This window comes from Lutra lutra, chromosome 8, assembly GCF_902655055.1.
Source record: "Lutra lutra chromosome 8, mLutLut1.2, whole genome shotgun sequence".
Lineage (NCBI taxonomy): Eukaryota > Metazoa > Chordata > Mammalia > Carnivora > Mustelidae > Lutra > Lutra lutra.
Genome location: NC_062285.1, coordinates 91,862,545 through 92,006,723, shown reverse-complemented (window position 1 = coordinate 92,006,723; position 144,179 = coordinate 91,862,545). Strand labels below are relative to the sequence as shown.

The following is a 144,179-nucleotide window of genomic DNA, read 5'->3' as shown; positions in this document are numbered from 1 at the left end:
TTAATTAACTTTCTTGGTCCTTCACTTTCCTTCAGCTGTAGCTAGGAGCCCGTTTCAAGGACCTTGCTCTCTTAGTTTCTCTTCTGGGTACAAAGGACTTTGTAGGGGCAGTTTTTCGAGCTCACAGTTTGACAGCTGCTCTAGACAGCTGTGCTCCCTGAGGCAGAACCTGCTGCATCCCCAGCAATGCAAACTGGAGACAAATGGGTTAAAAATAATCGTGACCAAGTCCTCTCCTGTCCTGTGCCATCACTGATGCCCTCTGCAGATATTCTTTTCCCTAATGATAATTACATATTTCCCTTTTTCTCCTGTTGAATTTCATCTTTTCTCCTTGTTGCCTTTGAATTCCAACTATTAATCATCGCCTAGCATTTCATGTACAAATATTTTCACTGAACCCTTTACCTCTGACTTACACCTCAGATTAATTTTCGATCTCATTGCAAGCTGAGCAGACAGTTGACATTTTCACCCTCAAGAAAATTTTCTGAAGAACATTAGTCTTCCATTAAAAATCTTAATTCTGGGGACACCTGGCTGACTCAGTTGGTGGAGCGTGCAACCCTTGATCTCGGGTTTGTGAGTTCAAGCCCCACGCTGGGTGTGCAGATAGATTACTTAAAAATACAATCTTTAAAAAAATTTAAAGAAATAAAAATCTTAATTCTGTAGTGCAAATTCTTTATAAAAGTTAAATTGAGGTAAGGTTTGTGGATTAAGTATTCTCATATTTTCAGTAATCATAAAACTAGGAATAAAATAAGTTGTGATAATAACTTGTCATAAACTGCATGTGAAAACATTGTGTAAATCTTATTAAATACATTTTAAGAGGGGCACCTGGGTGGCTTAGTGGGTTAAGCCACTGCCTTTGGCTCAGGTCAGGATCTCAGGGTCCTGGGATCGAGTCCCGCATCGGGCTCTCTGCTCAGCAGGGAGCCTGCTTCCCCCTCTCTCTCTCTCTCTCTGCCTGCCTCTCCGTCTACTTGTGATCTCTCTCTATCAAATAAATAAATAAAATCTTTTTTTAAAAAATTAAACACATTTTAAGAAATATGTTAAGCGGGGTCTGAAGAAATTGAAAGACTAGGTAGATAGTAAAAATGCCATTAACAGCCCAGTAATTGGAACTATAACATTAAATAACTTGACTGATTTTTTTCTTCCCGGAACAGATATATACCATCATAGTGACCTTCAAGCAATTTTTAATATTGGCACTAAAAAATAATTTCCTTACTATGTAGCTGAATTATTCAGTATGTAGCTAAATTATTCAATAAAGGCTCCCCAGGAAGGTTTACAAAGTCCTTTTGCAGTTCAATATTTACAAAATTATTATTACAGTTTCTGCTACTGTTCTTAGTATACAGTATTCTTGTTATTACCTTTCCATGATTTGGATGTCTAAACACTTGCTATGTTAATATTACCATAAACTAGTTCCAACTGCAGTACGTGGCCATACGTGGCACATGACAGTTGAGTGTGGAAGAGAGAACAGAGCATTAGGCAGAGAGCATGTAAGATCTGAACAGATGAGACAGCGCCTGAAAAAATAAATGCACATATTGACCAAGCAGTGAGTCAGATAGTGAGAGGAGAGAAAGGGATAGTTACCGATCTGAAAACTCAGATTTACTCTGAGAGAAAAGCCAGGGCAACCACCCATGAAGAGACTGCTTTACCTGTCCATAGTGGATTCCATAGTGTCTTTCTTAGTCTTAGGCATGGAAAGGCTTGCCTCAAGTCCTGCTGCTTCACTGACTCTGTCTGGTGAGGCATTGGCCCCACACATTCAAATTTGAGCTCTTAGGCTCCTCCTCCCAGGCATCATCACTACCAGGTACCCAACAGCCTTCCTCCTGTTTGGGTCCAAAAATGGTAGGTGGGGCTGTCAGAGGCAGAGTCACGTGGGTACATGATCAAGGGCTTCTCTGCCTAGTGTATAGGCTCCTATAGGGCTACAGCTCTAAAAATCAAGTCTAGACTCCACAGGTCACAAAGATCAGGAGCTAGTAGCTGTAGACACTTCAGAAATTGTATATCTAGTGACAAATAGTATCTTTAATTCTTTTTTTTTTTTTAAAGATTTTTTGTCAAAAAGAGAGTACAAACAGGTGGAGTGGCAGGCAGAGGGAGAAACAGACTCCCTGCCCAGCAGAAAGCCCTGTTCGGGACTCGATCCCAGGACTCTAGGATCATGACCTGAGCAGAAGGCTGATGCTTAGCTGACTGAGCCACCCAGGCGCCCCGCATATTTAATTTTAAAAGCGTAATAATAATAATGTTCATTTAAATGGCATCTTACACTCTGTTAGCTGGAAGTATCTATTCCCTTCCTTAACGTGCACACTGTCTCTCAGTCCCAAAGACCAGCACTAAGAGCTCCTGCTTAGCGGCCAAGCAGGTAAAGTCAAATGAATTATGTAGGACTTTGGAATAGAACTTTTGCCTCCTAAACTAACGATTTTTTTCTCTTTCTGATTGCACTACAAGAATGACTAGAAGACTAGATGATTGGTTGCACAAGAGTAATTTTTGCAAGAGCAGTCTTTTCCACAAAAGCCATATATTTTGAATTCAGAAGCAGCGGCCTCCCCAACCATTAAAAATGTTTATTTCATCAGACAGAACCAGCATCTAAATGACTGCATTAAACTTGGAACGCAGGTTGAACTTTTCGAATAAAAGGCTTTAAATTTCTGCCCTTATACAATTTGGTCTATTAAAGATTTTGCTTCTCTCTCCTACTTCAGTCTGTTATGCATTCTATTTCTTCACTCAATAGAAACTTAAAACCTAACTACATGATAGAAGCTGGGTGCTGGGGATGCAGTAGTGAGGAAAGCATCAAAGGTCTCTGCTCCCTTCTTGCCTCAAGGCTCTAAGTACCATCTACACATTGATTCCCAAATCTCTGGCTCCAGCTTGGAGCATTCCTTGAGCTCAGGACAACTGCAAACCGCTTCTGCCTCAGCATCTTCATTTGAATATCTGATGGACATCTTGAACGTGCCACAAACTGAGCACCTGTTCTCTCTCCATACACCTGTTCCTTTTGCCATCTTTCCTATCTCAGTGGTGACGTCATCCCTCCCATGGCTCAGACCAACCTGGCAGTCTTTCTTAATGGCTCTCTTCCTTTTAAGGTCAAATCCATTAGTAAATCCTGTCAACTCTACTTGAGAATAAATCCAGGACTGACCACTTTTCAGCACCTCCAGGTCTGAGCAACCTGGATCGCTACATTTAGTCTCCCAATTGGTCTTCCTGCTTCACTCTCCTTCACACAGGAGTCAGAGTAATACTTTCGGAAACTTTTTTTTTTTTTTTAAGATTTTATTTATTTGAGAGAGGAGGTTCGGAGGGACAGAGGGAGAAGGAGAAGCAGACTTCCTGCTGAGCAGGGAGCCGGATGTGGGGTTTGATCCCAGAACCCCAGGAACATGACCTGAGCCGAAGGCAGATGCTCAATGGACTGAGCCACCCAGGCATGCCATTGAAACACTTTAGATCATGTCAGTCCTCTGTCAATACTCTCCAGGTCTCCCCATTCTCTCAGTAATAGCCAACATCCTTATATGATTCACAAGACCCTCTACCATCTGCCCCTGCTTTACCTCTAAATTTTACCTTGAGGGGCACCTGGCTGGCTCAGTTGGTAGAGCTTGCCATTCTTCATCTAGGGGTTATAAGTTTGAGCCCCACGTTGGGTATAGAGATTACTTTACAAAATAAAATCTTAAAAAAATGTTCACCTAAGTCTAAAAAAATGATCACATACGTCTAAACCATAGAAGTTTAGCCTTTCCAATTTGGCCTACTCCTCCCTTCTTTACTCTATCAAATCTTGGACATTAAGGGAAATTTCTGAAGTGGGGTAATGCATAGAATAGCTAGTACTTCTGAGTGCTTATTACGGTTAGACATTGTACTAAACACGTTAAAGACAAAGTAAATGTATTTAGGAAAACTGTGGTGGGGACAAATCTCTTGCATGCTCCTGAGTTGTACTCCTGGTCACTGATTTGATGGATTGCAAATTCTACTTTGCTTCCCCGGTGGGTACCCAGACAAGGATGGCCTGATGCCAGTTCACACCCAAGGACTCTCTAAGGTGGGCGTGGATTTAATGTGGGGAAGCCTCACTTCGCTTTACAAGGCTCTCTCTCACTCGCCTCCGACAAACCACACCACATACGAAGTACAGCAGATTTCACTGAAGCGTTGGCAAAATCCAAAGGAGTAATACATGTGAAAGAAGTATTGAATTAATAGGCTAATTTTGGCTCTTTATAGTTTCGGAAAGAATTTCCAGAGAATTATGCTGTTCACAGGACTCTGCTCAAGACCCCATTCCTGCCCTCCAGGCTACTCCTCTCGGTCAAAAAGCCTCTTTTTCTCTCTTCCACAGGGAAACTTGACCTTGGGTTTTTCTGGATTATTCTCACCCCCAGATCCTTTTCCTGTGTAGACATTTATTTCTCCAAGTCTTTATTTCTGAAAAAGGTTCTGAGGGCACCAGAAAGAGGATAGCCAGTTATCTTTGGCACTCTGAATTCCATGGAACGGATGGGAAAGAGGGGAAGGGCACTTCACATATTCCTCAGTGGAGACCAGAGTGGGCAGGGCCACAGGCATTCTGATCCCTTTAAATTGTCTTCTCAGAAAAGAGCTGGGTCTTTACCATATTTTCATCCAATTGTCCAGAGAATTGCACACCCACCCACACATATATACACATCCTCCTAAAAGATAAATATTAATTTTAGAGATGGTAGTATCTCCAAATCCAAAAATTAGAAATTCCCCCATGGCCCAAATGATATTGCTGCTGTACTTTTCATGATTATGCCAAGCTATATTAGTTCCCTTTATGTATTCTCTCATCAAATTATTCCCCTTTATTCCAGCCAGAAATAAGAAAACTGGCCCATTGCTGACCCACATGCCTCTTTGTTTGGTTTTGGTTTCACTTGTTTTCATTTTGCGCAATTCTGATCATTTCTAAGTCTATAATTCAGTGGCATTAATTATATTCACAAGGTTGTGCCACCATCACCACTGTTTCCAAAACATTCTCATCACCCCATAAAGAAACTTCATAACCAGTAAGCAATAACTCACCATTCCCTCCTTGTACCTCCTGGTAATCTTTTTTTTTTTTTTTTTAAGATTTTTAATTTTATTTATTTGACAGAGATCACAAGTAGGCAGAGAGGCAGGCAGAGAGAGGAGGAAGCAGGCTCCCCACTGAGCAGAAAGCCCGATGTGGGGCTCGATCCCAGGACTCTGGGATCATGACCTGAGCTGAAGGCAGAGGCTTTAACCCACTGAGCCACTCAGGTGCCCCCTTCCTGGTAATCTTTGATCTGCTTTATTAATTTGCTTTCTCTAGATATTCCGTGTAAGTGAAAAACATACAATGCTTATCCATTTGCATTTGGTTTCTTTCACTTTGTATGTTTTCAAGATTCATGGTTTAGCATATATCAGAACTTCATGCCTTTTTATGGTTTATACATTTATAATGTCCCATTGTACGTACATAGCACATTTTACTTATCCATGCATCTGGACACTTGGGTTGTTTCCACCTTTTGGTTATCCTGTGTAGTGTCCCAGTGAAGATTTGCATACAGCATGAGACCTTATTTTCAAAGTTGAAGTGGATGGGGCGCCTGGATGGCTCAGTCCGTCAAGCATTTGCTTAAGGCTCAGGTCATGATCCCCGGATCCTGGGATCCAGCCCTGTACTGGGCTCCTTGATCAGTGGGGAGCCTACTTTTCCCTCTCCTTCTGCTGCTCCCCCTGCTTGTGCTTGTGTGTGCTCTCTCTCAAATAAATAAATAAGATCTTTTTTTTTTTTAAGATTTTATTTATTTATTTGACAGACAGAGATCACAAGTAGGCAGAGAGGCAGGCAGAGAGAGAGGAGGAAGCAGGCCCCCTGCTGAGCAGAGAGCACGATTCGGGGCTCGATTCCAGGACCCTGAGATCATGACTTGAGCCGAAGGCAGAGGCTTAACCCACTGAGCCACTCAGGCGCCCCTAAATAAATAAAATCTTTAAAAAGAAGATTTATCAAACTAGAAGTGGAGTCACCTTCTGAATGACATAGACATTGGCACACACACACATACATAAAATTCTGGGGGCGCTGGGTGGCTCAGTTGGTTGGGTTTCGGCTCGGGTCGTGGTCCCAGGGTCCTGGGATCGAGCCCCGCATTGAGCCCTGCAGCAGGCTCCCTGCTCGGCAGGGAGTCTGCTTCTCCCTCTGTCCCTCCCACTCTCTCTCCATCTCTCTCTCTCTGTCAAATAAAAAATAATATCTTTTAAAAAGTTCTGGCTGAGGGGTGCCTTGCTGGCTCAGTCGATACAGTGTGCGCAACCCTTGAATTCAGGATTGTGAGTTGGAGCACCATGCTGGGTGTAGACATGGGGAAAAAAATAAGATCTTAAGAAAATAATTCTGGCTGAAACTGTGATCACTTAAAAAGATCCAGCGGCGGGGCACCTGGGTGGCTCAGTGGGTTAAAGCCTCTGCCTTCGGCTTAGGTCATGATCCCAGGGTCCTGGGATCCAGCCCCGCATTGGGCTCTCTGCTCAGCAGGGAGCCTGCTTCCCCCTCTCTCTCTGCCTGCTTCTCTGCCTACTTGTGATCTCTGTCTGTCAAATAAATAAATAAAATCTTTAAAAAAAAAAAAAAATCCAGCGGCTCCTCACATAAGGGCCCTCCTTTCTGCTCAGCCTCTGGCTGGAAAGAGATTTTCATTCCACTTTTCACAAGCTCAGTCAATACCTGAGAAGTAGAAAAGCTACACGTGACGTCTGAACCCGTCAGCCATTCTTCCATACTGTCAATGCAATACTGTCAGGCTGGTAAAACCAGCCCAATACAATCATGATCAGGTTGACTGTATCAGCTCAGGAACCTTTATCAGAGCTACAGAGGATTTTCCTCCCTGTATTCCTATATCACTTAGAACTGGGCTTGGCTAGATATGTCAGGCAAACTCAGTGAATTACTTATGGAAGTTATAATTTCTCTCCCACATAAAACATGTAGGTGTCTGACAGGGAATTTATTTATTTTCTTTTTTAAAGATTTTATTTATTTATTTAACAGAGAGAGATCACAAGTAGGCAGAGAGACAGGCAGAGAGAGAGGGGGGAAGCAGGCTCCCCGCTGAGCAGAGAGCCTGATGTGGGGCTCGATCCCAGGACCCTGGGATCATGACCTGAGCTAAAGGCAGAGGCTTTAACCCACTGAGCCACCTAGGCTCCCTCTGGCAGGGAATTTAATCTAAATCTAATTGAAACATGCATTTTGGAGCTCTTCATTTTGTCAGCAGTATCTGTGGGTCATGTTTTTGAGCTGGAATGTTTTTCTCAACTCTTAGTTCAACGATGGGGTGTGAGTCTCAGCCAGGCACCACTGGGAAATGAAATGTTGCATATCGGGAACCATACAAAAATAGGGGGTGTGGGAGAGGATATAGGAAGGTGTCTATGAGGTTGCCTGGCTAATTCAGTTGGTGGAGCATATGACTCTTGATATCCAATCTGGGATATAAGTTTGAGCCATACATATTGTGTGGAGATTAAATTAAAAGTGACTATGGAAAAAAAAAAAGTGACTATGGAGTCAGTTCCTCCAAATTGGTTTCTGGAGCAGAATTATCTGTGAATACTTACTTGATTTACAAAGTAGATTTGTTACAGTGTTGGAAAAATCTATGAACACAACGTAAGTACATTCTTGGATATCTCCTGTTTGAAAATCTCTTCAGTGTAGAGACTATGAAAAGATTTCCTCCAACAGATGTAAAAGTTTTAAATGTTTATTACTTGAAAATGAAGGTTCTGGAGAGACAAAAATATGTTTTCATGTTCTGTTTGAAGGCGGTATTTGAAAAGCTCTTGTAAGTGACGAGCACGATACTTGAAAACTGAAGTTCGTTCAATTCATATTTATTGAAGGCCTACTATGAGAGATCATAAGGCTGAGCTTTGAAGGGGAACAATGACACCCATTGTAGTTCTTCAAGGGGCTCGTAGTTTTGTTTAAACTTTCCAAAGTAGACAAAATATTTAAATGACAACATAAAAGAATTAAATATCAGTGAAAGATCCAAAAATTACAAAATCAGGGACACCTGGATGACTTGGTTGGGTGTCCAGCTCTTGGTCAGCTCTGGTGGTGGTCTCAGGGTCATGGGATCTGGCCCCATGTTTGCTTGGCACCCAGCATGGAACCTTCTTGTCCCTCTCCCTCTGCTCCTCCCCACACTCTTTCTCAAATAAATAAATAATGAAAAATAAAAATTATAGAATCATAATATCTCAGAGTTGAGGAACCTTGGTGTATATCTGGCCCTATGCTTCTCAAAATGACATGCATATTTAGAGATACATTTAAATATGAGTGCATGGCAGTATATTAGATCCTAACTACAGGATAAATAGGTCATGCTATCCTGGAACATACAAGTTTTCCAGAGAGCAGGGAAACAGCATTTTTTAAAATTTTATTTATGGCCCCACTCAGGAAAGAATGCACCAAATACCTTTTGTATTTTTTTTTTAAGATTTTATTAACTTATTTGATGGAGAGAGGGAGAGAACGAGACCAGGAACACAAGCAGGTGGAGTGGGAGAGGGAAAGCAGACTTCCCGCCAAGCAGGGAGACTGGTGTGGGGCTCAATGCGGGGCTCGATGCGGGGCTCGATGCGGGGCTCGATGCGGGGCTCGATCCCAGCACCCTGGGATCATGACCTGAGCCAAAGGCAGATGCTTAATGACTGAGCCACCCAGGTGCCCCTGTATTTTGTAAGCAAATAGCAAAGATGTAGATTACCAGCTTTACTTTTTTAAACCTAAGCTTAACATTACATATTTAGACAATTGTTAGAACTTACTAAGTTGCCAGCAGTCATAAACAACTAGAAAAAGATCCTCAATTTACATTAAATGAGAAATGTATTACCATTAATGCATTAATATCCCTCACTACTAAATACTGAAAGAAAAATATTTTTGTGGGAGATTCTTCCTGGCAATGTTAACTTCACAGCGTATGAAAAAATCCTGGCCAACTTGGATTACGTTTAACAAAAAAAAAGCAAAAATTATTTAAAGTAGAATATAATATGCACATTCATTTTCCTTACATGTATGGCTTTTCCCCAGTATCCTCTCCCACCCTCATGTAAAAAGTAAGGGTTCTCAAAACATGAAAGATTTCAAAGATGATCCTCACTTGTATGTAGAGGAAGCCCACATCTGCCAGGCTCACAAATGTAGTGGCTAATAGAGCATCATGTAAATGTTAAGAATGAAACTTACATTCCAGGGAAATTTCAGCCTAACGTGTGTTGTTTGGGATTATATCCTCAAATCATCAGTATTTATTACTTTTTTTTTTATTTTTTTACTTTGAGATTTTATTTATTTATTTGAAAGGGGGAGAGAGAGCACGCTAGCGCACAGAGGGAGAGGGAAAAGCAGACTCCCTGCTGAGCAGGGAGCCCGAATTGGGACTCCATCCCAGGACCCCAAGACCATGACCTGACCCAAAGGCAGGCGCTTAACCGACTGAGCCACTCAGGTGCCCCCATTTTACTCTTACGGGGGAAATTTGAGGAACAGTGGCTCTCTAGTTCTCCATAGAAAACATGAATCCTGGGGTGCCTGGGTGGCTCAGTGGGTTAAAGCCTCTGCCTTCAGCTCAGGTCATGGTCCCAGGGTCCTGGGATCGAGCCCCACGCGGGCTCTCTGCTCAGCGGGGAACCTGCTTCCTCCTCTCTCTCTGCCTGCCTCTCTGCCTACTTGTGATCTCTCTCTCTCTCTCTCTCTCTCTCTCTCTGTCAAATAAATAAATAAAATCTTTATTAAAAAAAAAATAAAGTGGGCGCCTGGGTGGCTCAGTGGGTTGAGCCGCTGCCTTTGGCTCGGGTCGTGATCTCGGGGTCCTGGGATGGAGTCCCGCGTCGGGCTCTCTGCTCAGCGGGGAGCCTGCTTCCCTTCCTCTCTCTCTGCCTGCCTCTCTGCCTGCTTGTGATCTCTGTCTGTCAAATAAATAAAATCTTGAAAAAAAAAAAAGTATGAATCCTAAAGCATCCCAAACAGTTGTCTATTAACCTCTTGTATAATTGCAATAACTTGACATGTGTCACCCACTGAATGCCATGAGCTTGGGTGGCTGCTGTGTGTGAATGTGAAAGCATGGTACTTGGAGTATGTGGAATACGCCTGGTCAAAACTTCAATATCCTCTGTCCAGGTCACAGAAGCTCCATGAGCAAAGGCTGGGACTTCGTGGATGTGCTTCATTTGTTTTAGCAGCAGTGAGTAGCTTAGTTTGGTTTGACTGATGGCACATAACAAAACAAGGATGACAGATAAAATTGAGATGTTATTCACATTTCATGTAAGCTTTTTAAAAATTTTTTATTTATTTGCGAGAGAGGGAGGCAGAGAGAGAACACTTGTTGAGTGCCTGCACACATGAGCAGAGGGAGGGCAGAGGGAGAGGGAGAGGCAGAGGCAGACTGTTCATTGAGCAGGAGCCTTACGTGGGGCTCGATCCTTGGATCCTGGGATCATGACCTGAGCCGAAGACAGAAACTTAACCGACTGAGCCACCCAGGTACCCCTCATGAAAGCTTCTTAAGAAAAGCTTTTTTTTTTTTTTTTAATATTTTATTTATTTATTTGACAGAGAGAGAGAGAGAGAGAGTGATCACAAGCAGACAGACAGGCAGGCAGAGTGAGGGGGAAGCAGGATTCCCGCTGAGCAGAGAGGCCATTGCAGGGCTTGATCCCAGGATTCTGAGATCATGACCCGAGCAGAAGGCAGAGACTTAATCCACTGAGCCACCCAGGCGCCCCTAAGAAAAGCTTTTGAACAAAGTTCTATACCTTGCACAATGGTTATAAATAAAAAGCTACTGAACAGGCATGATTTGCCCAGCATAAGAAAAAATGTTCCCCCCAGAAGCTTCATTCCCTGTTTCCCTTCTTTTAAAGGAAGGAAAATTCCATCTCTTATAATTACAATAACATTTTTCACTCCTGGGCATTTGGAGTTGGTGCAATTAAAAAGACCATTTTGTGAGGGGACATTTTGCTATTTTTAAAACTTATCTTCCTTACTAATTACCTTCTCCCCTCACCAACTTCTCTTGAAAAACCACAGGACAACCTGGTTAGTTTATTTTTAACAAAAACAACATGACTTGGAAATTATGCCTCTGGTGGCTGAGTGAAGTTTTGGACATCTGGACTTCACCACTGCTGATTTTCACCATGGGAAGCCCGAGGTGAGGTTTCACTCTGGCCAGCGTGTGAGGCCAAAAGGCCCCCTGGGAATCCTCGAGGGCACACATTCCTGGGTCTGTGAGCCAAGACGCTCAGATAATGTCTCCCCAGACCACTATTTTTGGACCCCAGGTAGATTGCTCAATATGATACTTTCTTGTTTTTGAAAAAGCCCAAAATGGGATCCGTGTGGGTGAAATGTGGTTTTGGGAGTGCTCTAACTTCTGCATTTCCTGATTTTTGTTTTTCTCAGTTGGCTGCCAGACACATTACTGAATTTCTCTGGGGTATGAACAAGCTGAGGGACAGACCTTTAAACATATACAGGAATTACTCACTCAACTTCTGTGCAGCTGCCCAGGTCTCATTGAGGTTGCGAGAACAAACAAGTATTCATCAAAAGCCCAGGGCTGGCCAAAGGGCTGAAGAAAAAGTTATTCTCGATGGGAAAAGTCACAAAAGAAGCTTCACTGATCATGCACATAATGAAAAACAGTCCAGAGCAGTGGGACAAGTTAGGTTTTGAAATGAAGCACGTTGAGTTCAATTGTCGCTGCCACTTCCTAGCAGAGTGTTTGAGTGTGTCTGTTTCAGTTTCCCCACATGAAAAGTATGAAAAAAAATTAGTATTAACAGCTAATCTTTATTATGCACATACCTTATGCCAGCTTCTGTGCCAAGCATGTTGCATGCTTGGGACTATCATCCCAATTTTCAGACATGAACACTGAAGCTCAGATATGAAACAACTATCTTGCAGGATTGTTCAACATAATGGAAGCAAGGGACTCTATGTATTGCCTAGTGCATGGCAGATATTCTATAAAGAACTGGTTTTATAAAATATTTTATAGAACTGATATAGTTAGAAGGACAGATATTTTAAAAATACCAATGGTGAGCATCACGTTATGGGAGCGCATGGTTTTCTGATTAGTAATAAAATGGGAGTGAGGAGTTTTGCGGTTCTCACACTGCAGTCTGAGTGAGTGTCTAAAATTGCAGATTCCAGGATTTAATCCCCAAAGAGTTTATTCAGCAAGTCTGGAATGCAGCCCAGGTTCTCTGCCTTTCTGACAAGTAGCCATTCATTCCAAAGCAGGTGGTCCATTTGGAACCTAATTTTGAAAACTATTGGCCTAGTGGAGCTCAAAACTCTCCCAGCTCTAAAAGTCTGTGTTTGTATGATTTCACTCTACAATTTGTGTTTGTATGACTTCATATAGTTTTGAAAAATTGGCAAAGTGTCTGCTTCATGGCTCTTTAGCCAGTTGAAATGCCAGGGAAAATTAGAGACGCTCCAGATAGCATGGAGATCTTTTCTCTTTTTGTGGGAAGGTGCATTCCAAAGACCAAATCCCATGTTCTTTGTTTGCTCAGTGATGTAATACAAAGAATGATGATTCCAGTCTTGACAAAACAGCTCTGAACTGGATAAGGGACAGTTCCTGAAGAAAGTATAGCATATTAAAAACAGTATGTTACCTATGGAATCGCCGTTCTCTCTCTTTCTCTCTAACTGGTCCTGAACAGTTGAAATCAAATCACCCTCTGCTCAAAGGAAGTCCTGGCACATACTGGCAAATCCTTCCTCTGTTTTTATAGAGTCTGTGCTCATTATTGCTTTTCTTCTCAATAATTGTTCTGTCACTAATCATTAAATCAAATCCTCTTGGTTTTATTATATTCAGTATTCTTTTTTTTTTTAAGATTTTATTTATTTATTTGCAGAAAGAAAGACAGCAAGAGAGGGAACACAAGCGGGGGGAGTGGGAGAGGGAGAAGCAGGCTTCCCGCTGTGCAGGGAGCCCGATGCGGGACTGGATCCCAGGACCCTGGGATCATGACCTGACCAGAAGGCAGACGCTTAACAAGTGAGCCATCCAGGTGCCCCTATATTCAGTATTCTTTTTTTTTTTTTAAAGATTTTATTTATTTATTTGACAGAGAGATTACAAGCAGGCAGAGAGGCAGGCAGAGAGAGGAGGAAGCAGGCTCCCTGCTGAGCAGAGAGCCCGATGCGGGGCTCAATCCCAGGACTCTGAGATCATGACCTGAGCCGAAGGCAGCGGCTTAACCCACTGAGCCACCCAGGCGCCCCTATATTCAGTATTCTTGATGAGATTTGAGAAACAGCTACTTGATACCAGCAGTTCCAAATTGTGGTTGGCCTGGTTACCTCCTCCCCGCAAACTCTCACATCTTTCCTCCTCCTCACCCATACATTAGCTGAAAGTACCAACAAAGATTTCTTTCCTTTACCAGAGGGAGACTGGAAGAGCCAACTATATCAGGAATACTAGTAGAAAAAGACTAACATATCTAGTATACTCAGTGTTTTGGTTAATTTATTAATAATTTATTTTGGTTAATTTACTCTGCAGGGTCCTGTCTCCCACATATCCCGGGTACTTTAGACACCCCTCTGCAGGTTCCATAGAGGAGGTGTGGCCACAGCGTATGAAGAACTGAAGTCAAAGTTCTCCCTAATGAGACAGTTACTGTGGATAGGCTCTATAGCTAGTTGTTTATGCTCCAAAGAAATAGCCTGCTTTTTTTTTTTTAATAGCCTGCTTTTTAAAAAAATATTTTATTTATTCCTTTATTTATTTATTTATTTGAGAGAGAGAGAGAGTGAGAGAGAAAGAGAGTGCCTGCAAGAAAGCTGGCAGAGGAGCCGAGGGGAGGGGGAGGGACAAGCTGACTCTGCTGAGCTCGGAGCCTGACGTGGGGCTTGAACTCTTGAACTCGGGACCCTAAGATCATGACCTGAGCCAAAGCTAAGAGTTGGACACTTCATCAACTGAGCCACCCAGGTGCCCCTTCATACATATCATTGTAACAAGCATGGTTATGGCAGGCACAAAAGATCAGAGTATACAATTCCATTTATATTAAATATCCAGAATAAGAGACTCCCGAGAGGCAGAAAGCAGATTGGTGGTTTACCAGGGGCTGGAGGGAGGAGGAATAGGGAGTAACTGCATAATGGATGTGGAATTTTCTTTTGGGGTGATAAAGTTTTGGAAGTGAGAAGAACCTGGTTGGCTGATTCAAAAGAACTTGAGAGTCTTGACCTTGGGTTCATGAGTTGGAGTCCCATGTAGGGTGTAGAGATGATTTAGATGAGTAAACTTAAAAAAGTTTGGGAAGTAGTAAGTACAATGTACGTACCGAATATCATTGAACTGTACTCTTTAAGATAGTTTTATGTTAAGTGAATCTCAAAAATTCTTGATTAATTCAGACTTCAAGGACTGAACAGCCAGAAAAAGGAGGAGAGTGACTAGTAATGGGAATGGGAAGGAAGAACTCAAGATATAAATGGTGGGGGGCGCCTGGTTGGCTCAGTGGGTTAAGCCGCTGCCTTCGGCTCGGGTCATGATCTCGGGGTCCTGGGATCGAGTCCCGCATCGGGCTCTCTGCTCAGCGGAGAGCCTGCTTCCCTCTCTCTCTCTCTGCCTGCCTCTCTGTCTACTTGTGATCTCTCTCTGTCAAATAAATAAATAAAATCTTTAAAAAAAAAAAAGATATAAATGGTGGGGGACCTGGGTGGCTCAGTGGGTTAAGCCTCTGCCTTTGGCTCAGGTCATGATTTTAGGGTCCTGGGATCGAGCCCAGCATAGGGGCTCTCTGTTCAGCAGGGAGCATGCTTCCCCCTCTACCTCTGCCTGCCTCTCTGCCTACCTGTGATTTCTTTCTCTGTCAAATAAACAAATCTTTTTTTTTTTAAGATTTTTTTTTTTTTTGACAGAGATCACAAGTAGGCAGAGAGGCAGGCGGAGAGAGGAGGAAGCAGGCTTCCTGCTGAGCCGTGAGCCTGATGCAGGGCTCGATCCCAGGACTCTGGGATCATGACCTGAGCTGAGGTAGAGGCTTTAACCCACTGAGCCACCTAGGCGCCTCAACAAATAAAATCTTAAAAAACAACAACATATAAATGGCAACTTCGCTTGACCAGCACTTAGGAAGTAGGTGCTCATGGGAACTGAAGGCTGTGGGTACAGCTGTACAAAATTAATGACCTCTTTATTTCTGACCAGGAGGAAGGATAATGAATTTGTAGTATAAACTAAAGCACTGTTTTATCTCTAATCAAAAATCAAACCTGGAAAGAAAACAAGAAAATGTATGCCATTACAGGAAACCCAAGGTGTTATTCACAGCAGAGAGAAAGAAGTTGAGTAACAAAGAAGTGATTCTAATCCCCTTGAGGGAAGGCACCACGTCCTCCTCAACTTTGTATCCCCAGCACTGTCCCACGCATAGATAGTCAAACGTTGCTGGTGGTCTGTCAGCTCCTGTTTTCGCCATCTAATTCATTTAATCTTACAAAGATCCTAAGCATTTGGTATCATTGAGTTCTCTGAGGCACGGAAAGGTTAGGATCATAATGGCAGAGTTAGGATTTGTACCCAGGTAGTTTAGCTCCAGAGTTTGTGCTCTGAAACACTTGCTGTATTTCCCGAAGCAATCAAAGAAACAATAATTAAAAGACTAACTAGTCAGCAAACATATGGATTTTCTTTATCCTTCCGAGGAGAGGAAAATATATGAATCTCTTTGGCATTTCCCATGTTCTTTCTCCAGCCAGATTCATAGCTCTCAACCACTGGGTGCCTGCAAAAAATTCTCAAGTAACCTAGTTCTTGGGTAGTCTATGGTGGTGTGTGAAGGCACGCAACACCTGCTTTCAGCCTTAACTTTGAATATGGGAGTGCACACATATCCCTCACCAGGCAAAAAAGTGTTGGGCGCCCTGGGATAAACAAGGAAGCAAATAAGTAGGATTGTACCAGCTAGCTCTAGTCTCAAAGCCAACCTTCAGTCTCTCCTGTAAAATTGCTGACCTTTAGCAAAAATGATTCTACACCTATCTTTGGCAGTGGTGATGTCTGAAGTTAGCCTTTGAGGGTATGCTAATCATGTGGAAAAAAATTCCTGTTTTTCCACCAAGAACGGACTAATAAAATTTGGTTGTCTTAAGAATTTTTTTTTTTTTTTAAGTATACTGGATTTTTAGTTCCAATTTTTGGGAAAGTCTAGACTCTCTCACAAACCTTTTGCAACTCATTTCTGACTTTTTTTTTTTTTAATTCTATTTATTTATTTGACAGACACGGAGAGAGAGGAAATACAAGCAGGGGGAGTAGGAGAGGGAGAAACAGGCTTCCTGCTGAGCAGGGAGACTGATGCAGGGCTCCATCCCATAATCCTGCCCGGCAATCATGACCTGAGCCAAAGGCAGACACTTAAGACTGAGCCACCCATACGCCCCACTCATTTCTGACTTTAAACACCTTTGTCTTTGAATCTTCTTTCTGCAATGGAACGAACATTAACCTAACTCGTGAGTTCAGTCGTGTTTCCACCACGCTAAATTTTATGAAGTTAGTAGCACCTCTCCACTTCTCAAAACCTTGCTCCCTGTCAGAAAAATAGGAGCCGTAATCCCTTCAACCACCCACCTCCTGGGGTTGCTCTCAGAATGAAATATGAGGCTCATAACAAACAAACAAACAGCCTGATAAAAAATTTGAAAGTTAAATTTAGTCTGGGCTAGTTGGAGTAGGAGGTGGTATCATGCAAATCGCCCTCCACCACCACCACAAGGACCAAAAAGTTGAGCTCAAGGACCCCAAGAGCTAGGGCATCTGCCGAAGAATGGACAGGCTGAACAGGTTTCTGGCCAGATGAACCAATGACACCTTCCACCAAATTGTGCCAAAAAAGTTTGCGTTTCCCCAACCAGCCGCCTCTGTCCCTTCCCTGGACTGTTGGAAGATAAAGCTTCCTGGCGGAGAGGGCAAAACAGCTGTGATTGTAGGGACAGTAACAGGTGACCTTGCTCGTCCCCAAGGTGCCGAATACTATCTGCGCCCATTGCGCAGGCATGGCCACGCCCAGAGAGGCATCCCCAAGGGCAGAGGCCAAATATTGGCCTGAGAGCAGCTGGCCATGGACTCTCCCAAGCGCTATGGCGCCGGCCTGACCTGCGCTCCAGTCCTCGAAAGGGCCGAGAGGTGTACAGGCATTTGGACAAGGTCTCATGAAAACGGCACACCCACACCGGACCCTAAGTGGCGTGACTGCGGGGGGGGGGGGGGGGGGGGGGCGGGCGCTACAAAAACTACAGATTCTGCTCGCTCGCGCTCTCAATCTCTCTTTTTTTTTTTTTTTAAGATTTATTTATTTATTTGATAGAGAGAGAGAGGGGGAACACAAGCGGGGAGTCGTAAGATAAGCAGACTTCCCGCAGACCAGGGAGCGGCCCCTGGGATCAAGACCTGAGCCAAAGGCAGCCACTTAACGACTGAGATACCCAGGCACCCCCAGATCCTGCTCTCTTATTAAGATTTTGAATGGTGGGGGAAAAATTAAATTTAAATGAGAAACCTTAAATTAGAGAGAAACTAGTATTGGTGATATTGTACATCCTTTGCAGGTTTGCACACCTGTCTGCTCGGTGGCTAATCAGCAAGGGTCAGCTCATTTTGTTGCAAGGGAAGGAAGAGTAAACCTACTCCAGAACAGTTAGGGAGAAACCAATCCACTGAAGTAGAAAAAAAATCTTTCTGTTATATTAAATATATAATGTTGCATGTGCTAACCCTTTTGAATCTTCCTCGTTCTCAGAACAGCTCCTGAAATAGATGTGCTCCCATAAATTTACAGGTGAGCAGCTGTTCGCTTAGGAACACAATAGTGAGTGCTAGGTTAGGATTGACCCTGAAAGAAACATGAATTCTTTTATATTAAAATGAACAGGATATGGGGCACCTGGGTGGCTCAATGGGTCTGCCTTTGGCTCAGGTCATGGTCTCAGGGTCTTGGGATTGAGCCCCGCATTGGGCTCTCTGCTCCGTGGGGAGCCTGCTTCCCTCTTTCCCTCTGCCTGCCTTTCTGCCTACTTGTGATCTCTCTTTCTCTGTCAAATAAATAAATAAAGCCTTTTAAAAAAATGAACAGGATGATGTAAATATGTATTTTATTATACCTAGAGCTGTGTTGATTTGAGTGTAGGTACCCCATGCACAGATGATCTATTTGGCTGCAATGTGAAAGGAAAAATTATTACTGCCCTATGTCATTAGAACATACTGTGATTCTTAGGAATTGTACCTACACGTACAGTTTATAATTTATGAATTATTTTGCTTTACCACTTATTATACTGTGCCTGATCTTTTCATCCTAGTTTCTGTGAGATAATGGCAACATAAGAGCGTAGTTTAACATTACCAAGTTATAGATTACCTTCCAGCAAAGTGGTTTCTCTGAATAACCAGTTGAGGAGCTGTCATTCATGATTTTATATGAACTTTTTTAAGTACTTTTGTTTTCAAACCTGTTGACTTTGAGGTTAACATTGCACATTTTCATAAGCTTTTTATATTAATACTTTGTTGAGGTGCCTGGCTGGCTCAGTCAATGGAGCATGCCACTGTCATTCTCAGGCTTGTGAGTTTGAGCCCCAGGTTGGGTATAGAGATTACTTAAATAAATCAACTCTTGGAAAAAAAAAAAAAAACCAACATTGTTTCCCTTTCTCCGAAAATCTCATACCTTTTGGAAATGGATGGATAAGTATATGAATGTAACTTTACACAAATGGAAGAAAACTTTTTCTGGGCAGTCCTTATTATCCTTCATTGTAACTCTTTATGTTTGACCCTTGGGGACAGAACAACATGTTAAGAAACGATGTATAATGACACAGTTGATAACCTCAATGCCCATCAATCCCTTAAGTATCACTCAGGTTATTTTCCATTTAACTGATAGCTTCTATTTGCTCAAAGTCTGTCTGTTCTTCTTTTTCCGGGTTAAGGGAAGAGGAGAATCTCACAAATTTAAGAGATCATCCTGAATTCAATCCTTACAGTTTTTCGTGTAAATTTAATCATGTACTCCATAAAGCTACACATATGGTAGGTAAACCCACAGAGGAAAGGAAAAGGGAGAGGAAGGAGAAAATAAGTAGAGATAGAAAAAAGACCTGCAGGTCTTTTTCCCCGGATTAGGAAAAAACCCAGAACCTTCCTGAAAGTGATTGGACAAATTGAAAGAAAGAAAGAAAAAAAAAAAAAAAAAAAACCACCTTTATTGGCTGTGTAAAAAATAATTGAGGGTTTGAGGTGAAGTGAAGCTCAATTTGTCAACAGGAAACTATGGGCTCTGCACCTCTATTTATATAAACAGCATTTGCTTTTTCCATCTTAGGTTCTGCCCAGAAGTGGTTGTCTGACTGCTGCTTCTGGTTCTGCTTCATTGGTTTTTAGAAAAAAAAAAAAAAAAAGTGGCCACATGTTCCTTTCTCTACCACAGAGAACCTCAACAAGTCACTTTCCCTGATGTTTGGTTAGTGAAAATGGTAAATGATACAGGATTTCAATGTTGATTGTTGTATTTTTCAACCACATCTTTGCTTCCCTGAGTTGACAAATTTATGGGGACCATCCTGCCTCCCTTCTGCTGTGATCCTGAAGTTTTTCCATTCTACCCTGCAAAGTTACAGGTCTCTCGGTACCTCTTCCCCTCACTTTCCAAATTCCCTTTCCCCATCAGAGCTAAGAATTCCCATCTTCTAGCATCCTGGTCCCCTGCCCTGATGATGCCAACCTGCCGTTGCTCTCCCATCTGCTGCTCTTCTGTCTTCTTTTCTGTTTATTCTCAAATTTCTTTCTTGCCTGGGTTACAGCTGCCTCAGTACTGGAGGAAAGGTAACCTTAGAGGTTGCAAGTTGTTTGCACCTCTGACTGGGGTGTCACGTAGTTGGTTTGACACAAACACCCTGGGGCAGAGGAGGGAGGAGATTGTGGCGAGCAACATCCACTTCTTGATGTCATCAAAAGCAAGGCCCAGAAGTTGGGAGACCAGCTGGGGTTTGCACCATCTGCCTGAGAGTCAAAAGAATACTTAGAGAAAGTATGCATAGAACTATATTTAGAGTAGAGTGCACACTTGAATTTCCCGTTCAAGGAGAAAGGAGAATTTTCATAAGCATGCAGTGTGGAAAAAGTTAGGCTCAGAGCAGAATCAGCTCAATTTTAGAAGAGAAAACGGGAGTAAACCTCCCGGCTAGGCAGACGAAGCTGTCATCTTTCAAGGTACCAGGAAGGGATTCAATTCCAAAAATTGCCTAAAGATACATTCTTTTTTTTTTTCTTTTAAGATTTTATTTATTTATTTGAAAGAGAGTGAGCGAGAGAGAGCATGAGCAGGGGGAGGGGCATGGAGAATGGGAGAAGCTTCTGAATCCTACAACAATGAGATCTGTTTCTGGGCCAGGAGCCCAGAACTGATCCCAGGGGCTCTGATCCCAGGACTCTAGGATCATGGCCAGAGCCAAAGGTGAGCCGAAGGTATATGCTTACCAACTGAGCCACTGAGGCACTCCTGCCTAAAGATACTTTGACCAAATCCTTTAATTCCAAGATTAAAGATGCACTGTTTTGATTCAAGTAATTATTTTTCATCAAAATATAAATTTCTCAGGGTGCCTGGGTGGCTCAGAGGGTTAAAGCCTCTGCCTTCGGCTCAGGTCATGATCCCAGGGTCCTGGGATCAAGCCCCGCATCGGGCTCTCTGCTCAGCAGGGAGCCTGCTTTCTCTCTCTCTCTCTGCCTGCCTCTCTGCCTACTTGTGATCTCTGTCAAATAAATAAATAAAATCTTTAAAAAAAAAAAAAAATATATATATATATATAAATTCCTCACTGAAGAGGGTTGTCATTGGTGTTCACCAGAAAATGGATAATATTAACACCTAAAAGAGTAAAAGGTTTTCAAATCCTTTCATGGGAGGAACAAGGAATGAAAACTAGAACATCAGAAATGGGGTGAAGGTAAAAAACAGTGGGCAAGGGGTGCCTGGGTGGCTCAGTGGGTTAGGCCTCTGCCTTCGGCTCAGGTCGTGGTCTCAGGGTCCTGGGATCGAGCCCTGCATCCTGCTCTCTGCTCAGCAGGGAGCCTGCTTCCCTTCCTCTCTCTCTCTGCCTGCCTCTCTGCCTACTTGTGATCTCTCTCCGTCAAATAAATAAGTGAAATCTTAAAAAAAAAAAAAAACAAAACAGTGGGCAAGAATACAGAGGGAAAGGGGGCACCTGGGTGGCTTCGTTGGTTAAGTATCTGCCTTCTGTTCAGGTCATGATCCAGGGTCCTGAGATTGAGCCCCATGTGGGGCTCCCCGCTTAGCAGGGTGTCTGCTTTTCCCTCTGACCCTCGCATGTTCACACATACTCTCTCACGCTCTCTCTTAAACAAATAAAATCTTTTTTAAAAAGAGGTAAAGGAGGCACCTGGGTGCCTCAGTGGGTTAAGCCTCTGCCTTCAGCTCGGATCATGATCTCAGGGTCCTGGGATTAAGCTCTGCATTGGGCTCTCTGCTCAGTGGGGAGCCTGCTTCCCCCTCTCTCCTGCCAGCCTCTCTGCCTACTTGTGATCTCTCTCTTTCTCTCTGTCGAATAAATAAATAAATAAAAATCTTTAAAAAAATTAAAAGATGGAAAGAACAGGGGTGGGGCTCCTGGGTGGCTCAGTCCGTTGAGTGACTCACTCTTGGTTTCCACATAGGTCGTGAGATGTACGCTGTCCCTTCACCCCAGCCTAGCCCCCCATTGGGCTGCAGGCCCACCAGGGAGTTAGCTTGAGATTCTCTCCGTCTGCCCTTCCCTCCACTGCCTCGCCACCCTCTTTCTAAAATAAATAAAGCTAGGCGCCTGGGTGGCTCAGTGGGTTAAGCCACTGTCTTCGGCTCAGGTCATGATCTCAGGGTCCTGGGATCGAGCCCTGCGTCGGGCTCTCTGCTCAGCGAGGAACCTGCTCCCCCCCTCCCCCACCACCTATCTGCCTACTTGTGATCTCTCTCTCTCTGTTAAATAAATAAATAAAATCTTTAAAAAAATTTTTAAAAATCACAAATTCGTGGAGCGCCTGGGTGGCTCAGTTGGTTAAGCATCTGCCTTTGGCTCAGGTCATGATTCTGGAGTCCCAGGATCAAGTCCAGCATTGGGCTCCCTGCTCAGCGGGGAGTCTCCTTCTCCCTCTGACCTCTCCCCTCTCATCCTCTTTCTCTCTCTCTCTCTCTCTCATTCTCTCTCTTTCAAATAAATAAACATATAAATAAATAAAATCTTTGAGACTGAAGCACTACCTACTGTGCTAACAAGGCACCTAAATAAATAAAATCTTTAAAAAAAAAGAGGCACAAATTCCTGTCATTCTAAACATATGAGAAAAAGAAACAAACAGATAAAAAACCACTCATCCAGAAAAGGAATAAAGAAAAATTTATTTTAAAATGTTTAATTTGCAATATACACAATACTGGGATTGAGGTGCTTTGTGGTGGGAATGCCACCTCATTCAATATATGGTAGGAGGGTCATGTTCATGGTGAGATTCTTAAATCATTCTTGGAAATTCTGTGCCTGTTGAGATTTCTCTACAGTGGGTATAATATCCACTTAATAAATCTATTTATATATGAGGATATTTACTTTTAGAAGCTATAGAGCAGAGATTACACGCTTTGGGTCTTTTCCTAGCATTTCTCTTTAATCAGTTGTGCAAATCCTATTAAACTAAATTGTTTCTTAATAGCAAAATCTGATGCTCATTTACATAGTTTTCTTTCAAGAGGAAAAGAATTCAACCCTACCAAGCAGAGAGGAATTCTGAGTGTGTAACTTGCCTCAAAGTCTCTTACTTCCATTGATTTTTGTGGGCTTCTTTGGAGGGTTATTAAGTTATTCAAATAGAAGCAGCTACAGTGTGTAATCAGTAACCTATAATAGGATTTTTTTTCTGTTATGTTGTGGACTGCTGTCTTAACATGAAATTTCTCCTCTTATAAGCAGACATGGTGGTTATGAATTAGACTGCATCTAGGCTCCAAGAAATACGAATAATACGCTTAAATCTTGAGAATCACAGAACGAAAAGATACCTTAGAATCAACATAAATCTAACCTTGTCATATTAAAGATGGGAAATTAAACCTAGTTTACTGGTTTACCAGGTTACTGCTAGAGCCAACATAAAAATGTAGGTTGTGTGAATATTGTGTTTTACTCTTTCTTATAAACCATTTGGCAAACTTGGCCTGCCTATTAAAATTTAAGTCTGAATGCTCTTCTTAAGCACCAAATCAGGCTATTCTGGAGTCCATTTGCATGGTAATTTCTACAGATTTTGTTTAGTGATGATGATGAAAGAAGTAGCGACAAATCAGGAAAACCCTGACCAAACTCAGAAATGATTTCACATTAAATTGTCTAATTTGAGATGGTGGGCTAACCCCCATATGACCAAAAACAAGCAAATGGGACTTTGTATCCCTATCTGCCAGTTGGACAACTACATGAAAAAGTGAACAGGGAACCATGAGTCCCAGTTCCATACATAGCTTACTCCTCCTATCTCTTTATCCTTGGCCTCTGAACACAGCAGACCTCATCTTGGGTCTTTATGTGTTGCCAGTAGGATTGTGTAGCTCTATGTTCTGGAGAATTCTCTAGGACTACAAAAATTACCATGACTCTTCTGAAAAATCGGAGCAGGCAAATCCAACAAAATAGTTAAAATAAGAGTAAAAAAGACTATATAAATGAATGACATGTTAATCTAGGAAGCTCTTGAAAATGTAAAAAAAAAAGGAGTTCTATGGCCAGCCAAAATTGACAGCAACAGCTTCTTCCTCCCTAAGATCTAGTTCAGACAGATTCAACGGTCAATATTAACCTAAAGTTTATTTTCCTTTGAAATTGTGTATAGGATGTTTGTATATAAGCCACATGGTTATCATTAATCTACGTCTATGATATTGAGAAACAGCAAAACCATGCAATAATACACACTTTGTTATCAGTCAGGGAATGGAGGCAAAAGCTAGGCACTGCAAAGGGATTGGTTTAAGAAATACTAATGTCTATGGGTTAGCGGACAATGGTTGGACAAGAAGGAGTTCCCTCTTGTTAGGGCATTCACTTCCTCCCACCCACACATTATTCTTTCCTCTTCCTTTGTGATCACAGACCGCTGGGTCTCTGCAAATTCACATTTTCACAGGGTGGAAGTCGGAAGTAGTGGGAGCGACGGAGTCGTCTTGGGGGTAAACCAGCCATCTGACGGCAAAGTTCATCTAGAAGAGAAGCAGAGCATAATGGGTTGGGAATGCAAAAAAGGTAACAAGGGCTTCCATGTTAAGAGATAGAGGACTGTAGGGTGCTGTAGTGAAAGACTGAAGAGAACTAGATCTGGGCTACAACCCCAGATGTGCAGCTTACTGTTACTTATTACTTACTAGAAAGTTCCTTAACTTTGCTGAGCCACACTATCCCTTCCAGGATAATAAGCATGAAATATCAGCCTCCACAGTGTAGTTGTGAGTATTAAAATGAAATAATATGTGCAAAGTACCTAGCCCAGGTGGCAGGTAAATTTTAGGTTCCTCTGGATGCCTAGCTCCCAGTTCTTATAATCATGGATTTATTAATAGCAAAAACCATGAGATTCAATCATTGACTATCTATCTGTTTACTACGTGCAAATAGCTAATTTTAGTAAGTCCCCTGAGACATTTGAAAGTGCCTAGAGTCCAAAGTACTCATCCTCAGTCTCAAGGTGCTTCCCTTGCAGGTGCTTGCACAAGGCCAATGGGGGCAAGTAGCAAGTTTCCTTCTGCGAAGTTAACTACAGCTCTTACTCAGAAGCTCAGTGCAGGATGGGCTGCTGAGTCAGAAGGGCCTGTGTCTGTGGTGCCTTCACCAACCACACTTATCGTTCGGGGCTGGCCATAGGGAAGGTGAGAAGTATCTTTATTCCCACAATGCAAGGTTTATAACCACACACTTTGGACCCTTGTAATCTTGTTTTTCTTTTTTAAAGTTGTTTTACCCTCATTTACTTCTAAATTTTCACAATAAGTAATTTCACTGGTTCTTGGAATTGGCAGACTGTTTAAAATGTTGCCAACTTCTAAATGTCCAATCTGTTTTTTTTATTATTATTATTTACTTATAGGCTCTATACAAACATCAGTGTCTCCAAATTAGTAGATTTTTTTTTTTTTTTTTTTTTTACGAAGTTGTTCCTTTATGAACATGGCTGCCAACTCTTAGTCTATTATTTGTAATGGCTGACTTGGCTTTTTTTTTTTTTTTTTTTTAAGTTTTCTTTTTCTTTTTTTTTTTTTTTTGTAATCTCTATAGCTAATGAGTGGCTCAAACTCATGACCCTAAGATCAAGAGTTGCATGCTCTCCAGACTGAGCCAGCCAGCTGCCCTGACTTGTGCTTTTCACCTAGAACCCCAGTGAGCTTCAAAGCAGCTAGAGCTTCAGAAAGCTCTATGTATAGGAGAAGGTGGGGGTTACAGCCTAGCTGGAAAGAGACCCAAGCACCATTTTCTTATATATTAAGCATACTTCTTTACTTAGATTGCTTATTTAGCATAACTTGGCAAACCAGGGGTTGTTGGGGGTTAATGAGGTGGCCTAAAGCCCTCCTCAGAAGCCAGACCTTGGAACCATTAGGACCATGTTTCTACTCCTCTCTCTTATAACTGCCCCTCCCACTGACACCCAGCCATCATCTTACCTTTCATAACTTCGTGTTCTTTACAGACAAGACGAGAGCAGATCTCATTGTTGATGATGTACATACGTCGTAAACTGCCAGAGTCCCAGTAAAATGGTTAGGAAAATAGATAGAAAAGAGCATAGGGAGGGAGAACTAGCCTAGGCCAAGGTTGCCTGCTCAACTTCTGTATTCCCCACTCTCCCTAACTGTTCTCCTCCACTCTGGATTTCCTTAATTTTTCTGGACTGCTTTTTCTTCCCTCCCAGAGGAGTGCAGGGGATGGAATGGTATTAATTATTCTTCTTAGTGATACTTTGCACACTCCCACCTAGAGTTAAGTTGAATACTCCTCCCCGCTATTGGATCTTTCACTTCAGCCTTTTTCCGTGAGGTACTAGATTTCACTGTACCAGTACTTCTCTCATGACTATCTTTTCCCCAGCTCTCATCTCACTAGCCTTCTAGCATCTAGTCTTACTGTTCAGTCTGTTCTCCATATACCTCAGTTCAGAGTCCGGGTTCTATCTGGCACCAGCGGGAATAGCTAAGGATCATGTTAAAAACTCCTGTGCCACCAAAAACTGAAATCCCAGAGTGGGTGTTCATTAAGCAGTTACGGACATGAAACCACTACCATGGATGATGCTTTCTACCTGTCCTGGGACCCCTTACCTTGTGAAACATAACTGATGAATGCATTGCTTGACTGGCCGATGCACAGAGTAGAGTCTCGTGCAAGCAAATTTTTCATCCCGGCAGTCTGAAGAAGTCCAGCAGAGAAAACAGGGATCCACAAAGGATTCAAGCGACGGAAGAAGGTAGACAGAATGGGGGAAAAAATACAAAGTGATCTCTACACAGGATTATTACAAGTTGGGGGAATGCCCTCCCTGTTGACCAAAAGAGAATGGTAGAAAATTGGCTGAAATAAAATTTAGGTGCTTTCCTACCTAGAAGCAAAAGTAGATAAAATAATCTCAGGGTTCTTCTAGGAAAGTCTTTCTAGGGTTATCCAGGTGGCCATATGAAATATAAATTGAGAAGCTTTTAACCCCATTCTAAAGAATCAGAATTCTTAGGTGGGCCACAGTTTCTGTTTTAGTAGTTTCCAATCCTAGATGCACATCAGAATCATCAGTACAATAGAGAGAGCAACTTTGGCCATGACAACCAGAGTAATACTGAGTCCTTGCTGTCACTTCCTAACTCATTAACCACCATGGAAAGTCCAAAGGCAGCTTAGGAATAGGAATCTTTCAGGACCATCCAACAGTGGTCCCATCTTTTCCCCATGAGCTTGAGGATAAGACCTCATTTAAAAAAAAAAAAAAAAAGTAGGAATGAAGGGCACTAAAAATACTCCTTGAGAAAGAACTGGAAGCAAGCTAGAAGGTATATCAAGTATCCTCCAAAGAGCAAGGAGGTATGAATCCCTGAGAAGAAAGCTGAAGAAAAAGACGTGCAAAAGACATTCATACCTGTTGTGGTATTTTTATCAGCAGGAGAAGCTGGAAGGCAGAAATTTTACTCAGTTATTACCAGTTCTAGAAGACACTACTTCTGCAATTGTCATGTTACCTCACTTATAAATAAAAAGCCAAAGGAGTTGATAATGCTTTTAGCAACTTCTAACAGAAAACCCACAGTGGGCTATTCTGTTCCACAAAACTGGAGAGATTTAGAAGTTAGGATGGGAAATCTGATTTTGCCTTTCTCCTCTTCTAGAATTGAAAATGTATCTTTGTTTTGTTGATCAAAATCACATTTAGTGGAGATATCAGGCAAGGATCCCTATGCCCAGAAGACCTTCATCCTACAGCTAAGGAGAGAAAAGATTGTTACCCAGTAGAAGCTCTTACTCATAAAAGAAAATTTCTTCTCTGTAAATCAAATGCATCATCGTGGGTTCTCAGATAAAAGTTATTCAGCAAAGAATAGCAAAGGTCACAGCCATAGCCAAACCTAATCTAAGGTCAAGTTAAATACAGGCCTAACTTGTAGAATGAATAATAGGAGTAAGATGAGTCTTGGGAAGACACTAACCATGGGATTTATGTGTCAAAATGCCATTGGAAGAGTTGCTGGTAGATAGAATACTATGGGAAGAATGCTACATGATCTCTTCTATGCCCTGGTTTCAATGGCAGACTTACATGCTGAGAATTCTCAGACTTCTACTTCCAGCCCAGATCTCTTCCAAGCTCCCGACCTATAAAGCCACCTGCCATTTTATGGAAGAGTTTGTCGATTTTTCAAAGATCCTTCAAATCTAACATGTCTTAAACTGTCCTACTTCCCCTTCACCAATTCAACATGCTCTTCAGTGAATGGTCCCACCATCTACCCAACAGGACACTGGACATCATCTCAACAGTCCCCTATCATAGCTCACACTTAATTCTTCCTGCCTCCACCTCAGTGAGTTCAGGCCATCATCTTTTATTGGGACTAGTGTAACAGCATCCTGGCTGGATTTCCAATTGACAAATCTGATGGGAATCTTTCTTTGTCTAAAACTATTCTGATGGGTTTTTAGTTCCATCCTAAGCCTTTCTTGCATCGTGTTTCCTTCACCCCAGAGCTCTTCTCCCTAATTACTCAACTCACTTCCAGTTGTCATTCAAGAAGCCACTTAATCAGTGTGTCCTCCACAGAACCCTTTCCTAAGCCCCGGCACTGACTATACTCAAGGACTCTCTTAGTCATCTATTCCTTCTGTTGCTTATCCTGATTATGGCATTTTATGAAATTAAAGTAAGTTACCCATTTGTTTATCTTGTGTAGTAGACAAAAAAAATACCAAGTAAAAGGAAATCAGTTTTGTTCATCTTTACATTCCTGGTACTCAGTAGTAGGTTTGCAATAACTATTTCTTTAAAATCTAGTTTCTGTCTCCTTTTCCCACATCCTACCCCTTGTTTCTTGTAGGTTTTGCCCTAATCGTTAAAAAAAAAAAATGTTTCCTCATTGTGCCAAGCTCTATTTTGTGTTCAAATCTTGGAACATACTGTTCCTTCTTTGACTGTCTGGCTGGCTCCAGTTCTTCTTTCAAGAATCGGTTCAACCATTACTTCGAGGAAGTTTCCCTTTAGCTTCCCAAACATTGACTGTTTATATATTTGTCTTGCCTTTACCCACCCAGGCTCGGAAACTATGAGGAAAAGATCACATATTGGTGTTTTGTACATCAAACAGCGAGCACAATCCCTGCATGTTAGGGGATCAAAAATGTCATTCATCTAAATTGAACTGTTGGAAGAATGTGCTCATTGAACTGTAGTCGCGTCTATTTCGGATCCTTCACCAGCTGTACTGCCTTACAGAATGGGCTCTGGGGAAAGCCCAGAATGGCCCCAGTGGCCCTGGGATCCCGATCTGAACTCACCCAGGTCATCTGTGGAAGGCTCGATATCAGCCAGAACTGAAAAGGCACAAAACAGCAGGTGTGAGGAGGGCTTTGAACTGGCAACGGGGAAGGCAGAGGAGAAAAAGGAAGAATGGAGGGGTGCCTGGGCGGCTCAGTTGGTTAAGTGTCTGACTCTTGGTTTCAGCTCAGGTCATGATCTCAGGGTCTTGAGATCAAACCACAGCTTGAGCTCTGCTCTGGGCCTGGAGCCTGCTTCAGATTTTCTCTCTGCCCCTCCCCCATAAAAAAAAAAAGATTGAGAAAAAGGGAGAATGGAGGTATTGGGGCAAAGTCAAGGCTGTGGCTGGGTTTGTGTGTTATATCCAAGGGATTAGAGTTAATTGAAGTAATTGTGAAATTTTTTGAAAAATATTTGGCCTACTGATGTTATAGTTTATTATACATGCCTTATTTTAGGTATTCATCCACTTTGTTTCATCTTTTTAGAGGACTGGGGGACTCCTTCCCATTATCCCACTGTCACTGATCAAAACACCCCCAATCCCTCTCTTCTTTTCTAGACAAAAATACAGGACTAATTCAAAAGCTGGAATATATTGTGGATATTAACAAGACTCAAGCCATTTTAAAAGCAGTAGTAAGGCTTACCTGTTTCATCTGTAGAGGGCTCATTCACCAGATCTGCAAAGACACAGCACAGGGAATAAAAACACACAGGCAGGGCACCTGGGTGGCTCAGTGGGTTAAGCCTCTGCCTTCAGCTTAGGTCATGATCTCAAGTGTTCTGGAACTGAGTCCTGCATGGGGCTCTCCGCTCATCAGTGAGCCTGCTTCCCCTCTCTCTCTGCCTGTCTCTCTGCCTACTTGTGATCTCTCTCTCTGTCAAATAAATAAATCTTAAAAAAATATATATTAAAAAACACAGGCAGAAAAAGTGGGAAAGGGAAGCAGAAAAAAGGGTTGATCTAAAAGGAGGCAAGAAAGATTGAAGTGAAAGAATATGGGCTCCTGGACCATATCCTCACAACATCAGTGGTATCTAAGACAGACGCTTGGGTCTGCATGAGCTCAGAGTGCCCACTGACCTCTTTTCTATGCCTCATTTATCATTGTACAGATACCATCCTCAATCCTTCTGTTCCCAGGATAAAAACAAAGAAAAAGGGTAGCTTACTAGGATCTTCGGTGAATGTCTCTAGAGTCACTGGAGTCACATCATCTGAATAAAGAAAAAAAGCAGGAAACGTTTATTTTTAATTAAAGTAATTTTAAAAGATTTTATTTATTTGAGGGGCACTTGGGTGGCTCAGTGGGTTAAGCCTCTGCCTTCAGCTCAGGTCATGATCTCAGGGTCCTGGGATGAGCCCTGCATCAGGCTCTGTGCTCAGCAGGGAGCCTGCTTCCCCCCTTTTTCTGCCTGCCTCTCTGCCAACTTGTGATCTCTCTCTGTCAAATAAATAAATAAAATCTTTAAAAAAAAAGATTTTATTTATTTAAGATAGAGAGAGAAAAAAAACCATGAGCAGTGGGGGGAGGGGCAGAAGGAGAGGGAGAAGCAGACTTCTCACTGAGCAGGGAGCCTCTTCCTAGGGCTTGATCCCAGAACCCCAGGACCATGACCTGAGCTGAAGGCACACACTTAACCAACTGAGCCACCCAGGGGCCCCCAGAAAACACTTTTTGAGCATTCCCTGTCCTCCTCCCATTCTTGCACTCGCAGTAAGTGAAACCTGTCTAGCACAGTTGCTAATGCACAGTGAGTATCCCACAATTGTTTTTCATTGTTTGCTTCTCCACCCGAGTCCTTTCCCCACAAACCAAACAAATGTCAGTTTCCCACTTCCATGAATATACGCATACAGTCCTAGCCCAGAATATCCTTTTCCCTTTGTCTCCTTTACCTACATGCCCATCAGATAATCCTCCACGGGCATCCCCTAAGTTTAGGAATAGAAGAATAACATATTTCATTGTCCTATCAGATAATAATGTAATAGCTAATTTGGGTTTAAATTAGCTATTAAATTAAATTTTTAAATAGGTGCCAGGCACTATTTAAAAAATCTGTTTTGGGGCGCCTGGGTGGCTCAGTGGGTTGGGCTGCTGCCTTCGGCTCAGGTCATGATCTCAGGGTCCTGGGATCGAGTCCCACATCAGGCTCTCTGCTCAGCAGGGAGCCTGCTTCCCTCTCTCTCTCTCTCTCTCTCTGCCTGCCTCTCTGTCTACTTGTGATCTCTCTCTGTCAAATAAACAAATAAAATCTTTAAAAAAAATTTAAAAAAAAAATCTGTTTTTACAGATGATAAAATTTGAGCACCCAATAAGTAAATAATTTACCCAAGGTTATACAGCTTGTTTCAAGTACAACGGATTGATGATCTCTTTGCAATACTTATTTTAAGTGCAAATTGTCTTTACCAAAGACACTGATCCGATAATTACAGGTTTGAAATAATTGGATATCAGTTTGCTGATATGCTTACATACAAGTATGCTCACTAAAGGTGATGTGGATGATTTTCTTTTATTTATTTATTTTTTTATTTGACAGACAGAGATCACAAGTAGGCAGAGAGGCAGGCAGAGAGAGAGGAGGAAGCAGGCTTCCGGCTGTGCAGAGAGCCAGAAGCGTGGCTCGATCCCGGGACCTGTGGTCATGACCTGAGCCGAAGGCAGAGGCTTTAACCCACTGAGCCAGCCAGGCGCTCCGTGGATGATTTTCTGATGCTCAAAGAGAAGTGAAGTGAGAGAAGAGAGGGTGTGTTTGTAGAGAATACCTTGCAGTTGATCACTGGAAAGTAAAGGCAGTAGGAAAAATAAAAAATAAATGGTCCAGGTCTTAAGGTGGAATCTATTAGGATGTGCTAAGAAAACTGTATCTGAGGGGTGCCTGGGTGGCTCAGTGGGTTAAAGCCTCTGCCTTCGGCTCAGGTCATGATCCCAGGATCCTGGGATCGAGTCCCGCATCGGGCTCTCTGCTCAGCAGGGAGCCTGCTTCCTCCTCCTCCTCTCTCTCTCTCTGCCTGCTTGTGATCTCTGTCTGTCAAATAAATAAATAAAATCTAAAAAAAAAAAAAGAAGAAAACTGTATCTGAAACTATAAATAACAGCACTACCTAAAACAAATTCTCTCAACTTTTTTTTTTTTTAAGATTTTATTAATTTATTTGGCAGGGAAAGAGAGCACAAGTAGGCAGAGAGGCAGGCAGTTGGGGGGGGGGGGCGGGGAAGCAGTCTCCCTGCTGAGCAAAGAGCCCCACGACACAGGGCTCCATCCCAGGACCCTGAGATCATGACCTGAGCCGAAGGCAGAGGCCCAACCCCCTGAGCCACCCAGGCGCCCCAAATCGTCTCAACTTTAAAAAGCAAAATAACAATGCAATGTTAACACCTAATTATTTAAATATCCCATCTATAATTACTCTTTCTTGTAGATGACGTATCGTCATAATCTAGTTTGCCCACTAGGGGTCAGCAAATTCAGTTTGCTTTGACTTTTTCCTTAAAACTTCAGCGTCTGAATGCTACGTTTCGTCTGGAGAAAATAGCGTTTTTATAAAGCATGCCAGAGCTATTGATCACTGTGGCAGAGGCAAAACGCAAATAATGCATTCTGAAGCAATTTCCCCGGCTGCTTACATCATCCTCTTTTTAAAAAAAATTCAAGGTAGAAAGTCATCAGATCTGACAAAAGAGCCCTTTTATAGTTAACACTCAGCATTAGCTTTCGTATTTCAGATGAAATTTTGGTAAAAGAAATCGAAGGCTGTTCCAATCCCCCAGGACGTTTGAAAAACCACTAGCCCGAGTCCTTCCAAAAACCGTTAAGAGGGGAGTGGAGCCTTTCCAGGGTGTAGCCTAATGCCGCCAGTTCCCTTTCTATCTGCATTCCAGTCCAGCCACTCACAGATATGCAAGTGAACCGGTGGGTGAGCAGAGGGGTTAAGAATGAGTCCTTGCCGTCACCTCAGAATTTCTGGATGGAGTACTGGTTTTTGGTGTATTCCTCAGATTATCCACATTTCCCGTGAGCTACCACCGCATAAATGCTTATCTAGGATTCATGTTATCTGAAAAGAAATCCCAAGTAGGCAATTTTTTTAAAGATTTTATTTATGTATTTGACAGAGAGAAACAGTGAGAGCAGAAACACAAGCAGGGGGAGTGGGAGAGGGAGAAGCCGGCTTCCTGCCCAGTAGAGAGCCTGATGTGGGTTTCCATCCCAGGACCCTGGGATCATGACCTGAGCTGAAGGCAGACCCTTAACGACTGAGCCACCCAGGCACCCCTTAAGTAGGCAATGTTTTAAAAGATTTTATTTATTAGGGACAGAGAGCATGGCTCAAGCGGCAGGGGTGGGGTGTGGGAGGGGGTAGCAGCAGGCAGAGGGAGAAGGAGGCTCCCCTGTGGAGCAGAGACTCCCATGCAGGCTCTATCCCAGGACCCCCGGATCATGACCTGAGCCAAAGGCAGATACTTAACTGACTGAGCCACCCAGGAGCCCCTTAAATAAGCATTTTATTTTATTTTATTTTATTTTTAAATGCTTTATTTATTTGATGCGGAGAGAGAGAGCACAAGCAGGGGGAGCAGCAGCAGAAGGAGAGGGAGAAGCAGACTCCCCACTGAACAGAGAGCCCACATGGGGCTCAACCCCAGGACCCTGGGCTCATGACCCTAGCCAAAGGCAGATGCTTAACCGATTGAGCCACTCAGGCGCCCTTTAAGTAAGCATTTTTTTTTTAAGATTTTATTTTATTTATATGACAGAGATCACAAGTAGGCAGAGAGGTAGGCAGAGAGAGAGAGGAAGAAGCAGGCTCCCTGCTGAGGGATCATGACCCAGGATCATGACCCAAGTGGAAGGCAGAGGCTTTAACCTACTGAGCCACCCAGGTGCCCCTTAAGTAAGCATTTTAATCATATCATATTTCTTCTAGAAAAGCCATCCCAAACTTGTAGACAAGGACTAGACTTTAACCAGCCCAGAGAATGAATGCAAAAATTTTTTGCTAATGCTGAACTCTGTAGGCTCAGAAAAGTTGGGATTCAGAATTCTTTACCTGCAGCAGATTAAAAAAAAAAAAAAAGTTGTGTTTCTTTATTTTTATCTTCTGTACCAGGATGTACAGGAAGAAATTATATTGTGCCCCAATGCACACATAGAAAATTGAAACGAGTTTAAAAAGATAATGCCTTACTCTCGAAATGTTCTTGTAATGTACCCCACTTTTATTTTATTTTATTTATTTATTTGTTTTTAAAGATTTTATTTATTTATTTGACAGACAGAGCTCACAAGTAGGCAGAGAGGCAGGCAGAGAGAGAGGGGGAAGCAGGCTCCCTGCTGAGCAGAGAGCCCGATGTGGGACTTGATCCCAGGACCCCCAGATCATGACCTGAGCCAAAGGCAGAGGCTTAACCACTGAGCCACCCAGGTGCCCCTGTACCCCACTTTTATTTTAGTCTGTACTAATTCATTAAAAATTACCCATTGTGATCTGCTAATTTGATTTTATGGTCCATTAATGGGTTACATACTGCTGTGCTCTCAGGGGTTGGGAAAAGTAAGAGATAAATTGTAATAATGTTGACTGTCTGGAGGCAGAGTGGAGTGTTTGATTGGAGTTTCCGTTATCAAGCTGGAGGAAGTGGCCACTTGGAAACCAAAACTTTTGGTTTCTGTCCATTAGTGCCAGAATTTCGCTGTAGTACTGAGATGACTTTTTATTCTGTCTGCATGTTAGCTTCTCCGTTGCTACATGGATAGGAAAAAGCTGTTAAGATTAGTAGGGTTTTCTCAGTGAGATAAGAGGTGCATATAGGAGAGTAGAAACAAGAGATGGGTATAGAGGAGGATTTAGGCAAGGTATTTCAGTTGTTAAAAAGTAAGGAGATTTGTGGCTCCTGGGTGGCTTAGTTGTTAAGCATCTGCCTTCACCTTGGGTCATAATCCCAAATCCTGGGATCGAGTCCTATATCAGGCTTTCTGCTGGGTGGGAAGCCTGCTTCTCCCTCTCCCACTCCCCTTGCTTGTGTTTCCTCTCTTGCTGTGTCTCTTTCTGCCAAATAAATAAAATCTTTAAAAAAAAATAAAGGTAAGAAACTTTTATGAACAGGATAACAGGGTTGTGGAAACTGGTGAGTTAAATCCGATTTTCCATACTTTGGCAATGTGTCTCTCTGTTATATTATAGATTCTTTAACTCTGACCATTCATCTGCATTATTCTTATATCCCCAGCAGATAGGGCACATGGCTGACTCAGCTGGAAGAGCATATTACTCTTGAATCATGGGGTTTTGAGTTCAAACCCACACTGGGGGTAGAGATTCCTTAAATATATACTAAAAACACAGAAGAGTCCAGATCCAAAGGCTCACCTACCTCCTCGTTGACCATTGACTCCTAGTGGTGTCCAGTCTGTACCAAAGGACAGAGAAGAGGGATAAATGACTCCAGCTCTATACCTCATAAAGCTTTTATAGGATGAATCAGAAAATGATGGGAAATGGTTGTACTTTATTTTTCTGCATTGTATTTCTGTATAGTTCAGTACAAAATTACTCAGACCATTAGTGCTGACATGGAAACCCTCAAGAAAAATATGTTCCTGAGAATAAAGCCCTGCTCTGCCAAGCCCTGACGTAGGATGCCCTCTTGCCTTCATTCCGTAGCAGGAGTCAGGTCCTGTTCGGCAGTCGGGGCTAACAGCCTTTCTAAAGTGTCCTGTCCTAACCCCATAGCCATAGTACGAACTACACTATGAACAAGGCACAAAGTGATTTTCTGACAGTGTGGACCTGGCAGCATGAGGAAATAGAGCAGGATTTCTTCGAGGTGCCAAGACTCACTTTCCATGGCCAATCTTTCAGCCCTGTTCTGTGACATCTGTGATGGCTTTTCTTCAGTGCATAGCCTGGCACGTTTGTGTGCATGTGAATACGTGTGTGTGTGCCGGAGCTAGTGTGGGTAGGTGTGAGTGTATATATTACCACTGTGCCCCTTTACGCACTGAATTTGGTCCAGTTTCTTATTAGCTGTCTCCGTATGTTTGCAGACACATTGGCGTGTCAGCTTCTCTTTCCTCTGTTGACCGGTACATTGATGTGTGTGTGACCCTCTTTTTGGGTTAATAAGCATTTGTGTGGATCTTATAACTCTCCAGATACTTCCCAAGTCTGAGATCATCTCTGGTCTCATCCCAGCCCCTGCTTTTCAGACACAAATCTGTCCTTTTCTTCAATATTAGTTCTAGAACTCGGGAGCAAGGATGACTGCTGCCAGTCCCCGTCACCATCCCACCCCATAACCTCCAGCTCCACATTCCCCTCAGGAGCTGGCATTGGAGGGAGAAAAGATTGAAGGGAGGGACTCACCAGAGGGGATGATGAGGGCAGTGAGGAACAGCAGCACCTTGGGTCCCAAGAGCAGCATATCTGACAGGGGTGTTGGGAGAGGAGAAGCTGTGATGTTCCGGACACATCAGCATCTGAGGCCCAGGCAGGGCTGCCTGGAGGGCCCCTGTCTCTTTGTCTGCCCAGGGCTTTCCCTGGTCCCCTGTGCGACTCCAGCCTTTTCTCTTTTCTTTCACCCAACATTTCTCCCTCAAATTCTCTCTTTGATCACTTACCATTACTCTCATTCTCACGCCTTTTTTCTGCCAAGTCAGAGGAAACTATATATTCTCGATGGTGCATGGTTGCCCCCAGTCTGTGGCTACTTTCTCCCCCAGTGTCTGATTTTTTGATATCTGTGGCTTTTAAATATCATCCACTTATCTTGGTGTCTTGTCTTGAATTCCAAGGCTAAATGGGGTATTCACTCAATCTAAGTCAGTGACGTTCCCCACCGCCCCCATCCAGCCTTTCAGTTTCAACACACACACACACACACACACACACACACACACACACACACACACCCCGCACACCCTCTGTCTGTCTAGGGTTTTGTACAATCAAACAACTCACTGTGTATTTTTTTCCTCTGCTCTGTCCACCGAGTCCTTCAGCTGCCGAATGGGCCTCTCTCCTTCTCACGCTGTTTCTACTTTGGCTGGAGAATAAGATGAACAGGGCCACTCCCTGGGAAGGACTTCAAATTTGGCCTACTCTGAAACAATGAGATGAGGGAGAGCAAGGGAGAGAGAGAGAGAGAGAGAAAGCCAGGCTAGAGGAGTGTGATGAGGCGGGAATGAGAAGGGGGCTGGGGCTTTGCAGTCACTCACACCCTCATTCCAAAGGTTATGACCACACCAGTGAGTGATGCTGCTGTTCCCTCGGAGGCCGGGCTTCTGCTGGCAAAAGCCTTTCTTCCATGAGCTTCTTTTCCCTCTTGCAACCTGGCCCCAGTCCCTAGTCCCCAGCCCCTTCCTGCCTTGGGTTCCTTTTCATCTTTGGACAGTCTGCCCTTCTCTGTCCATCCTCCATGTTTGAATCATTTCTCCATCCTCCTGTCTCGCTGTCTTCTTCAGCATTCATCTCTTCACCACCAACAAATTCCTTTATATCACTGAATTTCTCTCTCTTTTTTCTCTTTCTTGACCCACACACATTCAAGAATGTGGTTCCCCCACCCCCGGGAATCCTATTCATTCCACATTCAAACACACACAGACACCACATGAGTTTTGTCCAAGAGGAGGGTTGGCTGTTAGGAAAAGTTGAAAAATATAGTACCATCTGAATTCCTTTTGAAGTGGGGAGGAGCTCTGTAAGAAGACATGTTAGTCTTCTTCTGTCTTTTGGCTTTATTTAGATTTATGCTCAGAATCCTGGTTTCTAGAATCTTCAGGAGAAACTGCCATTAGAAGCCCAAAGAAAACTGGGACCCAAGCTCACTTTTCTGGCCTTATTTTCCAACAGTTCTTTCCTCCACATCATGTCATAAGTAGATGACACTTTCTGTGATCCAGGAGTTTTAAAGACTTTGTATTTGTTCTTATTCATTGAGAGCGAGGGGCTAGGCTGGTAAAAATGTCTCCACTTTGGAGGGAATAAATTTGAATTACAGAAATGCAAATCTGAAGGATCGTTGAGCTGCTGTGCGTTTACTAGGGTGTAAGTTTCATTCCGTGTGAGCTCCTTGAGTCTACATGGTCTATCACCCTGAAGAGCTACATTAGAGTCAAGTATAGGTAGACAGAGCAGATCATGTTCATAGAATACAGACTAGAAAAGGAAAAAAAGAGAGAGAAGAAAGGGAGGAAAAGAGAGGAAGGAAGGAAGCTAGTTAGTTGGGAGGAAGGGAGAGCCATGGACATAATCAGAAATAAGGAAATAGCACCTTTGATTCCTCCAAAGGACAGATTCGTGCCCATCTCTGAGATATGTGGGTTCTGGTCAGTCTCTAGAACAGAGCTGAGTACCAGACTGAGCTCTTCCTCATCTGCCCGGCTGAGAACTTGCTCTTCGCCCATCTGCTCTGCAGTGAGAGTGCAGATCCTGGAAAAACAGATGTGATTCTAGTCTGATGAGAGGGAGAGGAAAGGCAGGGAGGCAGGGGTGGGGAAAGAGATGAAAAAAGCCACTAAGGCTGGACATATAATAGCGAGCTTAGAGCAACAATCATGTTTTCCATGAAGCTCAGACAGATGGACAAACTGAACTCAGGCCAATCATTTGGCAGGGACAGCAATTACCTCAACATGCTGGCCCAGCTTAACACCATAGCATAGGAAAGCCTTCCCAGGCAGTAGGAGGGGTGCTCTCCTGGGGTCATAGGAGGGAGTCTGGAGTTGAGGCAGTGAAAATGGAACAGAATGTTCATAGTATAAGGCACAGGGAGAGGGCAGGCAGGCAGCAGCGGCTTAGAAGGAAAGTAGAGGAAATCCAACAAGCACGGGGGGAAAGTAGAGACCATCATAATCTGTTCATGCTGGGCTTACAGGCATTCAAGAACGCAGTTCTTTTTAAAGTAGTCTGATGAATTTTTTTTTCTTCCTTGAGGCTGTGGTGACCCCTTTTCTCTAGCATTGTTCCCATTTTGTTTTCAGAGCCTAGGCTTAGAACCTCGGGTTTGGAGAACCTCAGAGTTCCTTTTCTCACGGTGATTTGGTGAGCCTCTGTTCTATTCCGGTATCAGTTTATCATTGAAGTACACGGCATCGCGATCGGCACCAATAGTCAAAAATGAGCACCGGCCATCCAGAGCCCCGAGGCTATAATTTTCTGAGGTTCTCACTGACACTGGGGAAGGACTCCTGGGGCAGCAGCCTGTGCCGCTATCCAGCACAGGCTGATCTCTGGGGGTGGAGAGCAGGTTCTCCAGCAGCAGGAAGGTGCTCCAAGATACTGACAAGCAGGTGCAGAAGCCACTCCATGCTAGCAAGGAAACGTTTGGGTTACCTAGGAAAATTGTAGTTTTCCAAAAGGGTGTCCAGTTCATGGAAAATGGGTAAAGTGCAAGGAAACAGAAGGGAGGCAGACATGCAAGACAGCATGGCACGCTGACTCTCTTCTTCTGTTTATTGGTCTGTAAAGAATGCACCTATTAACTGAAGGCCTCTGAGCAAATGTACAGAGACATTATTACTACAGTCCGCTCTAGCTAAATTAAATCCAGGGCCTAATGCAGGGAAAAAAAAAAATTCCCATAAAAGGAAGGCAAGAAGGGAGGAGGATTATACGAGGTGGGAAAGGAGAAAAGGCAGAGAGCTGTGTGTGTAGAGGAATGAAGCAATAAACTAGTAACAGCCAAACTTGAAAAGATGGACTCAGTGTAGGAGTCAGACGCTAGCAAACATATGTCATCAGACAACTTCCCACTTCTTAGGAGCCCAGACTAACTGTAACTCACTTCGTGCCTCTGTGCTTTGGACTTTGTATTCCTTCCTTTCTGACACAGGTCTTCGCAATTCCAGTAAATAAATGCTCATAGGTACATCAAAACCCAGGTTAGATGCTATCTCTTCCCACAAATCTTTCCCGGTCTCCTCTGCTTCTGAAGAGTTTTTGATTTGTTTTGTTTTTACTTTTATTTTTTGTTTGTTTTTTAAGGATGTTACTTATTTGAGAGAGAGAGAGAGAGAGGGAGAACATGAGTGGCGGGGGGTGGGGGGAAAGCGGCAGAAGGAGAGAAGAAGCAGGCTCCCCACTGAGCAGGGATTCCCAAAGTGGGACTTGATCCCAGGACCCTGGGATCACAGCCTGAGCCCGTGGCAGATGCTCAACCAATTGAGTCACCCGGGTGCCCCGTTTTTGTTTTAAAGTATGCTCTGCATGGGCTTGAACTCACCTCCCTGAGAGTCACATGCTCTACTGACTGAGCCAGCCAGGTGCCCCTGCATCCAAAGAGCTTATCATTCTCTCTACTGAGCTATCTTTTTGTTTTTATAATGATGTCATCAACGCTGTTGTATTCTTTCATTTGCATGTTTCTATTCCCAATTAGACCACGTTCCTTGATTGCAGAGGTGAGGTCTTACTCATCTCTGGCCGATATTATGATTAGCACTGAAAAGTCAAAATTTGGCCATTTGAATTGAGTTGAGATGATGACTTAAAATTGTAACTTGCGATTTCCACGTAGAAACTTCCAAAAACTGGGGTGCCTGAGGGGCTCTGCAGCTAGGCCTCTGTCTTCGGCTCAGGTCATGATCCCAGCGTCCTGGGATGGAGGCCCTCATCGGGCTCCCTGCTCCCCTGGGAGTCTGCTTCTCCCATTCCTTCTGCCCCGACCCCTGTTCATGCTCTCCCTTTCTCTCTCTCAAATAAACCTTTAAAAAAAATTTCAAAAACTGAGTCAAGTGTAAAGAAGTAGAGGGTAGAATTCTAGAGAAGAAAGTAGTTTGAGTATACACAAGGAGTATAGCAAGTGAAACAAGTAGTCAATGTAGTGAAGTGATCTAAGGGGAATTAGAGCAAAAGGAAATAGCCCCAGAAATTGGGCAACAGTTAGTCTAGAAACAAAGGAATCTTGGCAGGAAGGCTGTAAAGTCAGTGCATGTGATACATGTGATTTATATCTACAGTGATTAGTCCTTGGGTCCCATCACTTTGGTTTGGGTGAGTCTGCTGGCCCTGGTGGTCTTGCATCACACCCCCGCACTCTCTTGACGACACAAATGTAAAATGATGAACGAGGCTCGATCCAGCTTCAGAATTCTGTTAAATTTCCTGAAACCCACAACAACAAAATTTAAATAACTGTGACACTGGCTATAAGCAAGCAAAAATAGGACAAATACTAGATATTCACCGTGGGCAGGAAATCTCCATCTCCCCGTTCTACCCGTCAGAAAACAAGCAAAATAGAAAGTGGGTACTTTGCAGATACGGGGGAAGTGTATAAAATAACAATAGCTAATAAGTTTGATAGATTTATATGATACATATTTATGTTTTTAGAGATTATATGTGCTAGGCAGCCTGCAGGATCTACCCCCCACCCATGCCCCTGCCCTGGGATCCCCATCTCCTATGCTTTATGCCCTTGAGTTTGGGCTGGATTTTGGGACCACCAACAAATGCAATGCTGCAAAGGCATGGCGTGTACCTTCCCAGATGATATTACAAAGACTGGCTTCTAGCATTAGTGCTCTCTTTTGATCTCTTGCTTGCTGTTGCTCTGAACAAAACCAGCTGCTATGCTGTGAGCTACTCTAGAGTAATGCTCATGCAAGAGAAGGCATGTGTCTTAGCCGACAACAGTCATCCACCTCAGGACCACAGAAAGCCACGTGAATGAACTTGGAAGTAGATCTTCCCTCAGCTGGGCCTTGAAGACTGCAGCTCCAGCCAACATCTCGGCGGTAGCCTTGTGAGACCCTGAGCCAGAGGTACATGGCGAAGCTGTACTTGCATTCCTATTCAACATAAACTTGGGGAAAATAAATTTTTGCTGCTTTAAGCTGCTAAATAGATAAGGAATATGTCCTATCCTATAATCATAACCATTTCATTTATTATATAAATAAATAACATTTCTAACTGTATATAGTATATAATAATGTCTTATAATATTGATACACTTATATGAAAGACAAAATTAGCTATTATTATGTGTTAGCTATTAATATATACTAGTTAATAGTAATGACTAATGTTTATGGAGCATTACATAATGTCAATGGAACACTGACCATATGGAAGACACCATGTTAAAAATATGATTATGCTCCTTTTGAAATTAGCACATTTATAGGAAAGCATAGAGAAAAGAGAGATGAAAGGAAACAACAGGTAATGGAGAGGAGAGAGAAGAGAAGGGAAAGACACACACAGTAAGACGCAAGAAAAGGAGAAAGAAACAAGATGGGAGAGATAGAACTCATGTGGAAATCACAGAATGATCCTTTAATATCCACTATGAATTTATATAATTTAGCGGTACAATTTACTTGAAATGTAGGCCATAAAAAAAGAACCAGGGGTGCCTGGGTGGCTCAGTGGGTTAAAGCCTCTGCTTTCGGCTCAGATCATGATCCCAGGGTCCTGGGACCGAGGCCTGCATAGGGCTCTCTGCTAAGTAGGAAGCCTGCTTCCCTTTGTCTCTCTCTGCCTGCCTCTCTGCCTACTTGTGATCTCTGTCTGTCAAATAAATAAATAAAATATTTAAAAAAAAAAGAATCAAACAATTTGAGGCACCTGCCTGGCTCAGTCTGATGCTTGATCTCTGGGTTGCGAGTTCAAGCCCTATGCTGAGTGTGTGTAGATTACTTTAAAATGTTAGGGGGCTCCTGAGTGGCTCAGTCATTTAAGCCTCTGCATTTGGATCAGGTCATGATTGCCTGCTCCTGGGATCTAGCCCTGTGTCAGGCTCCCTGTTCAGTGTGGAGCCTGTCTCTCCCTCTCTTTCTTTCAAATAAATAAAATCTTAAGAAAATTTTTAAAAAAGAATAAAATGTTAAACAAAAAACACCCAAACAATTAGAAAATCTGTTTTGCAAGAAAGAACTAAAGGAATTTAAGTAATTTGCCTGGAGAAAAAAACCTGAAAGAGGAACTTAATACTTTTTAAATGTGCTATTGAAGATTTTTGTAAATTTAAATGTACCGCTTCCACAAATAAAAGGACACTGTAAAAATGAATTTATTTTGGTGTTTAGTTTATATATTGGAGTGAGTTCCTGCATAAATGACCATGAGTAATTAAAATAAACCTACTCACTTTGCTTGGGTGGTTCAGTCAGTGGATTTGTATTGCTTTTTTTTTTTAAAGATTAATTTATTTATTTGAGAGAGAGAGTGCTCGAGCCCGAGCAGCTGTGAGCAGGGAAGGAGCAGAGGGAGAGAAGAGAATCCCAAGCCATCTCTGCCCTGAGCTTCACATGGGGCTCCATTTCACTGCCCTGAGATCATGACCTGAGCACAACCAAGAGTTGGTGGCTTAACCGAGCCACCCAGGTGCCCCAAGTGTGAGACTCTTGACGTTGGAGTTGCAAGCTTGAGCCCCAATTTAGGTGTAGAGATTACTAAAACAAAACAGAACTTTCATAAATAAATAATATAAAATATTTATTCAACAAACAGGTAAAACTTCCTACACTCCCGCCATTCTTTTATAGACATTTGAAATATAGTAGAAATAAAGTGGGCAATATTTTGCCATTATTTTGCTTACATTCCTTAAGGCAAGCTATGGTAATTCTTTCTTTGCAGATAGACTTCTTTAGTGACTTAACGATCTACTTCTAGAAATAATGATGGATTGGATGGTCATTAAAGTTGGAACTCCTCATAAGTAGGTTCCACACCCAATGTGGGGCTTGAACTCACAACCCTGCAGATCCAGAGTTGCAGGCTTTATGACTGAGCCAAACAGGCGGCCTGTAATTCTTCTGGCAGAAGAATGAAGGGGGCTCTTAGAGCTGTCTGGAAGATGGTGATAGGCAGGAGTGCAGTACCACACATTAGAGCACCGCATTCCGATTGGTTATCATCAACAGTTGATTATCTTTCCACTTGAAGATTTTCTCCCCAGTTCCCTTAGTAGTGCTATTTAACAAAACATGTATTCTTTTCCCTGAGTGGTGTGTGGTGCTTGCTGCCCACAGGAATCCATGACGTGGTCACGGGCCATGGTTCTCCATGCAGTGTTGACTCATTTGGGTTTCGACAGCATAGCCATGGGTTGAGGTAGAGCATTCCAAGAAATAAAGGAAGAGGCAGAGGTCTCTCAAGGTTCAGCTTCAGAGGTTACCCAGCGTCCCTCTCCCACGTTCTATTGGTCGAAATAAGTCTCCAGCGTCAGTTCCAATTTTGGGGGAGGAGCAAAGGACTCCCTCTTCATGGGAGGAGTGGCAGAAAATGCGTAGCCATCTTCATTCTACCACGGTGCTTCTGAGGTTGCAGTCAATCTTTTCAACAGCCTAGGTAAGTGCCTTACGGGCGACATTTGTATTTTGCGCTTTCCTGGAGACCTCATTCACTTCTCTTCACAATGCAAAGGACAACTTCACTCTCATTTTGTTGTTTTCTGCAGCACCAGGCACTGTTGACCCATCCTCCTTGTTGAAATATCCCCTTCCCTTGGCATCCCTGACCCCTCATCCCTTTTTCTCTCTTTACCTTGGCCAGTGTCCTTTCACATTACTTTTTCTTTTTTCTTTTTTTCTTTTTTTTTTAAAGATTTTATTTATTTATTTGACAGACAGAGATCACAAGTAGACAGAGAGGCAAGCAGAGAGAGAGAGGAGGAAGCAGGCTCCCTGCTGAGCAGAGAGCCCGATGCGGGACTCAATCCCAGGACCCTGAGATCATGACCTGAGCCGAAGGCAGCGGCTTAACCCACTGAGCCACCCAGGCGCCCTCACATTACTTTTTCTTCTGCTCAAGCTTAAATGCTGGTAGTTGTCAAGGTGCTTGCCCGGGTCCTCCCTCGTAATTACACTCGATCTCTCAGTCACATTCACTCCCATGTCTGTGTTTTCCATCTACAGACGTAGGCTCCCAGATCCACACCTCACTCTAACCCACATCTGTCTCCTGAGTTCTACATCTGTGAGTCCAACAGCACGTCTCTATTGGCATGACAGTCCCACAGGCACACTGAGTCAGTCAGACTTCCCCTGACAGGAGAGAAAGCTAAAGAGCAGAGCAGACTCTGGCTGAGCTTTCGGGAGTGACTACCAGGAGACTCTAGTGCCCCTCGTAGCATCACAAGGGTACCTTCTAGACTGAGAGGTCACCACTCAGGCTCAAGAACCACCCTGGCTCTGCCTCACTTACTTTGGTTTTGACCCCAAGTCTCCTAGTGCACATGGTTGCTGGAACTAAGAAACATCCCAGCTTCAGCTGTAGCAGAGTCTAGAGTGTGTAGCTTTTAGTTTTCTGCCATGGAATGCAGGGAGGTACCCAAGAAGGAGGTTGGAATAAATGTTGACTAAGCGAAATCCTGATGTCTTGGTGTCTAAAGTGAAGTGACCTTCTTCCCCTCACGGTTTCATCTCCATCCTGTCTTAGGACTGTGCTGCCGATACCTGCCCAGCTACTGAATTGAAATATGGCAAGTCAAGCCATATTGGCTCCCCATTGCTCTTTCCCCTCACCCCTGAGTCCTCCTCACACATCCTTGGTCATTAAAATTCTACGGATCTTACTCCCTTCATCTTTATGATCCGTCCATTCTGTCCATTCTTTCCATCACCACTTGAGTTCAGCCCAGCCAATTGTTCCCAGTTCCAACATTTCTCCACTCTTGTTCCTAATAACACAAAGCACAAAGAGCCCTATTTCTAGCGCTGGTCAAATGAAGTCACTTTCTGGCTTAAAGACATCAAAGGTTCCTCATCCTTAGAGTATGGATGGAATTCTTAGTATGTATACAGGGCTATTTATATTTTTTATCTCTCAGGGTGCCTGGGTGTCTCAGCCTGTTAAGCATCCACCTTCGGCTCAGGTCCTGATCTCTGGGGTCCTGGGACTGAGCCCCGGGCTCAGTGAGGATACTCCCTGGGCCTCTGCCCTTCCCCACTCCCTGCCCTCCCCCACCCCCACTTGTGCTCTCTCTCACATTGCTCTCTCTCAAATAAATAAATAAATAAAATATATTTTTATCTCTCATCACCAGTGTTCCAACCCACCCACTCCTTCTAGGATGTTTGCACCTTGCTTACCGCCTATACTGAATTACTTGCACCTTTCTTTTTTTTTTTTTTTTTTTTTAAAGATTTTGTTTATTTGACAGAGAGAGACAGCAAGAGTGGGAACACAAGCAGAGGGAGTGGGAGCGGGAGAAGCCGGCTTCCCTTCGAGCAGGAAGCCCAGTCGGGGGGATCATGACCTGAGCAGGCAGACACTTAACAACTGAGCCACCCAGGCGCCCCTACTTGCACTTCTGAAAAGCTGCAGGTTCTCTCTTCTAAGCCATTGTATGTGCTACATTCTCTTTGCCACACCTCCACCATAGGTAATTTCCCACAATATTTATGTTCACCTGGCTAATTGCTCCTCATCCTTTTCACCTCAGCTTAGGTAATATCTCCTTTAGATTGCTTTCAAGAGTGTCTCCACTACAATGAGTGGCTCAGTATGGACAGATTGTTTACCGTTGTACACCCAAAACTGAGCGTAGAGGCTCATAATCTGTGCATCAGAAGTGGAGTGGAAAGGGGAGAGGCTGTAGTTCCTAAAACTGATCACAAGAGGGCAGCAAATAACTTCTTTAGGCCGGGTAGGCAGTTTTGCTGGTTTTTCTTGCAAAGAAAGCATTTACTATTCCAACTGTCTATTGATATTCATGTAGGATGACTCTTGAACTATGCTTAACGAGATGGAAGATTTCTAATGACTCAGAACTGTACTTCATTTATATTCTGATTGGTTTCTCAATGCTAGCCACTTCACTAAATACTGGTAATTACAAAAAGATGAATCAGGGACACCTGGCTGGCTCAGTCCATAGAGTATGTGACTTTTGATCTCAGGTTCATCAGTTGGAGCCCCATGTTGGGTGTAGAAATTACTTTAAAAAAAAAAAAAAGTTTTATCAGTCACAGTTCCTGCATTCAAGGAATCAGTTTAGTGGGAAAGAGAAGTGATCCTGAACTTTATTCCTTGACATACGAAGAAACAAGTGACTTGATCCATTTTGATGTTGGAGCAGTGAGAGGGCTTCTCTGGCTCCGTCCATTAAAGCATGTGACTCTTGATCACTACAGTTTGTGGGTTCAAGTCTCCTTGGGCCTAGAGCTTACTTTAAAAAAAAAAAGAAAGAAAGAAAGAAATAGCAGAATGGTTAGTTATTGGGTACAGATAAGGCAGAATCTCTTAAATGACTGAAATGTTTGAAGAGCAAGATCATCACCACGAACACCGCTAATTCTACCCGAAGTAATTCTCAGACGCCTGGAGAAGCATAATCCATCTTAAACCCACTGCTTTTCTTTCTTTCTGTAACAGACTTGAGCAGTATTATGTTTGCAACAAAAATTAAGTGAAAAGTACAGAAAATTCCTATATGCTTTGCTCCCCACGCTCACATCCTCACCCACAGTTAGAGCAGAGCATTTGTTAACAGCTGATTAAGGAAGCAGAGGGCGAGCTGAAGACAAAGCATAAATGGACACCCTGCAAACCGCTCCCGCCCCAAGTCTGGGTGGGATCTGTGGGACCTTCTTACAAGAATCTCCCAACTCTTTTAATGTTAATACCTTGCCAGAGGTGAAAACAGCCTTACCTTGTCCTCTTTAGCATTATCCTATGGGTCATCTTTAGCATATGGGACGTTCTTTTGGAACCACCCTTCTCCTTACCTCTCCCAACTCCCAAATATCTAATCAGTCCCGGCTAAACCCTGGTGCAGCAGCCACCCACAGGTCCTGTCCCCCTACTTTAGTAAAACCATCATTTTGCACCAAAGTTGTCTCGAGAATTCTTTCTTGGTCATCAGCTCTGGACCTCACCCCGCCAAACCTCCCCTGTATTCTAAAGCCGGATCACTGACTCTTCATCAACACATCGCTATCACCCAAAGCCCAGAGTTTACCTTAAGGTTCATTTTTGCTGTTTTAAGTTCTGTGGGTCATGACAAATGAATCGTGACATGGATCCACCATTAGAGTATCATACTGGTTCACTGCCCTAAATGTGCTCTGCCTAGTTTTTTTAAAAGTAAGCTTTATGCCCAACATGGGACTTGAACTCATGACCCTGAGATCACGAGAAGGCTGTGAGTTCTATTTCTAGATTAGTGGATTTTTTTTTGTTGTTTTTGCATGTGGCGGTCCAATTGTTCAGCATGATATGTTGGACTGTCTTTGATCCATTGTATAGCCTTTGCTCCTTTGCCAAAGATCAGCTGACTCTATGTGGGTCTATTTCTGAGCCCTCTGTTCTGTTACTTTGATGTATTTGTCTATTCCTTTGCCAATGCTACACTGTCTTGATTACCGTAGCTTTATACTAAGTTTTTATCAGATTTGTATATAAGTATTGGTTTTGTTGGGTGCTGGGACATCGTAAGTAATATATATTTAGTCTTAACTCCTCACATACAGTTCTTAAAACTCTTGGCATTGATTCCTGTCTTTTTCTATGCAAATGAGGTGACTGGTGGTTGCCAGCTCTGGGCTCAAGGATAGAGAGCCTCTGGACGGGTGCTGGTTGCCAGGGGAACAAACCACGTGGTTAGAGGGCTGGAACTTTGAGTCCTACCTCCAGGGAAGCAGTAACTCCTCCTGGCCATTGATGTAATTAACTACCCCTTTGTAATGAAATCTCCATCCGCCGGATTTGAAGAGCTGCTGTTTGGGTGAACACATTCTGGGATAACATGGAAGTTCTTGAGGTGGTTTTGGAATATAGGTGAGGTTCGGTGGGGTGAGGTCTGGAGCCCACAACCAAGAAAGAATTCTTGGGACGCCTTTGGTGCAGAATGGTGATTTATTTAAGCACGGGGACGGGACCGTGGGTAGAAAGAGCTGCTGCACTGGGGTCTTGAGGAGTGGAGTTGCGGGGGAGTAAGGAAAGGGGAGGGTTCAAAAGAAATTTCATATGCTAAAGAGGATATACGTGCAAGATACCAGAGGCCTCGCCATTATCAAATTAAGGTGGTTTTCCCCTCTAGGAAGGTATTAACAATAAGATCAAGATCGATGGGAGATTCCTGGGAAAATGTCACACATGTCCCACCCGGGGGGGTGGGGGTGGGGGTTGCAGTGTATCTGCTTGTGCTCTGTGTTCAGCCAGCCTTCCGCTCCCTCATCACTCTGTGCACTCATTCCTCATACCTTATCTTACGCGACCTTAATCATTTAGCTGCTCAGGAGTTGTAGTCGTTGTAATAAGTGGGCAGTAAGGAAAGCACTTCCTTGATTTCTGTGAGCCATTCTAGCAAATTATTGAACTCCAGGACGGACTCCTGATTTCTAGTTGTTAGAAGTACTGGAGGCAGGATGTCAATTGATAGATGGGAGTAGTCAGTGGGACTGAGCCCCTGACTTGTGGAATCTGACCTTAACTCCAGGTAGCTGGTGTCGAATTTAACTGTGGGATACCCACTTGGAGTTTGACAATTGATTAATGAGTTAAATAACCCTACACATTTGGCAGAACTTCTGTGAAGAGAGAAGAAACAGCTTTTCCTTTCAGGTTATCATTAATGTAAAATTTTTTAGATTTATTTGTTTATTTGAGAGCCCAAGAGCAGGGTGAGGGGCAGAGGGAGAGAGAAAGGATCTCAAGCAGATTCCATACTGAGTGAAGAGCCCAGCTCAGGGTCCATCTCATGACCCTGAGTTCATGACCTGAGCCCAAACCAGAAGGTGGATTCGCAACCTGCTGGGCCACCCAGGCACCCCATAAATGGTATTTTTTAAATTTCAAATTCCAGTTGTTCATTACTGGTATATGAAAAAAAAGTGAGTATTTTATAATTTGTATTCTGTAACCTTGCTATGATCCCTTATTAGTTCAGGAGGGTTTTTTTGTTCAATTCCTTGACATTTTCTACATAGATGATCAAGTCATATGCAAATAAAGACAATTTTATTTCTTCATTCTCAATGCATACACCTCTTTGCTGTTCTTGTTTTACTGCAATAGCTGGACTTCAATAATGTTGAAAGCAGTGATGAGAGGAGATACCTTGCCTTGTTTATGATCCTAGTGGGAAATTGTCTCGTATCTCACTATTTTTTTTTAAAGATTTTTTTTTAATTTATTTATTTGACTGAGAGAGATCACAAGTAGGCAGAGAGGCAGGCAGAGAGAGAGAGGAAGGGAAGCAGGCTCCCTGCTGAGCAGAGAGCCCGATGCGGGACTCGATCCCAGGACCCCAAGATCATGACCTGAGCCGAAGGCAGCGGCTTAACCCTCTGAGCCACCCAGGCGCCCCTCGTATCTCACTATTAAGCATGATGTTAGCTAACGGTTTCTACAGCTTTGGTTTGCAACAGGACAGTTGGATCTTCAGTGGAGACTGAGTAGTTCCCCATTACCTAGGGATGCAAAGTAACTCATCCATCCTGTGCAATGTCCCATTGCAAATTCCAGGAGATAATTCCTTTCTCAGGCATGATGAGGTTTGGTTTCTCAGCAGCATAACCCCTTGATCCATGGTGAGTTTCTTTTTTTAAAGATTTTATTTATTTATCCGACAGAGATCACAAGCAGGCAGAGAGGCAGGCAGAGAGAGGAGGAAGCAGGCTCCCTGCTAAGCAGAGAGCCCAATGCCAGGCTCGATCCCAGGACCCTGAGATCATGACCTGAGCCGAAGGCAGAAGCTTTAACCCACTGAGCCACCCAGGCGCCCCCCATGGTGAGTTTCTTGCACCTTCCATACCTTCACAGTATTGGGTGCCTTGATGGGGTCCCCAGTCTGGCATATGAGGCAACAGGCCTTGGGGTGCCTGGGCGGCTCAGTGGGTTAAGTCTCTGCCTTCAGCTCAGGTCATGATCTCAGGGTCCCGCGATCAAGCCCCACATCGGGCTCCCTGCTGGGCAAGGAGCCTGCTTCCCTTCCTCTCTCTGCCTGCCTCTCTGCTACTTGTGATCTCTGTCAAATAAACAAATAAAATCTTAAAAAAAAAAGTTTTTGTATCCATTCAGCTTTATCCTATCTTATTATTTTTTTCATCTTGGAACAGTAACTTTATTTTAGGACAAAATTACTTTCTTTCGGCCTTTACCAAAACAGAACAACCCCCCAACAACCGCTGCCCCGCCGCCATGTCCTTCACATCTTTCTTTACCCTCTCAAAAAATTCTATCACATTCTACTTCCCTTACCTTCTTTTCATGCAGTCATTTCCTTCCACCCTTATTATTTCTAGTAGTTTTGAAAAAAACAAAAACAAAAAACCCTTGCTTGTTTTATAAATCAATTTTGGCAATACCCTAGAGGTTAAAGAAAAATTATATACAGAACATACATCAGTACAGATAACTTGTATTTCACTCCCATGGCTAAAGCTTTTTATTGATATTTGTGATCTTTTGGAGGCTACAGCGTAGTACTTTAGGGGCAAGGGAACTTACAAAGGACTGTATTTGAAAAATTCTCTTTTTGCTCCTTTTTTATCTTCAGCCTCCTCCTGCAAAGTTTTGGATAACCCCTAGGTCTTTACATTTCAAAGACATGATAAGATTTACAGTTTCAAGGCAGCAGCAAAAGAATGTTAAATTTTGCCCTAGGCATTTTGGAATGATTGCTACTTAAAAATTGCTTTTGTTTTGGGCATTGACAGCACGGGGCATTTTATTCCTTTCCTTGTCAATCATCACAACACCCTCTTCATTCACATCCCTTTTCCAGGGAATTCTACCATTTAGCATCCTAATCAAGCTTTGTCACAGGCAGTCAGACCTTAATCCGTATCCCCCTCGCTTTTGAAAATGACACACTAAGGTTTCCAGATTATTCCGCTTTTCCACTTTGTCAGCTAGGCTAGCCCCAAAGCTAGCAGAAGAGTGGAAACCTTCATGCCCTTCTCTTAGCTTTTCCTTCAGCTTTCTAACGCCAGCTTCAGTGTCTCGTTGGATATTGGTGGCCGGCTAGGCTGTCCACAGGAGAAGCCAGCCCATCACAGCGGTCATGTGTCCCCCTTTTCTGCAGTATACTCTACAGTTCATCAAATAAGCACATCAAACCAGCCTGCACTTTCAGGGTGTCCTTATTCTAATATAGTGATCTATAAGCATCAAACATAGAAGCCACCTCTCCCGATGACTTAGAAGTCAGTGCCACTGTGGGATCTCCCTTGCAGACACCTCTATCCTTCCCAAGGGCCATTTTTTCACTCTCCTGGGTGGCTCACCAGTTGTTGGGTTGCCCATTGGACCTATATGGAGTGGACAAGGAGAGACTGAAAGGCAGACTTTTCCAGATGGGTAAATGGCAGGTTTCAGAAGCAAAAGATCTTACAAGGTTTGTCTTAGGTGGCCTCAGGATGAGTAGATCTGTGGACCTACCTGCCAAATCTTAAAAGTTGATATAGAGGCCGTACCTGGGTTTAGTCACATTTGTAGTTCAGATAGCCTCAACACTGATGAAGTTCTAGAACATAGGTGAGGTTCGGTGGGGTGAAGTCCGGAGCTGATGACCAAGAAAGAATTCTTGAGACATCTTTGGTGCAAAATGGTGGATTATTAAAGCACGGGGACAGGACCCGTGGGCAGGAAGAGCTGCTGCCCTGGGGATGTGAGGAGCGGTCTATTATATGCTTGTAAGTTGGGAGGGGATTAGGGATGGTATAAGTCTCTAAGGAATTTTGGAAGCAAGGTTTCTAGAGCCTTGAGGGGCTAGCTATTGTCTGGGGGAAAGGTTATTCATTACCAGTAATGAAACCTTCTCGTAAGACTCTTTAGATGTTTATCAGTGGGCCTTATGCTTGGGAATGATTGTCGATACTATCTTGGAGGTTTAGAGATAAAGTTTCCTAAGGAATTGTTAAAGTAGACTTACAGGATCCTTGTTGGGGGTAGGGGGTCGGTCAGGCTAGGATTGTCCTTTGGCCTTAGCAAAGCCTCAAGGTGAGGGTAATTGAGTCCCTAGAAGAGAGTCACTCTGCCTGTTTCAAGGGCTTGTCAGAAGGTAAGCGAATTTAATAATTTTCTTCTGCCTCTGTTTCCCACATCGACACCATGTTTCTGTCTGAAGGCTGTGTCCTTGGCAGCTTCTGGGAATAGGGAAGGCAAGCAGAATGCACATTCCAAAGATGGGGTGAGGGAGGGGGCCCTCCAATTATCCAGGTCCACCCTGCATTCAGCTGGGCGAGGTCATGTTCTCTTGATGACCTCCGCCAACACTGAGCTGGGCCCACTTCAATTCTGGCTTATTCCTAAAGCCAGTCTGGAAAAAGAAATGCTCGAATCAAGCTCATAACACAAAAGTTACAGAGCTAAGGTCAGAGAGGCATGAACCCCTAACCTCCAGACACAGGGAAAAAGCAGTGAGCTTATCGGGCTCACTGGGTATTTACCTGGCTCACTGGGTTGCTCTTTGCCTCTGGGGGTTATCAGGGATCTCCTTTGGTTCCCTCTGCTAACACCAGAACTATTAAAAATATAAACTCAGGCATATTAAAATTGTTAAGAGTTTATTTGAACAAAAATTGATTTGAATTGGGCAGCACCAGACTGGATGGTGGTTAGGAGTGCATTACGCTCAGAAACTCTGAGAGAGACTTTTTTATTCTTTTTTTTAAAATAAATTTTTTAAAGATTTTATTTATTTGAGAGAGAGAGAAAGAACACGAGGGGAAGAGCAGAGGGAGAGGGAGAAGCCGACTCACCGCTGAACCAGGAGCCCAAAGTGGTACTCGATCTCAGGACCCTGAGACCATGACCACAGCAGAAGTTAACTGACTGCTTAACCTACTGAACCTCCCTGGTACCCCTGAGAGACTTTTAGAGAAAAAAGGCAAAAGCAGGGAGATTAATTGCTTCATCATTTAGTTGATTTGGCCGTTTGTGACTGGCTGTCCTTAGCGTTAAATTTTGTAACCTTGAGATATTTATAGGCTGATTTTGGTTTCTTACGTAGAGCCTCAGTTTAATGGTCCCCTTGTTTATTAGTTAATTTAACATATTTCATGTAGATTTAGGAAGGGCTCTGTGGAAGAATTGAGAAAATCAGGGGTTATCAAACTTCAGTGTGTCAAAATTATCCAGTGCATGTCAAAAAACTCTTGAGCTCTTTTGGCGATTTCATATGTTTGTGTTGAGGGTAGGAATCTACACTTTGCAACCACTTCCTCGTGGTCTTGCTAAATGCCTGCTTTCTTACTTTGTTCCAGTATTTCTCAGACCTGACCTGAGCTTGTGTCGAGATCCTCTGAGGATATGATTGGTAGATAAGATAAGCCAAATGAATTTGAATTTCAGATAAACAGCAAATAAATATTTAATATATCTCAAATACTGGCGTATTTGCAACAAATATCATGTTTTAACTGATATTTAAGTGTACCTTCTCTCCAACCATCGTTAAATACTTTCACATTGGTTGTTTGAATCTTTGGTCAGATATATGTGATGGGTGTCTTTTAAGGGAATTTCAAAATATATAATCTCATCAGTAGTCTTTATCACTGATTTTTTTTTTTTAATTTAAAGAGAGGGAGAGCGGGGGAGGGGTAAGGGGAGAGACGGAATCTTGAGCCAAAATCAAGAGTCAAATGCTTAACCAGCTAAGCCACCCCAGCGCCCCTCACCAATGTCTTTTTAACTTTCTAATCTCTTCTACTTCTAGGGTTACCACAGTAACTTACTGGGTAACAAAAAGTTTGAGAAGCTATTTTAACTAATCTGTCATAATTCTATCTCGGTTCTTTGTTCTCCTTTTACTTTCACACCAGCTCCATTTTCTCTCTCTTCCTCGGCTCTCCCCTCTGTGCTTCTTAAGTCTGGGTTTTTTGTTTTTTTTGTTTTTTTGTTTTTTTTTTGCTTTTATTCCAGTTGTCCTTGAAATTTCTACCAGGGCTTTCTCTTTTCCACTTCTTTCCCTCTTTTCTGTTTTCTTTCTTTTTCTTTCCTCCCTGCTTTCTCCATGTAGAAATGAGGCTTCGCTAGAATAAGTTAGGTCACTAGGACTCAGCCTACAGTGTTGTGTTCCAGAAGAAGATTCTGTTCCGACAGCCCCTTTGGTGAAGCAAGTTCTCGGTCAGGAGAAAATTGAGCTTCAAGAAACAATTCCTTTGCCCGAGGACCTGTTGGGAGGGTGATGGATAGCACTGCAGTCACGACTTCCAGAACTGCAGGAAAAGGAGGGGAGCCTCTGCCAGGCAGCAGGGGGGAGGTGGCTGGGAGAAAGAGCCAGTGAGGAAGAGCTTAGAAGAGGGGAGGAGAATGTACTGGCGGCGCCTGCTGCCTGCAAAGACCTTTCTGCAGATACTGTGTCTTTGTGAGCTGACTGCAGAGGCTGTGTGCATGCAGAATGTATGTGAATGCGTGTGTTGCTGATTTCAGATCATGGGTCTGTGTGAACTGCTGAGTGCAAGAAACGGGAATGTATTGTTGAAAGGATTTTGCAGTCAGAGTGCTTGTTTGTGGTTGTGTGGTATGTGTGACGGACTTTTTGCCAAATGCACTGTTCTGATTCCAGTTCTGAAAGTTTAGTGGAAGTCTAGCCGACTAAGCCAAGACACAACAAAGTCCGAAGGAAATATGGGGGCAACATGAGCTGGAAATAAAGAGACCTGTTTCAACAAGAGAAAAAAAAGATTTGAAAAAGAGGGAATGAGAAAATAGAAGATCAAACAATAAACATTCCCTCCATAGGAACTTGAGAAGAGGAGGGAGAGAAAAGTAGCATTCTTCCTGATAATAGGCATTATATTTCCCTAGTTCTTCCTGCACCTTGGTGAGATGGTTCCTAGTTTTTCTTATTTCTCTCGAGACAGGGTCTATGTAAACATGAATATTACAGGTATATTTTGGTTACTCCGGGGGTTGTTTTAAAACTTAACAGTTATCCAAACAGGAGCATTAATGGTTTTTAAAAAGAAAAAAGAGGGTTCATGTTGTTGTTGCTATTAAATAGGAAAGCAGATGGACATTATGGAATGTCATTCAGTTTTGATCAGAGACTTAATTGGGGGGTGCCTGAGTGGCTCAGTCCTTAAGGGTCCGCTTTCAGCTCAGGTCATGATCCCAGAGTCCTGGGACCCAGTCTGCATCAGGCTCCCTGCTCAATGGGAAGCCTGCTTCTCCCTCTCCCACTCCCCCTGCTTGTGTTCCCTCTCTTGCTATGTCTCTCTCTGCCAAATAATAAATAAAATCTTTAAAAAAGATAAAAGAGAGAGAGATTTAATTGAATAGGATTAGAGAATTACCTTTGTGGTGATTAAAATAATACAACGTGCATGACATTTCAAAAGCAGGGGTTGTGGGGGGACGCCTGGGTGGCTCAGTGGGTTAAGCCGCTGCCTTTGGCTCAGGTCATGATCCCAGGGTCCTGGGATCGAGTCCCACATCGGGCTCCTTGCTCAGCAGGGAGCCTGCCTCTCTCTCCGCCTCTGCCTGCCTCTCTGCCTGCTTGTGTGCTTTCTCTCTCTCTCTTTCTGACAAATAAATAAATAAAATCTTAAAAAAAAAAAAAAGCAGGGGTTGTGGGAACATGCCCTATCTCCACACTCCAAAGATAGTTATTGTTATTAATACTACAATTATTGTCAAAATTTAACAGGGACTAATGAAATATTTAACTTTGGCAAAAGAACTTGTAGATCTAAACAGATCAACACGGAGGCAGCATCACTTTGAACTTGGATGCAGGCTGGGAAGGGGAAGTTCCAGTTGGGAGCTTTATTGTTTTGCTTTATTGCCGAAACACTAAATACATTTTTTTAGTTTCAAATCGTAATCATTACAATGTCTTTCTCAGTTCTTTATTCACGTCATTTTTTAAGGTTAGAAATTATTATAATTACATTTCCAATGCTACTTTTGCCCCATTAATTAATAAGTCTTTTGTTTCATTCAGCCATCTTTTCCTCCTTCCCTTCCTACTGGTTTTTTTTTTTTTTTTTTAAATCTGCCTCTCTCCTTTGTTATTTCCTCCTCTCAATCATGGTTCCCTGGATTTGATTAAAACTCTCTTTCACTTCTTTCCTCACCTGTCTCTCCTTTATCAAACTAATTATTTTTCAGGCTTGTCTTTCTCCTTGTTCCTTTCTCTGCTGTCTTTGTCTCCAGCAGAGGGGGTCTGGTGGTGATAGGAGGCAGGGATGAGGCCTGGGCAAAGGCAGGCTGGGAGGGGGAGGAGGAAATGGTGCGTCTGCTGTTTTCTGCCATCGGCCTACGAAAGGCTGAAAGGCCAATTTAAGCTCGGCTCTGCAAAATTCCTCACCAGCCCGCTTAACAGCTCTCCCTCTCAAAGAGTCTCGCTACTTTTCCACCTTAAATTTTACCTCCCCTTCTCCTACCACATTTCTCAGATGACATCAGCTGTGACTGCCAGGGACACTGGCCTACTTTTGCCCTCTGTTAGGCACCAAACCCTGGTTTCTCTGCTAACCTCCGAGTTTCTGGTTTAACTACTTTTTGCCCTAGTGTGTCATTTGGTCCCTTTTTAAACCTCAGCACATTTCCTGGTCCCTTGTAAGGCAGTAGTTTATTTTTTAATCCTTCACCATTGAGAAAAAGCGTAATGATAAAGCTTTCATGACTTCAGCAAATTCATTTATGACTTAAATGGATTAGTACTTTTTTTTTTTTTTTTAAGATTTATTTGACAGAGAAAAACACAGCTAGAGAGGGAACACAAGCAGGGAGAGTGAGAGAGGGAGAAGCAGGCTTCCCTCTGAGCAGGGAGCCTGATATAGGGCTTGATCCCAGGAATCAGGACCTGAGCCAGAGGCAGACACTTAAGGACTAAATCACCCAGGCAATAACAGGTATTAAGTAATTTTTGTTCAGTCTTTATAGGTATGCTTGGCTAATGGACTCTTAGATCCTTTGTGACAAATTCTGATACATGTCTTTGCAAACATTCTCTATATGATACTGGAGACATAAGCCAAAACCGCAGGCATTGATACCTGAATAAAACTTTATATATACTTGTACCACCCTTAGCCACCGGGGATATGTTCTAAGACCCCCAGTGGGGCCCTGAAACCACAGATAGTATCGAGGCTTATGTTTTTTCCTATACATGCACACCCGTGATAAAGTTTAATTTATAAATTGTGTATAGTATGAGATTAGCGATAAAATAATAAAAGAGAACAATTAAAATAATTTACTGTAAAAAAGTTACATGAATGTGGTTTCAAATATCTTGTGCCAAACTCCCCTTCTTGTGATGCTGTGAGATGACACAATGCCTGTGTGATGAGATGAAGTGAGATGAATGACATGTGACATTGGGTTAAGCTGCTGTTGAGGAGGATCATCTGCTTCCTGACCTTGGTTGACTGTGGGTAACTGAAACGACAGAATGCAAAACCACGGGTAAGGAGGGCTGCTGTACTAAGAAGTGGGGGACTGCAGAGAAAACCAGTTTTATAGTCTTTGGAGGGATTAGAAGAAATGGTTAAGAGTATGTAGTTTGATGCTTGGACTCTAGCTATGGTTATGTCACTTAAAGCTGTGTGAGTTTGGAAAAGTTATTTGGCCTCTCTGTGCCTCAGTTTGCTCACTTGTAAAAGAAAACACTGAAATCCAGTAGGGTTCTTACAATGTTATTACAAGGTTTAAAAGCTCTAAAAGCTTCCTTAAAAGCTCTGAGCATGTTCCATAATCTTCAGACATTTTAGGTTTATGAGTCTGGGTACAGATGACTATAAACTATACATGTTTCAAGTATTTTTCTGGTAGTTTTCTCATTCCTATGTTTTCATTCGTTTCTTTACTAAGCAAGTCACTATTATAGATCCTCTGTTTTAGTCTAGGTTGTCTATTCTGGTTGCCCAGAAAAGTTCTGGGAAAGAAGCAAGAAGGATTAGAGAACCTGTGTATTAGAGACTTGTCTGGTAATTCCATTGTGTCACCCAACATGGATTTCTTTTTTTCTTTCTCTCTTCATTGTCTCTTTTGACTTTATATTGTGCTGTTAGGATAAAATTCCAGTTGCAAAGCATTGAGAGAGAGAAGAAAAATCAAAGAGTTTGGGAATTCAGGTGGAGTTGATGGAAGTAAGGCTAATTAAAAGCAAGGAAGAGTTAGAACTAACTCAGGGGCACCTGGGTGGCTCAGTTGGTTAAGAGGCCACCTTCAGCTCTGGTTGTGATCTCAGGGTTCTAGGATCGAGTCCCACATCAGGCTCCCTGCTCAGCGGGGAGCCTGCTTCTCCCTCTTCTACTCCCCCTGCTTGTGCGCCTTCTGTCAAATAAATGAATCTTAACAATAATAATATGATAATAACTCAAAAATAAAAAGAATAAAAGTTAAAAAATAATTAACTCAATGATCAATCTGGGGTTTGAAAGCCAAGAAAACAGAAGTGATCTAAGAACAAAATGAAAGGGGCACCTGGGTGATTCAGTTGGTTAGGCATCTGTTTGGCTCAGGTTCTGATCTTAGGGTCATGGGATTAAACCCTACCTGCATAGGGGCTCCGTGCCCAGCAGGGGGCAGTGTGAGTGTCTGCTTGGGATTCTCTCTGTCCCTCTCCTCTGCCCTTCTTCCCTCTCTGAATAAATCTGATTATAAAATAAAATGAATCTGGACAGAATAGATACTGCTATTTCTTCTTATTTAAATTCAGTTAACATAAAGTAGTATTGGTTTCAGAGGTAGAGGTCAGGGATTCATCTGTCTTATATAATACCCATTGCTCATTACATCACCTGTCCTCCTTAATGTCTACCCAGTTACGCCATCCCCCCACCCCTAAATTGCTCTGTTTCTTTGCACTGAGGAGAACAAATGAATTTATACTCATGAATAGGGCTTCACAGTCTAACTTTTTTAGTGTGCAGAAGACAGCAAAGCTGACCGGGACAGTCATGGTGGTGCTAGATCATTAGAATGCTTCTAGAATTCTTTTTTTTTTTTTTTTTAAGATTTTATTTATTTATTTGACAGAGAGAGAGATCACAAGCAGGCGGAGAGGCAGGCAGAGAGAGGGGAGGAAGCAGGCTCCCCGCAGAGCAGAGAGCCCGATGCGGGGCTCGATCCCAGGACCCTGAGATCATGACCTGAGCCGAAGGCAGCAGCTTAACCACTGAGCCACCCAGGCGCCCCTGCTTCTAGAATTCTTATTCAATATGTAAATGTTAATGATTTGTGGCACTGATAGTGAGATAAATTGTGAAAGGTCCGCACAGCCCTTGTGTGGTTTAAATAACAGTCTTTCAGGAGGCGCCTGGGTGGCTCAGTGGGTTAAAGCCTCTGCCTTCAGCTTGGGTCATGATCCCAGGAGGGTCCTGGGATGGAACCCTGCATCGGGCTCTCTGCTCAGCGGGGAGCCTGCTTCCTCCTCTCTCTCTGCCTGCTTCTATGCCTACTTGTGATCTCTGCCTGTCAAATAAATAAAATCTTTAAAACAAAAAAAACCAAAAACAGTCTTTCAGGATGCCTGGGTGGCTCAGTCAGTTAAGCTGCTGCCAGCTCAGGTCATGATCCCAGAGTCCTGGAATTGAGTCCCCCGTTGGGCTCCATGCTCAGCGGCGAGCCTGCTTCTCTCTCTGCCTCTGCCTGCCACTCTGCCTGCTTGTGCTCTCTCTCTCTGTCAAATAAATAAAATATTTTAAAATATACATTTTAGGGGCACCTGGGTGGCTCAGTGGGTTAAGCCTCTGCCTTCGGCTCAGGTCATGATCTCAGGGTCCTGGGATCGAGCCCAACATGGGCGTCTGCTCAGCAGGGAGCCTGCTTCTACCTCTCTCTCTGCCTGCCTCTCTTGCCTACTTGTGATCTCTTTCTCTGTCAAATAAATAAATAAAATCTTTTTTTAAAAATTCTATTTATTTGGGGCACCTGGGTGGCTCAGTGTTTAAGGGTCTGCCTTTGGCTTGGGTCATGATCCCAGGGGTCCTGGGACTGAGCCCACATCGGGTGCCCTGCTTGGTGGGAAGCCTGCTTTCCCCTGTCCCACTCCTCCTGCTTTTGTTCCCTCTGTCTCTCTCTCTCTCTCTCTCTCTCTCTGTCAAATAAATAAATAAATAAATAAATAAATAATCTTGTTTTAAAAAAGAAGTTACTTATTTGAGAGAGAGAGAGCGAGAACAAGCAGGGGAGGTGCAGAGGAAGAAGCAAGAGTCCCCGACGAGCCGAGAGCCCCACCTGGGACTTGATCCCAGGGCTCCGGAATGATGACCAGAGCTGAAGGCAGACATTCCACCTAATGAGCCACATAGGTGCCCCAAATAAAACCTTTAAAAAAAATTGGGCGCCTGGGTGGCTCAGTGGGTTAAAGCCTCTGCCTTCGGCTCAGGTCATGGTCCCAGCGTCCTGGGATCGAGCCCCACATCGGGCTCTCTGCTCAGCAGGGAACCTGCCTCCTCCTCTCTCTCTCTGCCTGCCTCTCTGCCTACTTGTGATCTCTATCTGTCAAATAAATAAATAAAATCTTTAAAAAAAAATAATCATCATCAGTATTTCTGTGGTTGAAGTGTCTACTAATTCATTTAGGTTTCTGTTATTCTTCCCAGATTGATAAACTTTTTAAAAAAAATTTTTTAGATTAAAAAATTATTGGGGCTCCTGGGTGGCTCAGTGGGTTAAAGCCTCTGCCTTCAGCTCAGGTTGTGATCTCAGGGTCCTAGGATCGAGCCCTACATCGGGCTCTTTGCTCAGCGGGGAACCTGCTTCTCGATCTCTTTCTGCCTATCTCGCGCTCTCTCTCTGCCTGCCTCTCTCTCTGCCTGCCTCTCTACCTACTTGTGATCTTTCTCTGTTAAATAAATAAATACATAAATCTTTAAAAATTATTTAAATTCAATGTAGTTAACATATCTGTATTAGTTTCAAAGGTAGAATTTAGTGATTCATCAGTTGCATATAACACCCAGTACTCATTACATCATGTTCCTTCCTTAATGCCTACTACCCAGTTACCACATCCCCCTACGCATGGACTACCCCGAACATGGGGCTTAAACTCAATCCCAAGATCGAGTCGCATGTTCTACCAAATGAGACAGCCAGGTGCTCCCGGATTGATATACTTTTAAGATACTCCAGTGAAGAGGGAACAAGAGACTAGGAAATTACCACCAATGATTTAATCTCCTTGCCTCACTTTTCTCTGTCAGAGGGGACTCACAATCTAAGCTTAACCTTACCAAGTTGTCTGAGGCTAAAATGAGTTAATAAATGTTGATGGCTTTACATAACATTTTACAAATGGTTATTTCTCTCTTTAAGACATTAATCTCAAACTTCCATGTGTCTAAGAATTACTTAGGATGCGAATTAAAAATGCAGTCATGGCTGATTCTGTAAGTGTTGAGTTTGTCTCAAAATGGAGATACACAGGGCACCTGGGTAGCTCAGTTGGTTAAGCGACTGCTTAAGTGACTACCTTGGGCTCCGGTGGCGACCCTGGAGTCAGGAACCAAGTCCCGAATCTGGTCTGCTTCTCCCTCTGACTGTCTCTACTCTCTTTCTCTCAAGTAAATAAAATCTTTTTTTTTTTTAAAGGTTTTATTTATTTGACAGAGATCACAAGTAGTTAGAGAGGCAGGCAGAGAGAGAGGGAGAGGGAAGCAGGCTCCCTGCTGAGCTGAGAGCCCGATGTGGGACTCAATCCCAGGACCCTGAGATCACGACCTGAGCCGAAGGCAGTGGCTTAACCCACCGAGCCGCCCAGGCGCCCCTAAATAAAATCTTTAAAAAAAAATGTGGATACACAGGCTGAGTCAAAAGGTCAGAGGTGAGGGCCAAGGAATCTGCATTTTAAACAAGCATTCCAGGTTATTCCTGTGTAATAGAGAAAAAGAAATATTCCTAACAACCAGATACAATTAAAAAAGGAGAGAGAAACCTACATTACTCTTTTAAGTCTTATCTTTCTTTACACCCTTTTCTTCTGATTTAGCAAACCTACGGTGTTCACTGCCTCCCCCGCCCCCATCCTCCTTTGTGTCTGGCATTGGCATTTTCTTAGCATAGTTAGATGCTCAGTTTAATGTGTAGAAATGGAGTGGCGGAAAAGGAGGAGGGATGTGGGTGGGGAAAGGCTAGATCAGTATTTAGCTATGCTAACTGTGAAGACTGTTGTTGTCGGGCTGGTTCTAGCCGGCTGGTTCAGGGAGAGGAAGCAGTGGGGAGAGCTGGATCAACGCAGCTGCAGCCACCATTCCTTATTTGTGACTGTAGGTTCTGATGTGACACCCACTTTTCTCCACCAATAAGAATTTTACAGTAATCACTTAGCTAACGGCCTAAAGAACACTATTTGAGGTACTGAATACGATCCTGGATTCATTCCTGTTTACAATTCTCCTTTTTACTACTTTGAGGACTTTAATTTTGGTTAAATCCCAGCTTGTTTCCTTGTCTAAAGCCGGGAGGGAAAGATTGGCACCAGATGGTGTCTATGGGGGTACTTGAAGAGTTTTGTTTGATGTGCATTTTAGATATTAATATATGAGTTATGTTTTTCTGCCTGATGTAGAGATACACCAGTGCAACACAAGTCTGATCAGAGACATGGAGTTGGTTGGACCTGGACAACTTTGTTAGGGGAGATTTTTTAGCTTTCATGAACTCGTTGAATTTTCTTTTTCTTTTTTAAAAAGATTTATTTATTTACTTATTCGACAGTGAGAGAGGGAACACAAGGAGGGGGAGTGGGAGAGGGAGAAGCAGGCTTCCTCCTGAGCAGGGAGCCCAATGTGGGGCTTGATCCCAGAACACTGAGATCATGACCTGAGCAGAAAGATGCTTAAGGACTGAGTCACCCAGGCACCCACTCATTGAATTTTATGAGGTGTTTTAGAAGTGTTTCTTGGGGCACCAGGGTGGCTTAGTTCAGCATCTACCTTCTGCTAAGGTCATGATCTCAGGGTCCGGGAATCAATCCCCAAGGTGGGCTTCCTGATCAGCGGGAGCCTGCTTCTTCTTCAGCTCCCCACTTGTGCTCTTTCTCTTGCACTCTCTCTCAAATAGTCTTTATCTGCTTATTTTAAAAGGTTTTATTTTTTCGAGACAGAGTGGGCACATGGAGGAAGAGGGAGAATCAGACTTCCTGACAAGCAGGGAGCCCAGTACGAACTCCATCCCAGGACTGAAATCATGACCTGAGCTGAAAGCAGCCACTTAGCTGACTGAGCCACCCAAGTTCCCCTAAGATTTTATTTTTAACCTCTACACTCAATGTGGGTCTCAAACTCAAAACCCCAAGATCAAGAATCATGTGTTCTACCAACTGAGCCAGCCATCCGCTCCAATAGCTAATATTTTGGGGGCACTTACTATGTACTGCGTTATGTTTGAGTTACTTCATCTTTATTTTGTTGATGAGATAGCTGAGGCTCATAGAGTTGAAACATCAATCACATGCCACTAATAAAGCTGGGATTTCAAGTCAAATTTATCTGACTCTAGAGATGCTAGGCTAGTTATGTTCTTCTCAAGGGATTGAACTGGCTGAAGAATATTAATTTAATGGTTAAAAATGATTGGTTAAAAACCAAGACAAGCTACTTAAAATACTTTTTAAAGGAAGCTCTACCCCATCATGGGGCTCAAACTCAGAACCCCCAGATCAAGAGTTACATGCTCTACCCACTGAGCCAGCCAGGTGCCCCAGAAGTACTTTTGAGCATACATTGCTACCCAAAGGAGATGTGAGTCCATACCTGTCTTAAACATATCAACCATAAAAGTACAAAGATTACGACTGAGTCTAGGAAACCAAGCTTTTCTGGACCTTCCTTTTCATTATGGAAATACCAAAAATAATTGCTTTTCCCTCATTACTTCATACAAAAATATAAAGTATGAATTTGATTATCATTAATGTAAATATATAATAACAGTTGGTTTAAAATGAGCCATATCCTTGGCTTTTTTTCAGGGCATCTGGGTGGCTCAGTAGGTTAGGTGTCAGACTCTTGATTTTGTCTGGGGTCATGATCTCAGGGTCATGAGATTGAGCTCACACTGCTCTCTGTAGGGGAGTGGGCTTGAGGATTCTCTCTCTCCCGGTCCCTCTGCCCCCCCCCAGTGCCTGTGCACACACACTCTAAAATAGACAAAATCTTAAGAAAACAGAAAACTCATTCTGTTTTTTGTTACTTTCTGACTACTTTTAGTGGAGAGCAATGTTATATACATTATTAATTTCTTTGGATGTATCTGGCATCTAATGACAGTACGTTTATAGATAGCATTTTTTTAAAGGCAGATGGCCAGTGAATTAATAGTCTAATACTTTGTACCCACAGTTTCACCCTTCCTTTTCTGGGTGATGCATGGTTACCCAGAATTGGGTTTCTTAACACTAAGAGTAATGGACAGGCTAGGTATTACTGATAATCTCCTGGGCCAGTCACGCATCCTTTTCCCTGTGTCAATTTCTCACTTTATCTTTTGCCAGATTCTCATTGTGTTAATATCTCTGTGATGGAAGTTTCCTTGATCACAAAATGCTTCTCTTTTGTCTTCAGGTTGAATATACTTTGTTTCAGGAGATGAATATCAGGGTGGAAATAAATAGAAACATTTTAGCTCTGTAAACTTTTCTTCCTTTCTTCTGAAGGTAGTGTGTCCTGTTGCACATTTGTTCCTCTAAATGTGTCCTTTGTGAAAACTGTTCACTATCCTAGGTTCACTATCAGTGGCAAAACATAACAGCAGTAATCACTTACAGTAGCACTCAATTTGTGCCAGGCCTTAAGTCTTACACACTTATTAGCTCCTTTACTCCTTATACTAACTCAATGAAGTAACTACTTTTATGGTTTCTATAAAATATTTTTTAAAGATTTTATTTGAGAGAGAGAGAGAGAGAGAGAGAGAGAGAGAGAGAGAGCATGAGAGGAGAGATGGTCAGAGGGAGAAGCAGACTCCCCGTGGAGTTGGGAGTCCGAGGTGGGACTCGATCCTGGGACTCCCAGTTCATGACCTGAATTGAAGACAGTTGCTTAACCAACTGAGCCACCCAGGCGCCCTCTATAAAATATTTTTATAGATAACTTGTGTAATCAGGTAGAGTAAGATACAGAGAAGTCAGGGTACTTTAGAAGATCACTTAAATCTAATCCAGTCCAGAAATTACCACCCTGGGTTATGTTGTATCTCTTAAAGGACTAAGTACTGAGTGAAGTCAGCAAAAAAAAGCAGACCATAAAGATTGGGAATGGAGTGCGGGGAAGAATTTGTTGGCTGAGGCTATTCAGAATGGAATGTGACTTGGAAGAATGCAAACTGGTTAGGACATTATGGTATTTCATATCTGGGATCTTGGTGGTAATAAATGAGTAAGGTTATTTAGAAATGCATTTGCCATGTAAAGTCCCACAGTCATCTGTTGCCTTTGTTTTCATTCTTCATGATTTAGAAAAATTAACAGTAGTATCATAGCTGAACATACATTCTTAGCTTCCTTTGGACTACAATTTTTATAGACATCTTGAGGATTTTCAAAATGCTCCTAAATATACTTCATTCTCACAGGAACCTTGAAATATACTTCTAGCTTTTCATAACAAAGGCTCGGAGGAAGTTAAGGGAACTGATTTGCGGGGCGGGGGGGGGGGGGGTTATACTGGTTTCCAAGTGCAAAGCTGGCTGTACCACACTACCCCGTCTAGATCTTTAAACCTGCTTAAAGTCCTGAGAATATATGGTGTATTGTAGTTTAAAAATTTGCCTCATAATGTACAGAGGCAAGGTCTTTATTCCGTACACGGATAAGGACCTTATAGGTATTGATCTTTGTTCCCAGTCTTTGCCTCTGGGAGGGGGGAGACCACCGCTTGAGGGGACTCTAGGCGGGGGCACCGGAAAGGCTGCGCGGGTGGTGGGCTGGGCTGAGCTGGGCTGGGCGTGGACACGCAGACAGCACACTGTCCCCAAGAGGCTTGGTGGGCTGGCGTCAGGGTTCGCAGTGTGGATGAATGGGGCCCTAGGAGGGACTGTGAGGGTGGGGAGGGTGTACAACGGAAGGAATCAATCTCGCGGTTTCGAGTTGGGAACAAACCTCGCCCCCCCACCCGTTTTCCTTCCTTAGTGAGGACGGTTTGGGGGCGGGTGGGGAAAGCGCGTCCTCGAAGCGCTCTCGCGCCCCCATTTCCCTCCCAGCGCGCGCCCTCCATCGCCCCTTCACCACCCGAGAGGCCAGCGATGGCTGCGAGTGGGGACCCGGAGCCGGGAGGACGGGTCCCGACGCAGGTGTTGGATCCGCTAGGCTCGGCTCGTCTGGGGTCCGCGTGCTGGCTCCGCCCCTTGCCCCGCCGGCCACCGCCCCCCGGCCCCTGCCCTCCGCGCCACCGCGCCTGGAGGGCGGGGCCGGGGCGCGCGAGGGTCCTCTGCACGCGGGCGAGCGGCGCGCGGCGCCTCGGTCTGGGGGAGCGCGGGGCGGTCTCCGCTGGCGTCGCGCGCGCTGTGTGTGAGCGGGGTCGCGCGCGCGCGCGCACTACAGGCGAGTGAGGGAGTGAGGGAGCGAGGGGGCGAGGGAGCGAGGGGCGGCCGGGTGTGAGTGTGTGTGGGGGTGGAGGCGAGTGTGTGTGGGAGTGGGGGGTGAGGGAGAGCCACACCGACCGCGAGGCTGTGAGAAAGTGGGCGAGTGTGCGAGGGCGCCCGGCCTGGCTGCGGGAGCCGCGGTGGTGGAAGAGAAAGGAGGCGGCTCCCGGCATCCCGACCCCCTCCCCCTCCTCTCGTTCTCGGACCTCCAGCCCGCCAGGCAGCCCGCGGTTCCGTCGGAAGCCACAGCCCGGCTCCGCTGGCAGAGAGCGAGGGAGGAGCCGCCCGAGCCAGGTGAGCGGTGCGATCGCTTCTCTCCCCCCGTGTAGTGGCGTGAGGCGGAGGCGCGCCCGCCCCCGCCTCCCGCGCCCCTCCCCCCAGTGGGCGACTGCGGCCGGAGGGACTCGACGACGAGCCAGGGCTCGGCCGGGGCGGGGAGCGGGACCGGGGCGTGCCAGGCGCGGGAGATTGTGAAGGCCGGGGGTCGCTCGCCGCAGGAGGCGGGGGGAGCCCGGGCCGGTCGTCGTGCTGGGAGGGGGCTGAGGGGAGCCGTGTGCGTGTGACGGGAGAACTGTAGTTGGAGAGAGGCAGCGGCCTCGGGCGTGAAGTGTGCTTCCCCGCTTGTTGAGGGGGTGTGGTAACCCTGGGAATGCTTGGTGGAGTAAAACACGTTGTGCCAACCTGTCCTCGAGAGTGTGGTAATCTCTCCTGCCGCTGCTTCCATCAGACATTCCTGTGGTGTGACCGAGGGAGGAGGGTGTGTTCGTCCTGCACTTGAGCATGGTTTGGATTCCCTGTTCTCCTGAGGCATCAGATTGTAGAAAGTGTGAGAGTCATTCTTTCTCTTTTGACAGACCTCTGAATAAGAGTGGGGTGACAAATAATTTGACCTGGTTTTTTTTCCCCTTAAGCATCTGAACATGGTGCAAAGCTTGCCTCCCCAGCCCCTCCCTTTAAAAACCTCGGAATGGTTGGAGATAATAACTTCAGATTTGCCTTATTAATGTATCCTTATCTCTGGTTGCAGATTTGTAATCCCGGTATTTTATCCCATTTGTGGGTATGAATAGAGATGGGGCGTTAATTGTATTCAATGAGTGGGTTATTATGCTAACCGTGTTGAATTTAACTTCGATGTAAATTCTTTCAGCGTGCTGTTATTTTCCCATTAATTACATAAATTGTTCTCACATCTTTGGGGAGTTGGGTTAAATTCTAAATCTGTATGGAAAGTACATGGGGCAGCCTAATATGGAAAATACTCCTTTTTTGTGGGCGCGATGTTTATTGTATTTAACGAAGTTTGTAATTATTAACTGTAACCATTAGAAGTTAAATGCTGTGTAGATCTCATTTCTTTCACAGCATTGGGTAAAGATCTTATTTTTTGTTTCTTAAAAAATTCATTGTCAAAATACTTTAAGATATGCATTTGGGGGGCACCTGGGTGGCTCAGTGGGTTAAGCTTCTGCCTTCTGCTCGGGTCATGATCCCAGGGTCCTGGGATCGAGCCCCATATCAGGCTCTCTGCTCCGCAGAGAGCCTGCTTCCTCCTCTCTCTCTCTGCCTGCCTCTCTGCCTACTTGTGATCTCTGTCTGTCAAATAAATAAATAAAATCTTTAAAAAAAAAATAAGATACGCATTTGGAATAAAACACACTGAAATTCCAGTCACGGAGGTTGAGCATTTATTTTCTAACTTTTAGAGTGACAGCCTCTAATTTTAAAAATTAACAATCATAAATTTCCTTTCTAATACTTACTGGATATTTGGTTAGTGTGTCATAGGGGAGAAGGCCTATTTTGTTTAGAGGTAATCTTTTGTTTATTACTTTCTATCTTGGTTAGTGCAGTTAATTTCCTTCTTTGCTATAATCAGTTGTCAGTTTGGCAAGATGGCTGTTGCTGTTTCTATCTTTCTCTCCTTTTTTTTCTCTTACCCCCACCAGGTGCTGGAGCACTATCTGTCAGGGAGGGGGCACTCTATGATTTTGAGAACAGAGAGTCCAGAAGGGGAAAGCAAATCCAGTCACATAGAATCCTCCACTCAGTGAAGATCCTTTTTTTCTATTTCCACCTATGCCCCTGCAGGGGGTAAGGAATTGTATGTATCTAACCTTTAGACTTGGGGCTACCAGCTAACATTCCACTTACCGTAGTTTCTGGCGGATATCTTCACTCCCCCCCCCCCCCCCCCCCCGCCGCCCCATTTTCTTAGATTCCATATTGAATACAAAAGCGTCTGAGGGTGAGGGGAGAGTGACAGCATATTTCCCTTTTTTTCTTTTCCTTCTCATTCAGTCCCCTTTTCCTCTCCAGAGGGAAATTACTAGCAGTGTTTTATAAATCGTCTACCCCTTCTTAGCCATGTTATGAAGAAACACTAAAGAGAACATTGTTTTTTTACCTGAGACCAATGAATGCCAACCAAGCTTCAGGCATTAGTGTGTTGGGGCACAGCATGAAACATGGTTTTTTAAAAAAAACTCTCCCAATTCTTGCTTTTCTCAGTCTGTGTAAGTCTCTAGACTGATTTCTCAGCTTCTCCCTTCCCTATGAACTGAAAGACAGATGAACACTGGAATGGGTTGAGGGGGAGGGGAGAGAACAGAGCCAGCTCCACAGTTGGAGAAGTAGCTTTTGTCATCTTCCTCTGGGAAGCAGGCATAGAGTCCTAAACTAAGTGAAAGGGTGGGGGAAGAACTTCTGTACCCAGGAACAACATGTGAAGAGCGAGAGAAAACTAAACATAAAGCAAAGGAAGGAGTTTGTTGCTTACTACTGTCAGCTGGTCTGGGGGTGTATTTTAGTGATAAGGATTTGTAGAGAGAGTTTATGACAGGTTAGTTTACAAGGAGTATTAAAAAGAGCAAGTGGGGTTAAGTCATAAGCTTATGGGAAAAGAGCCTTGAGAAATTATAATCTAATTTTTTTTTCTTTTTTTTAAAGATTCTATTCATTTCATCTGACAGACAGAGATCACAAGTAGGCAGAGAGGCAGGCAGAGAGAGAGAGGAGGAAGCAGGCTCCCTGCCGAGCAGAGAGCCCCATGCGGGGCTCGATCCCAGGACCCTGGGATCATGACCTGAGCCGAAAGCAGAGGCTTTAACCCACTGAGCCACCCAGGCGCCCCTATAATCTAATTTTTTAAAAAATCTGGGAGGAGATTGTGATAGGGATATTTAGTTAACTGTACTGTGGAATGTGCAGTTTCAAGAGAGGTTGAATAGGAGAGATTAGGTACAGATGATGAGGAAATTGTCTTTCATTACTTGGGAATTTTCCTGCTTGTCATATTAAGGATAGTTAAATAATACTACCTCAAAATACCTGTACATAATGTATTTTAGATTCATGTACCATATGTATCTTTGTACATACTAGGTTTGCAGAAAAGAACAGAGTTTCTGTCTTCATGATAACTCATGCTATGGTATTTTTTTTTAATGTTTTCTTTTCCAATGTTTTTTTTCCTTTCAAAATTGGCTTAGAGGACAAAAGCCACAGAGCTAGCCAGCTTTACTCCCTTAGAGTCTGGTCTGCATGGAACCCATCTGCTTATATCTTTTTTATTCCTTTTACTAAAATTACAGGTTTTTTTTTTTTCTCCTCTGACTTTAATTGTTAACAAAGCTAATTATTTAAGGATGAGTTGTATAATGGCAGTGGAAAGTAGGATTAGGTTTGCGTTGTTTTTTATGAGAAACTGAAAAGATAAATTAGGAATTTTTAATTTTTTTTTTTTATAAAGATTTTTTTTTTTTTTTTAATTTATTTGACAGATCACAAGTAGGCAGAGAGGCAGGCAGAGAGAGACAGGAGGAGGAGGCAGGCTCCCTGCTGAGCAGAGAGCCCGATGCGGGACTCGATCCCAGGACCCTGAGATCATGACCTGAGCCGAAGGCAGAGGCTTTAACCACTGAGCCACCCAGGCGCCCCAAGGAATTTTTAATTTTTTTTTAAGATTTTATTTATTTGACAGAGATCACAAGTAGGCAGAGAGGCAGGCGGGGCGGCGGGGGGAGTAGGCTCGCTGCCCAGCAGAGAGCCCAATGAGGGGCTAGATCCCAGGACCCTGGGATCATGACCTGAGCCGAAGACAGAGGCTTTAACCTACTGAGCCACCCAGGCGCCCCATAAATTATGAATTTATTTATTTATTTGTGAGAGAGAATTTATTTATTTGTGAGAGAGAAAGGGGGTAAGCAGAGGGAGAAACTCTTTAGGCAGGCTCCCTGCTGAGGGCAGAGCCCAACATGGAGCTTTATCCCAAGGCCCATGAGATCATGACCTGAGCTGAAACCAAGAGTCACCAACAGAGCCATCCAGGCATCCTGATAAATTGTGAATTTTTGACAGCTGTGTTTAGATCTAATGGGTATATTTACTTGGTATTAAATATTGAAATAGCTTTTTTTTTGGGGGGGGGGATACTGCCTTACAATTAAATAAACAAACTCCTTTAAAATAATTCCTAACCCCTAAGCCTTAACATTTGTCCGTCATACATAAGGTTCTGTTACCTGCTGGGGATAATACAGAATAAAACGGAATCTGTCTTCATGGAGCTCACAATGTAATTTCATTGATCCTTGTTCTTTTCATCTGGCAGTCTGTTCTCCCAGCAGTGTTTGGAGGCGTTTACTAGATTCTCGTAAAATGTGTACCAATTTGTCAATAATTTTTATTACCTTTCTTTCAAAAGTGGCAGTACATCACCCAAGTTGTTAAAGATTCAAAAGTGGCAGTACATCACCAACTTGTGAAAAATTCTACAAATTGTTGAATCACTGTATTGTACACCTGAAACTAATAAAATATTTATGTGAACTAACAGTAATTAAAATAAAACCTTTAAAAAAAAATTCCAAATCTACCCCTTAATGTTTTTACTCTATTCAGCTCCTTACCACCACCACCCCCCACTTGTTTTAACCCTTTCTGATACTAGCTCTTGGCTTCATGTTCTTAGGCATATAGAAATATGGTCTCCAAAAATAGAACATGGATTTGCTATATTAGATCACACCAGTTCTTTCTTACTGCTCCACTGTCCCACATTTGGCAGCATTTCAGACTTTGATAGTTTGTCGGAAAACTACATCTTGGAAATTCATGCAGATTTGTCTAAATAGGAGGCTTCAAATATTTCCTGAGTTGTTATTTGCTGAGCTTATTCCTTTGACATATAGTTAGCCATATCTATAAAGCCTTTGTTCAGTTTCACTATATTAATAGTTTCCTAACTCATTTTTTCAGTGTATTGTCCAGCAAGAAAATTTGGAAGACCCAACATTTTTAACATGTTAAGCATGATAAACCTTTTTTTTTTTTTTTAAAGATTTTGGGTTTTTTAAGTAGTCTGTATTCCCAATTTGGGGTTCTTAACTCACAGCCCTGAGATCAGGAGTTGCATGCTCCACTGACTGAGCCCGCCAGGCACCCCTAAACATGATGAACTCTGAGGGAGCCATCTGTGCACTGCATCTCGGGAAGATTTTGTAGATTTTGTACGATGTTCCAGAGAGATATAGGTTGATTTAACATTCCTGTGTTAAGTGAAATCATCAGAAAAAATTTTTTTAAGAGTTTATTTATTTATTTATTTGACAGACAGATTACAAGTAGGCAGAGAGGCAGGCAGAGAGCGGTGGGGGGAAGCAGGCTCCCCACTGAGCAGAGAGCTCAACATGGGGCTGGATCCCAGGACCCTGGGATCATGACCTGAGCTGAAGGCAGAGGCTTTAACCCACTGAGCCACCCAGGTGCCTCGAAATCATTAGAAATTTTATTTAAATTCCATCCACAGAAAGCTTTTTTTATTCCAGAGGACACTTTTTTAAAGGAAGATTTTAAGTAATCTTTACACTGAACGTGGGGCTCGACCCCACAATCCAGAGATGAAGAGTGGCATGCTCCACCACCTGAGCTGGCCAGGTACCCCATGCAGAGAAAACTATTTTAAAAAGTTTAATTAGTTTTGTATATCACAGACTGCTTTGAGAAATTTAGTAATAAAGCTACAGGTAAATTAAGTAAAGGTGACATTTTTCTGATCCCTTAGGTGAATATGTGTAAAAATTTGCATGTTAATTTGCTTATGACATTTTTTTCTTCTCTAGTTTTCTTTTTATTGTGGTTAAATACACAGCACAAAATTTACCATCTTAGTCATGTTTTAAGAACGCACATTAGTGGTATTAACTATATTCACATTCTTGTGCAACTGTTCACCATATTCATTTCTAGAACTCTTCATACAAATAGTCTTGATTCCCCCAACATCCCAATCCCTGGCAACCATCATTTTATTTTCTGTGAATTTGGCAGTTATATACTAGTGCATAACGTCCTCCAGGTTCATCCATGTGGTAGCATGCATTGGAATTTAATTCTTTTTTAAGACGTTTACATATAGTTCTGTATTACTCATTCATCTTTCGATGAACACTTTGGTTGCTTCCACCTTTTAGTTATTGTAATGCTGTTGTGAACATGTGTGTACAGATACCTCTTTGAAAACCCTGCTTTCATTTCTCTTGGTTATATACCAAAAGTAGAATTACTGGATCATATGGTAGTTCTATTTTTTAATTTTTTGAGGAACTGTCATACTGTTTTTCATGGCTGTCATACCATTTTACATTCCGACTGACAGTTTGCAAGGCTTCCAGTTTCTCCACATGCTCCCCAACATTTGTTTTCTGTTTTTTGATAGTAGCCATCCAGTGTGTGTGATTTTACTTACACAGTTTTGATTTGCATTTTCCTAATGATTATTGATGTTGAGCATCCTTTTTTGTGGACATTTTAATATCAGATAGTTTTTAACTCTGTGAGGACTAGGATTATGTCTGTTTCGTTTACCAGAATATTTTTAGAGTACGTAGTAGGCAATCAAATATTAATTGAATGCATTATTTAATCAAATACTTTATTTAGTACTTAGATTCTTGGTTGATCTGAGATTACAACTAATTTTTGACCTTGAACAATTTGCCTTCTTTGGAGGGAGGGATACTTCTCCAGGGATGTTGTGAAAATAAATGTAAAAGTGAAATGGATCAAATGTAAGATGATCTTGTTAGTGTAAAAAAATCCCTCTTACAAAAAGTATTGCTACATGCTGACATATGCAGACTTTGATGTTAAGGGAATAATTTCCTAAAACTTTTGAGCAAGGTATGACAGACAGTACTTAAAATAAAAAGTTCTGTGGCCTGTAATAAAGAATTCCCAAATATCACTGACATAAGCAAAAGAGGTAGTAGGTAGTCCAAGGTCATGGCACCACACAGCTGTCAGGGATTCAAGTTTTAATAGGTAGCTGTGCTTTTCCTAGGGTTCACTCCTGTCCTTAAGAGTCTGGGTGGTTGTTAGAGCTAATAGAGGGAGAGGAGAGAAAGAAAGGAAGAAAGAAAGGGAGAAAGAGAGAGAAATATAAGTTAAGTTTAAGGAATTGGATAGTATGATTGTGGCAGGTCTGAAATTCATGGGGCAAGCCAGTAGGTTGGAAATTCAGGGAGGGACTTTGTTATATTACAGTCTTAATGCATAGTTACTTCTTTGTGGAACTTGTTTTTGCTCTTTAGACCTTCAACTGGTTGGATGAGACCCACCTACAACATAGAGGGAATCTTCATTCAGTGTCAACTTATTATAGACTTTAATCATATTTACAAAAGACCTTAATAGCAACATATAGACTAGCGCAAACAGTTGGGGCACTATTGTCTAGCCACGCTGACACAGTTGAACTAACACAATGAAAAATCCAGGTGTTGAAGCAGGTATGTGAATAAAAATCAACTTTTTACTTGCTCAGCTGAGGGAATAGTTGATGGCATTTAGTTAGGAATGTACACTAGGCAGATTGAAATAGGATCTCTCAAATTCAATTGGAAACTGGTTGGAAAAAGATTTAGTAGGTCAATGATATATTCAAATTTCAATAATAATAGTTGAAACCAGGTGAGGATGACAGTTACAGAGAAAGGAGAGAAGGGTTCAGGAAGGAAGCCCTAGGGATTATGTATAGAAAAAGAACTGTCAGGAGAGAAGGTTCACGTAAAAGAAGACTGAAGGAGTGCCTAAACTCAATATATGCAAATTTATTATTTTTCTCTAGAAGCCTGATAACTCTTATATTCCCCATCCAAGACAGAAATGATGTCATCAGAAGCACATCTATAGTAATTGCCAAATGGAGTAAATTCTTATTTGTACATTAGTATGTATATTTTCCTTATCTAACCTTTTTTTCATTCTCAGTCTTTTGATTCTGAGTTTATATGCTATGTATTATCTGGAATAAATAATGTTCCTAGGAGTAAGAGGTGCCTCAGTATCTTCATGGTAGATTATAATTGTGCTTTTTTCGTAGCAGAATAAGTACCATTGGGAAGGGGGTCTCATGAGAAAAATGAAAGAAGCACTTTATTTATGATTCCCATTTAATTAGCCCTGCCTAGACTATTGACAGATCACAGTGACTTTTATTTGCATGTGTATCCAGAAGTTGCATGGGAGAACTATGTCTAATATAAATGTAAATTTTCTTTGTCAAATGTCTCTTTGTTAAAAAAAGAAAAACTGATTTAGCAGTTTATCAGTAGCATTTATTTGGTATCTGATATTTGTGCATTGTTTTCCTTAATATTGTGGGGGGGGAGGAACCATTTTACTTTTACAAGGGACTCTTTACTGTCTTTTTTTTTTTTTTTTAAAGATTCACCTATCCACTTGACAGAGAGAGAGAGAGAGATCACAAGTAGGCAGAGTCAGGGGGAAGCAGGCTCCCTGCTGAGCAGAGAGCCCGATGTGGGGCTCGATCCCAGAACCCTGAGATCATGACCTGAGCCGAAGGCAGCGGCTTAATCCACTGAGCCACCCAGGCGCCCCTTTACTGTCTTTTAAAATACTGAATATAATCTGAGGTTTTTTATTTTTGAGACTCAGGACTATCATTTTATTGGTGTACTTTTGGTTTCCTGGACTGTAGATTTACCATTACGCTTTTGACTTCTTAGCAGTTTTTTTTTTTTTTCCCGGATGTTCATTAATGGGATAAATAAAAAAGTAGATATGTTGGAGGAGACGCTGGCCTCCACCTGGCCTGCAGGAAGGTGGCCTCCCAGACCAGGAGGGCCGTGGGAGTGGGTTGGAGGGGGGAATACAGAGCCTCTGCCTTTGTGGTTATAGAGTCTTTTCCTCTTGTTTTCCTGGCTATTCTTAGATGTGAATCCCAGTAGAGCAGCCTGATAAGGACAAGGCCACCCTGGGTACCTTTCCAAACAGGAGTGGACCATTGGTTGGAGGAGAGAGTTGTGCTCTTTATTTCTCTGGCAATAAACTGGTCTTTGGAGATCACTGTAAAATTATAATGGATAAAAATTGGGGGTGCCTGGGTGGCTCATTCAGTTAAGCTACTGCCTTTGGCTCAGGTCATGATCCCAGGGTCCTGGGATCCAGCCCCGCTTGGGGCTCCCTGCTTAGCAGGAAACCTGCTTCTCCCTCTCCCATTCCCCCTGTTTGTGTTCCTTCTGTTGCTTTTTCTCTCTCTCTGTCAAATAAATAAATAAAAATCTTGAAAAAAAAAAACAAAACCCGGGCGCCTGGGTGGCTCAGTGGGTTAAGCCGCTGCCTTCGGCTCAGGTCATGATCTCAGGGTCCTGGGATCGAGTCCCGCATCGGGCTCACTGCTCAGCAGGAAGCCTGTTTCCCTTCCTCTCTCTCTGCCTGCCTCTCTGCCTACTTGTGATCTCTCTCTGTCAAAAAAAAAAAAAAAAAAAAAAAAGTTAAAAAAAAAAACCCAAAACCATTTCCTTTAAAAAAAAAAAATTGGACAGGTGTCACTTGAAGACACCAGTACAAATGAAACCGTAAATAATAAGCTGGAGGTTGTTAAGCTGACTTGCTTTTTTCAAGCTGGGGACATCATCTCCTTGATGGACGTTGGAATACAGTGTGGCATACCTCTGATTCTTCACATGAAAAGCAAGACATAACATAAGAATCTTTTGAAGCTGATAAAGAAAAGTATTCCATATGAACAAAGATAATCTCGGTGCAGGGCAAGGTCATGATCCCCAGATGCTGCTATATTGACTGCCACTAGGTGGATTCGAGGAACCACAGTCATTGGCATTGATGTTGGACCTCTTCAAGACAGTGTCTACATATTTCATAAAGTCTTCTGCAGAGCATTTCTCCAGTTCCAGATCTGGGGATGCAGGTATCCCCTATGAAAGCCTTGCAGAGATCAGGCTGCTCCATTGGGAGAAATTAAAGGAGGGGCACCTGGGTGGTTCAGTCAGTCAAACATCTGCGTTTTGATAAGTTCGTGATCTCTGGGTCCTGGGATTGAGTCCTATATCAGGCGCTCTGCTCAGTGGGGAGTCTTCTTCTCCATCTCCCTTTGCCCCTCCCTGCTGCTCATGCTCTATGCTCTCTCACTCTCTCTAATAAATGTTTTTTTTTTTTTTTTTAAAGATTTTATTTATTTATTTGACAGAGAGATCACAAGTAGGTAGAGAGGCAGGCAGAGAGAGAGGGGGAAGCAGGCTCCCTGCTGGGCAGAGAGCCCGATGCGGGGCTCGATCCCAGGACCCTGGGATCATGACCTGAGCCGAAGGCAGAGGCTTTAACCCACTGAGCCACCCAGGCGCCCCTCTAATAAATGTTTTTTTAAAAAAATGAAAAGAAATAGGGAGGCTAACCTGAACTTGCAGTTAGTTGATGGTGCCGTACCAGTGTGGAAACACCTGAAGATTATGCATGGTTATAAGAGCTGCAGGCATGAAGCCAGACATGATGCTCATGTGCATCATCTGTTGGGAGTTGCTGCACAACGACATGAGATTGCAGCCTAGTGTTTTTGTTGTCCAATTATAGAATCATTGAACATAACTTGTTGTGTTAATATTGTGGCCTGGGCATTTTCCATGAGTTGACATACCAGTATTGGCCAGCATTTCTACTTCCCAGTTGCCAGTGGCTTTAATATCCTATCCTGAGGGGCAGCTGGGTGGCTCAGTGGGTTAAGGCCTCTGCCTTCGACTCGGGTTATGATCCCAGGGTCCTGGGATCGAGCCCCGCATTGGGCTCTCTGCTCAGCGGGGAGCCTTATTCCTCCTCTCTCTCTGCCTGTCTCTCTGCCTCTCTCTGATCTCTTGTGATCTCTGTCAGGTGAATAAGTGAGATCTTTAAAAAAAAAAAAAAAAAAAAAATCCTATCCTGAGTTCTGTTGGGGGCCACAACTGCTTTACTCATTCAATACAATTTCATGCAGTGAAATTCAGTCATATCAGTGAACAGATGATGTTCAAGACCTAAGTGTCAGGGAAGGCACCAAGATGGCTTTGGAGTATTAGAAGTCCTTGACAGGGTGGTCCAAAAACTACTTGGTCCAAATATCTTAAGGTCATTTTATAATGCCTCTCTCAAGGGAAACTGGGGAGGCATTAGGTACTCTGGTGCGACTTTTTTTTTTTTTAAGATTTTATTTATTTATTTGACAGAAATCACAAGTAGGCAGAGAGGCAGGCAGAGAGAGAGGAGGAAGCAGGCTCCCTGCTGAGCAGAAAGCCCGATACAGGGCTCGAACCCAGGACCTGGGATCATGACCTGAGCCGAAGGCAGCAGCTTAACCCACTGAGCCACCCAGGCGCCCCTGGTGCGACTTTTCTTATGTGGAGCTTTTCCTTTGAGACTTTTCAGTGACCACATCTTCAATTCATATCTAGACTAAGGCTCAAGAGGGCATGTTCTTTTTTTAAGAGGTCATGTTTTTGTCCACAGCTGTGGAACAATAACACAAGGGGCCAGAAGCCTCTGGGCACCAGTCATCCCCTTTGCTGATTTCTTGGGTCTTGGCCTGATGCATTGCCACATTTGAGAGCTCTCCCCTTGCTTTTCCACAGCTATAAGTCACACTCTTACGTGTATTTCCCATGTTATTTTATTCGTTCCCTGCTTTCCTGTGATTGATGCCTTGAGACCCTGGGTTGTGGGGCAGGTGTGTGAGTGTGGCAGGCATGGCAGGCTAAGGTTTGGGGTTGGGGCTGTGTGTGTATGTGTGGTGGTGCATCTGGCTCATGATGTTCTCGTCTTACGGTGTATACATCTATGGAGCAGGCCCTTCTGACTGAGACCCTGGAGAGTGTGTGAATGGTGCATGAGGAAATCACTTTCAGTCGTGGTGCTGGAAGCCATCCGTATGGTCATTCCTTTCTCTAGTTCTTACCCTCATTCTTTTTTCTGTGTTAGGTTTGCCATGTCATCTGGGGTGATATTAGGAATTTTTTTAAAATAGGCTCCATGCCCCAGTGAGGCTAGAACTCAGGATCCTGATACCAAGAGTTACATGCTGTACTTCTGAGCCAGCCAGGGCCTCAGGAATTTTATTTTTGTAAAGTTTTGTTTGTTTGCCCGTTTGTTTGAAACCACCTGTTAACATTTGTTAGTAAAACGTGAAACTTTTTGCTTCTTTAGGGAAATTTTCAACTGTTGTCTTACTCGTGATACAAGCTTTTGCTCATGATGCAGATTCTGAGAAGCAGCACTCTGTGGAAGAAAGTCCTTTTTTGTATTCTAGTAAACAATCTGTTGAAAAAAGTTCTATTTAAAGGAAGCATAAAAACCTTGAGTAAGAGTATGCTATCCCCTAACTGAAATAAATTTTAGTGAATGGACCCCAGCATTTATTGTTTTTTTAAAATTGTTTTCCATATTCTTGAACTATTTATTTATTTATTTTTAAGATTTTATTTATTTATTTGACAGAGAGAGAGACAGCGAGAGAGGGAACACAGCAGGGAGAGTGGGAGAAAGAGAACAGACTTTCTGCAGAGCAGGGAACCTGACGCAGGGCTGGGTCCCAGAACCCTGGGATCATGACCCAAGCAGAAGGCAAATGCTTAACGACTGAGCCACCCAGGCACCCCTTGAACTATTTATTTTGATTAAAGTTGCTATATAAATGATTTCAGTGTTGATACTTCTCTAGTAACACAGGTGTTACTATCTCATTATTTAAAACATTCCTATAGGGGCACCTGGGTGGCTCAGTGGGTTAAACCTCTGCCTTCAGCTCAGGTCATGATCTCAGGGTCCTGGGATCAAGCCCCACATCAGGCTCTCTGCTCAGTGGGGAGCCTGTTTCCCCCCACCCCCCGCCTGCCTCTCTGTCTACTTGTGACCTCTCTGTCTCTCTCTGTTAAATAAATCAATAAAATATTAAAAAAAAAATTCCTATAGGGGCGCCTGGGTGGCTCAGTGGGTTAAAGCCTCTGCCTTCAGCTCAGGTCATGATCCCAGGCTCTTGGGATCGAGCCCCAAGTCGGGCTCTCTGCTCAGCGGGGAGCCTGCTTCCTCCTCTCTCTCTGCCTGCCTCTCAGCCTACTTGTGATCTCTGTCTGTCAAATAAATGAATAAAATCTTTAAAAAAAAAACACACAAAAAACATTCCTATAAATATGTTTGTAACAAAATATACAAATATGACAAAATAAGGGGAGAAAATTGAATAAAAAGACTACAGATATATGAATATATATAGAGTCAGTTGTGATGGGAAGGATCAGGATATACTGGTGATTAGTCTCATCTATTTTATATCAAGGGATTTGCGTTTTAGGGGAAGGAGTAAATCAGTCAAAAGTAGATGGTGATATTAAAGTACATTCCTAAGTAATATATAATATAGGGAATGACATTGAACATAATGTAGAAAATGGGACTTGTACTAAGTGATCTGCTGTAATTATAAAATGGCAGTGGTAGCTTCCCTAGTGGACGATGGAGAAATTTTGTTTCATGGGAAGTTGTGAGTTTCTATATTTCTAGTGGTATAAAAATTTTTTATTTGAATGAAAGGGAAAAGGTATCATATTACATTATTCATTTTTTATTTGTATAGTTAATATATAATCACAGCATTTATTTGTGTGAAAGCCAAGAATCAGATTTCTTTTTTTAACTTACATATAAATATTTTATATATATGTGTGTATATATATACATATATATATATACACACACACACGTATATATATATACACATATCTATATATATAACATTATTTGATTATTTATTTATTTCATAGAGAGATTGCACAAGCAGGGGCAGAGAGAGAGGGAGAAGCAGGGAAGTAGGCTTCCCACTAAGCAGGGAGCCCAATGTAGGACTCCATTCCAGAACCCTGGATCGTGACCTGGGCCGAAGGCAGATGCTTAACCAACTGAGCCCCCCAGACACCCTGTTAATATATATTTTTAAGTAATCTCTATGCCTAATGTGGGGCTCTAACTCAGACCACCAAAATCAAGAGTTGTACACTCTACCAGCTGAGCCCAGCAACCAGGTACCCCAAATAGATTTTTTTTAATATGAGGAAGTGACACTTATTTTCATATGTACAGGGGAGCCCCACAAACATGAAATTCCTTAAGTAGAATTCTTTATTTACTTTATTTACTCTGTGAATTTTGTCTTTCTGTATAGAAAGAATCAGCATTCAGGAGGAAATAATCCAAGAGAAGGAAGACCAAGCAGATCAAGATGTGTAGCTCTGTGGCAGCCAAGTTGTGGTTTTTGACAGATCGTCGAATCAGAGAAGACTATCCCCAAAAAGAGATTTTACGAGCATTAAAGGCCAAATGTTGTGAGGAGGAATTGGACTTTAGGGCCGTGGTGATGGATGAGGTGGTACTGACAATCGAGCAAGGAAACCTGGGTAAGTCTATAGTAAGTAGTTTAATGGAATTTTTTCTTAAAATATTTTGAATCCACATTTTTAGGAATAGTTTGGAGGAAGGAATTTTTACTAGCCTTATCATTATGAAGTATCATCTAATCTTAAAATCTAGCATTTTTTTTTTTTTTAAGAGAGAGCACAAGCCTCTTAACCAACTGAGACATCCAATATTATGGCACCCCCAAATCTCCTACATGTTACGGAAGAAATGGAAACAGTAGTACTTAAAAGTACTTGCTTTATTACGTGGGAAATAGTTGGGAGAGAAATTAAAGATGATCTACTAATTTTTTTCCCATTATTGCTGTCTTCTAATTTTAAAAGACCTTGTTCATAAAGTGCTCATAAGAGAATTTACCTCATGGGGGTCCTTTTAGTAAACGCATCAGATTCCATATGTGAGGGGCGCCTGAGTGGCTCAGTGGGTTAAAGCCTCTGCCTTCAGCTCGGGTCATGATCCCATGGTCCTGGGATCAAGGCCCGCATTGGGCTCTCTGCTCAGCAGGAAGCCTGCTTCCTCTCTCTCTCTCTCTGCCTGCTTCTCTGCCTACTTGTGATCTCTATCTCTCAAATAAATAAGTAAAATCTTAAAAAAAAACTGTAAAAAAAGAATTCCACATGTGATTCTTACTTTCTTTTTTCTTCATAAAATATTTTATACATATAGTATAAAATCCTAATATAATTTTATTCTTTTTGCTGGATAGAAATGTCTTAATGATTTGACTCAGTTGGTGAGAAGTCTGGTATTTTCAGTATTTCATGTTTGGTTTTGGGTTATAAGGGGAAGATCTCTTAGAAATACAGAAATTCTTTAGAACTGACTTAGGAGTCTTTACATCTTTAGAAAGTTAAGACTTTTTTTTTTAAGATTTTATTTATTTATTTGACAGAGAGATCACAAGTATGCAGAAAGGCCGGCAGAGAGAAAGGGGGAAGCAGGCTGATCACTGAGCAGAGAGCCCAATGCGGGGCTCGATCTCAGGACCCTGAAATCATGACCTGAGCCGAGGCTTAACCCACTGAGCCACCCAGGCACCCAAAAGTTAAGACTTGTTATAGCTAAGTTGGTCATTTCTGTTAAGGAGCATTGTATGGTCGCATATACATGGCATTTTTAATTAACTTTCAGAAAATCCTTCATAGTTCACTGATAGTATTAGGGTATAAGACAAACACTTAAAATAGATTCTACATTACTCGCTTTGTGTCTAGAATCATAATGAGACCATGTGTTTTAATTTTCTCATCAGTAAAGTGGAGAGAGAGGGTTATTGTAAGAATTAATATTATTCAGTATGTAAATCTGCTATGAGGGTAGTTTCATTCACACATTAGTTAATGGATCTAGAATCTTACCTGATAACATGGTACTGTGGTTTAAGTAGGTAGAATCTCTTAGCAGTTACTCTTTACTCTGCCCTCTTGACGTTTAATTCATTCTCAGTACTTTTCAGCAGTTACCGTTTTTGTCAGCTGATCTTTAATATGTAAATTAATTTATATCAAAGACTTAATAGAAAAACAGAATGTTCCCCATTTTAGTATAAATGATCCTCATGCTAATTTAGGATCAAAAGTTATTTTTGTATAGAAATAACTTCTTTAGAACTGAACTGTTTCTAGATTATTTCACCTTAGTGTATAAGTAGTTACTACCTTTACAGGAAAGATGCGCAGTATTTTATTTCAGTCATGCTTTCTTTTTTTAATGTATACAACTAGGTCTAGCACTTAGTTATTCAGATTCTGGAGATCTGGGATAGAGCCTGTTTCTTTCATTCTTTCATAAATATAATGAAAGTATTTATTATGTGCTAGTTAATTGGTATGGTGTGCAAAATGAAACAGGCTAAGATTAACGTTAATCAAGGGATCATTCAAATAAGTGTAAAATTGTTATAACTTTGGTAAATTATAAATGGAGTGGATTTGCACCCCCGTGCCCTGTACTGCACCTGTGACAGATACTCCTGATCAAATAAATTAAAATCCCGAATCTAAGGCTCCTTGGTGGTTCAGTTGGTTAAGCATCTGCATCTTAATTTCAGCTCAGGTCATGATCTCAGGTCCTGGGATCCAGCCTCTTTGTATTCTGTGCCTAATGGGGAGTCTGCTTAAGATTCTCTCCCTCTGCCCCTCTGCCTGTTCATGAACATGTGCCTTCTTTCTCTCTCATATAAATATACATTTTATCTTTGGAATAAAAAAACAAAATTCAGAATCTGTCACATGCTTTTAGAGTTCAACAGCTTTTCAACATAAGTGCATGTACAGTTGTTGAGATTGGAGTCAGAAATTTGGATACTGTATTATGTTAGGAGCCATGCTCTTGAAGTATGTGTGAGAAGAGGCTTAAAGGGCGGTGTGGTACATAGCTCACTAAACACCACTTCCACAGGGTTAGGGTATATGCTTCTGCGTTTTATTTATTTATTTTTTAAAAGACTTTATTTATTCATTCGACAGCACAAGCAAGGGGAGCAACAGGCAGAGGGAGAGGTGTTATTATGTTTTAAAGGTTGGAAAACCAAAGGCTGCATAACATGTATTGGCAAGGATATAGAGAAATTGGAGCCCTCCTACATTGCTAAGGGGAATATAAAATAATGTAGGCCCTTTGGGTAAAAGTTTGGCAGTTCCTCCAAAGGTTAAACGTAGAACTACCATAGGATCCATCCCACTCCTGCATATATACCTAAGAAGAATGACAACATCTGTTTGAGAGTGGTTAAGATGCGTTGGTGTTACTTGTTCTTTAAATGTTTGGTAGAATTCACCAGTGAAAACTTTTGGTGCTATGTTTTTCCTTGTTTGGCGATTTTGAATTACTGGCTCAATATGTCTGTTCTGATTTTTTAAAATTTTTTAATGGTTCAGTCTTACTAGGTTGTATGCTGGCAGGAATTTATCCATTTTTTCTTGGTTATCCAATTTGTTGGCATAATTTTTCATAGTTGTTCCTTATAAATCTCATTTATTTCAGTGACATCCATTGTTAATACCTCCTTTCATTTTTTTTTTTTTTCAGTGTACAAGAGTTTATTTAAATGATATCTGAACTTAGTTCTATCCTGTGGGGCCCACGTTACAGGTTCCATCTGGGTCCATTACAACTCTAACCAAAAAAAACAAAAAACAAAATCCACAACTTTTTCCATGTCATTAAATATATTCGTATATAATAACCATAATATATTAGTATGCATTGGAAAGAAACACTGACCCAAACAATATGTCATGGTCATAACTAAACATTTACAATTCTGAGTGAACAGAACTCAGAAACGCAGGAGGGAGCTGGGGGGTGGGGGGGACGGAAGTGCCTTTGGGAACAGGGGGAAGAGAGGTCTGATGATGTGGGAACGGGCCTGGCTTGGTTTTGGCCAGGGGGCAGGCCCCACGAGTACGCATTTGGATACCCCTGGGGTATGGCGTGGCTGTGGCCATGAACCGTGGCCCAGTGACCCCAGCCATGAGTCTAGTTTGTCCATTTGCCAGTCTCACTCTCTCGGGGGTATAGGGGACTTCCTTTACGTGTTGAGACCCTGACATTTTTCGGTTTCATTCCATTCTGGGCCACACCCAAGGAAGTCTGTACCCATTTCCTGCATGCTACTATGGAGGCAGAGGGGACATGAGGGGCCTTGTTAGTAAAGGCCTCTCTTTTTTCTTAATCTAGCTAAAGGTTTGTCAATTTGTTGGTCTTTCCAAAAGTTAGTATTGATTTTTTTCTGTTTTTTCTATTTCAGTGATGTGTGTTCTAATCTGTATTTTTCTTTTTCTGTTCATGGTGGGTTTAGTTCTTTTTCTGCTTGTTTATGGTGTAAGGTTAGGTTGTTGATTTGAGATTTTTCTTCTTAATGTACGTTTTTTAAAAAGATTATTTATTTATTTGACAGAGAGAGAAATCACAAGTAGGCAGAAGTAGGTAGAGAGGCAGGCAGAGAGAGAGGGAGAAGCGGGCTCCCTGCTGAGCAGGACCCTGGGATCATGACCTGAGCTGAAGGCAGAGGCTTAACCCAAACCCACTGAGCCACCCAGGCGCCCTAATGTGCATTTTTTTTAATGTGCATGTTTATAGCAGTACACTTTCCTCTTAACACTGCTTTCACCACATACCATAAGTTTTGGTGTGCTGTGTTTTGCTTTTGTTTTAAGATATTTTCTCATTTCCCTTGTGACTTCTTTTGTCTCATTTGTTTTAAATGAGTGTTATTTTTAGGGGCTTCTGGGTAGCTTAGTTTGTTAAGCATCCAACTCTTGGTTTCAGCTCAGGTCCCGATCCTTAGGGTTAAGAGATCAAGCACTGCATCGGGCTCAGCGCATGGAGCCTGCTTAAGATTCTCTTCCTCTCCTCTGCCCCTCTTCATTCCCCTCAAAAAAAAAGTGTGTTACTTAATTTCCAGATATTTGTAAATAGTTTCCTTTTGTTAATTCGTTTCTAGTTTCATTCCATTGAAACAAGAAAAGATACTTGGTATGATACCCGTATTCTTAACTTTGTTGAGATTTATTTTGTGGCTAAAGATGTGATGTATCCTGGGGCACCTGGGTGGCTCAGTGGGCTAAAGCCTCTGTCTTCGGCTCAGGTCATGATCCCAGGGTCCTGGGATTGAGTCCCGCATCTGGCTCTCTGCTCCGCGGGGAGCCTGCTTCCTCCTCTCTCTCTCTGCCTACCTGCAATCTCTCTCTGTCAAATAAATAAATAGAATCTTAAAAAAAAAAAAAGATGTGATGTATCCTGGAGAAAATACCATTTCCCCCTGAAGAATGAGAATTGTGTTGTTAGGAGTATTTTTTATATGTTAGGTCCATTTAATATGTAATGCTTCTTCCAGTTACTTTATTTCCTTATTAAATTTTCTGTTTGTTTGCTTGATCCATTATTAAAAGTGTAGGGTATTTGGATTTTTCACTTATTGTTAGTGTCCATTTCTCTCTTTGGTCTCTCACGGTTTGTTTCATACATGTGGGTGCTGTATTGGGTGCCTACATATTTATAATTGTTATAAGTTCCTGGTGAATTGACTTATCATAATAATGATGATTATCTCTTGACAATTTTTCTCTTGTAGCCCATTTTGTCTCATAAGTAGGAACACTTCTCTCTTTTGGTAACCATTTGCTTGGAGTATCTTTTCTCGGCCTTTCACTTTCAGCCTTTGAGTGTCCTTACATCTCAAGTGAGTCTCTTGTTGATAGCATATAGGTGGGCATTGTTTTTTTTTCTTTTTTAAGATTTTATTTATTTATTTGACAGAGAGGTAGAGAGTACAGATAGGCAGAGAAGCAGGCAGAGGGAGAAGGGAGAGGGAGAAGGAGACTTCCTGACAAGCGGGGAGCTGGATGTGGGACTCAATCCCAGGGTCCACAGGAAGATACTTAGCCAACTGAGCCATCCAGGCCCCACCCAGGCATTGTTTAAGGTCCATTTCTTCCCTCTATCTTTTGTTTGTTTTTATTTAAAGACAGATGTGGGGAGGGGCAGAGGGAAAGACTCTAGCCAACTCCTCACTGAGTGTAGGGAGGGACACGCTCAATCTCACAACCTATGAGACTACAACCTAAGCTGAAACCAAGAGATGAATGCTTAACTGACTGAGCCACCCAGGCACCCCTTGTATATTTACTTTTAATGTGATTACTGAAAAAGCAAGACATTTTATCATTTTCTGTATGTTTTATACCTATTTTGTCTCTTTTCCTCTCTTGTTACCTTCCCGTGTTTTGTTAATTTGTTGTAGTGGCATGCTTTAGTTCCTTATTTACCTATATGTATCTTCTATAGGTATTTTATTCATCATTATTGTGAAGATTACATAATAAATACATTGTATGGTTTTAATTTATTTTAGGTGATAAATTTATTCATATATAAACTCTACCCCTATGAATTTCCCCTTATATTGTGTTAATAATGTCACAAATTATATCTTATATTTTGTATTCATTGACAGTTTTATTTTTTTTATTTTTTTTTAATTTATTTATTTGACAGAGAGAGATCACAAGTAGATGGAGAGGCAGGCAGAGAGAGAGAGAGAGGGAAGCAGGCTCCCTGCTGAGCAGAGAGCCCGATGCAGGCCTCGATCCCAGGACCCTGAGATCATGACCTGAGCTGAAGGCAGCGGCTTAACCCACTGAGCCACCCAGGCGCCCTCATTGACAGTTTTATAGGCATAGTTATTTTGTGTGCTTTTAACTTTTTAAATTTTTTAAAATAAGCTCTAGGCCAATATGGGGCTTGAACTCAGGACCCCAAGATCAAGAGTTGCATGCTGTTCCTACTGAGCCAGCCAGGTGACCCTGTATGCTTTTAATTTTAAATGCTATACCAGCAATAACACTGATTTATGCACTACCATTAGAGTATTTTAGGATTCTTTATGTATTTATATATTTATCTTTACCCAAGAGCTTTATTTTTTTTATGCTTTTGTGTTGCCTTCTAGCATTCTTTATTTTTAAAGATTTATTATTATTATTTTTAAAGATTTTATTTTTTAAAATATTTTACTTATTTATTTGACAGAGAGAGAGAGAGAGACCACAAGTAGGCACAGCAGCAGACAGAGAGGGAGGGGGAAGTAGGCTCCCTGCTGAGCAGAGAACCCAATGCAGGGCTCCATCCCAGGACCCTGGGATCATGACCTGAGCTGAAGGCAGAGGCTTAACCCACTGAGCCACCCAGGTGCCCCAAGTTAATTTTTTTTTAAATTTTATTCTTTTTCATTTCTGTTATTGGAATTTCCATTTCAGTCTGTGATTACTCCTTGATGTCTCTGCTGGGAATTTTGTTTGTTTTGTTTTGTATTTTGGGTCTATTGATTTTTGCATTTTTTTCAACCATGGTTTTCTTGATTTCCTTCTCATGTTTTAGTTCTTTTAGCATCTTTGACACCGTTGTTTCAACTTCATTTGAAAGTTATACTTCCCTGTTTCTTTGAAAGGCTATACTTTCCTGTTTCTTTGTATGCCTTCTTAGTTTTTGTTGAATATTGTGCATTTGAATCTAAAAATGTAGTAACTCTGGAAATCAGACTCTCCTCCTTCCCCAGGGTTTGTGTTTTTGTGTACTGTTCTTTGTTTTCTTATTGTTATAGATGGTTCATGTCCTGAAGATTAGCCTGGGCTGTAAATGGAATGTCTTCTCAGGGCTTCCCTAAACTTTTCCTTGTTATGCACGGTCACTTTGTAATTTTTCCCATATATGCAGGTTGTTTTTTTTTTTTTTTTTAATTTTTTAAAAAATATTTTATTTATTTATTTGACAGACAGAGATCACAAGTAGGCAGAGGCAGGCAGAGAGAGATGAAGGGAAACAGGCTCCCCGCTGAGCAGAAAGCCCTATGTGGGGCTCGATCCCAGGACCCTTGGGTCATGACCTGAGCCGAAGGCAGAGGCTTTAACCCACTGAGCCACCCAGGCGCCCCTGCAGTTGTTTTTTAATGTCCTAGTCTTTCATGTCTGGCTCCTGAAAGGGGAAAATGACAAGACATAAGGGAGCAGAGAGGATATTTGAAGAAATAAATCCCCTGGAAGTCATTTTACCTGGAAGGGGAGGGGCTTATACCCGTGGGTGGAGATAGTACAACAGTGACAGCTACTGGCCTCTTGGTTTGCAACTCTGTGATCAAGAGTTGTAACCAGTCATCAGAGGAGAGGTCTTCAATATCTGAAGGACAGGGTCCTTTTAGTGAACCCTGGCTTCTGTAGGGTGTCAGTTGCCCCAGGAACAGGTGCATAGTGTGCCTTAGGGTTGACTTGGGGGCTCTAACACAGTTATATCTGACAGATTTTTCAAGTGCAGTAAAAGTCTAGGGGTAGCTGACTGATTCCTGGTGCACCCTACTCCACCCTTCCCAGAATTGTCTCTCTTTTTTTTTTATTTTTTAAAGAATTTATTTGAGAGAACAAGAGAGAGAGCATGTGTGTGCATGAGTCTGGGGGAGAGGACAGGGGTTGAGAAAGAAGCAGACTCCCTGCTGAGCAGTGAGCCCAATGTGGGGCTCCATGTGGGGCTCAATTTCAGGACCCTTGGATTATGAGGCAAAGACAGGCTTTTAAGTCGCTGAGCCACCCAGGCACCACTGTGTTGTCATTTTTTATTGCTTCTCTTTTTCTTTTTTGCTTTGTATTTTATTTTGGGAGTAAATCTCTATTTATTTATTTTTATTTTATTTATTTGACACAGAGAGAGAGAGATCACAAGTAGGCAGAGAGACCGGCAGAAGGGCGGGGAAGCAGGCTCCCCGCTGAGCAGAGAGCCCGATGTGGGGTTTGATTCCAGGACCCCAAGACCAACCTGAGCCAAAGGCAGAGGCTCAACCCACTGAGCCACCCAGGTGCCCCTTGGTAATAAATCTCTTATTGGATATATATATTGTGAATCACTCCGTGGCTTGCCTTTTCAGTCTATTAATGGAATCTTTTAGTGGGTGGAAGTTGCTAATTTTAATTAGGTAGAGTTCATATTTCTTTTTTAATTTTCAAACATTTTATTTATTTGAGAGAGAGAGAAAAAGCATGAGTCGGGGAGGAGCTGAGGGAGAAGCAGACTCCCTGCAGAACAGAAAGCCCTGGGACCTGGGATGTGATCCCAGGATCTTGGGATCATGACCTGAGCTAAAAGCAGGTGCTTAACCAAACTGAGCCACCCAGGTGCCCTATATTTTTTTGGTTAGTGCTCTTTGTGTCCTGGTTATGAAATACTTATGCACCCAAGAATTCCTTTGAGATACATACTGAAATACCTACTTGATAAAATATGACATTGTTAAGTGAAATTATGAAGTTGGAGAAAAGGACATATAGAATGGTACCATTTTCTAAAGAAGACCTATATGTAATTATAACCTTTGCTGGGACCCTGTGATTTTATACTTTACCCATGAAGACCTTTGTTGTCTTCTTTAGGAAGAGATGGCAACAACTTGATTTATATTCTCCAGAACTCATTTCATACCTGAAACAGTGTGTAATCTCCTTTTCACATGTTGTCTCTGGAAAGATGTTCAGTCTGGAAATTTTTTTTTTTTAAAGATTTTATTTATTTATTTGAGAGAGAGGCAGTGAGAGAGAGCATGAGCGAGGAGAAGGTCAGAGGGAGAAGCAGACTCCCCATGGAGCTGGGAGCCTGATGCGGGACTGGATCCCGGGACTCCGGGATCATGACCTGAGCCGAAGGCAGTCGTCCAACCAACTGAGCCACCCAGGCGTCCCCAGTCTGGAAATTTGAGTCTAGTTTTCTCTCTCTCTCTCTCTCTTTTTGAAGATTTTATTTATTTTTTTTGACAGAGATCACAAGTAGGCAGAGAGAGGGGGGAGGAAGCAGGCTCCCTGCTGAGCAGAGAGCCTCATGTGGGGCTCAATTCCAGGACCATGAGATCATGACCTGAGCCAAAGGCAGAGGCTTAACCCACTGAGCGACCCAGGTGCCCTAGTTTTTTCTCATTTTTAAAAATGGTTTTGTAAGAAGAAATCAGTTTGCTTTTATATCTATTGCTTTACTTTGGTGTTTGGTTTTAATTTCTAGATTTATAAATTACCTCATTTTAATATAGACATATACTTTGTTGCCACCGCCCATGTCCTGCCCACCCCCCTCTTGATGTTATAGTGCTGTCATAAAGTTGATTTGGTTGTTTGAAGCAGTTACTGCCAGTGACACCTCAGTTGGCCCTAATTTATTGGTCTAATCCCCACTTTTGGGCAGTTTTCCCCCATTGTTGCATTAGTTGACAAACCTATCCCCAAATAACAGTTATTTCATATAATTAAAATATTTTAATTTATTCTCGAGATTTTCCTTAAACATTCCCTGGAAGTTTCCTCTTAGTTGATTGCTAAGAAAAGAGAAAGGAATAGTTTGGGAGTAGTACTATATACAAAGCATAGCACTAGGCACATATATCTCGTTTTTTCTCTTTTTAAAAATACTAATAGCTTTAGAAGTGTCTGCCTTTGACTTGGTTACTGATCCCAGGATCCCGAGATGGAGCCCCACCTTGGGCTCCCTGCTCTGCGGGGAGCCTAGTTCTCCCTCCCCCTCTGCCACTCCCTCTGCCTGTGCACTGTACACATGCACATGCTCTCTCTCTCTCTCATAAATAAATAAATAAGATTAAAAAAAATACTAATAGCTTTATATTTTTACTAATTATAAAGTGACATAAACAGTACTGAAATATAAAGCAAATATCATTGGATAGTTTTACCATCCATAAATCAGTGCTAAATACATACACATAAATGAATTGTAACAGTACTGTTCGCTAAATTTTCTTTTGCTTATGAGTGAGTGTCAGCTGTGTGCCAAGATAGGTATTGGACATACAGAGTTTAGCAAAATAGCCCTGTTCTAACTGCTTCATGCCCTCTTTAAGGTAAGTGGGAGACATGGACATTATAGAAAAGCCAAAGAAATAATTACTTACTAAGTGGTATAAAAGAAAAGTAAAGTGTGATACGGGAATAAGATGCAGTCTGTGGAATCAGTAGAATCAGATGGAACCAGTGGAATTGACTTTATTTTTAAGATTTTTTTTTATTTTTAAGTAATCTTTATACCCATATCGGGGCATGAACCCACAACCCTGAGATCAAGAGTGGAATGCTCTACCAACTAAGCCAGCCAGGTTTCCCCAGTGGAATCTAATTTAGATTTAAAGATTAGAAAAGGCCTCTTCAAGGAAGTGAAACTAAAACCTAAAGATGGGTGTGCCTGGGTGTCTCAGTGGGTTAAGCCTCTGCCTTTGGTTCAGCTCATCATCTCAGGGTCCTGGAATTGAGCCCCGCATCAGACTCCCTGATCCTCGGAGAGCCTCCTTCTCCCTCTCCCACTCCCCCTGCTTGTGTTCCCTCTCTTGCTGTGTCTCTCTCTGTCATATAAATAAATAAAATCTTAAAAAAAAAGTCTTTAAAAATAATAAAACCTGAAAGATGAGTAAGCATTATCCAGGGTTACAGTGAGAGGGAGACTATATGTGTTATTTTAGGTGGTTCTAGAAGAGGAATTGCTGTTGCCAGACTGTCCTCCAGAAAGTTTGTATTGCTCTGTCCTTTTTCAGTATCCTTTCCATTATGATTGTTTGCATTTTAATGTTAGACAACAAATGGCCCTGGTTGAATCACTTTTCTGCTTAATCTTTTAGGAACTTGGACTGTGGTTCCAAACCCAGCTGGACAGTGAGATTTACAGTTGAGTATTTCCTTAGGTCAGAAAATAAGTTGAGTATCAAAGGAAAAACCCGTAATGTCTTCAATCGTCAGGAAGAAATATCTTTCCTTTTTTGAGCTCAGGCCCTCTACTCCTGTTATCAAAATGGTTGGGAGCTTTGATTATGTTTAGTATCCATGCTATATTGGTCTGAATGTTTATTAATTCTCCAGTGGATACTTGAATCCAATTTTGTCTTCTCTAACAGCACCAAATGTGCCTATACCAGTCAGAAATCAGAGCAATTGCCTATCCCATATCCCTTTCCAAAGTAGTTCAGGAAAGTGAAGCAATTGGATTAGTTGCACCTTTAATGCTTTAAACTCTTTCTGATTTAGGGATCAATTTTCTTAGGCAAATGTCTTTTTTACATATGATATTGAATATTATAAATTAAGGTATGAATAGATAATATATGTTCATATGAATAAAAGTTACAGTGATAATTTACAGAGAAGTGAGATAAATTAAGAGATGTGATATTCTGGCAAGTAAAAAAGCAGGTTCTTAATTATAGATGCCATGTCAAAATAATTCCCTTGGTTATGATATAGGATGAGATAGTGATGAAGATGTTGAGTATCCCTGGTCAGTGCCCCCCAAACTGTGTTCATTAAAGATAATCAAAACTGTCTTACCAAATACTATTAAATTGTGTGGACCACATAAAATGTAGATAAAGTTGCTGGTTCAGTTCTTGGCCTCTGGTACATTCTTATTTCTTGGCCTTCAGTATCTATCCCCCCCACCCCACCCCCCTTTTGTAGAAACACCATATGGATTTTCTTTTGAGAAATTCCCTCTTCTATGTTGTACAGTCTTTTTTTTTTTTTTTTAAGATTTTATTTATTTTGGGGGACGCCTGGGTGGCTCAGTTGGTTAAGCAGCTGCCTTCGGCTCAGGTCATGATCCCAGCGTCCTGGGATCGAGTCCCACATCGGGCTCCTTGCTTGGTGGGGAGCCTGCTTCTCCCTCTGCCTCTGCCTGCCATTCTGTCTGCCTGTGCTCGCTCGCTCTCCTCTCTCTCTCTGACAAATAAATAAAATCTTAAAAAAAAAAAAAAAAGATTTTATTTATTTTACAGAGATCACAAGTAGGCAGAGAGGCACGCAGAGGGAGAGGGGGAAGAAGGCTCCCTGCTAAGCAGAGAGCCCAATGTGGGCTCAGTCCCAGGACCCTGAGAACATGACCTGAGCTGAAGTCAGAGGCTTAACCCACTGAGCCACCCAGGCACCCCTATGTTGTACAGTCTTGGTGGAACTGTAAGTCAATGGTGCCTTGCCCCTTGATAGTCAAGCTAGGTAGTAGTTTGGAAGTCTTTGTCCCTCTCCACCCTCCTCCCCTGCCTTTTTTTTTTTAAGATTTTATTTATTTGTCTCAGAGAGAGTATAAACAGGGTTGGCAAGCAGAGGAGAAGTAGGCTCCCCACTGAGCAAGAAGCTCTATGGGGGACTCCATCCCAGGACCCTGGGATCACAACCTGAGCTGAAGGCAGATGCTTAATGGACTGAGCCACCCAGATATCCCCCCACCTTGTTTTAAGATTTTTTTTTTTTTAATTTTAGAGAAAGAGTGGAGCAGAGGGGGAGGGTAAGAGAATCTCAAGCAGACTCTGCAGCGATATCGGAGCCCCATGTGGGGCTTGATCTCCCAACCCAGAGATCATGACCTCAGCCAAAATAAGAATTGGGTGCTCAACCTACTGAGCCACCCAAGCATCCTCTCTTCCCTTGGAATTTGAGCAGTTTAACTAAAGGATAGAAGGAGAATGTTTGAAATTTAATAATGTTGGTATGCACCTAGAGATTCTAGGTTCTTTCTTGGTCTTAGATTCCCAGAATGGCCCTTGTCTTTTTTCTGTGCTTGTTTCATCATCATTCTTTTTAGTTCTAAACACAATAGTATGTCCATCTATTAATTTTTTTTCTTGCTCAGCTTAACTAGAGATATTTTATTCCTTAAAAATCAGATAACCTTAAACAATACAGAAATTAATTCCAGAGAATGTACTGCAGATTGTAGACCTTCAGAGAATTGATTACTTGGCATAGATAGGATAGAAATCAAATTAGGATAATTCTGGAATGGTGATCTAATAACCTATGATACACAGTGTTAAAAATGGTGATTAAGGGGCGCCTGGGTGGCTCAGTGGGTTAAGCCGCTGCCTTCGGCTCAGGTCATGATCTCAGAGTCCTGGGATCGAGCCCCGCATCGGGCTCTCTGCTCAGTGGGGAGCCTGCTTCCTCCTCTCTCTCTGCCTGCCTCTCTGCCTGCTTGTGATCTCTCTGTCAAATAAATAAATAAAATCTTAAAAAAAATAAAAATAAAAATAAAAATGGTGATTAAGTAGTTACCTTTATTTACTTAGAACCATGGTCGTGTTGAGGATAAAGCTCAGGGGAATGATAGGTGTTGCTGCAGAAAACATTTTTAAGGAAGTATGAGGAATTTGGGGGTACGTACCTGGGTGGCTCAGTCAGTTAAGTGTCTGCCTTTGGCTCAGGTCATGATCCGAGGATCCTGTGATTAAGCCCTGCATTGGGCTTCTGCTCAGAGGCAAGCCTGCTTCTCCTTCTCTCACTCTTCCAGCTTGTGTTCCCTCTCTTGCTGTCTCTCTTTCTCTGTCAAATAAATAAATAAAACTAAAAAAAAAAAAAAAAAGTATGAAGAATTTGGAAGTGGGAGACTAGAATGGCCTTTTGAAGGAATTGGAGGAACTTAAAGGAATAAATTAGTTCAAAGTCTCAATTCTTTTTTTAAGGCAAATAATAAAATTCAGGGGCTTTTTAGTATCTGGGACTATAGGTCTAACTTAACCATTAGAATATATTCTAATGACTCTGCTGAAGAGAGTCTTCCATCTATCATGCTGCTTAGTGAATTAGCACAGCTAGAGTTGGAGGGAATTATGTGATATAACGAGGTTGTGCTTTAGAACTAGCTAGATTTAATTGTCCTGGCTGATCCAGTTATTAAACCTTTGTCAGTTGGTCAGATTGGTTTTATGGTTTCATTTATTTGCTAGAAAATGAAATCTGTTGGTAGATTCTCTTTATAACAAGTAGGATAAAAATTTAAAGGCCTACTCTATAATGTTGCACTCGGGATTACTTTAGATGTATATAAAATTCCCTGGCATGGTATCTCACACATAGTAAGTATACAGTAAATGATACTGTTATTAATTGGCAATAGGAAAACATGATAATCTTCGGTTTATGAAGAGTACTTTTTAAACATTATTTTTGTATTTATTTTTTAAGTATGCTCTACATCCCTTGTGGGACTTGAATTCACAACCTTCAGATCAAGAATTGCATGCTGTACTGACTGAGCCAGCCAGGTGCCCTGTACACACAGTACTTTTGGTACTTATGAAATTGGATGATCTGATTTTTGATGACTATTCTGTGATAGGTACCCGAGTGACAAGTCACCAGAGAACTTAGAGTAGTAGTGAGTGTAGTTACTAAACTCAGGTAAAGAATAATAGTCTGAGGTCTTAGAATTCAAATTATAAAAGTAAATTTATTTTACAAACACTCACATAGCAATATACAAAGCCTACTACAAATATCAACTCATTTGATCCTGGCAATAATCCCATGAGGTTGGTATTGTTATTTGTTTCTGTTTTGCAAATGAGAAAATGGAATCCTAGATTGGTTAAATGTTTTTTACCCTAGATCATAAAGCTGTAAGTGCTGGAGCCAAGATTTAGAATCAGGCAGTCTGTCTTCTGATCTTGGAATATATTCATATTTCTTCTCTTTTCCTACATATGAAGTGGTATATTATAAATACTCCTTCCTGTTTTTTCCCTCCTTTTGGTTCTCTAGGATATATATATATATTTTTTTTTTTTTCAAAGATTTTGTGTATTTATTTGACAGAGAGGGAGGAAAAGCAAGGGGAGCAGCAGACTCTCTGCTGATCAGAGAGCCCAGCGTGGAGCTCAGTCTCTGGTCCTGGGATCATGACGTGAGCCATAGGCAGATGATTAACCAGTTGAGCCACCCGGGTGCCCCAGGTTCTCTAGAATATGTTACGCAAATAATGCCTACAAATGATGACAGATTTCTTCTGCCTGATCCTAAAAGGGAGTACTCTGAGTTTATTCCAATAAATAAACCTGGCACTTACTATAAATTTTTTTGGGCAAATAACCTTTACCAAGGAAATTCCCTTTTCTTTCTGGTGACCAAAGTGGTTAAAACTTTTTATTTTTTAAATTATTAAAGATTTTATTTATTTGATATAGAGAGATTGTGAACAGGGGGAGGGCTAGAGGGAGAAGCAGTTTCCCCGCTTAGCAGTGAGCTCAGTACTGGGATCATGACTTGAGCCTAAGGCAGGCGGTTAAGTGACTGAGCCACCCAACTGTCTGAAGTGTTTCTCTTTAAACTACATACTCATCAGAACTTGTTAATGGTCAGCTCTTGGTTCTAGCTATTTTAGTGGGTATGAAATAGTGTCTTTGTGGTTTTATATCCCAGCTTATTAATAAGGTTGACTATCTGGGGTGCCTGGGTGCCTCAGTCATTAAGTGTCTACCTTCAGCTCAGGTTATGATCCCAGGGTCCTGGGTTCGAGTCCCACATTGGGCTCTCTGCTCAGTGGGAAGCTTGCTTCTCTCCCACTCCCTCTGCTTGTGTTTCTTCTCTTGCTGTGTCTCTCTGTCAAATAAATAAATGAAATCTTAAAAAAAAAAAAAAAGTTGAATTTTTTTTTTTAAGTTTTCATTTATTTATTTGGGTGGGGGAAGGAGTGAGCAGAGGGAGAGAGAATCTTAAGGACACTCTGCACTGAGTCTGAGCCAGATGTAGGGATCTATCTCATGACTCTAATCTTAGTTTCAGCTCAGGATCATGACCTGAGCTGAAACTAAGACACCCTTTAACAGAGTGTGCTACCCAGGCACTCCAAGGTTATCTTCTTATATATTCATCTGGGTATCCTCACTTGTGAAGTGCTTCTTCAATCTCTTGTCCATTTTGCTGTTGGGTTGGTTGTCTGATTATTTTACTTTCCTAAATGCATCATTTGTAGCTTGCTTTTTACCTTCTTAATGATGTTTTGATAAAAAAGAAGAATTTAATGTATTTTGACTACTCTTGTTTATGGTTGATTCTTTCTGTGACCTACATAAAAATTTTTTTCCTGTGTTGAGGTCATGAAGATAACCTCTATGTTAGCTTTTAGAGAGTTAACTAAGGGTTTTGTCATTTACATATAGATTTATAATCCACCTAGAACTGACGTTTGTGTGTGGTGATAGGTAATGATAAAGTTTCATTTTCTTTCCATTTCAATGTTTGTCACAGCACTCTGTAATAAGGGAGACTGACCTTTCCCCCCGCTCTCCAGTGTTACTTTATCATAAATCAAGTATCTATACATGGGTAGATTTATTCTGCTCTTTTGCCTAATTTTGATTCTTTTCACCAGCATTGACAGAGGCTTAATTACGACAGTGTTAAGAATCCAGTAAAGTGAGTCTTCTATCTTTTTCAAGATTATCTAGTTATTCATGTTCTTTTGCATTTTATATATATTTTATTTTATATATATATAAATTTTATTTTTAAGATTTATTTATTTATTTTAGAGAGAGAGAGGATGAGCAGGAGGGGCAAAGGGAGAAAGATTCTGAAGGAGATTCCACACTAAGTGTAGAACCCAGCGTGGGGCTTGATCTCAGGACTCTGAGATCGTGATCTGAGCAGAAACTGGGAGGCGGGCATTTAACCAACTGTACCAGCCAGGCACCCCGATTCATAAATTTTATAATCAGCTTGTCAAGTTTCACAGAAATACCATTTGAAATTTTGATTAGTTTTTTATTGAATTTGTAGATCAATTGGGAAGAAATGACACATTCATACTATTGAACCTTCATTATGCAGATGTTTACATGTGCTCTTGGGCTCATTCTCTCTCATTCTCTTTAATGTTTCTAATGATAATTTGTAATTTTATTCCCAGAGGTCTTGCACATCTTTTATTAGATGTAACTTTGTTCCTGTGAATTTGTTGTTACTATAAATGGTAACAATAAAAATTTTTTGTTTCAGGGCACCTGGGTGGCTCAGTGGGTTAAAGCCTCTGCCTTCGGCTTAGGTCATGATCCCAGGGTTCTGGGATTGAGCCCCGCATCGGGTTCTCTGCTCATCGGGGAGCCTGCTTCCTTTTCTCTCTCTGCCTGCTTCTCTGCCTACTTGTGATCTCCTTCTGTCAAATAAATAAATAAAATCTTTAAAAAAAAAAAAAAGTTTTTTGTTTCTACTTCATTGCTGGTTAAGTTTAATAATATACTGATAGGTAACTCATTTATGTCATTAATTTATGATTATTTTGAATTACTTGCTTTTAAAATTGTATCATTTACAAGTAATAACAGTTTTATATTTCATTTCCAATCCTTATATCTCACTTTCTTAACAGCATAGGGCAAGTCCTTTGGGACATTGTTGGAGGGCGCCTGGGTGGCTCAGTGGGTTAAAGCCTCTGCCTTCGGCTCAGGTCGTGATCCCAGGATCCTGGGATCGAGCCCCACATCGGGCTCTCTGCTCGGCAGGGAGCCTGCTTCTCTTCCTCTCTCTCTGCCTCTCTGCCTACTTGTGATCTCTGTCTGTCAAATAAATAAATAAATAAATCTTTTTTAAAAAAATATTGTTGGCTATAGGATTTTTAAGATATCATTTATCAGATTAAGGAAGTTTTCTCTAAGTATGCTAAAAGAATTAAAAACAAAATACCGAATGCTTATTGAATTTTATCAATGTCCATATATCTATTAAATGGTTATACATATTTTTATATTACTGTAAATTATATGATTGGTTTTTTAAAGTTAAACCAAACTAAAAATTTTAGAATAAACCCAACTTGTGTATGATGATTATTATTATTGTGGTGGGTTTAATTTGTTAATAGTTGTTGAAGAATTTTGCATTTATGTTCATGAATGAGATTGCCTTGTAACTTTCCTTTTGTGAACTAGTCATTGTTAGTTTCTGCTAAGCTGTGTTTGGCCTCATGAAAAGGGCTGGGGAGTGTTTTTTGTTCCAGAAGACGATGTGGTAACACTTCTATTTTTTCCTTAAATGATGGAATTCACTTTTTTTTTTTAGATTTATTTATTTATTTATTTGACAGACAGACAGAGGTCACAAGTAGGCAGAGAGGCAGGCAGAGACAGAGAGAGGGAAGCAGGCTCCCTGCTGAGCAGAGGACCCAATTCGGGGCTCAATCCAGCCCCCTGGGATCAGGACCTGAGCCGAAGGCAGAGGCTTTAACCCACTGAGCCACCCAAGTACCCCTAGAATTCACTTTTGAAAGCTTTTGTGTCTAGAGATTTTTTTTGGAAAAGTTTTAGTTAATGGGTAATTTGTTTTAGTGGTTTGTTTCTTCTTGCAGTTTAGGTAAATTGTTTTTTTTTTCTGGAAATTTTTGTACATTTTTTTTTTTAAAGATTTTTATTTATTTGACAGAGAGAGATCACAAGCAGGCAGAGAGGCAGGCAGAGAGAGAGGAGGAAGCAGGCTCCCTGCTGAGCAGAGAGCCCGATGCGGGGCTCGATCCCAGGACCCTGAGATCATGACCTGAGCCGAAGGCAGCGGCTTAACCCACTGAGCCACCCAGGCGCCCCATTTTTGTACATTTTATCTAAGTTCTCAGATGTGTTATTCATAGAATCATTTCATTATCCTTTTAATGTCTACAGGATATACTGTGAAGCTCCCTTTTCATTCTCAACTTTAATTGTGCCTTTTTTTTTTTTTTTAAACTCTGTATCAGTCTTACCACGGATTTAAACAAATGTATTTGTTTTGGGGGCAAACTTTTAGTTCGGTTGTCTTTTTTATTGATGTTGGCTTTCCATTCCATTAATTTCTGCTCTTAAATTTTTTTTCCTTCTACTTTGGGTTTTTTAGATGTTAATGTGATTTGACTTCTCTTTAGTGTTTTGAGTTTGCTAGTTTTTCTTTTTTAAATTTTATTTTATTTGTCAGAGAAAGAGAGTACAAGCAGGGAGAGTGACTGGCAGAACAGGTAGAGGGAGAAGCAGGTACCCCGCCTCCCCCCCTGAGCAGGAAGCCCAAAGCAGAACTCAATTCCAGAACCCTGGGATCATGACCTGAGCCAAAGGCAGACACTTAACTGACTGAGCCACCCAGGTGTCCCAAGTTCCCTAGTTTTTCTAAAGCAATTTATAGAGACAATTTTGTTTTAGGCAGTATAGCTTCAGGCTCAGACATGGGTTTCAATCTCTTTTCTGCTTCTTGAAAACTGTGAGATAAGTTCAGATTTCAATAAATAATAATTGAGCTTTTACTATATGCCATATAGTGCTGGGAGACATAGCTGTTAAGAAGATAGTCAAGATTTCTACCCTTATGGAATTTACTTGTTACTTTCTCTAGCTCTCATTTTATCCGGCTGCAAGAGGGAGTAGTGGATGACAGCGATGATTAAGTTTGGTGCCTGTTATGTGCCAGGTACTTTTTCACTAATGTTAACCACCTTAGTCCTCACAGCAGCTCTATAAAGAAACTATTTTTACTCTTCCCATTTTACAGATGAGGAACTTGAGACACAGATAAGTAAAGTAACTTTAGCCTGAGGTTGCACAGTGGGTAAGTGGTGGAACTAGGTTCAAATCAGATGTGGGGTTTTTGTTATAGGCATGCCAGAGAGGATTTTGCAATAGATCTTTCTTTTTTTGCCTTTGATATCCCCTCACTATTATTCCTTGCTGTTTTTGGGTCTAAACGAAACGTTTGAGAGGGAAAACCCTAATCGCCTACATTTAGGCCTACAAGTAGTTTTTTTTGGAACATTCAGTATTCAGAGAATTTGATATAGTTCCTTCTTTTCTTATTATTCCATAACCTTTCATTTATATTTATTTAAAATTACATAAACCGGGGCACCTGGGTGGCTCAGTGGGTTAAAGCCTCTGCCTTCGGCTCAGGTCATGATCCCTGGGTCCTGGGATTGAGCCCTGTATCGGGCTCGCTGCTCAGCAGGGAGCCTTCTTCCCCTTCTCTCTCTCTGCCTACCTTTCTATCTACTTGTGATATATGTCAAATAAATAAAATCTTAAAAACAATAAATAAAATTATATAAATATACTTGTATATTTGTATTTATTCTAGCTGCATTCAGAAAGTTCTTTTTATCGTTGGATGTATAAGCTGGTACTGATTGCCAAAAGCTGGTAGAACAGATTGATATATTTGTGTTCAACCCCAAACCACTGTTACAAAGAAGTTTGCCCTTTCTAAAGTGGATGGAAGGGGCTTTGTCTACATCACAAGGAAGCTTTGCTGCCCACACCCCCCTTTCTTTTCTAACAGTCTTTTGCTGGAAGACTGCAGTAAATTTTCTTTTCTTTTTAAGATTTTATTTATTTATTTGACAGAGACATAGCGAAAGAAGGAATACAAGCAGGAACAGTGGGAAAGGGAAGAAACCTGATGTGGGGATCGATCCCAGGACCCTGGGACCGTGACCTGAGCCGAAGGCAGATGCTTAATGACTGAGCCACCCATGCGCCCACTCTCTCTTAAAACACATGACTGTCCACTGCAGTGCAGCAGTGCACAGGGATAATGAGGTAGACTGTTACAGTAGTCTACCTTTTGTTTCTTTCTCTGACACTGGTGAGGGATCTGGAAAGGAATTTTCATCATTCCCAAAAGGACTTACCTTTGAGGAAAATAATTTTGTCTCTATCTGGGATTATTAGCTAAGACTTAGAAAAAAATTATAGGGCAAAAGGATTGCTGAGAAGGGTTAAAGAATGATATTTTGATAGGAAACACAAAATATATCCTGTTAGGAAGCAAGTAAGCAAATACAAAAGACATCATATATATTCTTTGTCGAATAGATTCTTAGTCGAATAGATTCTTAGTATTCCAGTTTTTGGTGTTTGATAATTAGTAGCTATTTGAATTCTTACCCAGTTTTAATAAAGACTTTCTAGTGTTTCATACAATTCTTCAGAATTATCTGTCTTTTAAATTCCCATTATCCAATTGTGCTCTTTAAAATTTAGGTAATTTTCTTACTTCATTTTGATAGTTTGGAACCTGGTCAGGGAAACAAACCAGTAATTTAAAAAAAAAAATTTAAGAGAGGGGCGCCTGGGTGGCTCAGTGGGTTAAGCCGCTGCCTTCGGCTCAGGTCATGATCTCAGGGTCCTGGGATCAAGCCCCGCATCGGGCTCTCTGCTTGGCAGGGAGCCTGCTTCCTCCTCTCTCTCTGCCTGCCTCTCTGCCTGCTTGTGATCTCTCTCTGTCAAATAAATAAATAAATAAAATCTTTAAAAAAAAAAAAATTTAAGAGGACATTTCTCTTGTGTTAGATATATGTGAAGACAGATTTGCAATTTGTATTTAATGGTAGGCATTAATTCTGTGTGACCAGTTGGAAAATAGGTTTTAATGACTTGAGTATCATAAAGTGTTCATAATTATTATTATTATTTTTTTGGTGATATGACACTTTGAGATTTTAAAATGAGGGAAATACCACTTTTTGGTGCAAAATTTTCAGTAGTTTTGTCAGTTAAGTAATGGAACAGTTTCCTGAAGTGTTGACCCAAACAATTAAATTCTATTATGTGAATTTAGCTGGGAATATGGAGCTCAAAATTGTTAATCTCTTATACTGTAAACTTACTTTTTCTAACTAGAACATTTCACGTCCTAGATTTGGTTCTGATTACCTTTAGCAAGCTATTCTAGCTACTAGTTACTTTTCCGTTTTCACTCCTTCCAAGATGAACAAATAAGTAATTTTACTGTACTAATAACATTTTGAACATAAATGGCAAGGGAAGTAGGATAGTGGTGGAACAGTAAATGAACTTTCAGTATTGGTGAAAGGATGAGAAACTAATAACAAATAAGAAAGGAAAGCTGTGCAACAAACCCTGGAGTTTTTTTTTTTTTAATTATATTTATTTATTGGACAGAGAGAGAGAGAGAGAGATCACAACTAGAGAGGCAGGCCCCGGGGGGGGGGGGGGGGGGGGGGTGGGGAACAGGCTCTCCGCTGAGCAGAGAGCCTGATGCGAGGCTCAATCCCAGGACCTTGAGACCATGACCTAACGGAAGGCAGAGGCTTAATCACTGAGCCACCCAGGTGCCCTGATCCTGGAGATTTTTAAATAGGAATGGCTAGTATCAGTTTTCTCTAGACGAATTTGATATGATGTCTTGGTTTTGGCCCCCACTCAGCCCCCACCTTGTATTTAAAGTTTTAAGTGAATAGAGAAGTTGAAAGAAAAGAATTACGGGCGGCTATATTCTCGATGCCTAGATGGAGTGTTCATTAGTAACCTTTTGTTCTTTATGTCTCTTTCTCCTAATATGTATAAATATTATATACATTAAACACAGCTTTTTGAGAGAGTTGTTAGCCTTTTACAACAAGTAGCTGTTTTCAAGTTCCCCCTAAATGCTTCAGTATCTGTAACTAAAAAAGTAAGGACACTGTCCCATATACTTTAATACCATTAGCGCACCTTAAGAAATGAGTAACTCTTTAATGGCATCTGATACTTTATTTATTTATTTATTTATTTAAAATTTTATTTATTTGACAGACAGAGATCACAAGTAGGCAGAGAGGCAGGCAGAGAGAGAGGAGGAAGCAGGCTCCCTGCCGAGCAGAGAGCCCGACGCAGGGCTCGATCTCAGGAACCCGGGATCATGACCCCAGCCGAAGGCAGAGGCCCTAACCCACTGAGCCACCCAGGCGCCCCTGGCATCTGATACTTTAGAGTCAGATATTTATAGCTGAATCTAAAATATCTTTCAGTTATTCTTTTTAGATCAGGCTCTGTAAGGGTCCATGCAAAGGTATTTGGATGTAATGTCTTAGTCTTTCTAACTCTAGAATAGTTTTTCCATTTTTTTCTTCAGTGACATCAACTTTTTCAAATAATCAGAACAGTTATCTTTAATGCCTCATATTCTGGGTTTGTCTGATCGTTTCCTTGTGGTGTCTGCCTTCTGAAGTTTCCTGTGAATTGGCGTGATTACATACAGGTTATGCATTTTGAGCAAAAAATTACTGACTGGGTGATGGTAGGTACTTCATAGTGTATTCAACCGGGAGGCACAAAATGACTGTTTGCCACTGATAGTGATGCTGAGTTCGGTCCTTGGGTAAGTAATGTCTGTGTGGTCTATTACAAAAACCTATTTTTACTTTTTGCCTAGCAAATCTGTGATATTTTGGCACTATACAAATATCCCATCAACCTTTTCTTAATGCTTTTAACATCTTTGATCTTTGCCTGATTCACTTACTGCATGGGGATTTCAAATTTTGTTACTCTATGTTAAAGGCATTCGTCTCCAAAAAAGAGTTTTTCCTGGTAAACTGTAGTTCCTGCAGAAATGGTGGGATAAATGTAATTTTTCCTTAACTACTGGTTTTTAGAATAAGGAATTATGTAGTAGTACCTTCAGTGATAGCAAATGAGGCCCTTTTTTTGGTCCTTCTCTATAATTATTATGAATTCATGAACTTTTTTTTTTTAATTCAAAATGTTACCAGTTGGGGTGTATGGGTGGCTCAGTGGGTTTATTAAAGCCTCTGCCTTTGGCTGGGGTCATGATCCTAGGGTCCTGGGATCGAGCCCCACATCGGGCTCTCTGCTCAGCATGGAACCTGCTTCATCCTCTGTCTCTGCCTGCCTCTCTGCCTACTTGTAATCTGTCAAATAAATAAAATCTTTAAAAAAATGTTATTAGTTAATTGACCTTTTTGATGATCATATCATCTGAAATTTGGCTAATTTTGAACCCCTTCAAACTGTGTCACCTGTGTTTTAGGGACACATCTCCCTTAGTCTTTGAGTGCTTCCTTGATCTCTGACATAAAGATTGTGTGGGTTTTTAATTGTGTACATAGTGTCTTCACTTAAAACTTCCAGTTAAAATTCTGACAGTTTTTTTTCTTTTTGAAGATAAAATATTCAGAGCCACAATAAATAAATAAAATTCTTAAAATTCTGTAAGCTCTAAGTATCTCAGAAATCCTTAAGAATCCTCTGGAACATTAGAAGATGGGAAAATGGGGTGCCTGGGTGGCTCAGTGGGTTAAAGCCTCTGCCTTCGGCTCAGGTCATGGTCTTAGGGTCCTGGGATTGAGCCCCACATCAGGCTCTCTGCTCAGTGGGGAGCCTGTTTCCACCCCCCACACACACCCTGCCTGCCTCTCTGCCTACTTGTGAGCTCTCTCTGTCAAATAAATAAATAAAATCTTAAAGGAAAAAAAAAAAAGAAGGGGAAAAAAATGTCAGTCAGAAAGGAACCAATTTCTTGTTTCTTGAGGACAAAAACACTAGCACCCCCCTCCCCACCAAAAAAACTGCTAGTACTTAACTCTTATTGGTATAGCCTAATTCTACTCTCAGAAAGGACAGGTTTACATTAGAGGTACATAAGAGACTCTACACTTAATTTTTGGCAAGGAGATTGTTAATATCCCAAAGGAATCTTTCAGCTTGGAAAATAATCAGCCCATAGCACCTTCTCACCCTGCCTTAAGAAAAACAGTAGGCTTTTAATACATAATAGATTTTGAAAAAAAAATTTTTTTTTTCATCATAAGTGTACTTTTTACTATCACCTTTTTCCCTGTCCCTTACCCTGTCCCTTAACCTTAACCACCCTTCTGGTAACCATCAGTTTGTTATCCATAGTTGAGGGTCTCTTTGTCTCTTTTTTTCATTTGCTCATTTGTTTTGTTTCTTAAATTCCACATATGAGTGAGATCATATGATATTTCTTTATCTGACTGACTTCATTTAGCATAATACTCTCTGGCTCCATCCATGTCATTGTGAATGGCAAGATTTCATTCTTTTTTGTGGCTGAATAATATCCCATTTTATATATATGCCACATCTTCTGTAGCCATTCATCTATCAGTGTACACTTGGGCTGCTTTCATAGTTTAGCTATTATAAATAGTGCTCCAATAAACAGAGGGGTGCATGTATCCCTTTGAATTACTGTTGTTGAATTTTTTGGTAAATACCCTATCTATACAATTCTGGATCATAGGGTACTTCCATTTTCACCTTTTGAGGAACCTCCGTATTGTTTCCCACAGCAGTTGCACCAATTTGCATTCCCACCAACAGTGCAGGAGTGTTCTTTTTTCTCAACATCAATGCCAACACTTTTTTCTACTTTTTTTTTTTTTAAGTAGGTCCCATACCCAGCATAGAGCCCAGTGTAGGGCTTGACCTCATGACCCTGAGATCAAGACCTGAGCTGAGATCAGGAGTTGGGTACTTAACTGACTGAGCCACCCAGGTGCCCTTACATAATAAATTTTTTATCTCAAAAATAGAGGAATAACCCCCCCACACATTGCTTTTCTAAGATTCACTTATTATTGGCTGTTAATGCTTGATTATGCACTTAATCTAAAATGTAAACTCTGAAATATTTGTACTGAAATGTTCATCCCATTCCAAAATAAAATTAGATGAACAGTTTCACAAGGTGAGGTTTAAGATAAGTAAAAAAGGTAATAAATTTCTGAGAAAGTGGAGTCAAATTGAGTGGTAGCACATTCATCTGCACTACCTGTTATATAATGAGTGTAGTAGAACTGTGGGGAAAATTCTACACATTTATATGCATGTATATACTGAATAACAGGGATCTTATATTTCAGTTTTATAAGCTCTACATCAAAGATAATGGTAGCTTTTGCTAACAGTGCCCAAGAGATGAGTAACATTTAAGGCAGAGTTGTGAGAAAAGTTGCTTTGCCTTTTTGGGCTCACATTGATTTATACCTGCCCTTCTTTCTAGCCTTGGTTCACCTTCTGCTTGTCTAAAATAATGAAGCATTTGTTTCTGATACAAGAGATGATGAATTTCTATTCATCAGTAATACCCAATAGTGTAGCATGCAGATCTGCACTTTGGGTAAATTACTCCCATACTCCCAAGTTTTGGTGGCAACAGATAGGTAGTTTCTACTGGTGGTGTGGACTAAGTGAGGGGGATAAATCTCCATTGCTTTCTTTAAGTTTTATGTGTATTTTGAGAGAGAGAGAGAGAATGCACAAGGGAAGGGGAGAGAGAGTCCTAAGCAGATTTTGTGCTAAGCATGGAGCCTGACTTGGGGCTCGAACTCATGAACCAGAGATCACAACCTGAACTGAAACCGAGTTGGCCGCTTAAGCAATTGTGCCACCCAGGTGCCCTGAATTTACCACATTTCTTAAAAGTGCAGTTTAGGGAAATGCGATGAAAATGTAATGATGGTTGAATTTTTCTCTTGGCAATTGACAGTATCTTTTTCGGATCACTCAAACTTCTTAACATTCAACCTTCCTATTTCTTCTGTTTTATTTAATGAATTTGATCATTCTCTCCTGATTATACTGACCTTTCTCATTTTGCACAGTATTACTTAAAAGTAGATTTTCCTAGGGGCACCTGGGTGGCTTAGTTGTGAAGCATCTGCCTTCAGCTCAGGTCATGATCCCAGGGTCCTGGGATCAAGCCCTACATCGGGCTCCATGCTGTGTGGGAATCCTGCTTCTCCCTTTCCCAGTCCCACTGCTTGTGTTCTCTCTGGCTGTCTCTCTTCCTGTCAAATAAAATCTTTAAAAAAAAAAAAAATAGATTTTCCTTGTTTTTTTGGCTGATTTTTTTCCCCTTAGGTTTTCAGTTCCTTTCCCTTTTTCAGCCTATATATCCATTTCTTTAGCTATTATGTCGTGGGCAAATTCCAGTAAACAGACAAATAAGTAAGTATGCTCACAGGTATACATACTCCACATTACTAATATGAATTATGTACACATATATATGTATAGTTTTAACACAAACTTCTGCCTACAGAATAGTTCTACTTTGATGTCCTCATGTTATCACCAAAATCTTTTATATCTGAATTCACATCTTCTGCCCTAAAATGGCTTTGCTTTTTTAACTTTCCCATTCTTCATGTCCTAGTTTAAAAACTTGTAACTCCCAGTCTGGTCATTAAGTTTCTTCTGACTTAATTAACTTCTTCAGTCAGTTAAGCCTCTCTCTCTCTCTCTCTCTCTTTTTGTTAAGCCTCTGACTCTTGATTTCTGCTCAGGTCATGATTTTGGGATCACGACACTATGTCTCAAATAAATAAAATACTTTTTTTTTTTTTTTAAATGAGAAAGTGTAGGATTGCAGAAAACTGTGGTGCCAATCTCAAGATACCTGTAGCAGTACTATGAACAGTTACAAGAATCCCTGAAGACACTGACAAAACCTTACATCTCCCGATGACCACCTACCTATGTGCAACTGACCCTGGAGGATAATGTCTTCTACTTCTCTTTGACCTTTAAATTTTTGTGTAATTCTCTATTGGTAGATTTTCAGAATTGAACCCTGCTGGTAAGGGAGTGTGGGAAGTGCTTCTAGATCCTGCCATATTGAGAAGGATTAAAAGATGGGATAGGGGCGCCTGGGTGGCTCAGTGGTTAAACATCTGCCTTCGGCTCAGGTCATGATCCCAGGGTCCTGGGATTGAGCCCCAAATCAGGCTCTCTGCTCAGCAGGAAGCCTGCTTCTCCCTCTCCCACTCCACCAGCTCCTGTTCCTTCTCTTAGTGTGTCTCTGTTAAATGGCTAAATAAAATCTTTTTAAAAGGCGGGGGGGTGGATAGTGTGAAGTATCAGCAGGCAGTATGCAGCGCATGCCCTCAGTTCCCTTAGAACAAATATAAATTCTTTAGCTTAGAATTTTGTATCCAGCAATTCCAGATCTGAGTAGTTACCTTAATGAAACAAAATCACTGTCTTGAATATTTATCTGCATGCCCCGTGTTCAGTGCATTATTATTTATGATAGGTAAAATAGGAATAACCTAAGTGTTCATTGACAGGTGAATGAATAAAGAAAATGTGATATATATGTACATATATTTGAATATTATTCAGCCATTAAAAAGAATGAAATTCTGCCACTTGTGACAACATAGAGGACCTTGCAGGTATTATACTAAGAGAAATAAGTCACACAGGGAAAGGCAGATGCTGTACGATCTTACATGTGGAATCAAAAAAAGCTGAACTCATAGGTACAGATCATAGATAAAGAAAACAGTTTGGTTGTTGTCAGTGGTGGGTAGTGGGGTGGGGGAAATGGGAAATGATGGTCAAACGAGTACAGACTTCCAAGTTGTAAGTAAATCTTAGGGATGTAGTGTTCTACTTGGTGACTGTGACTAACAATACTGTAATGTATATTTCTTTTTTAAAGAGAGCATGGGTGGGGAGGTGCAGAAGGGAAGGGAGAGAGAGAATCTTAAACAGACTCCACACCCAGTGTAGACCCTGACATAGGACTCAATCTCACAACCCTGGGGTTAAGACCTGAGCTGAAATTAAGAGTTGGTAGCTCAACTGACTAAGTCATGCAGAGACTCCTATATTGTATATTTTAATGTTGCTAAGAGAGTAGATCTGATCACAGAAAATTTGTAATTGTGAGGTGATAGATGTTAAGTAAATTTATTGCAGTGATCATTTCTCAATGTATTTCATGTAGTAAATCATTCTTTTGTACACCTAAAACTAATACAGTATTATGTGGCAGTTATACCTTAATAAAAACCTGTGGCTTTTCATGTTTGACACCTTAAATGACCAGCCTTATCTTTTACATTCTGTCAGTAGAAATTGTAGTTGTTGTTTTTTTAAAGATTGATTTATTTATTTGACAGTCAGAGATCACAAGTAGGCAGAGAGGCAGGCAGAGAGAGAGAAGCAGGCTTCCTGCCGAGCAGAGAACCCGATGGAGGGCTCAATCCCAGGACCTTGAGATCATGACCTGAGACGAAGACAGGGGATTTAACCCACTGAGCCATCCAGGTGCTCCTGTAAAAATTGTAGTTGAACCACCTGTTTTTCTTACTGATCTTTTACTCTGTGACTTCCAGCTCCCGTAATTGTGAAGTTTTCTTCCTCTTTTCTTTAAACACACACATACCTAAGTCTTATGCCCTACCTCAGGTGTTAACCTACTTTTCACTCCTATATCAGAACTTCCACATTTAAAAGTGTCTCTCCCACTAGAGTGGATTCTTCTACGAATAAGGACCTTATCTGCCTTATTTGCCAATCTATTTCTAATCTTTACAAAATAATCTGACACACAGTAATTGCTTAATAGTAAGTGAATGAGTAAGGTATTGGTTGTATGGTTTATCTCTGAAAGGATATAATTCCAGTTAATTCACTAAAAAGAGAAGGAAATAAAACTTTAAATGTACTGACAGAGAAAGAGGTCTCTGGTATAATTTTGAGTGATGAGAGAGAGTAAAATATCTTAAATATTTTTCTATACTTAGCAGTGGGGAAAATATATACCACTGTTAACACTGAGTATGGGGGCACCGGGGTGGCTCAGTGGGTTAAATGTCACGATCCCAGGGTCCCAGGGTCCTGGGATCAAGCCTCGCATTGGGCTCTCTGCTCAGCAGGGGAGCCTCTTTCCCCCTCTCTGTCTCTGCCTGCCTCTCTGCCTACTTGTGATCTCCATCAAATAAATAAAATCTTTAAAAAACAAAACAAAACACTGAGTACTTAGGATGTTGATTGGGAGCTAAATACATTATATATTTTTTGTATTTGAATGTTTTAAAACAAGCATACTATTTTTTAATGCAAATAGTTTTTTTTTTTTTAAAGATTTTATTTATTTATTTGTCAGAAAGTGAGAGAGTGAGCACAGGCAGAGGCAGAGGGAGAAGCAGGCTCCCCACAGAACAAGGAGCCCGATGTGGGACTCGATCCCAGGACGCTGGGATCGTGACCTGAGCCAAAGGCAGCTGCTTAACCAACTGAGCCACCCAGGCGTCCCAAATAGTTTTTTTTTTAAAGACTTTATAATTTTTAAGTAATCTTATACCCAACCTGGGGCTCAGACTTACAACCCGAAGATCAAGGGTTACATGCAGTCCCCAAGGAGCTTCCTGGGCTCCCGGGTTTTGTTTTGTTTTTTTTAAAGAATACATTTTAACAGGTCTTGAATAAAATGCAACACCTAAGCGTAAAATCATAACAAAAACCATAAAAGAAGGCAACTTCCTTATTTTTTGCTTTATCTAAAATGAACATATAAAAATATAATTAATAGAGTTAATCCCATTATATAATGTTAGCATACAGTGTTGTATTAATTTCAGGTGTACAGTATAGTGCTTCAGTTCCATACATCGATTTGCCTCTTTTAAAATATATTTTTTAAAGATTTTATTTATTTATTTGACAGAGAGAGATCACAGGTAGGCAGAGAGGCAGGCAGGGGGTGGGGGGAAGCAGGCTCCCCACTGAGCAGAGAGCCGGATGTAGGGCTTGATTGACCTGAGCTGAAGGCAGAGGCTTAACCCTCTGAGCCACCCAGGCACCCCCCCCTTTTTTTTAAATTCAGCATATGTATCTGGACGTTTTTTTCTGTCTCTGAACGTAGAGATTATGACGGTCTTTTTAGTTTTATTAAGTAAGCTCTACACCTGATATGGGGTCTTGAACTCATGATCCTGAGATCAAGAGTCCCAGGCTCTACCAACTGAGCCAGCCAGGTGCCCCATGACTTTTTTTTAAAGGCTTTTTGGTGTTTCATTTTATTGACATATACTAATTTAATCACTGCAGGAATTTTTCTCAAGTTTTCTTTTTTCTTGTAAAGAATGTAAGGAATGTCTTGTTCCAGTGAAATCTTAACAAAATTGTACTTTTAGTTTTGTGACCCAAACTCGTAAATATTTTGGTATATTCCCTTTTAATAATCTTGGCTTCCTTCCTATGTATTTCAGGTCTACGGATCAATGGAGAACTAATAACTGCCTATCCCCAAGTGGTGGTAGTGAGAGTACCAACCCCTTGGGTGCAAAGTGATAGTGACATAACTGTTTTGCGCCATTTAGAGAAGATGGGATGTCGGTTGATGAACCGACCTCAAGCCATCCTGAACTGTGTTAATAAATTTTGGACTTTTCAAGAGTTGGCTGGCCATGGTGTTCCTCTGCCAGATACTTTCTCTTATGGTAAGTTCACTAATAAGAATTTATAGCCCAAGTTTTACACCACTTATAGTACTGAAAGCTGTACTAAATTAATAGGGTTATGTGATATAAGGAAATTGTGAACATGAAGGAATTTCTTATAGAAATAGCTTTCAGTCTTAATAAACTGGGCCCAATAATTATATATTCTGCGTTAAGATTTAATTCCATGATATTGTAGAGTGGATTTAGCAAACTTTTTGCAAAGGGCCAAACAGTAAATATTTTGCACTTTCTGGGCCGTTAAATTCTCTCTTGTGACCCTCAGTAATGCTGCTGTAGGGTGAAAGCTGTGTTCCAATAAAACTTAATTATAAAAAAAAGATACTGGACCAAATCTGTCTTAAAGGCCTTAGTTTGCCAATGCCACGGTAAAAGATAATACAATTTGGTGACATCTCTGTTTAATGTCTGATTATCCTCATCAGCATTTTCGTGATAATTCTTCAAAAATTGTTTTAAGAAAATGACAGTATTCTAGGTATACTTGAAATCCAGTGCTTCCAAAACTGTGTATGGTAAAGGTAAAGGGTCTTTTTTTTTTTTTTAAGACCAACATGCTGTGTTTCAGTACTTTTTTTTTTTTTTTTAAGATTTTGTTTATTTATTTGACAGAGAGGGACACAGTGAGAGAGGGAACACAGGCAGGGGGAATGGGAGTGGGAGAGGGAGAAGCAGGCTTCCCGCAGAGCAGGGAGCCCAGTGTGGGGCTTGATCCCAGGACCCTGGTATCATGACCTGAGCCGAAGGCAGCTGCTTAACAACTGAGCCATCCAGGTGTCCCTTTGGTTCAGTACTCTTATGAAATATGATAAAAATGTCTGAGCAATGCAAGATGGCTATAAAAGCTTCCAGTGCTACCCTTTTCATATTTATCTGGTCACATATCAGTAGCGGAGAAGTTACAAGCAGGCACAGGTTACCAGACAACACTTTTGAGTAGCACTGCCATAAATAATACTATGTTAGTATATTTCCTGTCTGTCCAGTTCTTTTGTTTGGAAAGGATCAAACTTACTATAAATCATCACAATTTTCCATAAAGACAATTCTTCAAATAAATATTCAGTAGTGTTCTTGGAGAGTTAATGAGGCCTCTTTAAAAAAAAAAATTATTTATAAGTGAGAGAACACGCACACGCACACACGTGTGGGGAGGAACAGTTGGAAAGGGATGTGCAAACTCTGCACTGAGTGTGGAGCCCGACACAGGGCTCAGTCTCAGGACCCTGAGATCGTGACCTGAGCCAAAATTTAGAGTTAGACGTTTAACTGAGTGAGTCACTCAGGGGCCCCAACTTAAATATTTTACAGAAAGGAGCTCCCCAAGTCTGTATGGCATGTGTGGATACAGTTGCTGATTTTAGCAATTGCACAAGAAGAGACAATATGAATAGTTTGAGAATTCTGTCAGATGCTTTTGGGATCTAGCTTATATTAGGGGTCTGTACTTCAGATTTCAGGAAAGTGGAAAGGAGAAAAGGGTTAAACAAATTAACAAATGTTACCTATACTCTAATGCTGAAGGTTTAAAATTAGGGGATGGGGCGCCTGGGTGGCTCAGTGGGTTAAGCCGCTGCCTTCGGCTCAGGTCATGATCCCAGGTCCTGGGTTCGAGCCCCACATCGGGCTTTCTGCTCAGCAGGGAGCCTGCTTCCTCCTCTCTCTCTGCCTGCCTCTCTGCTTACTTGTGATTTCTCTCTGTCAAATAAATAAATAAAATCTTTAAAAAAAAATAAAATAAAATAAAATTAGGGGATAGAATCATCTTAATGTCTCTAAGCTGCAAATGTATGGTAATGCAGTTGATTAATGAACTTTTTCTGGGTTAATTCTTTTATATCACCATGCTGAGTTTTTACAGCTGTAGTTCATTTTTGCTCTAATCTTGTTACTGTATCATTTGTTCTTAGGCAATAAAAACAGTAAAGGATAAAATTTAACTCATGGGTACTGGGTGGCTCAGTGTAGAAAGAACTAATTAATGGAGATAAGAAAAATTAATTTGTATGTTTCATGAGAGGGAGAGAACACAGGTAGCATCAACCTTGGATAAGTCTTGTAAACAGACTTACTCTTCTGTTTCTTAATCTAAACCGGGCAATGAGTACACTGAAGAAGAACTTGGTGCTTCTGTTATCTTGTGTAGCGGAAGAATGAGGGATAAAAATATAAAATACTGTATAGAATTAGGTAACTGAGTGGAAAGATAATTAATTTTTTAAGTTTGATATTAGAATATTCATAGTTTAAGATAGCTTTCATCCTTTTTTTTTTTAAATAAGTGTGATTTTTTTTAAGGGTTTTATTTATTTATTTGACAGAGAGAGAGATCACAGGTAGGCAGAGAGGCAGGCAGAGGGAGAGGGAAGCAGGCTCCCCACTGAGCAGAGAGCCTGATGCGGGGCTCGATCCCAGGACCCTGAGATCATGACCTGAACTGAAGGTAGAGGCTCAACCCACTGAGCCACCCAGGCGCCCCCTTTCATCCATTTTAAAAGGGGTTATTTTAAACTAGTACTTAACTGTCCTTATAGCTATTTATTTATTTATTTGTTTGTTTGTTTATTTATTTATTTGACAGCGATCACAAGTAGGCAGAGGCTGGCAGAGAGAAAGGGGGAAGCAGGCTCCCCGCCGAGCAGAGAGCCTGATGCAGGGCTCGATCCCAGGACCCTGAGATCACGACCTGAACCGAAGGCAGAGGCTTTAACACGCTGAGCCACCCAGGCACCCCTCCTTACAGCTTTTTAAAGTAGGCTCCATGCTGTGCATGGGGCTTGAATTCAGAACTGTGAGATCATGAGGTCAAGACCTGACCTGAGATCAAGAGTTGGATGTTTAACTGCCTGACCCACCCAGGCAGTTTTAACTTTTCTTTTCCTTTTTTTTTTTTTAAGATTTTGTTCATTTATTAGCGTGTGAGAGAGAGCGAGAGTGAGCAGTTGGGAGAGGGAGGAGCAGACTCCCAACTGAGCAGGGAGCCTGATGCAGTGCTCAATCCCAGGACCCCAGGATCATGTCCTGAGCTGAAGGCAGATGCTCAACTGACTGAGCCACCCAGGCGCCGCAGGCACCTGTCAACTTTTTTAATAACTTTCTTTAAGAAAAACAAAATTTAGGGGCGCCTGGGTGGCTCAGTGGGTTAAGCCGCTGCCTTCGGCTCGGGTCATGATCTCGGAGTCCTGGGATCGAGTCCCGCATCGGGCTCTCTGCTCAGCAGGGAGCCTGCTTCCTCCTGTCTCTCTGCCTGCCTCTCTGCCTGCTTGTGATCTCTCTCTGTCAAATAAATAAATAAAAATAATCTTTAAAAAAAAAAAAAGAAAGAAAAACAAAATTTAGCCATCATGTTCTTAACCTTCTACCTCCTCTGTGTTGCCGACTTTAGTATAGATAAAACTTACCACAAAACACCTGTGTTACTGTTCTTAATTTCTTTTTTGTTCAAACCAGGTGGTCATGAAAATTTTGCTAAAATGATTGATGAAGCAGAAGTACTGGAGTTTCCAATGGTAGTGAAGAATACACGAGGTCATAGAGGTGTGTATGAATTGTTCCTATGGTACATCATTTTGAAATTACTCTTGAGAATTAATAAGGTTGATTATACAAAACAAATTTTTCTTAATCTGATCAATGTTATTATTATTTTCTTTGTATTTCCTATGGTTATTGACTAGACAGTAGTTTTACCAGTTGAAATACATAGCTTTTGAAGGACTTTGGGAGAATAAAAGGAAATTGTTGGTGCATGGTACTTCAGGCTTCTGGAAGTCTGTTTTGGCTAGAAGCTATTTCTATTCATTTAGTGGTTGCCCTGTAGATTTTAAGGTGCATATTTATTTACACCAACTTTCAAATTATATCTTTATCTTCCTCTTTAATAATGCAAGGACCTTAGATCACTAATTCCAGTGATCCCTGTCCCAATTTATATAGTTTGAATTAAGTATAAAGTACAATTATAATTAAGTATTAAGTATAAATCAGAGTAAGGATTTCCTTTTTTTTTTTTAAGATTTTTATTTATTTGACAGACAGAGAGCACAAGTAGGCAGAGAAGCAGGCAGAGAGAGAGGAGGAAGCAGGCTCCCCGCTGAGCAGAGAACCCGATGTGGGGCTCGATCCCAGGACCCTGAGATCATGACCTGAGCTGAAGGCAGAGGCTTTAACCCACTGAGCCACCCTGGCACCCCCAGAGTAAGGATTTCTTAAGGCATAAAATTTTCATGAATCCAAGTACTTCATAAAGCTTAATGCCTTGACAGTATGGCAGCCAAGAAGTCTTAGGGCTCCACAGAGAGGCTCCAGTGAACACAGAAGCTGCATGATCTCTTATGAATTAGCCTCAGAAGTCACAGAAAAGGTTCTGCTGTGTTCCGTTGTTTGAAGCAATCACAGGCCCGCCTTGATTCAAAGGGAAAGGACAAAGATTCCCCCCTCTTCTCGGTGGGAAGAATGTCAAAGGATTTATACCCTTTTTTTTTTTTTAAAGGATTTTATTTTATTTATTTATTTATTTATTTATTTATTTGAGAAAGAGAGAGAGAGAGATCATAAGCGGGTGCTGGGACAGAGAAAGAGAGGGAGCCTAATGCAGGGCTGGATCCTAGGATTCTAGCATCATGACCTGTGTTGAAGGTAGATACTTAACTGACTTAGCCACACAGGTGCCCCACACCCATGTTTGAAAAACAGCCACTTGTGGGCACCTAGGTGGCTCAGTGGGTTAAGCCTCTGCCTTTGGCTCGGGTCATGATCTCAGGGTCCATGGATGGAGTCCTTTAACCCACTGAGCCACCCAGACGCCCCTATATGACTCATTTTTACTCAGAGGGAAATGTTACGCTAATAAATAAGGCTGGCATTATTGGCTGACCTGGAGGAATACAAATGTTAGACCCCTGCTTTATGACATATACCAAAATAAACTCTAGATTATTGTAGGAATTAAGGGAGTGGTAGGAGAGAATTAACTTTATACACATTTTTGCATTGTTTCACTCATTACCATAACTGTTACTTAGGTTAAAAGGTAATAGATTGGGCGCCTGGGTGGCTCAGTGGGTTAAGCCGCTGCCTTCGGCTCAGGTCATGATCTCAGGGTCCTGGGATCGAGGCCCACATCGGGCTCTCTGCTCAGCGGGGAGCCTGCTTCCCTCTCTCTCTCTCTCTCTCTCTCTGCCTGCCTCTCTGTCTACTTGTGATCTCTGTCAAATAAATAAAATCTTTAAAAAAAAAAAAAAGGTAATAGATTCTGAAAGAGCAGGTTGAGACTCAAGAAAATGGAGGTGGTGCACATCAACTGTGAGCAGTTTGACTTACATATATTTTTTATTCTTTTTCAACCACAGGCAAAGCGGTTTTCTTGGCCCGAGATAAGCACCATTTGGCTGATCTAAGCCATCTTATTCGCCATGAAGCTCCATACCTGTTCCAGAAGTATGTTAAGGAGTCTCATGGACGAGATGTCCGTGTCATTGTTGTTGGAGGCCGTGTGGTTGGCACCATGTTACGTTGTTCAACAGATGGAAGGATGCAAAGCAACTGCTCACTAGGTAAAAACAATACCGGTGTCTTTCTAGTATATATAATACTATAGCTTCTCCAGTGAGTACTCATATGTAACTACAGGTAACTTAAGATAAACTTAAGATAAACTTAAGTTTAAAAACATTATCTTTCACTTGTAACTATGATCAGTAGTTATAATATAATTATATTATTATATGAATATAATAAATACACTTTTGAGTTGTTTTCTAATAATAAAATTGGTTTTCTCTGAAACATAAATTTGCTTTTTACCCATGCTCAATTTTTTTTAAATTTTTTTTTTAAGATTTTATTTATTTATTTGACAGACAGAGATTACAAGTAGGCAGAGAGGCAGGCAGAGAAAGAGGAGGAAGCAGGCTCCCTGCTGAGCAGAGAGCCCGATGTGGGGCTTGATCCCAGGACTCTGAGATCATGACCTGAGCCGAAGGAGAGGCTTTAACCCACTGAGCCACCCAGGCGCCCCTACCCATGCTCAATTTGTAATCCAGTTCACACTTGTATGAAATGTCTGACCAGAGTTAAAGATTCCATCTTTGGTGATAATACTTAATTTGCATGTAATTATGTTCACTCAGGCTGGGTCCTAACCTGTTTTACCCATTGGTCAAAACAAGATTGCTGCTTTTGATTTACTATTTTCTTGATCTCTTATTGTTAAAGTACCTTAGAACTTAGTCTGGGTTTTTTCCCTGTGTATTTTGTTTCCTTAGTCATCTGATCTGGATTTTGACTTTAAATATACTATCTGTGTTGTTATTTTCAAATTTATATCTCCATCTTGGGCTTTCTTTCTGAACTCCCAAGTACATAAAAATAGCTGCCTGTTCAGTTATCTACCAGTAGTTGCATAACACAATCCTGTGCAAAAGTGAACTCCCCATATAACTCCCCCTCCCACTGTATTTCATCCCCAGTTTTCTCCTTATCATGTAACAGCAACTCTGTCTCTCCAATTTAGACCAAAATCCTTAGTCTTCAAGTCTTATACCACAAATCAAAACTGTCAGATTTCAGTTTCTTTATTTCTACTCTCAAAGTGTATCCAAATCTGACAATTTCTCATTATCTCTGCCGTTAATATTGTCTTACCATACTTGGAGTACTTGTAGTAGCCCCTAATTGGTTGTTTTGCTTCCATCCTTACTCTCTCACAGTCTAACACCGCAGTGATGTGATAGATCTTTTTAAAATACATCTCAAGTCAGGCTTTGTTTAAAATCCTCCGGTGGTTCCTTGTTTCATTCAAAGTATAGTAGTCGATAGTGGTCTTACAGTAGACTAACAGTCCCTGCATGATTTGACCCCTAGTTATCGCTGAGATCTACAACTACAGCAGTAAATCTCAGAAACATAATGTTGAGTCAAAAAATGAAAGTCTTAGAAGAGAATACTTAGAGTATTCCATTTATATAAAATTTAAATATATGTAAAATCAGTCAAATTTTGCTCGGAATATAAATTGATACAGTAAAGTGTAAAGAAAAACAATATTGACAAGTGTGAAATTCAGCATAGTGCCATAGAATAGGAGCACAGGGAATTTGAAAGGTGATCGTGATATAAAGCCTCTTTTGTATTCTTGAAAAAATAATTTCTGCCTCCTGGCATTAGTTCTTCATATCCCATTTTCCGTCCCATCATATTATGCTTATTAGCAGCTGCAGAGCTGAATGGCATCTTTTCATTTCTGGGACACCTTTACCTTCTACTTTTCTACCGTGAAATTTAATTAACAATTTTTATGCTTTAAGCAAAGAAATTACAAAGGTAAGTTAATTATATATTAAGTAATACTTTTTTTTTTTTTAAAGATTTTATTTATTTATTTGTCAGAGAGAGAGAGGGAGAGAGAGCGAGCACAGGCAGACAGAATGGCAGGCAGAGGCAGAGGGAGAAGCAGGCTCCCTGACGGGCAAGGAGCCCGATGTGGGACTCGATCCCAGGACGCTGGGATCATGACCTGAGCCGAAGGCAGCTGCTTAACCAACTGAGCCACCCAGGTGTCCCTAAGTAATACTTTTTAAATTTTGAAGTAACTGAGACTTACAGGAAAGTATGAAGGATAATATAAAGGATTTGTTTGTACACATTAACCAGCTTGCAAAAATAAGTTGTTGATTTAGTTCTCTGTTGACTCCCTTTCCTGCTCATTTCTCCCTCTCTTCCCCAAGCTCTGAACTTACTGTTTCTCTTTCCCTTAAACGTACTTTCAGTTCTTCTGTGTTCCTAAACAAGATATTATTTCATATGTTATAAAACCTTATATAAATGATTTATAATGATATATATATATTTCAAAGATTGTATTTATTTATATGAGAGAGAGAGCATGAAAGGGGAGAAGGCAGAGAGAGAAGCAGACTCCATGCTGAGCACGGAGCCCGATGCGGGACCCTGATCCTGGGACTCTGATCCTGGGACTCCAGGATCATGACCTGAGCTGAAGGCAGTTGAACCAACTGAGCCACCCAGGCACCTTCCCCCGCCTTTTTTTCCACTTAGCATCATTTTTGAGATTCATCTATTCAACATTTTAGCAGTAGTTGACTGATTTTGCCTGCTGCATAATTTTACCTTTTGACTGCTTCCAATTTGGGCCTTTTATAAGCAGTGTTGCTATGAAAATTTTTTTGTGTCTTTAGATACAGGTCCAAGAGTGTTTCTAGGTTAACCCATTCACTCAAAAGTGGGATTTCTGTATCCTAGTGAGTTATACAACTTCACCTTTACTAGGTATTACCAAATGAGTGTCCAGAGTCGTTATATGTTTCTTATAGTGCCACCTTTTTGCCAACTTGGGATATTGATAGACTTTAAACATTTTGTCAGCCTGGTGTGATGGTATATCATGTTATTTTAATTTGTACTCCTGACCCTATCTGGCTATCTTTTCTGAATTGCCTGTTGAGGTCTTTGATCTCCTTTATTATTGGGGGTTTTTTTGTTTTGTTTTGTTTTTTTAATATGGCTTGGAAAAGAGTCCTTTATGTACTTCAAATCCTTCATCATTTACATGAATTGTAAATGCAGTTTTTCATCCCAGCTTATGATATCTCATCTTTTTTTTTTCTTCCAAAGATTTTATTTATTTTAGAGAGAGAGGGGAGTCCAGAGAGAGAAGCAGATTCCCTGCCCACCAGGGAGCCCAACCATCCCAGGACCCTGAGGTCTCGACGTGAGCTGAAAGCAGCTGCTTAACCAATTAGGCGCCCCTCAGGCACTCCTCATCTTTTTTGGTTTATATATTTTAGTGAATAGAAATTTACAGTTTTAGTATCAAGCATATTCATGGTTTTCTTTGCATTATTTTTTATTAAAGAAATTCTTTTTCACCCTGTGGTTGTATTCTATTCTTATTACAGCTCTCTAAAATTTTTTGAAGTTTAGCTTCCATGTTTAGGTTGTTAAGCAACCAGAAATTGATTTTGTTCTTCAGTGTAAGGTAGAGATTCCCATTTTCTTTTTTCCAAATGAGTAACACCTGGTTTTCCCAACACTATTTATTGAATGGCCTGTTCATTACTGATTTATAATGCCATCTTTCTTCTGTTTCAGGGTCCTGTGGTCTGTTATATACTCTTCATTCCCTGTATGATTAGCAATCTAAATTCCTCTACCATTATGCCTACTGTCTGGTAGAGCAAGAGTACCTCTGCCTTATTCTCTAAAATTGAATGCCCTCATTATTCTGTCCCCAGGGAGGCCTTTTTTTTTTTTAATAATCCTGATATTTATTTTTCCATCTTTATTGAGATATAATTGACATATAACGTATAGTTTGAAATGTACAACATAGTGATTTTATATATGTATGTATTGCAAAATGATTACCACAATAAGATTAGTTAACACATCCATTACTTCATTTATTACTGGTGTGTGTGTGGTGAGAACTTAAAAAAAAAAAACTACTCTCAGGACATGTGGGTGGCTCATTCAGTTGTGTCTGATTCTTGATTTTTGGCTCATGTCAGTATCTCAGGGTTGTGAGATCAAGCTCCATGTTGTGGGGCTCTGTGCTTGGCAGGGAGTCTCCTTCTCTCACTCTCTTTGAAATAAATAAGATAAATCTTTAAAAAAATCTACTTTTAGCAATTTTCAAATACATAATATAGTATTATTAACAATAGTTATCATTCTATACATTATATCCCCAGAAGTTATTTATTTTATAACTGGAAGTTTATAGCCATTGACCACCTTCACCCATTTCCCCTGCCTTTCCCTTACCCCCATTCTGGCAACCACCCAATCTGTTATGTGTTTCTGTGAGCTTGTTTGTTTGTTTAATTCCACATATAATCATACAGTATTTGTCTTTCTCTGTTTGACTTTTTTCACTTAGTATAATGCCCTCAATATTTATCCATTCTACAAATGGTAGGATTTCTTTTTTTTTTTTAATGGCTAAAAAAAATATTCCTTTTTGTGTGTGTGTGTATCTCATATATTTTAAAAAAGATTTTATTTATTTATTTGACAGAGAGAGAGATCACAGGTAGGCAGAGAGGCTGGTAGGGAGAGAGGGGGAAGCAGGCTCCCTGCTGAGCAGAAAGCCTGATGAGGGGCTCCATCCCACGGTCCTGAGATCATGACCTGAGCTGAAGGCAGAGGCTTAACCCACTGAGCCACCCAGGTGCCCCTGTATCTCACATTTTTAAAATATTTATCATTGCAGTGTAGTGGACATACTAGTTTCAGATGTACAACACAGTGATTTGATAATTCTGTAAATTACTTGGTGTTTACCACAATAAGCATAGTAATCACCATATAACATTATTACAGTGTTACTGACTATATTCTTCATCTATACCTTTATCTCCATGACCTATTTATTCATTTATTTATTTTTTATAAAGATGTACACATGTTTGCATGGGAGGGCGGGTGGAGAAGAGGAAGGGAGGAAAGGAGAGATCCTGGGGGCTCAATCTCATGAACCCAAAATCACCTGAGCTGAAACCAGTTAGGTGCTTAAGGACTCTGCCACCCAGGCGCCTCCATGACCTCTTTGTTTTATAATTGGAAGTATGTACCTCTTAATCCCCTTCACCTATTTTACCCAGCCCCCACCCTCTCCCCTTTGGCAGCAGGTTGTTCAGAGGCCTTTTTTTATATGAATATTCTCTTACATTCAATATTTACAGTAAAAGTAACTATACCTCTCAAGTTCTGGTACTGTAGTAAGTTCTTAATGACTATTAACTTCTTTAGGTATTGCTAGGTATTGTTAGTATTCCCATTTTATTTCAGAGATGAGGAAGGCCCAGAACAGTTAAGTAACTTGCTTGAGGTAACAGATCTAATAATGGTGCAGCCAGAATGCAAATATACTATTTGGCTCCAGAGTTGTGCTCTTAACAACTCTTTGAATATGTTGATTTCCAAAATTGAAAAAATTACATGGATTACAGATACCATTTAGATTTCCAAGTAAATTACATGAATTTAGCTTTTTTTTTTAAACTGTTAATCTGTGTGCCTCTGTACTCTTCTTAATGTTTATTAACTATAATATGATCTCAGTTATGTGTAATTATGTAGACACATCTGATGGATAGTTAAATAAATGTTAGATAATTATGGTTAGTACTGGAAATGAGCTTTCAAGCTATTTTTGCAAAGACTTTTGATTTTTCCATAATGAATAGGTTTTGGTCGACTTTAAAACATTTTAGTTTTATACACAGAAATAATTTATAAAATTATTTAAATATCATCCTTTTCATCCTCCCCCCTAATTTTCCTTACCTCTTCTACTCCTTTTACCTACTGTGTACATCTGTCCCTTTATCGATTTGCACTTATTTTCAGTTTTTTGCCATTGTGAGCATTTACTTTAAATACATATCTTTGTGAATAATGCTTTTACATACTGGTACTTTTGTGTTGAGGAGTCTCAAGATTAGTATTGCTGGGTCAAAATATTTTAATTGTTAGAGATGTAGCCAGATTAATTTACCAGAAGGCAAGAAGTATATTTCTACATCTAACATATTAAAATACCCTTTTTTCCTCTCCCCCTCATAAGAACTCTTACTTTTTTTGTCTTAAGTTTTTGCCCATTTAATGGAAGTTAAATACTCACTGTTAAACTTTAATTTTTTTTAAGATTTATTTTTTATTTTTAATTTTTTATTCATTTATTTGACAGAGAGACAGAGATCACAAGCAGGCAGAGAGGCGGGCAGAGAGAGGAGGAAGCAGGCTCCCCCCCTGAGCAGAGAGCTCGATGTAGGGGCTCATCCCAGGACCCTGAGATCATGACCTGAGCTGAAGGCAGAGGCTTAACTCACTGAGCCACCCAGGCGTCCCTGTTATTTTAATTTTATTTCCCTGTTAATGATGGGCATATTTTTCATAGCTTCTTGGTAATTTATATGTACATCTATATGAATTGCTTTTTATCATATTTGTCATCTTTTTGTTTAACATTTCCAATAACCACTAAATGCCTGCTATAGAGCCCTCCTCCTCTAATCTCAGTTGAACAACCCAAAATGCCACATTTCAGTTTCTAAATTCTCCCCCTTTTGAGAACCACTGCTTGAGAACCTCTAGAACAGTGTTAAGTAATGAGTTTAAGTATCTAAGTTTCTGATTTTCATTGAGATTGTTTAATGTTTTGCTATTTAGAATATTTAAGTAGCTTCATTCTCCTAGAGTTTTTAAGTAGGAATGATTGTCTAATTTTATCCTATGCCTTTTGGAATCCTTATATTGATAAAATCATTAGTGTGTTTTCCACCTTTAATTTCTTGATGCGTAATGGATTATGTTGATAAATTTTAAATTTAAAACAGTCTTTGGACTATTCTTGCATTTCTAGAATAAACCTTTAAATAGGTATTAGCATATTTTAAAATTGGGATTCCTTTAGTATTTTATGTAAAATATTTACATCTGTTTTAATAATTGAAGATTGGTCTGTAATGTTGCTTTTTAAAATGTCTTGATCACTTTTGATATCAAGGTTATATAACATTGGTTTTAGTCAGTGTATTGGGGGAATTTTCAGTCTTTTACTAGGGCATTCTACAGGTAAAGTTGACATCGGAATAAGGGATAGCTAAAGACAACTCCACTTTGAACCCATCAGGTCCTGATTCTTTTTGTAGAAGTAGCTCATCTATCACCTTTCCCGTCTCTTCTGTAATATTAGTTGGCCTGTTTAATAAAGTTTGGTTCTTCTTCGATCAGTATTGGTGATTTCTCATTTGCTTAGAAATCAGCCATTTGTTTTAGGTTTCAGTCTCAGTTTCATGAGCTGATTGCTTATGTTTACTTGAATTTCTCTTTTGTCTGCAGTTCTGTCTTTGATATCATTCATAATTTTGTCAAAGTAGCATTTGGATTTTTTTTTCTCCTTTCTATTTTTTTCTATTCTAGTCATTCAACCTTTTATTAAAACTCTCTTTTTATTTTCTTTTTCTAAGAGTACTTAATTTCTTCTTTCTAATTTCAAAATAAAAATTTTGGTATGAAGTGTTTTTACAGATGGTATTTATTTTCCTTTAATTTAGGGGATCAGTGTTCCAATTTCTAAGTCCTTTTTGGTTACTCAAGTCATTAATTTCTAATTTCGAATCTTGCGTTATTGTCAGAGAATGTTGCCTGTAAAAAGTGTTTTATAATGTGTTGGGGCGCCTCAGCTCCATCGGCTGAGCGTCAGATTCTTGGTTATGCTCGGTTCCTAATTCCAGGGTTGTGAGATCCCTCGCTGAGCTGAGCATGGGGCCTCCTCAGGATTCTTTCTCTCCCTTTCCATCTGTCCCAACCCCCCACTCACAAGCTCCCTCTTTCTCTTAAAAAAAAAAAAAAAGAGTTAAGGTTTCGTTTGTTTTGGGCAAAAACGTGATTGATTGTTGTCAATATTTGATAAAGGAAAAATGGGTATATGGATATATACTATAAGGCTCTTAAGTGAAGTTTGTTTTTGCCTTTGTCCCTCATCTCTTTCCCCATCCCTTTAGTTTTCAAAAATTTTTTCATTTGGTACAGGATATAGATAAATTTTGTCTTTTTTTTTTTTTTTAATTTATTTGATAGCAGAGATCACAAGTAGTCAGAGAGGCAGGCAGAGAGGAGGAAGCAGGCTCCCCGCTGAGCCGAGAGCCCTTTGCGGGGCTCAATCCCGGGACCCTGAGACCATGACCTGAGCCGAAGGCAGAGGCTTTAACCCACTGAGCTACCCAGGCGCCCTGATAAACTTTGTCTTTTATACTGTGGGAAATTTCAGTTTGTTTTTAGTGTAATTGCCAATATAATTCATTTTATTCCTTCAGTTTTATTTCATGTTCTCTGGTTTGTAACCTACCATTAATTCCATTTCCACCCCTGATCCCAAACTTGGTCAATCTGGATTCTCATCCATGGTTTTACATTCCATTAATGGTTAACTTCTCTTTCCCTATGCTTAAATCAGACACTTATTTCCTCCTATTATTTCAGAAGGTAACAGTTTTTCCCTGATACTCTCCGTTTTCTGCTCTCCTCTGTCTTCATAAAAATATGAAGTCTTTAGAATACCTTCGCCTCAATCCGTATTGTTTCAAGTAAAACAGGTTTCTGTGAAAGTTTAATGCCATCTTCAGAATAGCATATTGAAAAAGTACTAAGTTATTTCTTTGACTGAATTGGACAGAGATTCTCTAATGAAGGAAACTTAGACTTAGGAAGTCACAGTGGTACAGTAGAATGTCACATTTGTTATCACTACTGATTTAAAAGACAATTAACATTAGAGGCAATCTTTAGTTTTACTCCAGAAATTTATCATTTTGGTAACTTACCTTGTTTCTTTTTTGCCAGGTGGTGTGGGGATGATGTGCTCCTTGAGTGAACAGGGGAAGCAGCTAGCTATCCAGGTGTCTAATATCCTGGGGATGGATGTGTGTGGCATTGACCTATTGATGAAAGATGACGGCTCCTTCTGTGTCTGCGAGGCCAATGCAAATGTAGGTTTCATCGCCTTTGATAAGGCTTGTAATCTAGATGTAGCTGGTATCATAGCGGACTATGCCGCCTCCCTCCTGCCCTCTGGCCGGCTCACCCGGCGTATGTCCCTGCTCTCCGTGGTGTCCACGGCCAGTGAGACTAGTGAGCCGGAGCTGGGTCCTCCAGCCAGCACTGCTGTCGACAACATGAGCGCAAGTTCCAGCTCTGTTGACAGTGACCCTGAAAGCACCGAGCGAGAGCTGCTCACCAAGCTCCCAGGGGGCCTGTTCAACATGAACCAGCTGATAGCCAATGAGATCAAACTCCTGGTGGAGTGACTCCACCGGTAAATAATTACCAACAACTCCCTTGTAAAACTCAATTTCTTTTTCTTCTTTTTTCTTTCTTTCTTTTTTTTTTTTTAACCAACTTGCAATGCTGTTCATGGAAAGTACTCAGGAAGATGAGAGAAAATTGAGTAGAGTTAGTCAGGAGAGAAGCAAGGGGAGCTAGATTAGACCTCTGCTATTAAGATGTTACTGACTTTCATTTACAGATACCACAGATAGAATGGCAGAAGAGGTGAGACACCAGAGAAGTGTCAGGCTTTTATACTTACCCTTTTAAATTACATTGGTGATCTTAAATTACATTGGTGTATGTTCTCAGGCCATGAAGAACACAGTTTTTTTCACGGCCCCTTGCTTTTGCTTTTGTACAATTGCTACAAATTTTGGCATAGCGTAACTTCACATTACGTTGCAAAGATTTGTAATGAGAGAGGAAAAGATCTACCTAAATTATAGGAATTTTTACAAATCTGAAAATTCTGCCTCTACCATATTAACTAGCAAGTTTATGTTCATAGTTTATGAAGTCTTGAGGCGCTCTTTTACTGGAATTTTATTATTTCTGTTTTTTGTTTTTCCTTTAATTTGGGCGGGAGGGCAACATTGATATAATCCAATAAAGGTTTCTTAATGACAGAATTGGCATTTTCCTATGATGAAAGGGAAATGAACAGTATTGCAATGTGTGGTACACAAAATGACATTTATTCCAATGTAGATAAAATTACACTAGTTTAAAATATGTGCGTTGACTTGTATTTGTTAGTGTTTTAATCTTTTTTGAAAGATATATGCTCTGTTAATGTTGCAATTTTTTTTTAATACATGCTAGTCTAACATTCCCTGATCTATGCCTGCATCTTTAACAATGGCCAAAGTGAAGAAAGTGCTACCTTTTTTGTTAACAAGACACTGACTTGAAACATGTGCATTTAAAGTATAAGGACAAGGAAAAATATTTTTGGGGGGCAGATTAAGGGCCTATAAGTTCTTAAGTATAAAGCTGAAGTGATTTTATAATACCAGCATTATATATTTGCATTTTTCACATTTTAGGAGGGAGTATATATATATATGTGTGTGTGTGTGCACGCATGCATGTGTATGTGTTTTGCTTTTTGTTTACACCAACCAGTCAAAAAAGGATAGATTCTAGAAAATGGAGCATGATGGGAAACACAGTTTTTACTTTAAATATCAGATAACTTGTTTTAATAACTGTACTGGGTTAGAGGTACTCACTAAAGACATAAAGAGACTAGATGCTTCTTAGGCCTTTTTATGTATATGTATGTTGTTTGGTTTTTTTCTTTGGTTCTAAACTGTTCGGTGTATGATTTCTTTAAGGCTACATGCTTTTCTATGCTTCTGGCTGTGCATTTTCTCCTATTATACATAGGTTTTAGGGTGGGGTGGATTGGACGTTTTTGTTTGGGGACTTATTTTGCAGTATTAAGTCTCTTATAGCCCAACTCTGAAGCCTTCAGTACTGTCCACTCTTTATATTCCTTTAATTTCTGAATTTATAAAAGCCCCCAAATGGCATATAACACGAGCCTTTAAAACATGGGTAAATCTATTTGAATAATGGGTTTGGAAGCTGTGTTAAGAAATGGAGATGCTCCAGAGCTCAACGTAATTTTTTTTAAACAGCAAGTTCCATCTTACTGCAATCCTCTGAAGCTTTTACCCGAGTCCTTTCTTGCCTCTCCAGTGCTTTTTTCCTTCAGATGGACCTTAAACATAATTTCTCGGACACTACTAGAGAGACTTCGAGGCAATAATAAAAGATCAGTATTAACCAGCTCTAACAGAGGTTTGATCATGCTTGTACAGTTTTGCCCCCATTTTAAAAAGGAATGTAATAAAATTTGTTTTTTTTTTCCATAGAATTAAATAATATTAAAGTTGAGTGAAAGGTTGATTGTTGGCAAATAGAATAGTACCTCTAATCTGTGCAGTGTTTCATTTCACCTCAAAAAGATGATAATAAGAAGATTTTCTAATTTATTTTAGGATATCCTAATCTCATATAAAAGAGTTTGACTTGCATAGGGTTTTTTTTGGGCCTTAACGTATGTTTATAAGTACCTCTGACTCATTAACAGAAAGAAATACTTGGTACTTCTTTCGCTGAATGACCATAGGAGGATGCATATTTGGGATAGAGAAATAAATGAGGGAGAGAGAAGTGCTTAATCAAGTCATTCATATGATTGTGTAGAGAGCATCTGGTTGTCACATAAATTATGATACATTAAATACTTATATATATCACATGCATATAGATTTGCAAATTTTAAAACATTAATAGAACACCCTCTCTACTTGATGAAAAGCTCAGGGGTTTGTGTTGGGTGGGATAAGGTATCAGGAAAAATGTAGATAGCCTTTAAAACTATTTTATCAAACTAACCATATATGATTATTAGATTATTTCACCTTTAGTTTTATTCACTACTGATCAATGTTTTGTGCATTCACACTATATTAAAACATAGCTTTACCAACCTATTTCTGGATTTGTACACACACATGTTAGAATAAAGAGGTTAGGCATGATCATCTTAGAGTTTAAAAATGTGAATATCTTCTTGAACTCCCTCAAATTAAGGTAAAGAATATGAACAAATCATTCTGGAAGAACCCAGATGAAACACCCCAGAGATTTAAGTGAAAGTTAAATATATTTTCATATTGTTTAATAACTTGTATAATCTTCATTGCTATTATGAGAGGTAAAAATGTATTTATCAATTATGTGTAATTCTTATGCCCAAATCTGAATTATTGTAAAATTGTGTATTGTTAAAATTGTAATTCTTAATTGTATTTTAAAAGTAATTCTGATACTGTTTTTATGTTACCTATGATGAAAACTGGACTACGTACACGTGCGCACATACACACACACACACACATACACACACACGACCTATTCATTTAAAATTTTTAATAGTTTTTTTCTTTTTTTGGTGCCTAATAATTGATTGGTCATTTCTGCTGGCTTTTGCTCCACTGAACTTTGAAATCTTTCTGTATATGCTATCAATAAGAAAATATGCTGGAACGTTAGAAAAAAATCACCAAGAGACTTGTTTTCATCAAGCACTTTATCAGACTTTTAAGAAGGTGTCGAAGGCATTGAAAGAATTGACTTTTCAAAATCATCTCTTCTTTTTCTCAAGAAGAAAACAGTGGAAAAACAAATTCTCCTCATTCAGTGAATCCCCAGTTTGGGGTCTGGGGAGCGTAGAGACATTGTGAAATCAAATCTTGTGTTACATTTTTCTCCTGGCTCACTCTTTTTGAGAAGGTTTATGGGCTATATGGCTGGTGAGACACGATCCCCTCCTAAGAAAATGTAGGTGCTCAGACAGGTAACCTCTGCTGCTACTGTTTTTATTTGTTTGTTTGTTTGTTTAATTTCATTTAAAATTTGTTTTTGTTGTACTAGGATATTTTTAAATGTAATATATTGCAGGATTTATAACCAGGTTCACTGCTTTCTTTCTTTCTTTTTTTTTTTTTTCCTTTAAAAAAAAAAACAACAACAAAGTTTCATTTAAGATACATTTAGGCGCCTTTGAAGCTTGGATTTTGGAATGTTTCAGTAGTGGCCAGAAATCTGCTGTTGGAATCTTCTAGTCTTCCAGGTTTAATTTGAAATGTTTTTAGTTTTGTTTTGGATTTTTGTGTGGTATTTTATTTCCTTTATATCAGTGCCCTTTTGCCATGCTGTTTTGGGGTGGCTGCCTAACTCTAGTGAAAATTCTTTCTATATTAACGGAAGTTTGGTGTTTTAAATTCCTTAATGTTTTGCATTTTTTAAAATTGTTTTTAAAGAAATATTCTAACTGCTTGCACTGTTACTGTTCTTTGCCAGCCTTTTCAGGAGCCAAAAAAACAAAAACAAACAAACAAAAAAATACCCAGAGAAAAAACTTTCCTTCTTCCCCCTTCCTGATGATGAGTGAGAAGTATTGAGAACTTTCGGGGTCAGTGCCCTTCTAAACTCCCCTTCCCCCAATAATGCAGCTGTATAATGAATGGTAAATGCAGCGGTTTGGATTCAGGCACAGCCCCAGCCTGCTTGCAGGTAATTTGATTCTCCTTTCTTTCCATCGCAAGGCTAACTTTACTTTCTTTTTAAAGTTTTTTCTTTCTTTATGTACTTTAAAGGCAACCATGGATTTGTAAAAACTCTTGTATAGAAAATAATGCATAAGTATATCTAACAAATAATTTGATTAAAGAAGAACTTTTGGGGGTAAAGTTTGAATTGGTTGGGATGAACTCAGGACTTTGGGGATTTACTTTAGCCATTTAGATAACTCCATTCCTTGCTTATATGTCTATAATTAAGTATTTCAGAGTGTGACTTTTGGCTTTGTTTTTGTTTTGGGTTTGTTTGTTTCTTCCATTGTGCTATTCTGGCTTAAGCTTTTTCAGGGGTTGGTGTTCGGAATACACAGTGAGCTCACAGTATAAAGACATCAATTAGGAGTTGACAGGTATGGAAAACTAGAGTTTTGAAAAGGTAAAATTAGGTTCTAGGTTATATATATGGTAAAAACTCACCATAGTGTTGAGTTGATCTTAGTGCTTCTCTTTCTGTGACATCATTATGAAAGTGAAAAGGAATGATGAGACAAAGATAATAGAAAGCATTTCAGTTATTTTAGGAACAGTGTGATCTCAGGAACTAATCATTTTAGTATTTCTAAGACACTAGTTCTAACAAAGAGGTACATAGGAGCAGTTTCAGGTTATCATAGTGGATCATATTTTTAAAAATCACAGGTTCTAACAGATTGGAGGGCATTTCTCCCATCCAAGTACTAACGAGGCCCGACCATGCTTAGCTGATTGGAGGGCATTTCTGAAGCACAAATCATTAAGCCCATTAACCAAGACTATAAAATATAAAACAAAGTTAGTGGCAGAAATAGCAATACAACTTGTCCATTTTAATATAGCCTTTCTGTTACTTAATGTGTAGTATACCTTTCTCTGTCTACACCAGTCCCTTGCCCTTTCCTCTTTTCTCCTCCTGTCTTTCCCAAAGTTTTAGTTCTAATATGAGTTGTTATCATTGGGAAGATAATCTTTTTTTTTTTTTTTTTTTCCCCTGTTAGGTAGAACTTTAGTGACAGTGATCAGGACCTTTTCAGGATAGACTTCTGCACAATTTTATTCTGTGACTTTAGATGTCCTATCTGAAGAGGTTTTAAGTTCACTAGTTAGCTAATAGGATATCATGGCTTGTTAAGCATTTTACAGCTGAAGGCATAAAATTAATCATTAACCTGTTTTGTGCTTCAATTCACTCATATAAGATAGGGCCATCTCTCCCCTAAACATCCTAAGACAAAAATATGTATGTGTTGAAGTAAAATTTACTAACAGAGGAATCCCAACTGCCTCCTGAAGGAATTTATGATATATACTAAAAACGGCTTATACCAGAGAACCTTGTTCTCTTGCTAAGAATGGCAAGCATTAGAATGTGTGGACTATGTGATTGTGTGGGACTTGGAGAATTTAACAGTCTCCATTCAGCTTCCCCATGAAGGTCACAGAGTTGTTAAGAACGGTCTTGCTTTCAGATTTAATCATATTCAAACTTATTAGCTGGGCCTTATATAGCATATATACCTGGCTGCTACTGTGGGGTTTGGGAACATGAGGGGTGGGGTGAATTGTTGTTGTTTTAGGTTTCAGTCAGACAGACATCACTGTGCCCCAGTTCCCAGAAGCACAGCAGGCCTCTAGGAGCATCCGTGGGAACGGCGCAGTCCTGACATCACCAACTCTCCTGCTCAGGCTCATCCCATATACAGAGGTCAAAGGGTGGGGTTTGAGAACGGGGGAAGGAATGAGAAAGTAGAAACAATGTAACTGCAGTGCCACTGTCGACTAGCCTTTGGTGCTTATGTCAGTGTTTGTTTTATTTTTTTATGTTGGCAGAACTATTTCGGGGTAAAGGTAGTAGGGGGGTGGAACAAAAACAAGCCATTATTATTATTCATTAGTGGATACTGTTCTTTAATAGCTAATACAGAATAAACTTGAAACCTAAACCTTCAGTGACAAAGGGAGTGGAAATAGAAATTAATCTCAGGACTTTAACAAACAGAAAACATTTATGTTGTGTTAGTTTCCAGTTCTACAACTGCTATTACATTTGTCCCTCTGTCTCCCTTTTTCAACCTGATTTTTTTTGTGTATGTATACAGTTTGAGGAAATGTGCATTTGTGATCAGTCCTTTTAAAAGGACTCAGTGACTTAATCTTGCAAAAGATACACCCAATGCTTACATGGGCATACAAATGCTACCCTATTTTAAATATAGGTGGCGTATGTGTTCGTGTTTTAATGTATTCAGAGCCATTGAGCAATAAGCAGTCCAGATCATTGAAAACTCATGCAGGTAAAGCACCTAATGCCTTTAGTTTCTAGAATTACTATTAAAAACTCCTTTATTATTGCATCTTCCACAATTCTTTAATAGTCTCTGAACTTAAAATTTACAGGAGTTGTGGACTCTCTCATTAAAATTTTAAGTTGCTCACTTATTCATAAGATTGTAGGGATAGGTGAAAAAGGAAAGTATAACAAAATAAATGGTTCCTTGAGATGGCAACTGCTGAGTGTCTATATCTTTCCTCTTAAAAAATTCCCAGCTTAGCATGAATATTGATCATACATTGTTTAATTTTTTGTGATTGGGATTTTTGTTGTTTTGACTTGGGTGGGGAGGTCTTGGGGAATCAGTGAGGAAGCTCATACACATGTGAAAATATGAAATGTTAAAGGAATTTTTCCATTTAATCCGAATAGTAAGCAAGAACTTTTTCTATATACCCTTCTGCTGCAGCAGAGAGATAAACTGGTAGGTGGCAGCAGAAGAAGGAATTCTTCAGAATGACGGCTACTGAAAGAATCTACATAGAAGAGATAGAGCATAACATACCAAGTGAAGGAAAGGGGGCAAAAAATGGAAACAGGACTAAAATGTTTGGATTTTGACTCTAAATGGTAAGTTATTTTTTACTAAGAATGTATTAATCAGTCTACTGGTATATATGACATTGTGGTATGAAATCATAAATGGCTTTATAGGTCCTTGCCTTAGGATGAATTTGGCCTAACGAAGGTACTATCATTTTTTTATTTTGGGGGGGGAAGAAAAAACAAAACAAAAAACTAGCACTATGTAAAATTAGGGATCTTTCCCCAGTATATTGATATAGATGAACCTTTTCCAGCTTTATTGAGGTATAATTGACAAGCGTAAGATATTTAAAGTATACAACATAACGATTTGATAGATATATACATTGTAAGAGTATCCCCCCCCAATCAAGTTATTCTTTCACATCTAATATGTGAATCTCAATGATGGCAAAAATTATGCCTCTCACAATAAGTCAGGTTTTTAAAAATCTGCCAGATAAATGACATATATATTGTTTAACCATTTTGTAGAAAATAAAGTGTCTCCTTTTTATTAGCAACACTGGGGAGATAGCAACAAAAGTAGGTAATTCGGAAAACTTATGGGGTGAAAATAATTTTTTCTTTAACTAGTTATGTCTTATCTATCTAGTCCCATTTCCTTTCATTGTGTCTGCTCATCCATTCTACTCTGTTCACCTTGCTTCATTGCTTTTCTGTCTCTGTGCTTATTTTCTTCCTTTTTTTTTTTTTAAGATTTTATTGATTTATTTGACAGATCACACGTAGGCAGAGAGGCAGGCAGAGTGGGGGAAGTGAGCTCCCCACTGAGCAGAGAGCCCGATGCGGGGCTGGATCCCAGGACCCTGAGATCATGACCTGAGCTTAAGGCAGAGGCTTAACCCACTGAGCCACCTAGGCACCCCTCTTCCATTTTCTTCATTTGTGTTTTTTCTTCCCTATCTATGTATCTCTTCCTCCTCTTGGTCTCCCTGTATGCTTCTCTCATTCATTTCCTCAGAAGTTTACTTTCCCAGGGTTGCCATTTTTCATCTCTGCCTCGCTTTTTTTCTGTATGTGTGTGTCCTCCCCTTCTCATTTGCATTCTCCGTGTTTGTATCTTTCAGGGTAAACAGCTTTATTTTTTTTTGCATCAATAAGTACCTTAAGACACTAATCAGAGTATCAACATTGTAATTACCTATTTTAGAATTTGGAGAGGGTACATAGAAGAAATGGGGATTTTTAAAGTCCCTGGAAAGATTAAATTTCGGAATTGAAATTTATAGTAAAATGCAGATCCATTTACTGATTCAGCCGCAAGTTTATTTTAACTATAGTATCTATTGTTGCTGGAAACAAGCTGTTTTAAGATCAATTGGACAGAAAGGAAAGTCCTGGGGTTCTTAATTTCATCTAGACTTAAGTTCAAATTGATTCTGATTTTTTTCAAGTTTCTAATGAAATCAGGAAAGCAGTTACTAATTTATAGATGTTTACTAGAGAATAAATCTTTTTACTGAGGTATAATTGACATATAAGTTTTAGATGTACAACACAATGATTTAATATTTATATACATTGGGAAATGATCACCATAGTAAGTCTAAGGAACATGCATCACTATATATAATTATAGAATTCTTTTTTTCTTGTGATGAGGACTTTAAAAAGCTACTCTTAGCAACTTTGAAATATGCAGTATGGCATTATGACTTAGGTATTTTATAACTGGAGAGAAAATAAACGTTTAGTCTTTCAGATTAAAGTAATTGAAACAATAAGTCTTTTTTTCTAGGATATACATGTAAACATTTAGAAGTTTTAATTAGCGGGACGCCTGGGTGGCTCAGTGGGTTAAGCCGCTGCCTTCGGCTCAGGTCATGATCCCAGCGTCCTGGGATCGAGTCCCACATCGGGCTCCTTGCTCAGCAGGGAGCCTGCTTCTCCCTCTGCCTCTGCCTGCCACTCTATCTGCTTGTACTTACTCTCACTCTCTCTCTCTCTGACAAATAAATAAAATCTTAAAAAAAAAAAAGAGGTGTTAATTAGCTTCATTAAAGTAGCACATAAATAATTGTTTTCAAGTTTTATAGATAGTGAAAACAGGATATCCAGAAGAGAAATTATTATTTAAAGAAAAGGAGTCCTGTTTCCTATTAACATATGTAATAACAGATTGAACTACCGCATACAAGTGCCTGTGATTGAAGTTTAGAGTTTTTAAGCTGGAAAGCTTAGAGGCTATATATTACAATCTTGAATATGCTGGTAAGGAAACTAAGGTTCACAGAAGTTAGTAACTTTCCCAAGATTACAGAACCACAACAAGTGCCCAAGTCTCCTACCTGCTAATAAAGTGCTCATTACATTATATATCATGCATCTTTCTAAATCTGTTGTAGTATCTGAAGAAATGAAATGCTCTGTGATGAGAACTGTGATATACCAATAAAAAGTTATCACTGTTTGTGCTTGTGGTTATCTCCTATGGTGGGGAATCTATTCAAATAAAGGTTATTCAGGCAAGCTGTGGGTGACTATTTTAGGTGGCTTATATGTAAAATTAATGAGTACATCATTTGTAAGGTTTGGTAATGAAAAGGCGTCCCTTGTTAAGGTAAGATGCAAAGAACCTTCAGGTTCTTTGCAGTTTCAGGTTAAGGAGAAGAGGAATGGATTCCTTAGATCATTATACCATGGATGAATAGTAACGTGAAGCTAGAATAACTGGTACCATTGTCTAAATATGTAGTATTCTTTCCTTTAAAAAAAAAGGGGGTATAAAAGGAACTTATCTTCTATTAAGAAATATTTATGGAACACAAAACTATGCACCCTAAGTTAATATGGTTGGAATTTCTAAAATTTTTTGGACAGTTTTCTTTTTATTACAGATTTTCATACATAGTTCACATAGAGATGGTACATATAGAGATGGCAGTGCTTTAGAACTGAAAGAAGATGACCAGCTTGAATTTTAATCTGAACCAAAATTTATTGTTTATTGTATAACTTACTGAAAATGTAACGTAAGGAGGCCTAACTGGCTCGGTCCATAGAGCATGTGAATCTTGATCTCAGAGTTGTGAGTTCAAGCTGCACATTGGGCATGGAGCCTACTTAAAATAAAAATTTAAAAAAAAAAAAGTAACCTAGGGTAATAGGGTAAGAGCATAACATTTAAATTTAATTTTGTGGGGCGCCTCGGTGGCTCAGTGGGTTGAGGCCTCTGCCTTCAGCTTGGGTCATGATTCCAGGGTCCTGGGATCGAGCCCCGCATCGGGCTCTTTGCTCAGCGGGGAGCCTGCTTCCTCCTCTCTCTCTGCTTGCCTCTCTGCCTACTTGTAATCTCTGTCAAATAAATGAATGGAATCTTAAAAATAAAAAATAAAAATAAAAAAAATAAATAAATTTAATTTTGTTTGTTGAGGTGTTTTACTATAATTTTGTGTTTTATTTTGTGTGAAGTTTTGCAAGAATTATTTTTGCCTCAAGGTTTTCCTCTTGGTACAGTTTTTCTGACTAAAATCACAGTTGTCTATATTAATAAGATTGTTAAGGGATAATATTGCTAATACATCTTTATATGTCAGAATAACAGACCATACCTTAGTATGCTTAGTATACCTTTTTCAGGTGAGATCACAAAGGCAAATGTGGTAGTCACAAAAAAAACCAGTTGTAAATTTTTTGGTAGTCTGGACAGTTTGTAATATTTTATTGTCACATTAGTTAATTTTCATTTTTTTTTCTTTTTTCTCATCTTAATTATAAAGACTGTTTAAATCTGATTTAAGTGAGCTGTATGTGTTTTTCCCCTCTAGGTTCTTTTGAAGTAACCAGTGATGCTTTGTGCTTATTACTTCATTCACAGAATGGACGAAGATAGATTTGACAGTATGTTTTTTGAAATGGAGTATAGAAATACCCAGAACAAGGAAGCAGTAGCTCTAACCTGTTTGATTCGATGTGTTTTCTAAAATAAAAACACCAGAACTGGGAATGAAATAGTATGGAGTGTGATTTGTTCTTTTGGCAGTTATTCCTGCCCACTCCATCTCATATGAATTCACTTCAGTCCATATGGCTAGACTTGAAGTCTAACTCCACATGTGTCATTCTCTTTATCCTTTCTTTTTCTTCACTTTGCAAACTCCTTTGCTTCTTGACATACTGATTTTTCTGTAATATATTTGGAAATGATTACTTTCTCCTTTTAGTACATAGGCACTAAAATATGTATCATTTTACATGTAAATGTGTGTTACATGGATTTACTCCTACCCCTTTCCATTCCCACTTTATCTGTCCATGCTAAATAATTGTTTCTGTGTTTTTTTTAATTTCTGAAGAAGTGCAACTTTTTTCTTTTTCACTCTGATAGCTCCCTGACATACACTCATCACAGTACTACTCACTATGTTTTAATCTTCTTTAATTAGAGACTATAGAAGATCTGATACATATGTGTGTATACAGAGGCAGCCCTAATACTCAAGACAAAAAATACTGATATTCTTTGTAGTCAGATGTTGATACAAATTCTTTTTTTTTTTTTTTTTTTAATATTTATTTATTTGACAGAGAGACACAGCGAGAGAGGGAACACAAGCAGGGGGAGTGAGAGAGGGAGAAGCAGGCTTCCCACCAAGCCAGGAGCCCGATGCGGGGCTCGATCCCAGAACCCCGGGATCATGACCTGAGCCTAAGGCAGACGCTTAACGACTGAGCCACCCAGGTGCCCCTGTTGATACAAATTCTAATTCCATTATTTACTGGTTACATGGACTTTGGACAAATCACCCTCTTCAAGCTGTAAGGGAATATTTGTAAAATTGGAATAATTGTACCCACTTTACTAGATTAAAGTGTAAGTATAGCTTTGCTATAATACATGTATAGTGCTTAGCACATAGTTGAATAATAAATACTGATCTTTAGTTCTGTAAATGTTGGTTATTGATATCTTACTCAAGAGCTGCTGAATCTTTTCATCTCAGAATTAAAGTCCATAAGATTTTCTTTCTTGATTACTTCTTGGTTTTCCTACATAAGCTCCTTTCATAAGATTTTGTGGTTGGAACACTGTGTGTACGCATGTATGTGCGTGTACACATTTGTGGCATTTCTCCTAGACTGATTTTTCCTTATCTCTACACTTCATTGACTGACTAAGGAATTTTATATAAGAAAACTTTTATTTCATATTGTCTCTAGTTATTCCCTGTCAGCTCATAACAATAACTTTTTCTTAATCAGGAGAATTAAACAAGTGAGGAATATGTATACCATGTACCATAAGGAATAATTTAGGATAGTGTGACTTGTTTCCCTAAAAATGATTTAATGTGACTTACCAGAGTTGTACTAAAATGGTGGAGAAGCCATAATAAAGGGCAAAAACGGTAAAAGAAGGGTTAGAATTATACATAGTATCAGGTCTTATACATTTGCTTAGAGGTGTAACAAAATTGGCAAAGAGTGGAATAAGAAAATTACAGGGACACCTGTATGACTTGGTTGGGCAGCCAACTCTTAATTTTTGGCTCAGGTTGTGCTCTCAGGATCGTGAGATTGAGCCCTGCTTGCATGCTCACTCTCTCTTGTGCTCACAATAATTTTTTATTTTTTTAAGATTTCATTTATTTATTTGACAGAGAGAGATCACAAGTAGACAGAGAGGCAGGCAGAGAGAGAGAGAGAGGGAAGCAGGCTTCCTGCTGAGCAGAGAGCCCGATGTGGGACTTGATCCCAGGACCCTGAGATCGTGACCTGAGCCGAAGGCAGCAACTTAACCCACTGAGCCACCCAGGCGCCCCTCACAATAAATCTTAATTGCACAAGAGAAGCAGTATGTTCTTTTTTTTTTTTTTTTTTTTTAAGATTTTATTTTCTTTCTTGACAGAGATTACAAGTAGGCAGAGCAGCAGGCAGAGAGAGGGGGCAGCAGGCTCCCTGCCGAACAGAGAGCCTGATGTAGGGCTCGATCCCAGGACCCCGAGACCATGACCTGAGCCAAAGGCAGAGGCTTTAACCCGCTGAGCCACCTAGGCGACTGAGGCAGTATGTTCTGATTTTGAGATATCCCACAATGTAGATCAGTACTATGACACTAAAATGCAATCCATTAAAGCCAGCACAGTAAGAAATCCTCTTGACAGTCTAAGCTGATTCAATCATAAAATTTAAATTTTCTCGGGGCGCCTGGGTGGTTCAATGGGTTAAAGCCTCTGCCTTCGGCTCAGGTCATGATCTCAGGGTCCTGGGATCAAGCCCCACATCGGGGGCTCTGCTCGGCGGGCGGTGAGCCTGCTTCCTCCTCTCTTTCTCTGCCTGCCTCTCTACCTACTTGTGATCTCTGTCAAATAAATAAATGAAATCTTTAAAAAAAAATTTTAAATTTTCTCAGTGATCTACAACTGCCTATAAAATAACCCTTTTATCTACAACTGCCTATAAAATAACCCTTCAAAAATATTTTTAAAAATCTTTTTTTTTTTTAAGATTTTATTTATTTATCTGACAGAGAGAAATCACAAGTAGGCAGAGAGGCAGGCAGAGAGAGAGGAGGAAGCAGGCTCTCTGCCGAGCAGAGAGCCTGATGCGGGACTGGATCCCAGAACCCTGGGATCATGACCTGAGCTGAAGGCAGAGGCTTTAACCCGCCTGCCACCCAGGCGCCCCAATATTTTTTTTTTTTTAAATCTTAGCTCAGGGGGCTGCCTGGGTGCCTCAGTGGGTATTTCTCATTTTTTTTTAAATTTTATTTATTTATTTGACAGAGTGAGATCACAAGTAGGCAGAGAGGCAGGCAGAGAGAGAGAAGGAAGCAGGCTCCCTGCCAAGCAGAGAGCCCGATGAGGGACTCGATCCCAGGACCCTGAGATCATGACCTGAGCCGAAGGCAGAGGCTTAACCCACTGAGCCACCCAGGCGCCCTCTCATCTTTTTGATAATAGCCATTCTACTAGGTGTGAAGTGATAGCTCATTGTGGTTTTGATTTGCATTTTGCTGATGATTAGCAATGTTGCAATTTCTCATGTGCCTTTTGGCCTCTTGTAGCTTGTGTTTGGAAAAATTTCTGTTCAGGTCCTCTCCATTTTTAATCACTTGTCAGATACATAATTTGTACATATTTTCTGCCATTCCATAGGTTGTCTCTTTGTGGTTTCCCTCAGTCTGTAGAAGCTTTTTAGTTTGATGTAGTCCCTTTGGTTTTGTTTGCCTTTGCTTTTGGTGTCCAGTCCAAAATAAATTATTGCCAAGAGCACTGTCAAGGAGCTTATCCTCTGTTTTCTTCTAAGAGCTTCATGGTTTCAACTCTTATGTTTTCTTCTTTCTTTTTTCTTTTTTTTTTTTTTTTTGAGTTAATTCTTTTATGGACTTTACAGTAAGGGTTCAGTTTCATTCTTTTTGCATGTGGCTGTCCAGTTTTCCAACACCATTTATTATAGTATGCTTTTCCCCATTGTATATTGTTAGTTGCATTTTAAATTAATGGAACATATATGTTTGGGTTTATGTCTATGCTCTGTATTTTTTTTAAAGATTTTGTTTATTTATTAGAGACACAGCGAGAGAGGGAACACAAGCAGAGGGAGTGGGAGAGGGAGAAGTAAGCTTCCCACCGAGTAGAGAGCCTTGCGGGGCTCTATTCCAGGACCCTGGGATCATGACCTGAGCCGAAGACAGATGCTAGACACTGAGCCACCCAGGCGCTCCTAGGCTATATATTCTTTTCCATTGATTTATTTGTCTGTTTTTATGCTGATGTCATAATTTTGATTACTATAGCTTTATAATGCAGTTTGAAGTCAGGAAGTATGATGTCTCTAGGTTTGTTCTTTGCATCAGGTTTTCTTGAAGAGATCTGAGTGGACACCTCTGTGGCAACCACATTCCACGCCTTATGCTGCACGGATCGCCTCCACATACTTTTGATGGAACAGCTCCTTTACAGTTCCATGAGTCTCTTACCTGAAAGCTATATTGTATCTTTTCCCACCACTGACACATACAGTACCATAGATCTGGCAGATCATGTGGCCCAGTTCACAGGGCTACTTGGATCACATCCTGAATCTTCTACAGATCCCTTTTCTGATCCAGGCCCTACTCACACTTACGTCTTTTATATCATTGAATATGTGGGATACTGTTTCTAGGTGGAATGTGTTATCTCCAGAATCCAGAGAGAGCCATCAGCTATTGTGCTTGCTTCCTTGTAGCAGGTGATGCAAATGTAGCAAGCTTTTACTTTGTAGAGGATGTTCCATCATGCCCTTTACCCCTGGGTCTCCGAAAAACTTCGTAAGAATGGCAGACCCTCAAATCTTTATTATAGAGTTTATCTCCTATCCTCTGAAACATGTATATCCACCAGGTGTTCAGTGTGGCAAGCTAACTTTTGCTTATCTTGTCCAATCAGCATGATGTTATTGATGTGATGTTCTGTGGAATGTCCATATGACAGATAATTTAAATTATATCATCAAAGATGTAATGGTTAACATATCTCTGGAGCAAAACTAAGTGAATATTT

General features: G+C 40.9%; 3 protein-coding genes across 11 annotated transcripts in view; 1 reads left to right on the top strand and 2 right to left on the bottom strand.

Annotated features, from left to right (window-relative positions):
- Nucleotides 1-1,780, bottom strand: part of AICDA (activation induced cytidine deaminase) — a 9,248-nt gene extending 7,468 nt beyond the window's left edge. The window contains exon 1 of the mRNA XM_047743591.1: nt 1,692-1,780. Within this exon, the coding sequence (XP_047599547.1) occupies nt 1,692-1,735 (44 nt within the window). The 5' untranslated portion in view covers nt 1,736-1,780. The remainder of the gene's footprint in view (nt 1-1,691) is intronic.
- A 20,820-nt stretch (nt 1,781-22,600) lies between these two features.
- MFAP5 (microfibril associated protein 5) lies at nt 22,601-37,485 on the bottom strand. 4 transcript variants are annotated; one of them, XM_047742628.1, is made up of 10 exons: nt 37,249-37,482; nt 36,655-36,714; nt 35,663-35,698; nt 30,450-30,494; nt 29,924-29,956; nt 29,294-29,329; nt 27,387-27,416; nt 26,581-26,668; nt 25,927-26,000; nt 22,601-24,471 (listed from the first exon to the last, which is right to left on the bottom strand). In XM_047742628.1, exons 2-10 carry the CDS (start codon nt 36,710-36,712, stop codon nt 24,359-24,361), a joined length of 513 nt encoding a protein of 170 aa, XP_047598584.1. In that variant the 5' UTR covers nt 36,713-36,714; nt 37,249-37,482; the 3' UTR covers nt 22,601-24,358. The 4 variants fall into 4 exon arrangements, with proteins under 4 accessions (XP_047598584.1, XP_047598586.1, XP_047598585.1 ...); XM_047742630.1 differs by lacking the exon at nt 30,450-30,494 and having other exon boundaries at nt 37,249-37,485; XM_047742629.1 differs by lacking the exon at nt 29,294-29,329.
- A 21,061-nt stretch (nt 37,486-58,546) lies between these two features.
- On the top strand, nt 58,547-139,639 carry RIMKLB (ribosomal modification protein rimK like family member B). Of its 6 annotated transcripts, none has more exons than XM_047741361.1 (9): nt 67,728-68,031; nt 82,241-82,472; nt 113,575-113,805; nt 117,277-117,363; nt 119,178-119,381; nt 128,197-132,771; nt 135,029-135,106; nt 135,554-135,714; nt 139,461-139,639. In XM_047741361.1, exons 2-6 carry the CDS (start codon nt 82,298-82,300, stop codon nt 128,658-128,660), a joined length of 1,161 nt encoding a protein of 386 aa, XP_047597317.1. In that variant the 5' UTR covers nt 67,728-68,031; nt 82,241-82,297; the 3' UTR covers nt 128,661-132,771; nt 135,029-135,106; nt 135,554-135,714; nt 139,461-139,639. The 6 variants fall into 6 exon arrangements, with proteins under 6 accessions (XP_047597322.1, XP_047597321.1, XP_047597317.1 ...); XM_047741364.1 differs by lacking the exon at nt 135,029-135,106 and adding an exon at nt 75,330-75,527; XM_047741363.1 differs by lacking the exon at nt 135,029-135,106 and adding an exon at nt 68,465-68,563.
- Nucleotides 139,640-144,179: the final 4,540 nt, after the last annotated feature.

Excerpts from the sequence above, each read along its gene's own strand:
- MFAP5 (XM_047742628.1), bottom strand. The coding sequence starts at position 36,712 with ATGCTGCTCTTGGGACCCAAGGTGCTGCTGTTCCTCACTGCCCTCATC. Across the intron at positions 26,001-26,580 it reads CATCAGTTATGTTTCACAAG|TTTACGACGTATGTACATCA; the intron begins GTAAGGGGTCCC and ends GGACTCTGGCAG. Across the intron at positions 24,472-25,926 it reads AGAACACGAAGTTATGAAAG|ATGAACTTTGCCGTCAGATG; the intron begins GTAAGATGATGG and ends CTTCTCTTCTAG.
- RIMKLB (XM_047741366.1), top strand. The coding sequence starts at position 82,298 with ATGTGTAGCTCTGTGGCAGCCAAGTTGTGGTTTTTGACAGATCGTCGA. Across the intron at positions 113,806-117,276 it reads GCCAGATACTTTCTCTTATG|GTGGTCATGAAAATTTTGCT; the intron begins GTAAGTTCACTA and ends TGTTCAAACCAG. Across the intron at positions 117,364-119,177 it reads GAATACACGAGGTCATAGAG|GCAAAGCGGTTTTCTTGGCC; the intron begins GTGTGTATGAAT and ends TTTCAACCACAG.